At 43.5% G+C, this 141,489-nt stretch overlaps 1 protein-coding gene across 1 annotated transcript; it reads left to right on the top strand.

Annotated features, from left to right (window-relative positions):
* Positions 1-19,849: 19,849 nt before the first annotated feature.
* On the top strand, positions 19,850-52,540 carry LOC139229170 (RNA-binding protein MEX3B-like). The gene is made up of 2 exons (XM_070860828.1): positions 19,850-20,455; positions 50,672-52,540. The coding sequence occupies exons 1-2, from the start codon at positions 19,918-19,920 to the stop codon at positions 51,931-51,933; spliced, it is 1,800 nt and encodes a 599-aa protein (XP_070716929.1). The 5' UTR covers positions 19,850-19,917; the 3' UTR covers positions 51,934-52,540.
* The last annotated feature ends 88,949 nt before the right edge of the window (positions 52,541-141,489 follow it).

Raw genomic sequence — 141,489 nt, forward strand, 5'->3', positions numbered from 1 at the left:
CCAAACTGGAAGCAATACGGTGGAGGAGGATTTTCTGGAGTGCATAAGGGATGGTTTTTTAGACCAATATGTCGAGGAACCAACTAGGGGGGGAGGCCATCTTAGACTGGGTGTTATGTAATGAGAAAGGATTAATTAGCAATCTCGTTGTGCGAGGCCCCTTGGGGAAGAGTGACCATAATATGGTGGAATTCTGCATTAGGATGGAGAATGAAACAGTTAATTCAGAGACCATGGTCCAGAACTTAAAGAAGGCTAACTTTGAAGGTATGAGGCGTGAATTGGCTGAGATGGATTGGCGAATGATACTTAAGGGGTTGACTGTGGATGGGCAATGGCAGACATTTAGAGACCGCATGGATGAACTACAACAATTGTACATTCCTGTCTGGCATAGAAATAAAAAAGGGAAGGTGGCTCAACCGTGGCTATCAAGGGAAATCAGGGATAGTATTAAAGCCAAGGAAGTGGCATACAAATTGGCCAGAAATAGCAGCGAACCTGGGGACTGGGAGAAATTTAGAACTCAGCAGAGGAGGACAAAGGGTTTGATTAGGGCAGGGAAAATGGAGTATGAGAAGAAGCTTGCAGGGAACATTAAGACGGATTGCAAAAGTTTCTATAGATATGTAAAGAGAAAAAGGTTAGTAAAGACAAACGTAGGTCCCCTGCAGTCAGAATCAGGGGAAGTCATAACGGGGAACAAAGAAATGGCGGACCAATTGAACAAGTACTTTGGTTCGGTATTCACGAAGGAGGACACGAACAACCTTCCGGTTATAAAAGGGGTCGGGGGGTCTAGTAAGGAGGAGGAACTGAGGGAAATCCTTATTAGCCGGGAAATTGTGTTGGAGAAATTGATGGGATTGAAGGCCGATAAATCCCCAGGGCCTGATGGACTGCATCCCAGAGTACTTAAGGAGGTGGCCTTGGAAATAGTGGATGCGTTGACAGTCATTTTCCAACATTCCATTGACTCTGGATCAGTTCCTATGGAGTGGAGGGTAGCCAATGTAACCCCACTTTTTAAAAAAGGAGGGAGAGAGAAAACAGGGAATTATAGACCGGTCAGCCTGACATCGGTAGTGGGTAAAATGATGGAATCAATTATTAAGGATGTCATAGCAGTGCATTTGGAAAGAGGTGACATGATAGGTCCAAGTCAGCATGGATTTGTGAAAGGGAAATCATGCTTGACAAATCTTCTGGAATTTTTTGAGGATGTTTCCAGTAGAGTGGATAAGGGAGAACCAGTTGATGTGGTATATTTGGACTTTCAGAAGGCGTTTGACAAGGTCCCACACAAGAGATTGATGTGCAAAGTTAGAGCACATGGGATTGGGGGTAGTGTACTGACATGGATTGAGAACTGGTTGTCAGACAGGAAGCAAAGAGTAGGAGTAAATGGGTACTTTTCAGAATGGCAGGCAGTGACTAGTGGGGTACCGCAAGGTTCTGTGCTGGGGCCCCAGCTGTTTACACTGTACATTAATGATTTAGATGAGGGGATTAAATGTAGTATCTCCAAATTTGCGGATGACACTAAGTTGGGTGGCAGTGTGAGCTGCGAGGAGGATGCTGTGAGGCTGCAGAGCGACTTGGATAGGTTAGGTGAGTGGGCAAATGCATGGCAGATGAAGTATAATGTGGATAAATGTGAGGTTATCCACTTTGGTGGTAAAAACAGAGAGACAGACTATTATCTGAATGGTGACAGATTAGGAAAAGGGGAGGTGCAAAGAGACCTGGGTGTCATGGTACATCAGTCATTGAAGGTTGGCATGCAGGTGCAGCAGGCGGTTAAGAAAGCAAATGGCATGTTGGCCTTCATAGCAAGGGGATTTGAGTACAGGGGCAGGGAGGTGTTGCTACAGTTGTACAGGGCATTGGTGAGGCCACACCTGGAGTATTGTGTACAGTTTTGGTCTCCTAACCTGAGGAAGGACATTCTTGCTATTGAGGGAGTGCAGCGAAGATTCACCAGACTGATTCCCGGGATGGCGGGACTGACCTATCAAGAAAGACTGGATCAACTGGGCTTGTATTCACTGGAGTTCAGAAGAATGAGAGGGGACCTCATAGAAACATATAAAATTCTGACGGGGTTAGACAGGTTAGATGCAGGAAGAATGTTCCCAATGTTGGGGAAGTCCAGAACCAGGGGTCACAGTCTAAGGATAAGGGGTAAGCCATTTAGGACCGAGATGCGGAGGAACTTCTTCACCCAGAGAGTGGTGAACCTGTGGAATTCTCTACCACAGAAAGTTGTTGAGGCCAATTCACTAAATATATTCAAAAAGGAGTTAGATGAGGTCCTTACTGCTCGGGGGATCAAGGGGTATGGCGAGAAAGCAGGAATGGGGTACTGAAGTTGAATGTTCAGCCATGAACTCATTGAATGGCGGTGCAGGCTAGAAGGGCCGAATGGCCTACTCCTGCACCTATTTTCTATGTTTCTATGTTTCTATGATAATGGTGCCTCTGCACTCCCAAGCTTGTGGGATGAGCAGCTTGTCTGACTCAAGCACATATTGGGACACTCTTTGATACGTCTCTTTAGTCCCGTGAACACAGGCTGCTGCTTTGTTTAACTTATTTGATACATGTTCAATCGTTTTGGACTCGCCCACTACTTTTGCTTGCTGCACAACACTTCCAACCCCATGCGGTAACATCTCACTTGCTACGAATACTTTGTTAGATACATATCCAACTGGTTGGGGTTCGCCCGCTACTTTGGCTTGCTGTACAACACACCTGACCCCATGCAATAACACATCACTTGTTACAAGTACTTTGTCAGATACATATACGACCGGTTGGTGTTCGCCTGCTACTTTGGCTTATTGTAACGCACCCCCAACCCCATACAATGGTACATCATTGGCAGCGTAGAGGGCTGGCTATCCTAGACTGGGTGATGTGCAATGAGAAAGGACTAATTAGCAATCTTGTTGTGCGAGGCCCCTTGGGGAAGAGTGACCATAATATGGTAGAATTCTTTATTAAGATGGAGAGTGACACAGTTAATTCAGAGACTAGGTTCCTGAACTGAAGAAAAGATAACTCCGATGGTATGAGACGTGAATTGGCTAGAATAGACTGGCAAATGATACTTAAAGGGTTGGCAGTGGATAGGCAATGGCAAACATTTAAAGATCACATGGATGAACTTCAACAATTGTACATCCCTGTCTGGAGTAAAAATAAAACGGGGAAGGTGGTTCAACCGTAGCTAACAAGGGAAATTAAGGATAGTGTTAAATCCAAGGAAGAGGCATATAAATTGGCCAGAAAAAGCAGCAAACCTGAGGACTGGGAGAAATTTAGAATTCAGCAGAGAAGAACAAAGGGTTTAATTAGGAGGGGGGAAATAGAGTATGAGAGGAAGCTTGCCGGGAACATAAAAACTGACTGCAAAAGCTTCTATAGATATGTGAAGAGAAAAAGATTAGTAAAGACAAACGTAGGTCTCGTGCAGTCGGATTCAGGTGAATTTATAATGGGGAACAAAGAAATTGCAGATCAGTTGAACAAATACTTTGGTTCTGTCTTCACGAAGGAAGACATAAATAACCTTCTGGAAATACTCGGTGGGAAAGGGTCTGTGAGAAGAAGGAAATGAAGGGTATTCTTATTAGGCGGGAAATTGTGTTAGGGAAATTGATGGGATTGAAGGCCGATAAATCCCCGAGGCCTGATAGTCTGCAACCCAGAGTACTTAAGGAAGTGGCCCTAGAAATAGTGGATGCATTGGTGATCATTTTCCAACAGTTTATCGAATCTTGATCAGTTCCTATGGACTGGAGGGTAGCTAATGTAACACTTTTTTAAAAAGGAGGGAGAGAGAAAACGGGTAATTACAGACCGGTTAGACTGACATCAGTAGTGGGGAAAATGTTGGAATCAATTATTAAAGATGAAATAGCAGCGCATTTGGAAAGCAGTGACAGGATCAGTCCAAGTCAGCATGGATTCATGCTTGACAAATCTTCTGGAATTTTTTGAGGATGTAACTAGTAGAGTGGACAAGGGAGAACCTGTGGATGTGGTGAATTTGGACTTTCAAAAGGCTTTTGACAAGGTCCCACACAAGAGATTGGTGTGCAAAATTAAAGCACATAGTATTGGGGGTAATGTACTGACGGGGATAGAGAACTGGTTGGCAGACAGGAAGCAGAGAGTCGGGATAAACGGGTCCTTTTCAGAATGGCAGTCAGTGACTAGTGGGGTGCCGCAGGGCTCAGTGCTGGGACCCCAGCTCTTTACAATATGCATTAATGATTTAGATGAAGGAATTGAGTGTAATATCTCCAAGTTTGCAGATGACACTCAGCTGGGTGGCAGTGTGAGCTGTGAGGAGGATGCTAAGAGGCTGCAGGATGACTTGGACAGGTTAGGTGAGTGGGCAAATGCATGGCAGATGCAGTATAATGTGGATAAATGTGAGGTTATCCACTTTGGGGGCAGAAACACGAAGGCAGAATATTATCTGAATGGCAGCAGATTAGGAAAAGGGGAGGTACAATGAGACCTGGGTGTCATGGTTCATCAGTCACTGAAAGTTAGCATGCAGGTACAGCAGGCGGTGAAAAAGGAAAATGGCATGTTGGCCTTTATAGCTAGGGGATTTGAGTGTAAGAACAAGGAGGTCTTACTGCAGTTATACAGGGCCTTGGTGAGGCCTCACCTGGAATATTGTGTTCAGTTTTGGTCTTCTAATCTGAGGAAGAACATTCTTGCTGTTGAGGGAGTGCAATGAAAGTTCATCAGACTGATTCCCGGGATGGCAGGACTGACATATGAGGAGAGACTGGATCGATTGGGCCTGTATTCACTGGAGTTTAGAAGAATGAGAGGAGATCTCATAGAAACATGTAAAATTCTGACGGGACTGGACAGGTGAGATGCAGGAAGAATGTTCCCGATGTTGGGGAAGTCCAGAACCAGAGGACACAGTCTAAGGATAAGGGGTAAGACATTTAGGACTGAGATGAGGAGAAACTTCTTCACTCAGAGAGTTGTTAACCTGTGGAATTCCCTACCACAGAGAGTTGTTGATGACAGTTCATTGGATATATTCAAGAGGGAGTTAGATATGGCCCTTACGGCTAAAAGGATCAAGGGGTATGGAGAGAAAGCAGGAAAGGGGTACTGAGGTGAATGATCATCCATGATCTTAATGAATGGTGGTGCAGGCTCGAAGGGCCTATTCCTGCACCTATTTTCTGTTTCTATGCTTCTAGCTTGCACGGGTTCCATGATGCACACAATTTATTTGAACGTGGTGGGTTCCTGGCCTTCACAGCGCCCACCCCTTTACCTTTGCCCCAAACCCAGTCGTTCTCTTTGCTGAGCGACACATTCCTTCATTCCGTTGCGGCAGCCTCCCGTGGCCTGGATGCTCTCTTGTCCCGTGGTCTGGACGCTCTCTCGTCCTGTGGCCTGGACACTCTCTCGTCCCATGGTCTGGGCGCACCTTCATCCCATGGTCTGGACGCCCTCTCGTCCGTGATGCCGACTGCCGTGATCTTCCTCCCCAGTTATTTTGCCTCTGGCATCGGGAAGACGCATTCGGACCGTTTCGGCCGGAGTCCCACATCGTTGCGAAGGGGTCGTCGGCTTCGGGTGGTGGTTACCGTGCCTGTACCTCTGCTCAGTTGAACTTTACCTCCTCATGGTTGTGACGAACGGCCTGTGCCTCGGAGATCTGCACTTCGATGCCTGGTTCAGCTGGAAGAGGGGGTTCGCTCGGCCTTTGGGAAAGGGAGGCCTTGTTCACCGGAGGGGGTACGCAGATGTCTTCCCAGTTCCTTCGAATCTTCCCCATCCACCTCCTGCCAAGCAGCGTTGGCCCATCACCTGAAACAATCCACCATGGTAATTCGTGCACTGCTCCCTCATGGAATACTCTTATGTCCGCACTGGTATCAGTTCCTTGGTGTCGGTGCGCAGCTTTGCCTGAATCGGGATCAGTTTGGGTCGCTAGGCTTCGTTGCTCCACAGCCTCTCGAAAGCCTTCTGGCTCATGACTGACTCGCCCCCATGTCTAGTTCCATGGAGACTGGAGTGTCGTTAAGTTCAACTTTTAACATATCGGAGGACTTTTGGTGGTAAAGGTGTGTATCCCATATACTTCCTCTTCATCAGGTTCAATTGCCTCTTCTGCTCATTCATCGTGATCCTCGCTGGATCGGTCGTCCTCTCCTGACTCTGCCACATGGTGAGTCAGAGATTGTTTGCACATTTGCTGGAGGTGCCCCTTGTTCCACAGCCCTTGCACACATAGGGCTTGAATCAACATTGATGAGCTCTATGGCTGCCCCCACAGCACCAACATGGTGCTAATTAATACACATTCACACCCCAAGGCGGACTCTGAGTCACTCTAGGCCTAGGTCTGGCCTCTGCAATCCGGTGGGCCCTGCCCTGTGCTGTTCTGCCTGCTGCAAACATTATTTTGTGCACGGTGCTCGCCGGTGAGCTTTGATTCTGTGAAGATATCTGTTTCATGTTATTGCTCCTGGATATGAAGGCTTGGGCTATCATGATGGTCTTGCTTAGATCTAGGGATTCTGCAGACAGCATTTGCGAAGGATGCCCTCGTGGCCAATTCCAAGCACGAAAAAGTCCCGCAATATTTCCCCCAAGGATCCTGCAAAGTTGCACTGCCCCGCAAGGCATCTTAGGTTGGCCACAAAACTCGCCACGTTCCGGCCCTCGGAGCGACAGTGCGTGTAAAAGCGGCACCTGGCCATCAGGATGCTCTCCTCTGGCTTGAGATGTTCCTTAGCCAGCGTACACAGCTCTGTGTAAGATTTGTCCGTAATTTTGACCGGTGCCAGCAAATTCTTTAGGAGGCCATATACCAATGACCCACATATGGTGAGGAAAATTGCCCTGCGCTTGGCCGCCGTCTCAGCCTTGTCCAATTCGTTGGCCACAAAGTACTGGTCGAGGCGATCAACGAAGGCTTCCCAAACATCACCCTCAACAAATCTCTTTAAGAATACCAACGGCAGCCATTACCGCATGAAAGTTCATGATCCCATCCTCGTCGCCAATTTGTTATGTTCAGAATAAATCCACAGGACTATATCGCAAACTCAAACTGTTGTGACCTTGGTCTCCTTATTTCAGACTCTAGAGGAAGCAGCATGGTGAGTCACCTTTTATACCTGCTTGCCCCAGGGTGCACAGGTAACCCTTAGGACTCCCACAGGTGTGTCTCCTGGTGGCAAATCTAACATTTGGATAAGGTCTACATACATACATAACACTACCCACTGAGCCAGAGCTGACACAGGACATAAAATGCCCAAAGTTAAACTCGGCAAGAATTGGAAAATGAGGAATTGTTTTAACATGGTATAAAGAGGGGCATAAAATTTCACTTAGTAGGAACTTTAAGAACCTTCAAGAAAAGTTACCATGAATGGACCTGGTAGGATATCGCTCATGATTCCAGGGTGGGTTCTTTACCTGAATTTGCAGATGTAGGGCTGCGTCTTCTGCTCTGTACGTCGCCTTAAGCTTAATGTTTTGAAACAATAACAATTTAAGTTAATTGTCAGTCATTTTACTCTCTAGTTTTTCAACTCTGTAATTAACTGGATAAGGAATTATCCCAACAGGGTGGGAAAGTGTCCATCTCCCGCATCATATCCGCTCTCTGAACCCACACACCTCCCCCCACCGCCTCGAGAACTGGCTTTTGCGATCTGTCAAATCGCACACATCCCTGAAAGAAGGACATTTGCGGTCAGAGATTTGGGCTATTTGCCCACCTCTTGCTCAGCGATTGTCCTTCAAACTCATGCCTGGTAAAAGCAGGCATATAGCCTACTTTAACCAGCATAAGAGTTTTAAAACATAGAAAAAATAAATGTCATCACTTATTTTTATATTAAAAACCCTGACTATGAAGGTAAGTTTATTTTGAACACTATTAAAACATTTTTTTAATTCACAAAAATACATTTTTCTCTAAAACATTTAATTTACTGCAATTTCTATTAATTTTATAAAAGTGAAGTGTTTTGTTAATTTATGTTGGTGTTTTATTTAATTTTATGGGTATTCTCATTGATAGTAATGGGAGCTCGGAGCTCCCATTTAAGGTTAGGGTTAGGGTTAGAGCTCGGAGCTCTCATTACTATGAATGAGAATACTACATTGTGATTGGTGGTCCAGGTCCACGTGATCCCAGGATGTGCATATGCTCTGAGAAGACATGGGCCTGTACGCTGGACTGTACGGGGCGCAAGTCTACGTTCCTCCGGGACCAGCAGGTATTTACATTAAAACATTTTTGGTCGCAGTCATCCGTCTGCAGGAAGCCTCCAACCGCAATTTTCGCACCAATATATTAATTGTCAACTGTTGCATGCATTTATAGAACTTAGCCCAGATCATGAAATAGGTTAGCTATGTGAACGGACACAGATCAAAGCATCATGCATCCTGGTTCTAATTGGCAGTTGTGTCTGACACCTGTGAGAAGGTGTCAATAATTGGCTGGAATCTCTTTTATTGTCAGTTCTGTCTAGTAATTAGAGGATTATCTGCTATTTCCTGAGTTTAGCTTGTCATTCCAGTCCTATTGCAGCAGATCAACTGGTTAACTTCACTCAATGGTTGCACTGTGCCACAGTTGTTCGGGATCAAGTTATGTTGAAGAATACCCCAGGAAAAGCGTTTTTATTTTTAAATATTTTACCGTGAAAGATAGGAAAAGTTGTAATTGCACTAGTTTGCATTGGTTACTGTTCATTTGCTTACTTCATATAAATAATTGTTGGTTTTTATCCTGGCTTTTGATCTGTTAGAAGGCATGTTCAATCCACTTATGATATATTTTGGTAAACCAACATACAATTGTAAGAGCTCACTGTTCAATTCATGGGTTATTACTCAACCTAGATATTGAGTAGGTAAAGACACAGTCCAGTTCATAGGGAACATGCGGTCCACTTACGGGAGTAGTTGGTAACACTGAACCCAAGTAGAATCTCTAGTGTAAAATACAAAATCACAATATTGACATTATTAACACTTCAACTACTAGTTATGAAGTTTGCTGTAGTAATCATATTCTAATTAGTTCTATTTTAAGAAACCAACAATCCTTTGGAAATACAAAATAAATGTCACGTATTGCTTGTCAATTTTTCTGAACCAATTTTCTCTGCTCCTTGCATCAACTCCTTGCTGGGGTATGGTTCATTGGGCACAAAGCACCTTTCAGTCCGTCACTCAAGTATCCATTGTTCATGTGTGACAGTGTCAGAAGGCTATTTGAATGAAGGGAATGTCATACCCAACCCTAGATCTTGTCCTCACTCAGCATGTATTTCAAGCAGGAATTGCTGCATAGCAATTAGAAGCAGGAACCCTGGCAGATTGTTCCCCTCCCTAACTCAGGCACCGAGGCCAATTGTTGCACCCCTACTGCCAAGGCAAAACTGAGACCTGCTTGGTCTATATTATTTCAGTTACTCTACTGGATAAACTTACTGGCCAATAAGAGAACAAAAACAGTAATTTGTTAACCTTTTAGAAACTTTGATAGCAGCAGCAACAACAACTTCCATTTATATAGAACCATTAACGTAGTAAAACGTCCCAAGGCGAATACAGGAGTGTTCTCAAACAAAATCCAACACTGAGTCTCCTAAGGAGATATTAGGACAGGTAGGTAGGTTTTAACATGCAATATTTTGTTTGATAGGTAACAGTAACGTAAACAGCAGATGTTTTGAGCATCTATTCCATTAGCGGTACGAAAAGGATCCTAAACTCAAAAGGATTCTAAAGGATTATAATACCCTGCTGTCAGAGATTTAAATATAATTGAAGTTATTACTTGAGATCTAAAGAAATTAATCATAAACTATAATTTACCCTATGGTAGATTTTTGTTAAAAGACTTAAAACTTAACTGCAAGGAGCATAAATTGATTGTGGCTCAAGGGTGGGCTTCCAAGATTCAAGTTATGACATATTTAAAACTCATGTATTAATACTTGAAATGTGACTCCTTACCAAATTGACTTTCAGCTGTTTCCAAGTTTTGAACTACAAATGTTGGACCTCACCAAATGAATTTTGACATCACAGATCAAATAGACAGTGCCCCATCTGTCTGGTGTGTACTAGTTGAGTTTCTACACTACAATTAGCTGAAACTTAAAAATAATTTCTTCCACATGCCCTAGATATTCTGAATATCTGTAAAGTAAGTCACATTTTTACTTCAGAAATAATTAGTATCCAGTATAACTAGTGGAATGTTATTCTATGTATATTCAGAGTTTGCCCTCCATTTTATATCTGCACAATTCCTCATGTTAAATATTTTGCTATCATTAATTTGATTTCTCCATAGATTTGTGGGTGGACAAGTTTATGTAGTCTGCATTAAGTCCTACCATCTAAGTCATACTTAAAGAAACCAAGATTAGATTTTTAGCTAACTTTGTTTTGTATTGTAGGCCAAATATTCTCTAAATGAAAAGTACACATTTATACAAAATGGGGAACTTAGATAAAATACTAATTAGATAGCTAATTCAGTTTTAGTATGTGTCATCATCACACCATACACAGAAATCATTAAAATACATTCTGAGTTGAATCTGTAAAGGCTTTCTGCACTCTGAATGAATCATTATTTGTGTTTATTGTCTACAAATTGTTCCTATTACCAATCAGGTCCAGCATGCCAATTTGAACATAGCTTAAATCAATGAGCCCAATTAGAATTTTTTTTTTAAAACAGGAAAAGGCCGTTGACCCCAAATGCCAATTTCTTTAAGACATCATCCCACCTCTTTTCTCACCATCTCCCTCAATCCATGTTTTCCCCAGAAACACTTCCAATTGTCTCTTGAATCCATTTCTGCCATCTTGTTCAAAAGCCTTTCCTGGTAATTTATTCCATAAAACTTTTGCCCTCTGGTTGAAAAAGTTCTCCCTAATTTTCCTTCTTACTAAGTACTAACTTACTAATCTTTAACTTGTTTCTCCTGATAAATGAACCCTTCACAAAAGTGAACTATTTACCTGGAGTTAGATACATCTCGCCTCATTTCAGAGGCACTGTGGCCATCTGCAATTTGGTTTCCATTCTGAGCTACTTTTTGTTTAAAGATCAGTGAAAATTCATTCTACTTAAACTCTTGTCCGAATAAATAAACAGAAAGTAACACAGCAAACATAAAGGTTGTAACATAAAAGCAAAATACTGCATGTCATCTTTGTAACCTTCACATAACTGTAACCTTTATGTAACAACATTGTACACTGTATACACCTGAGAAATGCACACCTTGACCACAGGGGGTGAACTTGTGGGAGACATTCCTCACCTGGTATATAAAGGGAGGTCCCATGCAGGGTCATCACTTCTTGGTCCTGTGAATAAAGGTACAGGTCACAGAGTGACCTTGTCTCCAGTATGTGCCTCGTGTTGATTTGCTGTTGTGTGTAAGGACACAACATTTGGCGACGAGAAACGGGAATCAACGACTCAAGAGAATGGCCACGGTAGCACGGAGGAACGGTACTGTGTTGGTGAGGACTGGGATGATTTCGTTGAGAGGCTCCAGCAGAGCTTTGTCATGAAGGACTGGCTGGGAGCGGCAGCAGCTGACAAGCGGAGAGCGCATCTACTGACCAGCTGTGGACCCAAGACGTACGCGCTGATGAAAGACCTGCTCGCACCTGAGAAGCCGGCGGACAAGACCTTCGAGGAGCTCAGCAAACTAATCAGTGAGCACCTCAAACCGGCGAGTAGTATACACATGGCCCGACAACGATTCTATACGCACTGATGTCGGGAAGGGCAGAGCATACTGGACTTCCTTGCGGGCCTCTGTAAGTTCACAGACACCTGCAGGGGGGAGATGTTACGGGATTTCTTCATTGAGGGCATTGGTCATGCCGGAATTTTTAGGAAGCTAATTGACCTTGGAAGCAGCGGCGTTGATGGCTCAAACCTTCATGGCAGGGGAGGAGGAAACCAAGATCATATACGCGCGTAACCCTGCTCCCAACGTGGCGATGGAGCAGGGAGTTAACATGGTAAACGCAACTCAGAACCCCGCAGGCAGGCAAGGGCAATTCAACACCAACCGGGTAGTAACAGACTATAGGGTGGGTCCTCAACAGAGACAATGGCAGGTTGAACGGACCTTTACACCATCACAAGGGACAATACGTCCCGGGATGGGACCATTGACACCCACAAACAGAGTGCTCAAGAGTAATCAAAGAGACAATCAGAGAGGAATGCCTGGTAACAGCTCTTTTATTCACAACAATCTCAGCTCATGCTGGAGGTGTGGGGGCAAACATGCTGCGAAGACCTGCCGGTTTCAACAATTCATCTGCAGAAATTGTAACTTGAGTGGACATTTAGCCAGGATGTGCAGGAAGCCTGCAGCGAGGCTAGTTTACGAAGTGGATGAACCACAAGAGGGGTCTGCAAGGCAGGGGTATGCCTGGGACACAACAATGGACGCTGAAGTTCAGCAGATCCAGGTGGCAAACATCCACAGCTCATACACAAAAGCGCCAGCTATGATGATGAGAGTACTGTTAAACGGCATCCCGGTACGCATGGAGCTGGACACAGGAGCCAGCCAGTCACTTATGAACATCCAACAATTCGAGAAACTGTGGCCACTCGGAGCTAGCAGACCCAAACTAGAACGCATTGACACACAACTACGGACGTACACCAAAGAGATCATCCCAGTGCTAGGCAGTGCAATGTTGGTCTCAGAACCGGTTGCCACTTTGGATTGTCCCGGGAAATGGTCCCGCGCTTTTGGGGAAGAGCTGGCTAGCCGAGATGAACTGGAAATGGGGGGATGTGCATGCCATTTCATCTGTGGAGCGAAGTTCATGCTCACAGGTCCTACAAAAGTTCGAGTCATTATTTCAACCTGGCGTCGGGACTTTCAAAGGCACCAAAGTAAGGATATGCATCATCCCGGACGCCACACCAGTGCACCACAAGCCAGAGCTGTGCCGTATGTGATGCGGGAGAAAATTTGGAGTGAGTTGGACAGGTTATGCCCAAAGAGAGGGCATAATTTCGCCCATTGAATTCAGCGACTGGGCAAGCCCCATTGTCTCTGTTCTAAAAACGGATAGCTCGGTCAGGATCTGTGGCGACTACAAGGCCACCATCAACCAAGTGTCCCTTCAGGACCAATACCCGCTTCCGAGAGTGGAGGATCTTTTTGCCACTCTGGCAGGCGGCAAGCTGTTCACCAAGCTGGACCTCACTTCGGCCTACATGACCCAGGAACTGGCCGAAGAATCCAAGCTACTGACCACCATCACCACGCACAAGGGGCTGTTTGTCTACAACAGGTGTCCATTTGGCATTCGTTCAGCAGCCGCTATCTTTCAGAGGAACATGGAAAGCTTGCTCAAATTCATACACGGAACAATCGTATTTCAGGACGACATCCTTATCACGGTTCGAGACACCGAGGAACAGCTCCACAACCTGGAGGAGGTGCTACGCCGACTGGACCGGGTAGGCCTGCGACTAAAGAAGTCCCAAGTGTGTGTTTTTGGCCCCAGAGGTCGAGTTTTTGGGCAGGAGGGTTGCCGCAGACGGGATCCGGCCTACCAAATCCAAAACAGAGGCGATCCGTCGCGCGCCCAGGCCCTGCAACACATCAGAGTTGCGTTCATTTATGGGACTATTGAACTATTTCGGGAACTTTCTGCCGAACTTAAGTACATTGCTGGAGCCGCTACACATGCTCCTGTGTAAGGGTTGTGATTGGTTTCGGGGGGACTGTCAGGAACGGGCTTTAAATCGGGCGCGGAACCTGCTTTGTTCTAATAAGTTATTGACCCTGTACGACCCCTATAAGAAATTGGTTTTGACATGCGATGCATCATCCTATGGGGTTGGGTGCGTATTGCAGCAGAGTAACGATGAGGGACAACTACAACCTGTGGCTTATGCCTCCAGGCTAAGCAGAAAAGGGGTATGGGATGGTTGAAAAGGAAGCACTCGCATGTGTCTACGGGGTGAAAAAGATGCACCAGTACCTTTTTGGCAGAAGGTTCGAGTTAGAAACGGACCACAAGCCGTTAACATCCCTGTTGACCGACAGCAAAGCTGTCAATGCCAATGCGTCAGCTCGCATACAGCGATGGGCTCTCACGCTGGCTGCGTAAGACTACACCATACGGCACCGGCCAGGCACCGAAAATTGCGCTGACGCGCTCAGCAGGCTTCCACTGGCCTCAACTGAGGGGGCAGCGGAGCAAAGCGCTGAGATGGTCGTGGCTGTCGATGCCTTTGACAGCGCAGGCTCCCCCATCACAGCCCACCAGATCAAAACCTGGACAAACAGAGATCCCCTCCTATCTCTGATTAAGAAATGTTTCCTGACTGGGGATTGGGCGCCCGCACACAGAGCATGCCCTGAAGAGGTCAGGCGGATGGATGAGCTCTCCATCCAAGCCGACTGCCTACTATGGGGTAGCCGGGTCTTCATGCCCCAGAGGGGTAGAGAAGCATTCATCAGGGAACTCCACAGCGAGCACCCAGGCATCATGCTTACGAAGGCCATTGCCCGGTCACATATATGGTGGCCGGGAATTGATGCAGACCTGGAACACTGTGTTCGCAGGTGCACGACGTGTGCCCAGCTGGGCAATGGCCCCAGGGAGACCCCACTCAGCCCTTGGCCCTGGCCCACCAAGCCATGGTCACGTATTCACGTAGACTACGCGGACCCGTTCATGGGAAAAATGTTCCTCATTGTTGATGCGAACTCGAAATGGATCGAGTGCATCATATTGAATTCGTGCACGACATCCACTACAGTGGAGAGACTGCGTGCGGTGTTTGCGACCCACATCCTAGTTAGCGATAACGGTCCGTGTTTCACTAGCTATGAATTCCGGGAGATCATGTCGGGTAATGGCATCAAACATGTCAGGACAGCGCCATTCAAGCCGGCTTCCAATGGCCAGGCGGAACGTGTGGTCCAAATCATAAAGCAAGGCATGCTCCGGATTCAAGGACCCTCCCTTCAATACCGTCTATCGCGCCTCCTGCTGGCCTACAGGTCCCGACCGCACTCGCTCACGGGGATCCCACCAGCGGAACTACTCATGAAACGTACACTTAAAACTCTGCTGTCCCTCATTCATCCAGTCCTGTCAGATATTGTTGAGGGCAAGCGTCAGTCCCAAAATGAGTGCCATGACCGTAACACAAAGGGGAGATGGATAGAAATCGATGACTCTGTATTTGTTCTTAATCACACTGTGGGGCCCAAGTGGCTCGAGGGTACTGTAATTAGTAAAGAGGGGAATAGGGTCATAGTGGTCAGACTCAACAATGGGCAGATATGCCGCAAGCATCTGGACCAAATAAAAAAAAGCTTCAGCATGGACACTGAGGAACCTGAGGAACATCATGAGATGCTGCCCACACCACTGCCAGAGAACGAGCAACAAGAGCCGTCAGCAGCATGTACAGTCCCTGCGGTCAGCCCGAATGAGCCGGAATCAGCACAGGTGACAAAGTCGCATGCCAAGGCTCAACAACCAGAGCTCCAACTGCGGTGCTCCATGAGAGAGCGTCAACCGCCTGAAAGACTCAATCTTTGACCCAAACATGTTGGGGGGAGGTGATGTCATGTTTGTAACCTTCACATAATTGTAACCTTTATGTAACAACACTGTACACTGTATACACCTGAGAAATGCACACCTTGACCACAGGGGGTGAACTTGTGGGAGACACTCCTCACCTGGTCATCCAGGTATATAAAGGGAGGTCCCACACAGGGTCATCACTTCTTGGTCCTGTGAATAAAGGTACAGGTCACAGAGTGACCTTGTCTCCAGTATGTGCCTCGTGTTGATTTGCTGTAGTGTGTAAGGACACAACACTGCATGTGCTGGAAATCGGAAATAAAAACAGAAAATGCTGGAAATACTCAGCCAGTTAGGCAGCATCTGTGGAGCGAGAAACATTATAATGTGCTTTAAGATTTTAAAGTTTTCTTATTAGAGATTTTAGAATTCAAATCTTTTAACTTATACCAGACTCAATTCTTGTTCATGTAATTTTCAATTCACTTGGTATCAAAAATTGAGTCCAGACTTCAAACTTTTCTATGGATTTTGCAAACACCTCTCTTTGTTTACATCAGGAGGTACAGTTTCAATAAGATGTGAGACAATTACCTTAGGTTTTTCTTTTTCCCTGAGGTAGAAAACTTTGGAGTACATTGGGCAAATCTATGCATCCGGCCAAACTGAAATATTAACTTATAGCAATCTGATTGTGAAGTTATCATCTTCATCTCAGGCTGTGTTCTGGCATTGTTGCATCATGTGTTGCATCATGTTTTCATAAATTTTGAGATTTGTTTATTTACTCTTGACATAATTCAGACTAACATCTCGGTACCGTTCTGTTGTGTTGCTGAAGCAGCCTTCCTTCAGATAATACGTTAAATCTAGTTTGCTTTTTCCAGTGATTCAGGTGCGTGTTAAACATCTCCTGGCACCATTCAAAGAACATTCCTTCTTCAACCATAAACAAATTAACTGGCAATTCATCTCATTGGTGTGTGTGGATTCTTGTGTGTACAAAATGGCAGTTGAATTTGCCTTCATAACAAAAGTAACTGCACTTCAAAGTAATTCATTGTTTGGGAAACGCATTGAGATGTTCCTAAAGATGTGATGCAATGGTATTTGGCCCTTTATTTCCTTTCATCCATGCACTGATCCTCACCCCCATGTATCCTATAATAGCTGAAAGATAGAACAGATAACTTCCTTTTTTGACAAGATTCCATGACCTTTTGTTATTCCAAGACTCGTGCTTTTCATGGCGTGCCATCTTATCTCCACAGAATTGGGTAAAAATATCTGATAAAAATCATTAAACACATAGCCAAATTTCAATATACATGATAGAGCATTAAAGTGTCATGGGTTTGAATTCCAGCTTAACTTGAAATCTTCTTGCCTTCATTTAGTGAAATTTTCCACAGTTCTAAATTAGGTACTTTATTTTAGGGATTATTCTGCAGGCCTGGTGGAATAGGTATGATGGAACTTAAGCAGCAAGGAGGAAACCTAAAAAGCTGAAATAGTGATATATATGTGAATGTACAGGGTTGTGTGAATGAATCTTTTTACTAAAAAACAAATTCATAATTCAGATTAATAACTAAGTCCTCACATTAAGAATATTTCACATTAACAGTTTATAAAAAATAAAATAAAACCTGAAATCTGTAATTGGTATTGCAATGATGTGAATTTTAAACCACATTCTGTCCGTTTTAATGTACTAACATAAATTTTTTATTGGTAATGTTCATGTATAATTTACTGGATATGTTATCCTCATAACTACCATATATTCATGAGTTTTCTTAGGAAATCACAATATATTACACTGAGGACATGTGTTTATGTGTGGCTGAATGTTATCTATGATTTATTGGGAAATGTTACTTGTATTTTTTGACAGTGAGATCACTCAGTGACACTAAACCTTTAAGTGTAATTAAATGAAAAAGAGACAAATCCAAGTGGGGACATGCCTTGTTTTCCCTTCATGTGAATCATATTTGGTGTACTAACTGAAATATGAAGTTAAAAGACCCGACATTGTTATATCTGAGAAATTAATTGGCAAGTAACCAGATTCTCCCCACTCCCAACTGGTGGACACACATCCGGGTTTTATGATGTCAGGAATGGAGACAAACAAACTTCTATTGCTATATTTGTCTCCTTGTCAGAAAGGTTAAAATGCTAACACAAAACTTTAAGAAAATTATGCCAAATTGTTCTAAGATCACTTCTAGTTACCTACCATTCAGAAGGCATAATAAGGTAGCTGATTCAAGAAGTATTGAAGCATATCATGACTGAATTAAGGAACTCTGGAAATTTGGATTTTTCAAACACTTGTTAATGTATATGCCAAATTGTGCTGAATTGAAGAGTGCAATAAATATTAGAGATGTTATTGTTGAAATTATGCAGACTATACATGAGCAATTATTGATTAAATATTATCACTGATTTTATTTTTGCTATATCTCTTGCTTTTGGATTAATATATTAATAAATGTTGATTGGTTGTGTTTATTAATTTTAATGTAGAATTCTGAACATAAAACAAAATTATTCTGTATTAAGTTTTCATTACCAAATTCAGATGCTTTCCATATGTATTATTATGCAGTATGGAGTACTTTCTCCTCCTGAAGGCATTAGTTAATTCTGTTCAGTGGTCATTATTAATGTATGAGCCTTGATACATGGCAGGCTTTTTAACCATGGAGGGCATCAGAACGTAACAAAAAGCTATCCTTACCCAATGTCCCTGTGCCCTTCACTGTCAGCTGTGGCTCAGTTGTTAGCATTCTCACCTGAGTCAGAAGGTTGTAGGTACAAGTCCCACTCCAGAGACTTGAGCACAAATATCGAGGAAGTGCTGCACTGTTGAACCTGTGACCTTGTTGGTGTATACCCCTTACTAAATTGCTTAGTTTATATATTTTTACAAAAGCATGAAATTAAGAACTCATCTAAAGGGACTGTCCAATTTTAAAGCAATATATGGCTTTGATCATAGTAATGCCCCCCAACAGAGCCACCTTTCAGATGAGACTCTCTCGGGTGGACGTAAAAGATCCCATGGCACTATTTCAAAGAACAGCAGGGGAGTTCTCCCAAACGTCCTGGCCAATATTTATCCGTCAATCAACATCACTAAAACAGATTATTTGGTCATTATCACATTGCTATTTGTGGGAGCTTGCTGCATGCAAATTGTCTGCCGCAGTGACTACACTTCAAAAGTACTTCATTGGCTGTAAAGCGTTTTGGGATGGCCTGAGGTCATGAAAGGCGTTATATAAATGCAAATCTTTCTCTCAACAGCAATTACAGTACTCCTGCCACCACCTAGGTGCTCGTAAACCAGAGATTGAAACTGCAACCTTGTTGGTGCATACCCCTTACTAAATTGCTATTTTTACAAAAGCATGAAATTAAGAACTCGTCTAAAGGGACTGTTCAATTTTAAAGCAATATATGGTTTTGATCATATTCATGCCCCCCAAGAGTCATCATTCTGATATGTGGTGTTGTGAGATGCAGTTGTTAATAAGACGATTAGTGCAGCAGCAAGGGTGTGTGTGTGCATATATATGCAGGCATGCATGCATGTGTATATGCAGGCATGCTTGTGTATGTGTGATTAGTGCAGCAGCATGGATGTGTGTGCAGGCAGACTTGTGTGCGTGTGTCTAGGCATGTGTATGTGATTAGTGCAGCAGCATGGGTATGTGTGTATAAGCAAGCAGGCATGTGTGTGTATACTTGCGCCTTGACCCTTGACCCGGCGGCGGATGGCCGGTTCCCATTGTTTTGCGGCGGCGACGTCACTGAGCACATTTCCCGGTTTGAGTGAGGGAGAGAGAGAGAGAGAGAGACAAAGAAAAAATAAAGAGAGGAAAGGGAGCGCGCACGCGGCGGCGGCCACTCACACAGAGGCGCAGTCAGAGAGGGAGAGGAGGGAGCACGAGGACAGCGGGGGGGCGCGCGCACTCGTGCGTGTGCGCGCGCGCGGTGGGGGTGGGTGGGGGAGAGGCGAGCGCGAGGGGGGTGGGGGGGTTACGCGAGTGAGAGAGAGCGCGCGCGAGACACACACACACACACACAGGGGGAGAGAGCGCGAGCCGGGGGGAGGGGGCGGCAGGAGGAGCCGCGCGGACAGAGCGCGAGACACACACCACACACACACAGGGGGAGAGCGCGAGCCGCCACTCTCGCACACCGAGCCGGCCGAGAGGGGGTGGGGGGGGGTGGTGGCGGCAGCAGCGCGGCCGCGGCATGCCAGGCTCGATGTTCTCGGAGATGGAGCCTGTCAGCGACACTGGCGGCGGCGGCGGCGGCGGAGGCGTTAGCAGCGCCGGTGATGGTGCGGTTGATGCCGGCGCTGCTGCCGCTGCTAGTGTCGTCAGTGTCGCTGTCGGTGGTGGAGGAACCATCGCCGGTGCCGCCGCCGCCGGCGGGACGGACGAGGAGCAGAAATCGCTGCGGCTCGCCTTGGAACATCTCTCCATCTTGGGGTTGGGGGAGGAAGGAGACGGCCTCCTGGGCGAGGGTGGTGCAGGAGGAGGAGGGGGTGTGGTGATGGTGGTGGGGGATGAGGAGGAGGACGAGGACGACGAGGATGAAGTGGAGGATGAGGGCGGCATGAACGGGCTGCCGCACTCGGCCGCCTCGCTCTTTCACCCGCCGCTGGTGCCGCCGCCTCCCCCGCTCTTCACCATGCCGGGAGACCCGGGGCGCAGGAAGAGCGTCAACATGACCGAGTGTGTGCCGGTGCCCAGCTCCGAACATGTGGCGGAGATCGTGGGAAGGCAAGGTAAAAAGACGCAAATGAGGAAGCGACACAATTTATTTTACAACAAAAAGTTTTCCCCACACTCCTCCAAAGGAAGATGCAAATGGTTTAAGCAGCAATAAAACACAGGCAAGCTGGAAATGTGCAAGGGAAAATGAGTATTGTTAAATATGACAATGCATTTAAATTATAAAAGGAAACTTGATAAATCACAGGTTAAAATGCAAAGCAAAAAGCCAAGAGGAAAAATACGTTTTTTAATGCATGAGATTTAGAATATATGTATATTTTATATGTATGTGTGTAACTGGGATGGGGAAGACTCAGACTGGTGTTTTTTTGGAGCGGATAATTGCTCCAAAAGATGGTTTCATTATAGATCTTAGACTTTCCGAAAGTGCATTGTTGAGGTGATATGGTTCCATTGACCATTTTGCACCAGGAACTGACAGGATTGTTTATGGTAATGTTTTCTGCATCGTTGGAAGATGTTGAGACTCTAGTTTGGGGTTATTGGGTTTAATGCAGTTCCTTTGTTTGTATGTGGGGGTGGCGCGAGAGGGGCAGAAATAGCTTTTTTTGTGCAGAGCATAAATGGATGAAGTATTGCAGTTGAGGCGCTAGAGCGTTTAATGTTTAATGACGAAATCTCCAACCGAGATAAATCGTCAATTTCTTTACCATTGCAATCTATTAACAATATTATTGTGCTCAAAAAAACTCATTATATTGGGAAAGATTGTTTATTTGAAACTGGGACGGTTGCATTACTTTTGTTCTGGATATATATACATGAATACACACGCAGGGTTGGTGGACGGATGTACTGAATCCAGCCCAGTGTGGTAACTGGTTATTGTGTATCGTTGGACTGAAAATTCCCTTCAAACACAGTTTTGTTCTAATACTGTTAAATAAGTAGAAAGTGTATGTTCTTGTGTTGGAATTAAAGATGACGAGCATTTCTTTTTCGTGAATGGAGGCAGATTTTTTTTACTGTTTCATTGTTCCCTTTGTTAAGGAATCAAACCATGCTCTGATTTATATGCTGACATCATAGGCTGTCGGGTTTAGGCTGGGAGTCTGGGATTGATTTAACGCTGTTTCAAATTTTTGCTTTTGTTTCCAGAGCTGCAAATATTGCCATAATTCGAGTAGGTTGATTTCCAAAATGCTTCTAGATATGAAAACTGACTTTAAAAAATCTTCCTTAAAATACTTTAGGTGTTCGCTTTAAAAAAACACTTTCGTCAAAGTTAAATATTCTTGCTGAACCTTTATGCAATTTTGAATCCTTAAAATGTGCATGTAATCAATTGTACTTGGGACATCTTTATATGGTTTTGTTTTTATGTAGAGGCAAAATAACCTCGTTATTTAACATTACAACGCACAGTGAAAATATTCATTGGTTAACATTTTGTTTTAATTAAGTACATGTTCTTTGCCTTTTCTTTCAACATGAGATTACTAAGGTACCCAAACTAGATTTTGTGGAAAATATTTAAAATAACAAAAGGTCTTGTCATTTTGCATTACCGCTAAGGAATGATACTGCTATAATTATTTTGACCCCTTTAAAGACCACTACAGCTACATAATAGCATAGCAACTGAGCACTTTTGGAAACTTCACATACGTATATCCAGTTCTGAGTGCAGTGTAAATGGTTGCTTTCTTGCATTTTAATTTCTCCATACTTTCCCACCTCCCTTTGCCCCTTCACTCCCTTCTTTTGAATCTGGTAGAAACTTATGTTGGAATATGATTGGCAGCCATTGGGTGTCGCACACAAATAGCTATTTTTCATTGTTGAGCCTGGACAATGAGCGCTCGTGGGCTGTTTGATTGGAGGGTAATCACATCCAAGCTTGATTGTGCCCTCACCTGATGCTTGTGCATACAGTGCCAGCAAGGGTCATAAAGTGGTAATCAAGCGTGGGAATCCTAGACAATTAGCAAATGGGCTCAGTAGTTTTTGGCACATAAGTGGTTGAAAGTTTTCATATTTAGTATGTCATCTAAGTAAACACTTTCAGATGAAGGATGTATCAGCATGGTGGATGATTTCCAGAAACGGAATTTTGCTTCCTCTTGTTTGAGCCAGTTATGTCACTTTGGCTCCATAAGTATTTGTTGATTTGTTTAAAGTTATTTACTTTTTGTTGCAAGAATAAGCACACTGTTTTAAACCTCCACCTGCCACTGGTAAACCTGGCTGAGATGGTGGATAACCACCTCCCAGATCATACAACCCTGAGGAGGTAGGTGTTGACGTTTCCTTTGATTTTAGTACTCTCCTGAGGAAACTAGATGGGCTCTACTTAGTATTTCCCACAGAGTTGTACCACCCTTCTGTGGCACCGCTGGTTGGTGCTACAGTGAACTGTGCGCATAAAATTATACATTTCTTGGAAAATGCACTGTATAGATTTCATTTCCATTACTTGTGATTTCTCTCTTCTCTTCCCCCGCACCCCCCCACCCTTGTGTGTTCCTGTAATTTCCTAATACTTTCTTAATATTTCCATCTTTTTATGCTTATTACACAGTAACTTTAGAAAGCAATAGCTTGGTGGCTTCGCGTCTATCAACAAGGACAGTGCTTCCAATGGAGGAAGAGTTGCACGGGGCTGTGTTAGCACTCTCTGGCAATTTCAGAGCAATATTAGTGGAGGATTGGGATAAGTTTGGCTGCAGTTGATATCTAGCCCGGGAAAACTTTGAAAAAGAGGAGGCGATAACTTGAAAATTGAGACATTTATACTCTCTCAAAGCCACTCACTTTTGGATTATTCTATGTTTGGTGTTCAAAATATGAATTTTAAAAAAAACTAGCCGCAGCTTGTGGAAAGTACTGCTGCACACTAAAGTTTTGTGCTTCCTAAATACAGCTGCACTTCGTTCTGCTTTACATGCCATTTTTCATTAAAAAAAAATGTAAAAATGGATGATGTGCACAAAGGGAGAGGAAAATGGACCGCACATGCTTTTATAAATTATTTCTGGCCCCCTCATCCAATTTTTCTTGTCACCTGAAAGTGATACTATTCTGTCCAAGTGGACATCATTCATGTGCGAGTCAGACAGTGAGTATCAGTGGGCTATTTGACCATTTTGTGAGGGATAGGAGAGAACATGATGTGAGCTTGGTCGAGTCCTCGCCGAATGTCCACTTGCATGCAATTTCCAGCAGGGATCACTGGTAGTAACCAGGCTCATTCTACCCATGTTCCCTTCATTTCCCCTCCCCCCCCCCATTCTACCCATGTTCCCTTCATTTCCCCCCCCCCCCCCCATAGTCCAAGGATGATGCTTAGGGTAACTCTAATATTTATATTGCCCATGTGCACCCCGATTGGGACCTTCCTAGTATGCATGTTCAATTCCCTACTGAGCTGGGTAACCATGATTGTTTTTGCAAAAAGTAAGAAGAGCTAACCACTCAGAACTCTCCAGTGAGTTGTACTGGTCTGGCTGACAGCTTTGCATTTTTTCATATTTAAAGCTGTCCTACTGTTGTCTCTCTAGAGCATTATAAACTGACCAACAGCAGCCAGTTAAATTATAGCACTGGCTGTTTTATGTGTACTTCTAATTAAACAATTTAGATCTCTGGTTTGAACTTTTACTCTTTGTTTTGTATTTTTCTCTCAACCTAAATGGTTTAAGATAGCAGTGGGTGATGATTACTGCTTCGGTTACCCTAAGATGTGAATGAAATTAAAATTATTTGATTTTATAATTCAGTTAAAGGGTGGGAAAGAGACCAAAAAAGAAAAAGGAAAGGCACTTGCCCATAGAGAGTCAACCCATGTTTGCTATTGTACAGTTGTTAGTAAGAAATTCTAGAGCGCAGGCTGCATGCTGTGATCTTGGCCAAAGAGCAAATAGAAAACGAGACTTGTTTTAATTCTGCTCGCTGTAACTGATGAAAGTCTATCATTGTTGATACTGATTCATAGCATTGACAAAAATAAATCGTTTTGTAATAGAGATCAGAATATCTAATTGCTAGCATGTGAAATAACAACTTGACTAGTGGTTGGTCATATATTAAATGACATTCCTACAAGAAACACCACTTTTCCTAAAATTGGCAGTGAACGTAATCATTCAAGTTTTCGGAGTTTTTGTTGGTTCAACATCACTGGGTCTGGGTACACAGCACAAAACTGCCTAAATTGCTACCAATAAATGTACTGAATTGGCAGTAGGTCTCGATATTTTATCTAAGTCCTAGCTCCTGTTGCATTCATAGATTCTTGGACTACAATATGCAAAAACAAATTGAGAGTCTCACTGAATTAAAAATGTATTACCCTGTACGGGAGCTGGATGGAACAGTCGGCTAGAACACCATTCTTTCACCTCTGGCACCTTGGTTTAATCCAATCTGCAAATTGGGTGACTTTTTATCAGTTTCAAGCCAGGGTCTCTGGGCACAGCTCAAAACAGCATAATATACCAACAATAAATGTACTGAATTGACAGTCTCACTCAAATAGGATGCAAGGATCACTATTGTAGTAAAAACAAAACATTTGTACTGGTGCAGTATCTGAAATTGGGGTTAAGATATTTTGGACCTAAATTTCCCCAGGGGTTGCTCCTTTTTTTCTGGAGCAACTTGATTTTTCTGGACTATCTTTTTGGTTGCAATTCTGGCCATTTAATTTGCGCCAGTGTAAGTGAGTCCGTTTTTTTTTTCAAAAGGGGGCGTTCCCAGCCACTTACCCTTGATTTAGGCGTTTGGCCAGCAAATAGTTGCTCCAAACTAACTTAGGCCAGCGTATGTTGCCACTTGCACAGAAAAACCTTACCTACTGTTAAGGAATCGGTGCAAGTAACTACATTTAAAGCACCACCAAGCACCAAACAAAGCACAAAAAGTAATAAGCAATTAATTAACAAATAAAATAGAAGGAACCCTTCACCTAAAGCACCAAGACCAAAGTAATAAGCAATCAAATAATAAATAAATAAATAGAAGGAACACTTAAAAGCACCAAAATCAATCAGTAAATAACAAATTAAGAATTGAAATCCTACCTTAGGGAATGCTGCGAGCCACCGATGAGGGAACCCATTCGGCCAGGGTTAGAGACGGCGTGCTTCGGGCCCCTCCCACATGGCCTGCAGCGCGTACTCTCAGATTCGGCCTGCCAGGAACTACTGCACATGCGCGCAGACGTTCCCGGCACTGTTTTCAAAGCCGGGACCTGGCTCCGCCCCCAATCCATTGGGCCACGTTGCGCCACGACCGAAGAGAGGTTGGGGAGCGGCCAGAAACCAATGTCATTTTTCGGTGCGCTTGGAGGCGAACAAAAACGGCGCACCTCGGGTGAGGGCGCCAGAAAAACAGGTTATGGAAACTCTAGCCCATTATTTGGACAGAGTTCACTTTGCAGACCTCTGCTACATCTGATGTTTCGGTTGATCACATAGTCCATAGTTCAGAAGCCGCTCATTTTTGTATTGGAACCCATAAAGAAATTATTTCAGTGTTGCACATCAAATACATTTTGTGGACACCACAGTTTTCTAATAGTTAAAATTGTAATTAAAGTATTTTGTAATTGCAATATTTTATCTAATTGTTCAAAGTGGGTGTCTTGCTAATGATTGTAAATGCCAATATATCTCATTTTACTTTTCAAGATTTACTTTTAAAATGGTTGGCAGAAAATCCTTTTTGGAAAGTTTAATTTGTATGTGTTAAGGAGGGGTTGGACTTTTGCTACCATCCAAATTAACAGGAAGGACTGTTGTCTCAGTTCTACTTTGATCCATGTAATATATAGAATTGGTCTGGACAAATGTCAGGTCAAAAGTACAAACTGATATGAATACCTGCTATTGTAACTCTTATTTAAGGGGAATGGGCTTTATTTTTGCCTATTTTCATCCCTTCTGAAGGTGCCTACCTGGAGCAATGTTCATGGGAGCCCTCCAGTACATTGCCCGAAAATGTGTGCTGCATGTATGAACCTTGTATGTCAGCAGCCTATTCAACCACAGGGAGCATCATAATCAACTCTAGACTTGCCCTCATTCAATGTTTGTATACATGAATACTATTAAGGGAAGTTTGACTGATTTTCCTTCCCTAATTTAAGAATTATATGAAGCTAATTGTAGTACGAACATGCTGCCCCGTCTGAAGTCAGCGTAATTCACATGGTGGCTGGTGTGCAATGGCCATCACACGTTTTAAAAAAAAAAAAAAAAATCCACGCATAGGCATCTTCCACCCTTCAAGCTGTAGTTCGGGATATAGAATATTGGGTCCTTCAATGAAACACCTGTGAACTCATCCATTTTTGGCGTGGAAGCAAGTCATCCTCGCTTCGAGGGACTGCCGATGATGAATTCACATAAAGCAGGAATTGAGGGTCATGTGCTTTAAAATGTCTCAAGTTGGTGGAAAGCTGTTCACTTGTATGCCTTCTAACAGCTAACTCTTTAATATGCGCTTATACCTGATTTTGGATAACCACTTTACAATTGGAAGCAAAATTATTAGATGAAAGTTTTTTTGGGAGGGATTTGTACATCTCAATTTTGTCAATTAGACAATAAAACATTTTAATTTTCAGAATGTTTAAAAATAAATACTATGGGCCCAAGTTTCCACATGATTTGCGCCTGATTTTTAGGAGCAACTGGTGGAGAACGGACTATCTTAGAAATCGCAATTCTCCACATTTTTTTTTTCTGCAGTTCTAGTCAGGTAGAACAGTTCTACTTTGGAACGGAATTTTTTCTTCAAAAGGGGGCATGTCCGGCCACTGACGCCTGATTTCAAAGTTTCCACAGTGAAAACGTACTCCAAACTAAGTTAGAATGGAGCAAGTGAAGATTTTTGTCGAACTGAAAAAACCTGTTCTACACATTAAAAAATCAGGCACAGGTTACAAATTAGGCGTCCAGAACGAGGGGGGGGGGGGAAGGGAAGTCATTAAATTCTACAATAAATCCTTATTTATACTTCTACAAATATTATACAAATAAATCCAAGCTGAATAAACATTTATAAGCAAAGAAAAGATTAAATAAATCATCTTCGTACCTGTGTGAAAGTGCTTCAGGCACGGAGAATGCTGCAGGCGTTCGTTCCCGCGGAGGGGAGGGGGGAGGGGGGGGGGGGGGGAAGGGAACAGCCGTTTTGTTCCCGCGGAGGGGATGGGGGAGGGGGGGGGGGAAGGGAACAGCCGTTTCGTTCCCGCGGAGGGGATGGGGGAGGGGGGGGGGGAAGGGAACAGCCGTTTCGTTCCCGCGGAGGGGATGGGGAGGGGGGGGGAATTGAACAGCCGTTTCGTTCCCGCGGAGGAGAGGGGGGTAATTAAACAGCCGTTTCATTCCCGCGGAGGGGAGGGGGGGGGAATTGAACAGCCGTTTCGTTCCCGCGGAGGAGAGGGGGGTAATTAAACAGCCGTTTCATTCCCGCGGAGGGGAGGGGGGGGGAATTGAACAGCCGTTTCGTTCCCGCGGAGGGGAGGGGAGGGGGGAAGGGGAAGGGGAAGGGAACAGCCGTTTTGTTCCCGCAGAGGGGAGGGGGGGGGGGGGAAGGGAACAGCCGTTTTGTTCCCGCGGGGGAGGGGGGAAGGAGACAGTGAGAAGGCTGCAAGTGCTGATGTGCTGATGGCAATGTGCTTTTATTAAAAAATGTTCAAAAATTAAACAGCTACAAAGAACTACAAAAATGGCCGAGTGCCAATGTTTTTTTCACACTGAGCATGTGCGAACGCTCCAACGTGCACGCGCAGCGTTGCCGGCAGGAAAAAAACGAATTTAAATAGTACCCGTTCCCTCCCACTTACAAAATCGGCGCGTGTGTAGGCTCCGCCCCCCTGGGCGCCGCGCCAGGCAGACGAGCTGCAGAACGCTCCAGAATCGCGAGTTTTTTTTTTAGGCGCGAAAAACGGGCGCCCGTTTTTTATCGTGTGGAAACTCGGGCCCTAAATTCCTTAGCTGCTGCTTTGGTACATTTAGAATGGGTATATCTCCACCTCTGTCTTACTGCTGCTGTAAGATTGATCCATGCCTTTGGTCACCTTCGACTCAATTACAAAATGGACTTGTCGGGCTTCTGAGCTCCAAACTTTCCATATTGCAGCCTGAACAGAACTCTTCCCTATCCTGCTCCTGTCCTTCCCAGCTTCATCAGTTTCCCATCCCATAGTGCATTGATTTCAAAAGTCTTGCCTTCATTTACTTCTATGGCATTGTCCCCCCCCATCTAACATTCTTCAGATCTCTGTTCCAGCATGTGTCCTCCATTCCTCTGTTTCTATTGCCCCTCTGCTCCTCCATCAAGTAGTGGAGCCTTGAGCTGTCACTGCTCCATTTGCTTTTCCAAAAAAACTCTAATTTTTCTACGCCTATTTCCTCCTTCAACAGTGTCTTTAAATCCTATATTTTTCCTTTTGCCTTTGGTCAACAATCCTAAACCTTCTCCCATCATTACTTAATCCGCATCTAATGGTATTTTCCCCATTACTACTTGGTGTTGTATTTTTTTCCCTCTATAAAGAGCTTAGGGTACTTTATCACATTAAAGACACTATAAAAGTGCCAAGTTATTGTAGTGCTGTCTACTATAATAACTCGGACCGTGTAGATCACAAACCTTTTTACTGCACTGAAATGGCATGGCAACTTTGCAGTACTGAAATGGTGAAAATAATTGATTTTTAATGAAATCAACAGGCTTTTAATTTTGCCTGTTGTGGTAGTTTCAATAAAATGTGGAACAGTGACTATTAGAAATATAGAACTTAAAATATATTTTCATTTAGTGTACTCAACATAAACTGGCATTTTAAAATTCTGGTGTGGCAGAGAGGGTTAGAATACTGTCCTTTTACCTCATGTGATTTCAGTCAAGGCTAAATGAAAATCTCTGTGGCAGCTGTAAGAGTCCTATAGAAAATAAGTTTGGGCAGTCTAGTGGGTGGGTGCTACAGCACAAAATTGTCAACAGACTTTATTATGTTGCCATAGATGGCTGATGATGGAGTGATCCTCTCTTACTAAAATGTGTGAAGGAATGAAAAGTATGCTGTTCTGATTGAATTAGAGGTACATTTTTGGGAAGAGTAATAGAAAAGGTTTATACTGCATCTATCCATGCAATGGCTAGAAGTACTTGATACTGACATGGAGTACTTAAAATGGAAGTCTTCCATTCTGCAGTACTGATGTCCATGACTTTGTGCACTTAAAAATACACATTTTTCTTAAAAGTAAATTTGAGTGCAATATATTTACCGAGGCATATGAAAGCATGGGTCTTACGCTAAACATTAGTAAGACAAAGGTCCTCCACCAGCCTGTCCTCGCCACACAGCATTGCCTTCCAGACATCAAGATCAACGGCGTGGCCTGGACAATGTGGACCACTTCCCCTATCTCGGGAGCCTCCTATCAACAAGAGCAGGCATTGATGATGAGATCCAACACCGCCTCCAGTGCGCCAGTGCCGCCTGACGAAAAGAGTGTTTGAAGATCAGTCCCTCAAAACTGTCACCAAGATCATGGTCTACAACGCTGTAGTAATACCTGCTCTCCTGTATGGCTCAGACGTGGACCATGTACAGTAGACACCAAGCCGCTGGAGAAATACCACCAGCGATATCTCCGCAAGATCCTGCAAATCCCCTGCGAGGATAGACGCACAAACATTAGCGTCCTCGTCCAGGCCAACATCCCCAGCATTGAAGCACTGACCACACTTGATCAGCTCCGCTGGGCAGGCCACATAGTTCGCATGCCAGACACGAGACTCCCAAAGCAAGCGGTCTACTCGGAACTTGTCCATGGCAAAAGAGCCAAAGGCGGGCAGACGAAACGTTACAAGGACACCCTCAAAGCCTTCCTGATAAAGTGTGACATCCCCACTGACATCTGGGAGTCCTTGGCCATAGATCGCCCCAAGTGGAGGAAGTGCATTCGGGAGGGCGCTGAGCTCCTCGAGTATCGTCGCCGAGAGCATGCAGAAATAAAGCACAGGCAGCGGAAGGAGCGTGCGGCAAACCAGGCTCCCTGCCCACTGTTTCCCTCAACGACTATCTGTCCCACCTGTGACCGAGACTGTGGTTCTCATATTGGACGATACAGCCACCTAAGAACTCATGCTAAGAGTGGAAGCAAGTCTTCCTTGATTCTAAGGGACTGCCTATGATGATGATGATGATTTCAAATATAATTTCGTAGTATACTGTAGCTGAAATAAGTACCGTTAAAAAAACTTTAATGTTTAATGAGTGTACGTTAAAGATTCATCAGTTGCTAATTTACTTATTGCAGTCTGGTTTTGGATTCAGTGGAGACCTCTGCTTTAGTCATAAGTTCAGAAATAATGCTGCAGGTTAAATGTACCTTGAACTGTAGTTGCACATTTTTCCCACTAATTAAAGTTTATTGTTTTGGGATTCTTTATCACCATCCTAAATCTCAATTTACAAACTTACTTCAAAGACATACTCGTAACATTTGATCACAGTTCATTATAGTTGAGGTGAAACATGATATGCTTTTAAGTTCTGGAATTTTTTGGAGATAATTGGGCTAGAATTTCCAAAAAAATCCACCAGCGCCGGATTGCCGCCCAAAGTACCACGAAGATTTTAAAATTACCGCGGGCGATAAATTCCACAAAAGAAGGAAAAAATTCTGCCTAGTGAAAATTAAAATGGACCTTGCACCCCGATTCTTTGCGGAAAACGTGATTTTGGGCCAATTGGGCGGTTCTTAAAATGGGCGGTAATTAGTAAAACTTAGATCGAGGTTGTGGGTTGGGCATAGGAGGGGGGAAAGCACACGTATTTTTTCTAAAAAACGTAAAATAAAAAAATCAGAAAACATTCTCTGGACCTTTTTCAACTTAATCGCTGTAAAAGAATTTAAAAATAATAATTAAAAACCCTTTAACTTTTTTTTAGGGCTACTTACCCACCGCCCAACTCCAGCTGCTTTTCATGGGCGTTTTTTTCCCTATTTACCTATGTCAAAATTCAGGTGATAGCAGTTTTTGGACGGTGCATGCCGGCGGTCCGCTCCCCAGTGGTTTTGGAAATCGCCAGCAGAACTCTTTCTGGAAATTTCCGCCGAGTGGTTTTCCGACCAATACCACTGAGAAATCGGGCGGAAAATCCAGCCCAATAATGAGTCCACTTTAAAACAAGGTAGCAAAAGCTGATACAGGGTGCAAATAGCTGGGGTTGATAATGCAATTTTGGGGAATTGGGATGGTTTTTGAGTTTGCTCTCCGTTAAAATGATGCATTCTGTTTCATTTTAACCTAATACCTGTACTTCAAAATTAAGATTTTAATTTTGTTTTATAAAGAAAAGCAGTGACATTTTGGATTTTCAATAAACCATTACTTCCTCAAAAGTTACTTCAGCAGTCACTCTTTAAGTAGCTAAAGGTTAACCAAAAACATTTTATTTGAATTTTGCGTAAGTTGTAAAAGGCAATAATATATCTCTAGTTTAATTTTCATCCAACTTACTTGTGCATTAGCCTTTAAACATGAAACACCTACTACTGCAATGAGATTGGAGATGTCCTCTGGTATATGTCGGTGTTGAATTTTTCAGATTAACTTCTCTTACTTTTAGACAATAGTGGACACTCGGGTTATGTTCAACAGGGACCTGGTTAATTCATAGTCATCATGAGGGGAACAATAAGGGTGAACTGTCTGATTTGCAATCTTTGTATCATTATTGCACATTGAAGGATTTTAAATGGTGAAATAAACACCCATGGGTTTAATTTTTATTTACTTGTAGGTGAAGAAACATAATTAAGGTCATCATCCCAAAATGTTCTATTGAAGACTCTACCCCAAAAATGTTAACATTAAAGTCAAGTCTTTTCTCTTTACAGTTACAAATGGAACTGCTGTGTCCTTCCAGCAATTTGTGGTTTTATTTGATTTCCAGCTTCTGCAATTTTTTTTTAAGTTTTAAAAATGATCTGTGGCCTTTTAACATTTGACAGGATTGTTTGGGAGGTTGGTAAGGGGAGACGAGGGATAAGAATGAAGACGTGACATAAAGGTGTGCATGACAATGGCTCAAGTTTGCTAAGTATCAATGATTGTGAAATGTGCTGGGTGATGTTGAGCAAAATGATGAGTTGTGAGCAGCATTGGGCACTTTAGCAGTTACCATTGCACTATAATGGGAGATGGTGTACCTGCAAAGGCTAAGAATTCAAGCAGGATTGAAAAAGAGCAAACACGTGTTGAAAAATACTGTGAAGAGAATCAAAATCTTTGCTTTGGCTGAGCTGTGCAGTGTGGAAGGATACTGTCTGTTGGATGATTGTACCTTGATGCCAATTGTAAGAATCCATCATTTTAGGCTTTAAAGCTCTCATCATATCATAGGCAGTCCCTCGGAGTCGAGGAAGACTTGCTTCCACCCCTAAAATGAGTTCTTTGGTGGCTGAACATCACAACACAAGAGCCACAGACCCTGTCACAGGTGGGACAGATATTCGTCGGAGGAAGGGGGGGTGGTGGCACTGATTTACCACACGCTCCTTCCGCTGCCTGCGCCTGACCTCTTCACGCTCGCAGCGTTGAGATTCAAAGAGCTAAACGCCCTCCCAGATGCACTTTCTCCACCGAGGGCGGTCTTCGGCCAGGGTCTCCCAGGTGTCAGTGGTGATGTTGCACTTCATTAGGGAGGCTTTGAGGGTGTCCTTATAATGTTTCCGCTGCCCACCGTTGGCTCGTTTGCCGTGAAGGAGCTCCGCGTAGAGCAATTGCTTGGGGAGTCTCCTGTCTGGCATGCGAACTAAGTGGCCTGCCCAGTGAAGCTTATCGAGTGTGGTTAGTGCTTCAATGCTGGGGATGTTAGCCTGGATGAGGATACTGATGTTGGTGCATCTGTCCTCCCAGGGGATTTGCAGGATCTTGCGGAGACATCGTTGGTGATATATCTCCAGCGACTTGATGTGTCTTCTGTACATCGTCCATGCCTCTGACCCATACAGAAGGGCGGGTATTATTACAGCCCTGTAGACCATGAGCTTAGTGGTAGTTTGAGAGTCTGGTCCTTGAACACCACTCTTTTTCTCAGGCGGCACTGGCGCACTGGAGTCGATGTTGAATCTCCACATAAATGTCTGACTTTGTTGACAAGAGGCTCCCAAGGTATGGGAAGTGGTCCACATTGTCGAGGGCCGTGCCATGAATCTTGATGACTTGGGGGGGCAGTGCTGTGCGGCGAGGACAGGCTGGTGGAGGACCTTTGTCTTACGGATATTAAGCGTAAGGCCCATGCTTTCATATGATGTTGAATGATAAAGATTCTACCATCACTGTTTGCATAGAAGTAGAAATTCTGCCATGCTAACTAAGATGGTGAGGGATCAGGTTTATAAATGTTGGGAGGGGGTTGAAAGAATATTGAAGATTATGTCTAGCAGTGATCTGAAATTTAGCTATACACAAATCCTGAAAATATTTCATCATTTACCCCAAAGATTGTACATAATATTTCTTATTAAACTCATTAGTTTTAAATCTTTTAGAAATGCTTTTTGCCAATAAAATTACTGTAAGCATTTAATTTATTCCACTAATTCAAAAGAAACTTTCTTTAATGTTACGTCAGTACTTTTTTAATACATATTTTGCAATTGACTAACTTATGTAAAGCTCACTTGTTGCTTTTGAATCTGAAAGCTGCGCAACCTCCCCATGGCCACTGAACTGAAATTGCAGGGAAAAAAATCCATTTACTTTTGGTGACGTATTGATTTTAAAAGTATGAACCCAGTGAGTGTGTTTACTGCTCTCCAGTACAACTTATTCATTGGTTACAATCTTCTGCTTCTGAAAACATTCATTTAGTGGGGTGAATTTTTGTTATAATATTTTATTCCCAAAAGAAAGAAGATACTTGCTTTCCAGTAATTCAGATCATATATAAAATGTGCATTGAACTACTATCAGGGGTGGGGGGCGGGGGGAGGGAGGGACATGACTACATGCAGAGGTTGCTGTTGTATTCCTTCTCAATAATGCTCAATGCCTCTGGTTGTGAGTTCCCTGCAGTCTCCCAAGTCCATCTGAATCATCAGCACTGAAACTGCAGAAAAGAGTGAGAGTAGTGAGTGCAAGCATGAAAAACATCTTTCATTTCTGTACTGCTCTGCAGTACAGACACCTCAAACATTTTCAATTAATGAAGATGGCAACAGTTGGGAAAACTGAGAAAGGGGGATGGGGGAGTGGCAAAGGCAGAGACAAAGGAAGACTTGTGGGGGAAAAAAGGAGTGAAGTTGCACGGTGGAGGGAACTAGGCAGAAAGTTTCAGAGGAAGTCCAGTGTAGTGACTGGCATCCAATGGTGAAGCAGCGGGAGTGGGCGGGGTACTAAAATTAATTCAGTGTTCATGAGACTTGAGCAGATCGTCTTCAAAAAACAAATTAAATATCAATATCTATATCAGATATCCAAGCCAAAGCTTTCCGGTGTAACAATGTGGATAAGTCCTCCTGTGAATTTCCTCTGAGCAATGTGCAACGATGTGTTCCAGGGCCTGATTTAGGAACTCCACAGTCGCATGATTGTGATGCATTAATCTTCCAATCAAGGAGAAGGTGGCGGTTGATGGCTGTCCATTGTTTACGAGGGAGGTTGTACTATGGGGTCCTCTATAATGAATCCTTTTGGTATTAAGTTTGGAGGAAATTTTCACTTATCCGGATCTTATTGGCAGGCAGTTAGAGACTGTAGTAACAATCTTTGTGTCGATTTGTAGTAGCTAAGAGAGTTAGCAATCGTCATCATGCATGTGGGAATTGACCCTTGCTTCTTGATGGTCTGACCAAGGAGTAGCATGTAAATAGTGGAGGACAAGACCAAGGCTGGATTCTTATGGTGCACAGGAAGGTGTCCATTTCGGCCTGAAGGCAAAGCCGCTGAGGCCATTGGAATGCCTACACTGCAACAGGTATGAGTGGAATATTTGGGCCATGGAGGAAAACTGCAGAGGAGACATTATTGCAGAAGTATGTAGTGGTTAGTGATGTGGATGGTGGCAGAGAAGTGGATGAGTAACCGAATAATGGTTACAATCTCACACATTAACCATGTGATTTTGGCAGAGCAGAAGTCAGATTGCAGGGTCTCGAACAAGAAAGATGGTAATATAGCTGCAAGACACCCATATGTTCCAAGAATCTGGAATGCAAGAATAGGTTGGAAATAAGGTGGTGGATGGAGAAAATGGTGGAGTTGAGGTTACCGACACTTGAAAGACTTACATTTATACGGCGCCTTTCACAACCTTGGGACATCCTAAGCTTTGCAACCAATTAAGTACTTGTTAAGTGGGACATGTTTATTTGTAATACCTAAACCTCTGATTGGGTCCCCTTGATAACAAGACTTGATTGCTGATTGGTCCCCCTTTTTTTTTTTCACCTTCATGTTGCTTTTATTAAAAAGACTTTTATAACTGCTTTGGATATGGGTGTGGGTTAAATGTCCTTAGCAAATTCAAGGAAGTTGCGCCAACCCCCCTCCAGTTGACATACCTCTTTCTGGTGTGCCAATGGCAGCATCGATGTAATGCAATTATGACATTGGGGTCCTTTTGGAGTTTTAGCCAACTGATTGGCGGAGGGTCTACCATATCCAAGGTGAAGAAATGGCTGCCAGTTTACATCAGGTCGGTGAGCTTTTTGCCGGCCGTTGCCGCCGGGTCCCATCGGGAGCCATTTTTGACTTCGTTGTGTGGATGGGTCCCCTTGGAGGATAAGACGCACCCAGCAGTTTCTCTAGAATGTGTAATTAGAACCGCCCTGCCTACATAATGAGTGACTTTGCAAAGTGTAATTCGAGCCATTCTGATTGCCAACTCCAGACAGAACAGAGCTCACTTTGAACAGGCAGGGCTCACTCTCACAGGTTAAGACCTTCTCTTTTCCCCCCCCACTCCCCCCTCTGCCAAAACAAGTTCCTAACCCATCCCCCAATGGGGCATTGTGTGTGGGTCCACATGCACTGAGCCTTCCAAGAAATCAACCAGGTGTAGGGGGAGGATAGGGAGAACGTGGTACAGGTGTAAAGCGTCTTGCCATCTGGATCATGCTCTCGCTATTAACCCCCCCCCCCGGTCCCCTCTTCCCGTCCTCCCTCCTTCTGCTCTCCTTCCCCCTCCCATCTCTGATCTCCGCGCTCTCTTAGAAGGCCGTGAAAATATTCGTGTAGATAAATCACAATCTATAGGTAACCCAAAAAGCCCTGGCAGGCTCAGACTCTGGGAGCAGCTCAGCAACGTGATTTCTTTTGGCCCTGCTTCTGGCTGCCTTCTCGTACTGCGCGAGCAAGACCGGATTGAGCGTGCTTGCGCAAAAGAGGCACTGTCCATGGCATGCATGCGCAGAAGGACACACAAATGTTTGTGCAGATAAGCACTCTATTTTAAGCGTAGTTGCTGTTGTAATGTAGGAAATGGAGTAGCCAATTTGCGCACAGCAATGTTCCACAAACAGCAATGTGATAATGACCAGATAATCTGTTCAGTGATGTTGGTTGAGGGATAAATGTTAACCAGGACACCAGGGAGAACTCTGTTCTTCTTCAAAATAAGTGCTGTAGGATTTTTTACGTCACCTGAGGGGGCAAGCAGGGCCTCAGTTTCACGTCTCATCCAAAAGACGGCACCTCCAACCGTGCAGCACTCCCTCAGTACTGCACTGGAGTGTTGGCCAGGATTATTTGCTCAAGTGTTTGGAGTAGGAACCCACAAAGTTCTGACTCGAAGCTGATTGTGCTACCACTGAGTCATGGTTGACACAGGGCTGTAGATGTGAAGTTGGGTAGTCAGCAGTTGGGATAAAAGATGATTGAAGGAGCAAGTGGCAAGCTTCAACAATGATTATGCTGAAGGTGGAGATAGGAATAAAAACTTCACATATTGAGATTGATGGAGGGTAGGAGGGAAAGCTGGTAAATAAGGGGAACTGTGAGGAGGCAGCAACAGCTCTGAAAATGGCCTTAATCTTTGAAAAGAATAAGTCCTCAAGTTCCTGACATTTAGCACAAGGTGAAGAGTTGAATTGTTTCTGCTTTCCAGGAAGATGGTATAGTAAACCGTTTTAGCCAGGGGGAAGGAGTAATGTTTTATATTGATGTGGTCTAGTTATATCTGACAGCAGACAGCCATGCTAGTCAGTTGACAAAGTACATTTGCGCTCAAGCTCAGAGTTGAGACTTCAGAGATGCCTGTTGTATGGGGGGGATGGTAAAGGAGAGGAAAGGTGCAACAAGAGAAAATATTATCTGGATAAAATTTACAGAAAGGGAAAGCTGAAACTTTGCAGATGTCACTTAAACAACACAGTAAAGTTTGTGTAGTTCAAACATGTTAATTTTTGAATTGCTAGTATGTATGCACATTCTTTTTTGATTATATGGGAATATTTCTGGTGGCAGAATTCTAGTTGGCATAGCTTGTATACATTCGGGCTGCAGCAGCTACAGACCTAGCCAATTTTTATGTTAAATTAAGATATACCCATCGACGGATTTTTTTTAGGAGCCTGATGCCATTTTTGAGTGTTTCTAATGGCAACTATGACATTTGTGGATTTGCAGTTTGACGTTGACTTGAAATTGAGCAGATAATAGAAACATAGAAAATAGGTGCAGGAGTAGGCCATTTGGCCCTTCGAGCCTGCGCCACCATTCAATAAGATCATGGCTGATCATTCACCTCAGTATTCCTTTCCTGCTTTCTCTCCATGCACCTTGATCCCTTTAGCCGTAAGGGCCACATCTAACTCCCTCTTGAATATATCCAGTGAACTGGCATCAACAACACTCTGCGGTAGGGAATTCCATAGGTTCACAATTCTGAGTGAAGAAGTTTCTCCTCCTCTCAGTCCTAAATGTCTTACCCCTTATACTTAGACTATGCCCTCTGGTTCTGGATTTCCCCAACATCGGGAGCATTCTTCCTGCATCTAACCTGTCCAGTCCCGTCAGAATTTTATATGTTTCTATGAGATCCCCTCTCATCCTTCTAAACTCCAGTGAATACAGGCCCAGTCGATTCAGTCTCTCCTCATATGTCAGTCATGCCATCCCTGGAATCAGTCTGGTGAACTTTCACTGCACTCCCTCAATAGCAAGAACGTCCTTTCTCAGATTAGGAGACTAAAACTGAACACACCGTTCCAGGTGAGGCCTCACTAAGGCCCTGTACAAGTGCAGCAAGACCTCCCTGCTCCTATACTCAAATCCCACAACGATGAAGGCCAACATACCATTTGCCGCCTTCACCACCTGCTGAACCTGCATGCCAACTTTCAATGACTGATGTACCATGACACCCAGGTCTCGCTGCACCTCTCCTTTTCCTAATCTGCCGCCATTCAGATAATCTGCCTTCGTGTTTTTTGTCGCCAAAGTGGATAACCTCACATTTATCCACATTATACTGCATCTGCCACGCATTTGCCCACTCACCTAACCTTTCCAAGTTACCCTGCAGTCTTTTAGCGTCCTCCTCACAGCTCACACTGTCACCCAGCTTAGTGTCATCTGCAAACTTGGGAGATATTATACTCAATTCCCTCATCCAAATCATTAATGTATTCCAGCACTGAGCCCTGTGGTACCCCACTAGTCACTGCCTGCCATTCTGAAAAGGACCCATTTATCCTGACTCTGCTTCCTGTCTGCCAACCAGTTCTCTATCCACGTCAGTACATTACCCCCAATACCATGTGCTTTAATTTTGCACACCAATCTCTTGTGTGTGACCTTGTCAAAAGCCTTTTGAAAGTCCAAATGCACCACATCCACTGGTTCTCCCTTGTCCACCCTACTAGCTACATCCTCAAAATTCTAGAAGATTTGTCAAGCAGGATTTCCCTTTCATAAATCCATCCTGACTTGGACCGATCCTGTCACTGCTTTCCAAATGTGCTGCTATTACATCTTTAATAATTGATTCCAGCATTTTCCCCACTACCGATGTCAGGCTAACTGGCCTACAATTCCCTGTTTTCTCTCTCCTTTCTTAAAAAGTGGTATATTAGCTAACCTCCAGTCCATAGGAACCGATCCAGAGTTGATAGACTGTTGGAAAATGATCACCAATGTATCCACTATTTCTAGGGCTACTTCCTTAAGTACTCTGGATGCAGGCTATCAGGCCCCGGGGATTTATCGGCCTTCAATCCCATCAATTTACCTGACACAATTTCCCGCCTAATAAGGATATCCTTCAGTTCCTCCTTCTCACTAGCCCCTCGATCCCCTAGTATTTCTGGAAGGTTATTTGTGTCTTCCTTCGTGAAGACAGAACCAAAGTATTTGTTTAACTGGTCCGCCATTTCCTTGTTCTCCATTATAAATTCACCTGAATCTGACTGCAAGGGACCTACATTTGTTTTCACTAATCTTTTTCTTTTCACATATCTATAGAAGCTTTTGCAGTCAGTTTTTATGTTCCCAGCAAGCTTCCTCTCATACTCTATTTTCCCCCTCCTAATTAAACCCTTTGACTTCCTCTGCTCTATTACAAAATTCTCCCAGTCCTCGGGTTTGCTGCTTTTTCTGGCCAGTTTATATGCCTCTTCCTTAGATTTAACACTATCCTTAATTTGCCTTGTTAGCCACGGTTGAGCCACCTTCCCTGTTTTATTTTTACTCCAGACAGGAATGTACAATTGTTGAAGTTCATCCATGTGATCTTTAAATGTTTGCCAATGCCTAACCACCGTTAACCCTTTAAGTATCATTTGCCAGTCTATTCTAGTGAATTCATGTCTCATACCATCGAAGTTACCTTTCCTTAAGTTCAGGACCCTAGTCTCTGAATTAACTGTGTCACTCTCCATCTTAATAAAAAATTCTACCATATTATGGTCACTCTTCCCCAAATGGCCTCGCACAACAAGATTGCTAATTAGTTCTTTCTCATTACACATCACCCAGTCTAGGATGGCCAGCCCTCTAGTTGATTCCTCGACATATTGGTCCAGAATACCATCCCTAATACACTCCAGGAAATCCTCCTCCACTGCATTGCTACCAGTTTGGTTAGCCCAATCAATATGTAGATTAAAGTCGCCCATGATAACTGCTGTACCTTTATTGCACGCATCTCTAATTTCTTGTTTGATGCTGTCCCCAACCTCACTACTACTGTTTGTGGTCTGTATACAACTCCCACTAGCCTTTTCTGCCCTTTGGTATTCCGTTGCTCCACCCATACTGATTCCACATCATCCAAGCTAATATCCTTCCTTACTATTGCATTAATTTCCTCTTTAACCAGCAACGCAACGCCACCCCGCCTCCTTTTCCTCTCTGTCTATCCTTCCTCAACGTTGAATACCCCTGGATGTTGAGTTCCCAGCCTTGGTCACCCTGGAGCCATGCCTCCGTGATGCCAATTACATCATATCCATTAACTGCTATCTGCGCAGTTAATTCGTCCACCTTATTCTGAATATTCCTCGCATTGAGGCACAGAGCCTTCAGGTTTGTCTTTTTAACATACTTTGCCCCTTTAGAATTTTGCTGTAATTTGGCCCTTTTTGCTTTTTGCCTTGGGTTTCTCTGCCCTCCACTTTTACTTTCCTTCTTTCTATCTTTTGCTTCTGTCCCCATTGTACTTCCCTCTGTCTCCCTGCATAGGTTCCCATCCCCCTGCCATATTAGTTTAACCCTTCCCCAACAGCACTAGCAAACACTCCCCCTGGGACATTGGTTCCGGTCCTGCCCAGGTGCAGACCGTCCGGTTTGTACTGGTCCCACCTCCCCCAGAACCCGTTCCAATGTCTCAGGAATTTGCATCCCTCCCTTCTGCACCACTCCTCAAGCCACGTATTCATCTGAGCTATCCTGCGATTCCTACTCTGACTAGCATGTGGCACTGGTAGCAATCCTGAGATTACTACTTTTGAGTTCCTACTTTTTAATTTAGCTCCTAGCTCCCTAAATTCATCTTGTAGGACCTCATCCTGTTTTTTTTTTTTACCTATATCGTTGGTACCAATATGCACCACGACAACTGGCTGTTCACCCTCCCTCTTCAATTGGTGCTAAAGCTTAAGACACTGAAATCCTGCTTACTTTGTGAACCATTATCAGTGCTATTCAGCATGAAATATTGTAATACTGTACTTAAAGATGCAATGACAAGCTTTAATTTCATTTACTTTCCTCTAATTAAGGTGTTGACTCATGGTGGGATAGTTTCACAGGTGTGGGCACCCATTTATATTTTGATTTGGCAAGGCTTTGCTTCTAGTGGGAATAGAGTTGAAGTAGGCACTTGGGCTGCCTTTGGCATTAGTACTGTAATCAGCGTATTCAGCATTGTGATTTGAAAAAATATCCTTCCACTTTTCGCACATCTGTTTGAACTTGGATGAAGCTGATAAGTGATGGTCTTTTGGCCTTTCTGGAATTGGATTTTGAATGTCTTAGTTCAATTGCTAGTGGTTAAGCCGTAAACTATCCATAATTCTGCTCCTTGTAACTGAAATATGTGAACTGTAAATATTGCATTAATGAAGTTTGGGTGACCCTCTGAGGTTGGAGTTCAATATGTCTTGAGACAGGGTAAAGGAACCTTCAGTTTCTATCTAACTTTGGAGTGATGGATGCTGATGCCAGAATTGTAAATATTTCCGTTTCTGTTTGCTAACCTTTACTTTGAGCCAGAATTCACATTGTCCACATGACGTGTCTCAGATATTTGCAGCCAGGCTGATGCAAATTATGCAAATTTTAGTCTTCCCTAAATTAGAGCTTTTTCCTTTTAAAGATTCAGTGGTGCACTGTTGAATTTCTAATGAGGGAACAGCTGAATCTGAATCATAATGGCAACAAGAGCCTTCATTTCTTTGAGGGACAGTACTTAAACAAAAACACACTGGGCTACTTTGGCTCAGTACATAAACGTACTGTCTGTTGTACTGAAGCATACAAAGCAGAAAGGGCCCAGTTTTCTTAATCTCAGACTTGGTTGATCTCAGCCATGCTGTAATGGAAGGGAAAAGAGAGGGTGGCTAAAATTTGCACCAGTGCTTTCGGGGCTAGAGAGCAGGAAAATCAGACCAGGAAAGCAAAGCGAGAGCATGAAAACATTTTGGCAAGGAAAACCCAGAGATGTTTGATGTCATAGGCACTCTCTTGAAATCGAGGAAAACTTGCTCCCACTCTAAAAGTGAGTTCTCAGCTGATTGTACAGTCCAATGCGGGAATTAGTCTCTGTCACAGGTGGGGCAGACAGTGGTTGGAGGAAAGGGTGGGTGGGGAGGTGGGGAGCCTGGTTTGCCGCACACTCCTGCTGTCCGTGCTTGATTTCTGCATGCTCTCGGCGACGAGACTCGTTGCTAGGCACCCTCCCGGATGCTCTTCCTCCACTTAGGGCGGTCTTGGGCCAGGGATTCCCAGATGCCGGTGGGGATTTTCACTTTTATCAAGGAGGCTTTGAGAGGGTATCCTTGAAACGTTTCCTCTGCCCAACTGGGGCTCCGAGTAGAGTGCTTGCTTCGGGAGTCTCGTGTCGGACATGCGGACGATGTGGTCAGTGCTTCGATGCTGGAGATGTTAGCCTGAGCGAGGACACTAACTGCGTCTATCCTCCCAGTGGATTTGCAGGATCTTGCGTTTTATAAATGCAGATGTTTTATAAATACATTAAGAGCAAGGGGATAACTAAAGAAAAAGTAGGGCCTATTGGAGACCATAAAGATAATTTGTGTGTAGAGGCAGAAGATGTGGGTACGGTTCTAAATGAATACTTTGCATCTGTTTTCACAAAAGAGATGGGCGATGCAGACATTGCAATCAGGGAGGAGGAGTGTGAAATATTAGATGAAATAAACAGCGAGAGAAGAAGTATTAAGGGGTTTAGCAGCTTTGAAAGTGGATAAATCACCAGGCCCAGATGAAATGTATCCCAGCCTGTTCAGAGAAGCCAAAGAGGAAATAGCAGAGGCTCTGACCATCATTTTCCAATTCTCTCTGGCTACTGGTGTGGTGCTAGAGGACTGATAATGAGGTACCTTTGTTTAAAAAGGCAGAAAGGGATAGACTGAGCAATTACAGTCCAGTCAGCCTAACCTCGATAGTGGGGAAAATTATTGGAGAAAATTCTGAGGGACAGGATAAATCCTCTTTTAGAAAGACTAGGATTAATCGAGGACAATCAGCATTGATTTGTTAAGGGAAGGTCGTGTTTGTCTAACTTGATTGAATTTTTTGAGGAGTTAACAAGGAGGGTCGATGAGGGTAGTGCATTTGATGTAGTGTATATGGATTTTAGCAAGGCTTTTGATAAGGTTCCACATGGCAGACTGGTCGCGAAAGTAAAAACCCATGGGATTCAGGGCAAAGTGGCTAGTTGGATCCAAAATTGGCTCAGAGGCAGGAAGCAAAGGGTAATGGTTGATGGGTGTTTTTGTGACTGGAAGACTGTCTCCAGTGGGGTTCCACAGGGCTCATTGCTGGATCCCTTGCTTTTTGTGGTATATATCAATGATTAAGATGAATATAAGGGGTATGATTAAGAAGTTTTCAGATGATACTAAAATAGGCTGTGTGGTTGGTAATGAAGAAAGCTGTAGACTGCAGGAAATTATCAATGAACTAGTCAGGTGGGCAGAACAGTGGCAAATGGAATTCAATCGGGAGGAATGCGAGGTATTGTATTTGGGGAGGGCGAACAAGGCAATGGAATACACATTAAATGGTAGGATACTGAGAGGTGTAGAGGAACAAAGGGACCTTGGAGTGCATGTCCACAGATCCCTGATGATAGCAGGCCAGGTAGATAAGGTGGTTAAGAAGGCATACGGAATACTTGCCTTTATTAGCCGAGGCATAGAAAACACAAGCGCAGGAAGGTTATGCTTGAACTATATAAAACACTAGTTAGGCCATAGCCAGAGTACTGCATGCAGTTCTGGTAGTCACATTACAGGAAATATGTGATTTGCTCTGGAGGGTACAGAGGAGATTTGAGGTTGTTGCCTGGACTGGAGAATTTTAGCTATGAGGAAAGACTGGATAGGCTGGGTTTATTTTCTTCGGAGCAGAGGCTGAGGGAAGACCTTTTTTAAGGTGTATACAATTATGAGGGGCCTAGATAGAGTGGATAGGAAGAACCTATTTCCCTTAGCAGAGGGGTCAACAACCAGGGGGCATAGATTAAAAGCAATTAGTAGAAGGTTTAGAGGAGATATGAGGGGAAATTGCTTCACCCAGAGGGTGGTGAGGGTCTGGAACTCGCTGCCTGAAGCCTTCACCATATTTAAAAAGTACTTTGATGTGCGCTTGAAGTGCCGTAACCTACAGGGCTACAGACCAAGAGCTGGAAAGTGGGATTGGGCTGGATAGCTCTTTGTTGGCCGGCACGGACACAATGGGCTGAAATGGTCTCCTTCCGTGCTATAAATTTCTATGATTTTATTGTGCCAGACTCGTTCAAAGATGCATCTGGTAATTGTTAAAGATTTGTATACGTAAAGGGCAGGTTTATAAGTCCACCTGACTCTCTGTAAACACTACTTTAGCATTAATTGTCCCTTTTATTCTGATTGCTCAATACTGAGTTGGGAGATTTTGCTGGAGTTTCAGCTCTGGTGCAGATATGTATACATGTAAGTGGATATGTTGTCCATTGAGAGATGTATTAAAGGTCCAATTTTAATTGTACAGGTGTCCTATCAGTGATTCAGAAATCTTAAATAAAGGTAATAAAAGCTAAACCTGATTTAGCAGTATTGACAAATCAGATTGACTCAGTTTCATCAGCAATGGAGCACCGTTACATGAAAATAGAATATAGTGTTGTCTACAGGGTACAAGACAGAGGGGGTTTGAGGCAGTCAGTGAGTGGTCGAAGGCTAGAGTGCGATATGGCGAAGGACTAGCTCTAAAGATAAGTGGAATAAGTGGAAAGTAACCCAGGGAGAATTGTTTTTTAATAGAAGCGGAAGAGATATTTTAATGTTGCAGAAAAGAGACTTGTTCTTGTGTAGCCGGTTTTCAATTTGAGCTATATCTCAAAGCACTTTACATACATTGCACAACTTTGCAAAGTAAGTCACTTATGTAAGCAAATGAGGCAGTGCTTCCGTGCTCAGTGAGATTTCACACAACAATGGGATAAATTTTTGGTGGTTATTGTGGTAGAATGTCGGCCAGAACTCCATACTCTAATGAAGAGTGTCATAGGATCTTTAACATGCATCTGAACTGCTGAAATGTGCAGAAGGAACCTCTGTTTAACATCTATCTAAAGGACAGCAACCTAGACAATGCAGGAGTCTGTTAGTATTGCACTCGAATGTGAGAAGATGTGCTGCAGTCCTGAAGATGGCTGGTGTGGAATCTTAAAAAAAACACTCTCTCAAGTGAAGCAATGCAGTTAAAACACCTGATTGGGAATACTTTATTTTTGATGCCAAAGAAAGTGTTCCATTCTTGCACTGATGTCCCTCAACTTGGACATCATGCCATCCTCAAGCATAAGGGGTAGAGGCGTTCAGTCAGAGCTATACATTTCTTCATGTTAACCAACCTAAGTTTTTGGCTGTTGCTTTCCGATTTAAAGCCAGTAATTATAAGACCAACCTGTTTTCCCCCTTCCATAAGTGGTTATATACTACATTATTTTCATTTATAGAAGAAAAAATATGGTGGTGCATAGTCGCAATTTATTGTAAGCAACTCTGGGCCTAAGATCCATTATGCATTTGAAATACTAAAAGATTCTATCATTTCTTGGATGTCTGTATCTTTATAATATAGCCCAATAAGTGAGAGGAAGTATGCTACTGAAACAAGACCTATCGGCCACTTGTAATATCTATTGTGTAAAATGGAAATGTTACTTAAAATAATGTAGTAATTAAGTGTAGGTTAGTTTTTATAATCTAGTTGCAGAAACTAGGGAGCAGAACAAGGAGGTCGACAACACTTCAGCAGCATTTGATTAAAAAATATATATTAATGGGAAAATGCTCTAGATTGAATGAGATTACATCCATCTTAAACTACATTAAAAAGATGAGGATGGTTGGAGAATTCTTTTACAACAGGGGTAGCCAAATCCTCACATCCACCTTTGTCCTTGTCCTGAGCAAAATCTTTACTGTCTTCCATTGCGGTCGATCCCCTGGTATAGATTATCTGGCACACAACTGGATTAGCCATCCAGGTCAGGCTGGACCAATAAAGTGCCTTCATACCTTGCTCTTCTCTGCTAAAACCACCCACTACTCCAGGATCGTCCTGGAGAGCAGAGATAAACCTGACTTCTTTGCTCCACTATCAACCGCTTCTGTGTTGTCAGACTGCTTGCCTGATATCCTGTTTTGGATGAACTGCAATTTCCACTGATTCCATCCCTCTTCCTGGCCATTGTCTAGGACTGAACCAGACTGTTTGTAGTCTTTGCTTCCTATTTGACTTTAAGCTAAGCTTCTAACACCATATCCTCTTATCACTGTCTTTTTCCACCTCTATAACATCGCTTGTCTTCCGCCCTTGCCTCAGCACATTTTTTGCGGAAACCCTGATCCATGTCCACCTCCAGATCCAGTTATTCCAATTCTCAACTGGCCAGCCTCATTTTCACCCTCATACAAAGCTCTGTTGTTCACATCCTATGCTGCAACAAGTCCCACTTGCTCATCACCCCTGTTGTGGCTCAAATTTAAAATTCTTATCCACGTGTTTAAATCCCTCCATAATCTCTAACCTCCCCCAGTCTTACACAAACACTCAATTTCTCTGTCCTTTTGTGCATCACTCCCCCTTGATTGTTTTAATAGGTCTCTGAACTTTATATTAAAGGAGTATATATTTTTTTCCAAAAAAAAGGATTCACCAACACATCTTACAAAGAATAGTGAGACTCGATGAATGGATCGGTGACCTTTAAATGTAACACTATGCAAACAAAGATCCCTTAGTGGTGCAGTACATTGGCAAGCATGCCATCAGCCATCTGGAATTCCCTTCCTAAACTCCTCTGCTCCTTTAAGGTTCTGCTTAAAACCAACCACTTTGACCAAACTTTTTCACTGTGCTCCCATGGAGCTATAATACCCAAAATATAACCAGACAGAAAAGTTACAAAGCACTGTATGGTATGACCTGGAAAAGAGCGCAAAGGAATTTTGCACAATTGAAACCATTAAATAGAAATTCTGAGCTAATTGTGTTTGAGATGAGGATTTTGTGTCACTGAGGGCGTCTGATACTTACGCCTGGCCCAGAGGGTGATATTTGACGCGCTCTGATCTTGGACGTTGTGATATTACCCGAGTAAATTTGCTGCACTACAATGATAGGCAAAGCACTGTTGTGTTTCAGCTGCAGTGGCATAGTCGGATCCCAGCTGACCTGAGCAATGCAATGGGAGACTTGCTAAAATCACTAAATGTTGGCAGTGACCTTTAAATGCAACACCCTGCAAACAAAGAACCCTTAGTGGTACAGTAACTGCTAGTAGACATATTTCATCCGTGTATTAAATCTCACTGTTCTTCGTGAGATGTGTTGGTGTCCTCACTTTAAAAAAAAATATACCCCTTTAATATAAAGTTAACAATCTTACTAAAACAATGAGATTGTTTGTCCCTTTCCTCAGCAAAAATACACAGTATATCCTTTGTATGTGATATCAAGGTTACTAAAGATTCCACTATATTTATTCTACAAATGTAATTGAAACTTTCTGTACTATTCATTTCTGGATTAACTTTTTCTGTACCTTTTCAAGTGAGTCCTAATGTCAGTGTGGAGAATAGAACATTTTCTTCCATTCTTAACTCCAATATCAGCATCAGCCATCCCAGGCCACATGCAGTGTCAACTAGTCACACAGTAAAGCTCCCTGGACTCTGTTTCAATGCCTTTACCCCAGCTTCAGAGGAGCACCTTTTACTGTATCGGTGTGGTAAAGTGTTATCCTTTATCTCTCCTGAAAAAGACTGCCATTTTGTGATTTAGTTTGAATAATTATGTGGTAGACATGCACCCACTGAAAACTATATTACCCCATCAGGAGACAAATAATTTATGTGCATACATTTTCACTGTAAATGCCTTTGTAACTTTCCTGTTATAAGGGCCCCAAGTTTCGCCATGATTTGCACCTGATTTTTAGGAGCAACTGGTGTAGAACGGAGTATCTTAGAAATCGGAATTCTCGCCATTTAGTTTGCTCCAGTTCTAGTCAGTTAGAACAGTTTCACTTTGGAACAGAATTTGTTTTTCAAAAGGAGGCGTGTCCGGCCACTTACGCCTGTTTTCAAAGTTTCGTCAGTGAAAACTTACTCAAAACTAACTTAGAATGGAGTAAGTGAAGATTTTTGTACGCTCGAAAAAACCTTGTCTACACTTTAGAAAATCAGGCGTAGGGAATGGGGGGGGGGTGGTTTAAAGGGAAGTTTACAAACATTAAACACTTCAGTTTTACAAATAAAGAGCCATCATCAATAATAAATCAACCAATAAATCAATCAAAAAAAATTAATAATAAATTTTTTTTTTTTTAAATCAATAAATAAAACATTTTCTACTTACTGACTGCAGCACCGGGAGCCCTCCAACAGCGTGCTGGGATGCCCCCCCCTCCAGTGTGTCTCTGTCAGTGTCTCTATCTCTGTCTGTCTGTGTCTCTCATTCTCTGTCTGTCAGTGTCTGTGTTTCTGACAGCGAGGGGAGGGGGAGGAGTGGGAGAGAGGGGGGGGAGCAGAGGGATGGGGGGAGGGGGGGGAGGAGGAGGAGAAGCGGGGAAAGGAGGAAAAGGAGATGGGGTGGGGGGGAGGAAAGGAAATGGGGTGGGGGGGGAAAAGGAGATGGATTGGGGGGGGGGAAAGGAGATGGGGGGGGGAAAGGGGGAGGGAGGCTGAACGGGCCGGGCCCGAGACTTCGGGTAGGGCCCGTCCCCAGCACCAGATTTACAGGTAGGTGGCGTTGGGTCGGGGGGAGGGAGGTCAGGTCGGGTCCAGTCGGGGGGTGGGGGGGGAGCAGGAGTCGGGTCTGTGTCGGGTCCGGTCCGGAGGCAGGGGGAGGGGAAGTGGGAGTCGAGTCGGGTCCAGTCCGGGGGTGGGAAGCGGGAGTCGAGTCGGGTCGGGAGGAAGCAGGAGCTGGCCGTGGGAGGAGCCTTATTCACGCAGCCCCAGTGAGGCCATTCGGCCAGGGCTAGGGGCTGTGTGCGCTTCGGCCCCTCCCACACAGTTTTGGACGCCTGGAGCTACTGCACATGCACGCCCACTGTAACGCGCAAGTGCAGAGGTCCCGGCACTGTTTTCAGCACAGGGACCTGGCTCCGCCCCCTACAGCTCGTGCTGCGCTGCGCCGAGCTGCAAACGACCTGCAGGGAGCTGGAGAATCTGGAAGTTTTTTTTAGGCGCGAAAATCGGGCGTCCAGGTCGGGACTGCGCCGTTCTAGGCGCGGCTCGAAACTTGGGCCCGACGAAACTATTCCAGCAATGTTCAGGTTCCATTTTTCAACCAATTGGATCAAGTGTTTAACAGACACCTAAATATATGTTACATTTTTATTTGTCAACTGGTGGTTGAATATGAAGTACGATATATATTTGCAGTTCGTTTTGATACTTCAATTAGAAAAACGTTGTTTTAAACAAAGTTATTCTAAATTTAAGTGTGAACACTAAATTGCATGCTAATCAGTTTACTTGCAACTCGCTGCTTTCTCGTTCTGTCTATGGTTTCAAGCAGCTGTTTCTTCCACAATCTTGCTTTGAGTGACATTATCCTAGGATACTGCTCCTATTGGAAGAGTACCAAATATCAAAAAGCAAACGTCTCAAAATAGAAGTTTTGTATAATTGTATTTTTTTTAAGTTACAGGGCATTGTGACTTTAAATGCATTAATGTATACATGTTGTATGTAACTATCTCTTCAGTTCTAGTTACAAATAGAAATACAAACTCATGGAATCTCATGCCATATTTGTGTTTGTTTTCCTACCTTCCTACTTACCTGAAGAGACAAGAATATGCACGGTCTTTAAAGAGGCTTTAACCTACAGATGGTGAATAGGTGGAACAGTTGCATTGATCTCCAAAACATGACTCTTTGTAAATTACGCCAGCATCTGACAATTTTTTTTTGTACAATTCAGTAAGAGCAGTACTTCACTTTTTTAAAAAAAAAATTGTCTCATCGTTTTTTTTTCTTTCTTCAAAGGTTGCAAAATTAAGGCTCTTCGAGCAAAGACAAACACATACATAAAAACCCCTGTTCGAGGAGAAGAGCCTGTATTTATTGTCACCGGGAGAAAGGAAGATGTAGCCATGGCCAAAAGAGAGATTCTTTCAGCAGCAGAACATTTCTCAATGATCCGAGCATCTCGCAACAAAACAAATGGGCTGGCAGGAGCTGTGGCAGGACCTCCAAATCTGCCAGGACAGACAACAATCCAGGTGCGTGTGCCTTATCGTGTGGTGGGGCTTGTGGTAGGACCCAAAGGAGCTACCATAAAACGAATCCAGCAAACAACTCATACATACATAGTCACTCCAAGCCGTGACAAAGAACCAGTCTTTGAGGTCACGGGCATGCCAGAAAATGTGGATCGGGCCAGAGAGGAAATTGAGGCTCATATTTCAATGAGAACTGGAGTGCTTATCGACTTAACTGCAGACAATGACTTTCACTCCAATGGAACTGATGTAAGCTTAGATGGCATCAGCACTACTGGAAGCCTATGGTCCAAGGCCCCCAACCCAACCCGCAGACCTGCTGCTAGCTTTCGAAATGACAGCCTAAGCTCCTTGGGAAGTACGTCCACTGATTCCTATTACAGCAACAGATTAGCAGATACCAGTCCAACAAGTCCATTCAGTACAGGTAGTGGTGGCTTTACATTTGGGGAATCACTTACTTCTGTAAATTCAGATGAGCGTGATGTGGGCTTGGAGTATCCAGCCATTGATTGTCTAAGTGGGCCTCACAGCATGATATGGTCTCCATTTGAGCATGGCAATCCTATTCAAGCCTTTAATGGTAGCTCAACTGTCCAGAGACGCACTAACAGCATTAGTGGCTCCTCCACTCTTCGTGTGTCACCCACCATTTCTGACGGTACTGCCCTCGACCATCCGCTGGCTAGGCGTGTACAAAGTGACCCTTTAGCTAATTTAGCATGGCTACCTAATCAGACATCCCTGTCTGCCTTTTCTAACAGCCCAGGCTATTCGTCGTCTTCACTCCCAGGGAGTACCTCAGCAACATCTGGCTCTCCCACAGACTCGAGTGGTTCTGAAGGCAGGCAGAAAAACAACCGTGACTGTGTAGTTTGCCGTGAGAGCGAAGTGATTGCAGCACTTGTTCCTTGTGGTCACAATTACTTCTGCATGGAGTGTGCCAACCGCATCTGTGAGAAAGCCGAGCCCAAGTGCCCTGTCTGCCAAAAACCAGCATCACAGGCCATTCGTATATTTTCTTAGCGGCATCATGTCCTAGCAAGTACTGCAGGCAACACGAAGAACAGAATAACCGCTGTACAATATACCCTAGACAAACCTTATTTTATTTCGACTGGAAGACTATATTTCCTAGAGGAGATGTTTACAAATTAGCTTTAATTTTAACCCAGTCATCATTGGCAATTTTGGAATAAGTTAGATATTGTTGAGCAGTTGTAACCACATGTGCTGATTGTGTACTGCTTGTCAAAGTTACTATGACAGTATTCAGTTAGATTTAAATAAAGGAAAGGTCCGCCGCACTTTGCAGATATGAGTTTTTAAAATTTCTACCTAGCATTTTATTTTTTAATGCATAGAATATATCTTGTACACATAGCTGAGAAAAGCCAAGTGGTTGTATGTTTTATAACACCAGAGTTTAATTGTGACAGCACCAGTACAGATTACTAAATATTCAAGTTTTATCATTTGTTTACCTCTTACTATGTATATGTAGGGAATTTATAGGACTGAAAATGTACTTTATTTGAATAAATTTTAAAAACTAAATATATTTTATTTTAAGATAATGGACCTTTAACCTTACATGGCTAAAGTACTGATATATATTTGCTGAACTGACTTGACGGTATGAAATTGTATTAAGAGTTTTATTTTTTGACTTAAAAAAACCTTCTTAATAAAAACTTTTTACAGTATGTTTATGGTGTGTGTAAGAAAAAACATTTTGTTGTGTGACCATTTCATAGAAAGGGGTACAAAGGAAAAACTCCCATTTGAGATCTGTTTTTGCACTGTAATGATGAGTAAGCCCACATAATTTTAAATGAGAATGTAGGAACGTGAAAGGGTTCTTTAAAAATTGTGCTTTTTAAAAAAAAAATAAGAGAACTGAAATGGAGCAGCCTCGTCCAAGCAAAGTAACTGCCAAAATGTTAGCGACCTTTTAAAATCTTGCGTCTTGCCGTTTTGTAAAAATAATGTGCTCTGTTGAACTACATCGGGTAAACTGATTATTGAGGGGGGTAGGGCTTCAGTAAGAATTGATGTCACTATTCACCCTGTATATTGATAATGAGCAAATGTCAGCATCTAACATCTCAGTAAATAAGGTACAACTAACATAATGGGCGTCTCTGTCGCATCCTCGCTCATTAAATTGTTGCCCATAGATTGGGAAGAAAGATTCTTGAAAGTATTTCCTGCTCAGACACTGCCCTCTATAATTGAACATTATTCAGAAAATCAAACTTTGCTCGACACGCTCGGTGTCAAACGCTTAATTCTTTTTTTAATAAAACATAGTCTGTAATACAAAGTTTGTAATTTTTTTCAGAATGTTTTGACATCTTTTAAAGTGCTGCTGGTAGCTAATTTTCATAAAGGAGGTTCCATTATTGCAGGTAAAGGTTGGAGTTGCTGATGTGTTGTATATTTAGTTAGATGTGAAGGTAAGTGGCACACACTGGCCTTATAAGCTGCTTCAATCTTGACTCATTATTTCTTGATTCCATGAACTTACAATAAAATATTATATTAGACTTTTAGGTCTGAAATTAGCCAAGATTTTAACCATAAATGTAACAGCTTTTTAAATATAAGTTGCTGAGATAACATTGCCCATGATGTGAAAAGGCAAATGTGGAGTTTTGAGTAATGCATACATTCTAAATACATCAAATCTATTTTGTTGCCCCACCCAAATATTTTAGAATTTTACACATTCAGATAGAACAATTTTATATTTTGCTTTTCAGTAATGCCTGTTTTATCACTTTGTACGTTCGCAATGCTCATTCAGTTACAAGTTGGCTGTTAATCATGCACCGATCGGAAACTGTCTCATTCATTATTACAAACATTTTCATTTTGCTTTGCACAACAGTACAAAGAAGGTAAGGTATAAAACTAGATGCATAGATATCTGTTAGCAATTTTTGTTGATTTCAGAAATTTGATGTCCAGTAAATGAGGATCCGTTTTCGGTTAAAGTGTGCACTTTTGTGTTTAACTATAGTGTAACCCTGTCATCTGATGCTCCCAATTATATTTCACTAAGCAGCAGTTATCCGAAGCATTTCTGAAAGCAGTTTGAGTTCACTGCCTGTTGGCAATGCTGTCAAATTTGGAGAAGAGGGAAGCAGAAAAGCCAAGCTTTATAGTGCATTAATGCATGCATGGAGCTCTACTTGCTGGCTTCTGACTGGTAAATTTTCTAAAGTTGCAATTGCCATGAAGTCTTAGGGTGGCACTGAACCGACTTTAAAAAAAAAAAATGATTAAGAAAGTGAAGATAGACTATGAAAGTAAACTAGCACTAGATAGCAAGAGTTTCTACAGGTATTTAAAAAGGAAAAGATTGGCTAAAGTAAATGTTGGTCCCCTAGAGGATGAAACCGGGGAATTAGTGATGGGGAACATGGAGATGGCAGAAACTCTGAACAAATATTTTGTTTCAGTCTTTACAGTAGAGGACACTAAAAATATCCCAACAGTGGATAGTCAAGGGGCGGGGAGGAGGAACTTAACACAATCACTAAGGAGGTGGTACTCAGTAGGATAATGTGACTAAAGGCAGATAAATCCCTTGGACCTGATGGTTTGCATCCTAGGGTCTTGAAAAGTAGCGACAGGAATAGTGAATGCATTGGTTGTAATTTACCAAAATTCCCAGCAGATTGGAAAATTGCAAATGTAATGCCCCTATTTTTTTTTAAAAAAGGAGGCAGACAAAAAGCAGGAAACTATAGACAAGTTTGCCTAACATCTGTGGTTGGGAAAATGTTGGAGTCCATTATTAAAGAAGCAGTAGCAGGACATTTGGAAAAGCATAATTCAGTCAGGCAGAGTCAGCATAGATTTATGAAGGGGAAGTCATGTTTGACAAATTGCTGGAATTCTTGTGAGGATGTAACGAACAGGGTGGATAAAGGGGAACCAGTGGATGTGGTGTATTTGGACTCCCAGAAGGCATTTGACAAGGGGCCACATAGGTTACTGCACAAGATAAAAGTTCATGGGGTTGTGGGTAATATGTTAGCATGGATAGAGGATTGGCTAACTAACAGAAAACAGAGTTGGGATAAATGGTTCATTCTCTGGTTGGCAACCAGTAACAAGTGGGGTACTGCAGGGATCAGTGCTGGGACCCCGACTATTTACAATCTATATCAACGACTTGGAAGAAGGGACTGAGTGTAATGTAGCCAAGTTTGCTGACGATACAAAGATGGGAGGGAAAGCAATGTGTGAGGAGGACACACAAAAGGACATACAGGCTAAGTGAGTGGGCAAAAATTTGGCAGATGGAGTATAATGTTGGAAAATGTGAGGTTATGCACTTTGGCAGAAAAAATTTATTGCACAGGGGATGGAGTATAAAAGCAGGGAAGTCTTACTACAGTTATACAGGGTATTGATGAGGCCACACCTAGAATACTGCGTACAGTTTTGGTTTCCATATTTAAGGAAGGATATACTTGCTTTGGAGGCAGTTCAGAAAAGGTTCACCAGGTTGATTCTGGGGATGAAGGGGTTGACTTATGAGGGAAGGTTGGGCCTCTACTCATTGGAATTCAGAAGAATGAGAGGTGATCTTATCGAAACGTGTAAGATTATGAGGGGGCTTGACAAGGTGGATGCAGAGAGGATGTTTCCACTGATGGGAGAGACTAGAACTAGGGGGCATAATCTTAGAATAAGGGGCCGCCAATTTAAAACTGAGATGAGGAATTTCTCGAGGGTTGTAAATCTGGAATTCGCTGCCTCAGAGCTGTGGAAGCTGGGTCATTGAATAAATTGAAGACCGAGATAGACAGTTTCTTAACTGATAAGGGGTTATGGGGAGCGGGCAGGGAAGTGGACCGGAGTCCATGATCGGATCAGACATGATGGTATTAAATGGTGGAGCAGGCTCGAGGGGCCGGATGGCCTACCTCTGCTCCTATTTCTTATGTACAGGCCAGGAAAGTTGTGGGCCTGATTCCTGGCATACGGTAACTCACTGTTAGCCAAAGCAATGCCCTTCGAGCCCCGGGCTCAGAAAATGTGAACTTGCCTATCCCATGATTCCTGCTCTGAGGATAGGATCAACTATTAGGCCTACCACGTTCAAACAGCCTTCTGAACTCACTGTTTAGACGCACATGTGAAGGATGGCAAGATTCCCCAACAGCTGCCAAAACCCGTGGGGGCATACGTCAGGCATTCATGTCATCAAAATGGAGGGAAATTGGATGTGGGGGGGGAGCAGAAATTGAAGAAAGCATTACTTCTGTTATTAAAAATCTGGTTGAATAATAGTCTAACCATTAACATTAAACAGTGGCATAGTAGGCTGCCTGAGTGCTTTTTAAATTTTTTTTAAAATCAGCCAGCAGTTCTGATGCACAATATTAAAGGTGCAAAATTCAATTTCACTAGTAACACTAAATTACCAGTTTCTCAAAAGATAAGATTTGTATTGTACATTTAACATCCGGCAGCTTTGGTATAAAATATTGAACTGCATTAAAACTAAATGTGTAAATTATGATGCATAGTGTTTGTACACCGTTGGGCTATAGTCTATGACTATGTTGTGATCCATGGCCCTAATTTAATTATTTTTTAAGTGGTCTTAATTTAATCTTTTATGAATAAGCCATTAAGTTTACCTGCAATTTGACTTGAAACAAATTGTATGTCATAACAATGAGTTAACTCACTTATCCCAGTCTGTTTTAGCTGTTTTTAATTTTTCATTCGCAGTTGTATATTGAGGTGCACGACTCATTTTAGTGGAAATATTAGGCTAAGGGATGGTGTGCTCACATCAGCACAAAGTGGCATAGCCCCTTGTGAACAATGGAATGATCAGTCCAGTGCTGGAAATACTAGCTTTCAACAAATTCATGGTATTCTTTAGTGCTCAAAGCTGTGTAAAGTAAACCGAATATAAAAATAAATGGTGTGAAGTTAATCTAATTTAGAATATCTATGTATTAAGATGTGTAATCCTTAGAGATTTTGCGAGGTGAAAAGGATGAATTTATACCTTGTTCTGTTCAAAGTAGTCAGTTTTTTTAAAAATTGAAAATTGGCACGAGATTGTCTATCTGCTGATTCTCTATTACATAATTTAGGTAAAATCCTAATCTGTTCTGTACAAATCAACACTGCAAATTCCATTTTCCTTCTAACATTTGTTAAAATATATTTCTTCCTTTTTTGTATTTTGCCACTTACTCCATTGTTTTCCAATCCACCAGTTTTACCTTCTGAATTGGATTATTTTTCATCTTTTTTGTATATCTTTTTATTTAAAGGATAGATCCAAATTCCTTTCAATGTAACATAATAAATCTAGATGGTGAAAGCCTTTCAGTCACCTTGCCTTGTCCACCCAGAGAAAAACTAAAATTCCATCATGGGATCCAAATGTCCTTGCTCGCAGATTTTTGTGTCCAGTATCCTACTTGGAAGTTCATTCGTGTGTTGGCCACAATATTTCCTGATATAGTATTAAATTTGGGTTTTGCTAGTATGAACTAGTGTTCTCTTGTCCTATTGCGGTTTAATATGTTGTGTTTCAACAACAACTTGTGTTTATATAGCATAGTTTTAACAAAGAAAAAATCCCAAGGTACTTCAGAGGTGTAATCAGATAAAATTGGACGCCAAGCCAGAGGAGGAGATATTGAGAGGGATGACCTAAAACTTTTGGTCTAAAGTAGTTTTTAAGGAGAAGCTTTATAGAATGTGAGGGTAGAAGGATTTATGAAAGGAATTTCAGAACATGGGGCCTAGATAGCTTGAAGCATAGTCACCACTGGTGAAGTGAAATGAGAGAGGATACGTAACAGGCTGGTGTCAGTTCTGGGAGGTGTTTTGGAGCTGGAAATTACAGAGGGGTAGTGCGAGGCCATGAAGGGATTTAAACAATAAGGTTGAGAATTTTAAATTTTGAGGTATTGGACCAAGAGTCAACTTAAGTCAGCAAGGACACAGGTGATGGGTGTGAGGGATAGGACTTGGACAGCAGAGTTTAGGATGAGCTGAAGTTTAGAAGATGGAGGATGGGAGGCTGGCGAGGTGGACATTTGAATAGTTGAGTCTGGAGGTAACCAATACATTGGTGAGGATTTCAGCAGCAGATGGGCTGAGGTCAGGGTGAAGCAGCTGATATTACAGTGGTGGAAGTAGGCATTCTTTGTGATGGAGAGGATATGGGGTCAGAAGCTCAACTTGCGATCAAATAGGACACTGAGCTTGTAAGCAGCTGCAGATTTACTTCTCTGGAGATTGCAGAATTCTGATGAAGCCTCTTTGTCCATTTGTTATCCTTCCTGAATGCAAAACAGCCCATTACAGCATTGTTGTTCCTTAAGCAATTCATGTTCTGAACTTGCCCTTTCTTCCTGGCAAACCCTCTAAAGAAATATTTAATGATGCCTGCTCTAAATGTGCCCTTCAGAAGCTGAAACTGCTCCTTCTTGTCCTGCTGTCTTCTGTACCCTGAAGTACTGCTTCAAGATTGCTTCCTCAATCCCATTAAGTATTTTGTATAGCTTTAACAACCCCTCAGGCCCTCAGTTATATTTTCAAAGCTGAAGAACCCTAGCACTTATCTGTATCATTTACTTCTAAGGTTACCCTTGTCACTTTCAAGCCTGTTTCTCCAATCTGTGTTCTTGTTTCCAAGGCTGATGTCTCCCTTGTGTCTTAACCAGAATTAGACAGTACTCTAGCTTTATCCTCACCAAAGTGATGTACAATTTGAGCACCATTTTGGCTAACTTGTTTCTACTATTTTGACTACATAGTTCAGCATTCTATTTACTGCATTGATAGCTGATCCAGTGAGTGGACCTGTTGATTCATAAAACCCCATGATATATCTCTCTCTCACCCGTAACTATTTCAACACCATTTGTGAAGTACTTATACTGCCTAGTTTTTTTTCTCTTGTGTGCAATAAACATTTAGGTATTTTAGCTAACTCCTTGTAGCTTCTCTGCTGCTTCCTAGATTCAATTGCTCTTTGACCCCAACCCACCCCCCCCCCAAAAAAAAAATTCTACATTGCTCAATTCAAGCTGCTAATACAATACAAAGAACAGCACTCTCTTTCTAGCTCCTCACAGTGATCTCATTCTTATGACTGCAGAAAAATCTGATTTCAAAATGGATCTTCCTTCTTAGTAAGAGGGACTGTTAATTATTGGTGGATTTGTTATCTTCGCTAATTTTTGTGAAAAAAGTATATTGAAGTAAGAGCTTAACTGTCTGGAAAATATGCCAATTTGTCCAAATTTAATGCTGATGTGAGCATTCTTCTTGACATTCTGTGTAAAACACCTTGGTGTGTCATTCATTAAATGTGCTATTTAAATTCTTCTTTTATTCCTCCTTCTGCCTTTTCATTTCAAATAGGAGTTTTAATTAGAAAAATGTATTTTTTTTAGGGCCTTGTTAAAATTCTTTTAATGAACCCGTACAGTATTCAGTAGCTGCACATTCAAATGGAAAGGTCAATATTTTACTCCAGAGCAAACCAGGATTTTCTCTCCAGCTATTTTCACCCAAAATTGTGCACTTTACAGCTGGATTAAGTGCCTCATTATCGGCTTTTGAAGCATTTAAAGGATCATTATTGCAGGAACAAGGTGATTGGCTGCTAATTTTCATCACTTATATAGTACAAATGAGAGGATAAAAATAAATTGGTGCTTGTAATTACCTGCTGTAATGTTCTTTATAGACATCTAGAGTTCCTCTTTTAATTTTCCCTTGGTTATGCCTGTGTTTCTCCTTGCTATTTTTTATAATTTAATGATGCAGCACAGGAGGAGGCCAATCGTGCCTGTGCCAGTTCTTTAGTAGAGCTTATCCAATTAATTTCACTCCCCTGCTCTTTCCACATAGCCCACTATTATTTTCCCCTTCTCTTGAATATTACTAATCTGCTTCCTCCACCCTTCCTGCACCCTTTGTCAGTGCATTCCAGATCACAACAACTCACTGTTTTAAAAAAATGTTTTTCTCATGTTACCTCTGGAGCCAATCATCTTAAATCTGTGGTTACCAACCCTTCTTCATTGGAAGTAGTTTCTCCTTATTTGCTCTATCAAAACCATGCTTGATTTTGAACACCTATCAAATCTCTTAACCACCTCTGCTCTAAGGAAAACTGCTCCAGTCTCCACATAATTGAAGTCCCTCATCCCTAGTACCATCTTCTCTTCTATAATAATGCTCAGTTTTTGTCTGTCCTGCGGCGGGCCCAAAGGCTGGGAGCACGTGGTCCAGACTGAGTGACAGTTGCACTGACCAATGGATAATCCGGGCCCGCCTGGCTTGCTCCAATGAGGCAACAGTGGATGTGGTGCCGTGGGGTGCTCCCCAGGCATTGCTGCAGAGCCAAGAGGAGAGGGTGGGAAGGAGAGAGGACATCAGCGTTGATTCTATAGACGAAGATGATAGTCTAAACAAGTACTGTTGCAATAAAAATACTAATTTGACCGCAAATGTTTTACGGATCTCTGCTAGTTCTAGTAAATCTCCTCTGTACCCTCTCCAAGGCCTTGACATGCTTCCTAAAGTGTGGTGCCTAGAATTGGCCACAATACTGACTAACTTGATTGAATTTTTCGAGAAGGTAACCAGGAGGGTCGATGAGGGCAGTGCATATGATGTTGTGTATATGGATTTTAGTAAAGCTTTTGATATGGTCCCAAATGGCAGACTGGCCATGAAAGTAAAAACCAATGGGATCCAGGGCAAAGTAGCAAGTTGGATCCAAAATTGGCTCAGCGGCAAGAAGCAAAGGGTAATGCTTGATGGATGTTTTTGTGATTGGAAGGATGTTTCCAGTGGGGTTCCGCAGGGCTCAGTGCTAGGTCTCTTGCTTTTTGTGATATGCATCAATGATCTAGACTTGAATATAGAGGGTATGATTAAGAAGTTTGCAGATGACACAAAAATAGACTGTATGGTTGGTAATGAAGAAGAAAGCTGCGGTCTGCAGGAAGATATTAATCAACTGGTCAGATGGGCAGAATAATGGCAAATGGAATTTAATCCAGAGAAATGGAAGATAATGCATTTGGGGAGGGCAACAAGGAAAGGGAATACACATTAAATGGTGAGACACTGAAGTGTAGAGGAACAAAGGGACCTTGGAGTGCATGTCCACAGATCCCTGAAGGTAGCAGGCCAGGTAGATAAGGTGGTTAAGAAGGCATATGGAATGCTTGCCTTTATTAGCCGAGGCATAGAATATAAGAGCAGGGGGGTTATGCTTGAACTGTATAAAACGCTGGTTAGGCCACAGCTGGAGTACTGCATGCAGTTCTGGTCACTGCATTACAGGAAGGACATGATTACACTGGAGAGAATACACAGGAGATTTATGAGGATGTTACCAGGAGTGGAGAATCTTGGCTCTGAGGACAGATTGGATAAGCTGGGTTTGTTTTCCTTCAAACAAAGGAGGCTGGGCGGAGACCTCATTATGGTGTGTAAAATTATGAGGTGCCTAGATATAGTGGATAGAAAGGGCCTTTTTCCCTTAGCAGAGGGATCAACAACCAGGGGCCATAAATTTAAAGTAATTGGTAGAAGGTTTTGAGGGGTAACGTCTTCATGTAGAGTTGTGGGGTCTAGAACTCATTGCCTGAAAGAGTGGTAGAGGCAGAAACCCTCACCATATTTTAAAAAGTACTTGGATGTGCACTTGAAGTGCTATAACCTGCAGGGTTATGGACCTAGAGCTGGAAAGTGGGATTAAGCTGGATAACCTTGTTGGCAGGCATGGGGACAATGGGCCAAAATGGCCTCCTTCTTCTGTGCTGTAAACTTCAATGATTCTTTGAATACTCCAGCTGGGGCCTAAACCGTGTTTTGTAAAGCTTTAGCCTAACATCCTTACTTTTGTACACCATTCCTCATTAATAAAGTCAAGGATCCCAACTTTTTTTTTAACGGCCATCTCAACTTATCCTGCCACCTTAAGAAAATTGTGCACATACAGCCCCCCAGGCCTCTGTTCCTTCACCCCCTTTAAAATTGTACAATTTAGTTCCTATGCCTTTCCTCATTCTTCCTTCCACCTTCCAAAATATATCACTTCACACTTCTCTGCGTTAAATTTCATAACATAAATAAGGAGCTGGAGGAGGCCATTTAGCCCTTCGAGTCTGCTCCACCATTCAACAAGATCATGGTTGATCTTCTACCTCAACTCCACTTTTCCGCACTATCCCCATATCCCTTAGTTCCCAAAAATTTATTTACCTCTGTCCTGAATATATTCAACGACTGAGCACCCACAACTCTCGGGTAGAGAATTCCAAAGATTCACAACCCTTTGAGTGAAGAAATTTCTCCTCATCTCAATCCTAAATGGCTGATCCCTAATTCTGAGACTGACTCCATGTTCTAGATTCCCCAGCCAGGGGAAACATTTTCTCTGCATTAGCCCTTTCAAGCCCCTTAAGAATGTTATGTTTCAATTAGATTACCTCTCATTCTTCTAAATCCTACGGAATATAGGCCTAGTTTACTCAATCTCTCCTCGTAGCGCAATCCCCTTATCCCAGGAACCAGTCTAGTGAACCTTCGTTGCACTCCTCAGGCAAGTATGTCTTTCCTTGGATAAGGAGACCAGAACTGTACACAGTACTTCAGGTGTGGCCTCACTAATGCCCTGTATAATTGTAATAAGACTTCTTTACTCTTATACTCTCTTCCCTTTGTAACAAAAGCATTAAATTTGCAGGCAAATTGGTACCATGCCCTCCACCCCAGCCTCGTAGTTTTGGTTGTTGACAACTCAGATTTATGGAGAATTGTCTCCATAAGGCTCATTTAGAAAATCATAATACAATCAAAGCAGAGTCAGCACGGTTTTATGAAAGGGAAATCATGTTTGACAAATTTGCTGGAGTTCATTGAGGATGTAACAAGTAGAGTGGATAAAGGGGAACCAGTCGATGTAGTGTATTTGGATTTCTAGAAAGCATTCAATAAGATACCACATTAAAAAGTTACTGCACAAGATTACTGCTCACGGGTTTGGGGGTAATATATTAGAGGATTGGCTAACTAACAGAAAACCGAGAGAGTCGGGATAAATGGGTCATTTTCAGGTTGGCAAACTAACTAGTGGGGTGCCACAGGGATCAGTGCTGGGGCTGCAACTATTTACAATCTATATTAATGACTTGGATGAAGGGACCGAGTTTAATGTAGCCAAATTTGCAGATGATACAAAGACAGGTGGGAAAACAAGTTGTGACAAGGACACAGAATCTGAAAAAGGATATCGATATGTTAAATGAGTAGGCAAAACATTTGGCAGATGGATTATACTGTGGGAAAATGTGAGATTATCCACTTTGGTAGAAATAATTTAATAAATCATTATTTAAATGGAGACCGACTACAAAATACTGCAGTACAGAAGGATCTGTGTACATCAAACACAAAGTTAGCAAGCAGGTACAGCAAGTAATTAGGAAGGCAAATGGAATATTGGCCTTTATTGCAAGGGGGATGGAGTATAAATTAGGGAAGTCTTGCTAAAACTGTACAGGGCGTTGATAAGACCACACCTGGAGTACCGCGTACAGTTTTAGTCTCATTTAAGGAGAGATATACTTGCATTGGATGCAGTTCAGAGAAAGTTCACTAGGTTGATGAAAGGGGTTGTCTTGTGAAAGGTTGAGCAGGTTGGACCTATACTCATGGGAGTTTAGAAGGTGATCTTATTGAAACATAAGATTCAGAGGGGGCTTGACAGGGGTAGATGTAGAGAGGATGTTCCCCTCATGGGGGAATCTTGAACTAGCATAGTTTCAGAATAAGGGGTTGCCCATTTAAGACAGAGATGAGGAGGAATTTCCTCTGAGGGTCGTGAATCTTAGGAATTCTCTAATCCAGAGAGTTGTGGAGGCTGAGTCATTGAATATATTTAAGGTGGAGATAGACAGATTTTTGAATGGTAGGGGAGTCGAGGATTATGGGAAGTGGGCAGGAAAGTGGAGTCGAGGCCAAGATCAGATCAGCCATGATCTTATTGAATGGTGGAGCAAGCTCGAGGGGCCAAATGGCCTACTGCTGCTCCTATTTCTTATGTTCTATGTTCTTGCGCAAGTTGAATATCAATGATCCAGTTTGGTAAACATATACATCTGTTTTAATCATTCTTGAGTCAGCTTCTATTGCTCATCAACGTCTTTCAAGTCAATCTAGCTCAATACCTCAAACACAGCCTCTTCCGTGCTGAAGTCTGGAATGAAAAGAATGCCTCAAGTTAATCCTCTTTCGTGAATTTCAAAACAATTGCTACTTCAAGGTGGAGTTTACAGCTGTGGAGTCAAACTAAGGTTTCATAGTAGAATGTGAACACTCGAGATTGCACCTGAGAGAAATGGGTCTGATGTACAGTGTTCCACTTAAATGATGCATTCATTTTGATTGTTAGAGGGACTTATGTGGGATGGCTTCCAAGTTCAGTTATGTTGTCATATATCCCTTTGACAAGATACAAAGCATCAAAACATTTGCATTGCTAAGACTCCTGCTTTATATTAGCTAAGCAGCAACCAGCGTCCAACTGTAGCTTATAGCATCTGGAATTTTATCCTCTGATGGAATTTCTATTGCATAATACCAAATAGCGCATTCTTCTCAACCTCACAAATTTTCATACCCTATTAGGACTGAATTATCGTGGTTATAGAATTGTACTTCAGTGCCCGCTCTTGTAGAACTGAGAATGACCACAATAAGAAAAAGAAAGACTTGCATTTATATAGCATCTTTCACGACCACCAGACATCTTAATGCACTTTACAGCTAATGAAGTATTTTTGGAGTGTAGTCACTTGCAAGTCCCCTATACGGTAGTTAAGCAGTAATTGTGTAGTGTTATCCCAGTCATGGCATCCATAAATGTGCAGATTTTGATTTGTAGCTTGGATCTACTTATAGAAATTCTTCTTGCTATAAACATATGCTAAAAGTGTTAACAACCTGGACCATGATACGGGTTACAAATATAGTTTGAAGCAGAGAAAATTCATGGTTCCAAAAAAAAGTAACACTCTTTTGTGTTTTGGGTGGTTATAAATGACTTGAACAATTTGTGATTGTGCTCCATCTGCACACGCATCGCTAACGTGGTACTAGGCCAGCAGTTATTTTTATTTTATTGCTGCAGATAGGGAATGAGAGAGTTTATGTGCTCCAGGGCAGTTTGTCCAAGTTTTAGGCCTCAGAGCCTCGGATTGCAAGCCATGGAACGTCAGGGGCTGCATATAAAGTTTAAACCCATTTTCCATTAATGTGCATATATCTGAAGCTGCATATACTAACAGATCTTTGCGTTAGGATTTTGGATTTCTCCATCAATAAGGCAACAGTGCTAAGAGCAACCCTCTCTGACCTGCCAGACCACAAAATTCAAATGGGGAAAGCCAACAAATAGGGCTGAGTTGACTGGGCTTGGTGCCCCATGAGAACATAAGAAATAGGAACAGGAGTAGGACATATGGCCCCTCAAGCCTGTTCCGCCATTCAATAAGATCATGGCTGATCTGATCATGGACTCAGATCCACTTCCCTGCCCACTCCCCATAACCCCTTATCCCCTTATCGTTTAAGAAACTGTATATTTCTGTCTTAAATTTATTCAATGTCCCAGCTTCCACAGCTCTCTGAGGCAGCGAATTCCACAGATTTACAAACTTCTGAGAAGAAATTTCTCCTCATCTCTGTTTTAAATGGGTGGCCCCTTATTCGAAGATCATGCCCTCTAGTTCTAGTCTCCTCCATCAGTGGAAACATCCTCTCTGCATCCACCTTGCCTCATAATCTTATACATTTCGATAAGATCACCTTTCATTCAAATTCCAATGAGTAGAGGCCCAACCTACTCAACCTTTCCTCATAAGTCAACCCCCTCATCCCTGGAATCAACCAAGTGAACCTTCTCTGAACTGTCTCCAAAGCAAGTATATCCTTTCATAAATATGGAAACCAAAACTGCACGCAATATTCCAGATGTGGCTTCATCAATACCTTGTATAGCTGTAGCAAGACTTCCCTGCTTTTATACTCCATCCCCTTTGCAATAAAGGCCAAGATACCATTGGCCTTCCTGATCACTTGCTGTACCTGCATACTATCCTTTTGTGTTTCATGCACAAGTATCCCCAGGTCCCACTGTATTGCGGCACTTTGCAATCTTTCTCCATTTAAATAATAACTTGCTCTTTGATTTTTTTTCTGCCAAAGTACATGACCTCACACTTTCCGAAATTGTACTCCATCTGCCAAATTTTTGCCCACTCACTTAGCCTGTCTATATCCTTTTGCAGATTTGTTGTGCCCTCCTCACACATTGCTTTTGTACATCTTTGTACATTCAGGAAACTTGGCTATGTTACACTCAGTCCCTTCTTCCACATCGTTAATATAGATTGTAAATAGTTGTGGTCCCAGCACTGATCCCTGCGGCACCCCACTAGTTACTGGTTGCCAACCAGAGAATGAACCATTTATCCCGACTTTTTGTTCTCTGTTAGTTAGCCAATCCCCTATCCATGTTAATATATTACCTCCAACCCCGTGAACTTTTATCTTGTGCAGTAACCTTTTACATGGCACCTTGTCAAATGCCTTCTGGAAGTCCAAATACACCACATCCACTGGTTCCCCTTTATCCACCCTGTTCATTACATCCTCAAAGAACTCCAGCAAATTTGTCAAACATGACTTCCCCTTCATAAATCCATGCTGACTCTGCCTGACCGAATTTTGCTTTTCCAAATGTCCAGCTACTGCTTCTTTAATAATGGACTCCAACATTTTCCCAACCACAGATGTTGGGCTAACTGGTCTATAGTTTTCTGCTTTTTGTCTGCCTCCTTTTTTAAATAGGGTGTTACATTTGCAGTTTTCTAATCTGCTGGGGCCTCCCCAGAATCCAGCAAAATTTGGTAAATTACAACCAATGCATCCACAATCCCTGCTGCTACTTCTCTTAAGACCCTAGGATGCAAGCCATCAGGTCCAGCGGATTTATCTGCCTTTTAGCCCCATTATCTTACTGAGTACCACTTCCTTAGTGATTGTGATTGCGTTAAATTCCTTCCCTCCTAAAGCCCCTTGACTATCCATTGTCGGAATATTGTTAGTGTCCTCTACCGTAAAGACTGATACAAAATATTTGTTCAGAGTTTCTGTCATCTCCATGTTCCCCATTACTAATTTCCTGGTCTCGTCCTCTAAGGAACCAACATTTACTTTAGCCACTCTTTTCCTTTTTATATACCTAAAAAGGTATACCATGCAATAAAGGTACAGCAGTTATCATGGGTGACTTTAATCTACATATTGATTGGGCTAACCAAACTGGTAGCAATGTGGTGGAGGAGGATTTCCTGGAGTGTATTAGGGATAGTTTTCTAGACCAATATGTCGAGGAACCAACCAGGGAGCTAGCCATCCTAGACTGGGTGATGTGTAATGAGAAAGGACTAATTAGCAATCTTGTTGTGCGAGACCCCTTGGGGAAGAGTGACCATAACATGGTAGAATTCTTTATTAGGATGGAGAGTGACATAGTTAATTCAGAAACTAGAGTCCTGAACTTAAGGAAAGGTGACTTCGATGGTTTGAGGTGTGAATTGGCTAGAGTAGACTGGCAAATGATACTGAAAGGGTTGACTGTGGATAGGCAATGGCAAACACTTAAAGATCACATGGATGAACTTCAGCAATTGTGCATCCCTGTCTGGAGTAAAAATAAAACGGGGAAGGTGGCTCAACCGTGGCTAACGAGAAATTAAGGATAGTGTTAAATCTAAGGAAGAGACTTATAAATTGGCCAGAAAAAGCAGCAAACCTGAGGACTGGGAGAAATTTAGAATTCAGCAGAGGAGGACAAAGGGTTTAATTAAGAGGGGGGAAATAGAGAACGAGAAGAAGCTTGCCGGGAACATAAAAACTGACTGCAAAAGCTTCTATTGATATGTGAAGAGAAAAAGATTAGTGAAGACAAAAGTAGGTTCCGTGTAATCGGATTCAGGTGAATTTATAGAACAAAGAACTGGTGGACCAATTGAATAAATACTTTCATTCTGTCTTCACGAAGGAAGACACAAATAACCTTCTGAAAGTACTAGGGGACCGAGGGTCCAGTGGGAAGGAGGAACTGAAGGATATCCTTATTAGGCGGGAAATTGTGTTAGGGAAATTGATGGGATTGAAGGCCGATAAATCCCTGGGGCCTGATAGTCTGTATCCCAGAGCATGTAAGGAAGTGGCCCTAGAAATAGTGGATGCATTGGTGATCATTTTCCAACAGTCTATCGACTCTGGATCAGTTCCTATAGACTGGAGGGCTAATGTAACACCACTTTTTAAAAAGGGAGGGCGAGAGAAAGCGGGTAATTATAGACCGGTTAGCCTGACATCAGTAGTGGGGAAAATGTTGGAATCAATTATTAAGGATGAAATAGCAGCGCATTTGGAAAGCAGTGACAGGATCGGACCAAGTCAGCATGGATCTATGAAGGGGAAATCATGCTTGACAAATCTTCTGGAATTTTTTGAGGATGTAACTAGTAGAGTGGACAAGGGAGAACCAGTGGATGTGGTGTATTTGGACTTTCAAAAGGCTTTTGACAAGGTCCCACACAAGAGATTGGTGTACAAAATCAAAGCACATGGTATTGGGGGTAATATACTGATGTGGATAGAGAACTGGTTGGCAGACAGGAAGCAGAGAGTCAGGATAAATGGGTCCTTTTCAGAATGGCAGGCAGTGACTAGTGGAGTGCCGCAGGGCTCAGTGCTGGGACCACAGCTCTTTACAATATACATCAATGATTTAGACAAAGGAATTGAATGTAATATCTCTAAGTTTGCAGATGACAATAAACTGGGTGGCGGTGTGAGCTGTGAGGGGGACGCTAAGAGGCTGCAAGGTGACTTAGACAGGTGAGGTGAGTGGGCAAATGCATGGCAGATGCAGTATAATGTGGATAAATGTGAGGCTATCCACTTTGGAGGCAAAAATGCGAAGACAGAATATTATCTGAATGGTGGCAGATTAGGAAAAGAGGAGGTGCAACGAGACCTGGGTGTCATGGTTCATCAGTCATTGAAAGTTGGCATACAGGTGCAGCAGGCGGTAAAGAAGGTAAATGGTATGTTGGCCTTTATAGCTAGGGGATTTGAGTATAGGAGCAGGGAGATCTTACTGCAGCTGTACAGGGCCTTGGTGAGGCCTCACCTGGAATATTGTGTTCAGTTTTGGTAACCTAATCTGAGGAAGGACATTCTTGCTATTGAGGGAGTGCAGTGAAGGTTCACCAGACTGATTCCCAGGATGGCCGGACTGACATATGAGGAGAGATTGGATCAACTGGGCCTTTATACATTGGAGTTTAGAAGGATGAGGATGAGAGGGGATCTCATAAAAACATACAAGATTCTGACGGGACTGGACAGGTTAGATGCGGGTAGAATGTTCCCGATGTTGGGGAAGTCCAGAACCAGTGGACACAGTCTTAGGATAAGGGGTAGGCCATTTAGGACTGAGATGAGGAGAAACTTCTTCACTCAGAGAGTTGTTAACCTGTGGAATTCCCTGCCACAGAGAGTTGTTGATGCCAGTTCATTGGATATATTCAAGAGGGAGTTAGTTATGGCCCTTACAGCTAAAGGGATCAAGGGGTATGGAGAGAAAGCAGGAAAGGAGTACTGAGGGAAAGATCAGCCATGATCTTATCGAATGGTGGTGCAGGCTCGAAGGGCCGAATGGCCTATTCTTGCACCTATTTTCTATGTTTCTATAGAAACTCTTGCTCTCTCTTTTTATATTTTGTGCTAGTTTACTTTCATAGTCTATCTTCCCTTTCTTAATCATTCTTTTAGTCATTTTTTGTAGGCTTTAAAAAGCTTCCCAGTCTTCTGTCCTCCCACATGTCATCATCATCACCATAGAATCGAGGAAAACTTGCTTCCACTCCCAAAGTGAGTTTTCTGGTGACTGAACAGTCCAATACAAGAGCCACAGATTCTGTCACAGGTGGGACAGACATTCGTCGAGGGAAGTGGTGGGTGGGGCTGGTTTGCCACGCGCTCCTTCCGCTGTCTGCGCCTGACCGCTTCACGCTCTTTGCGTTGAGACTCGAAGAACTCGACGCCCTCCCGGATGCATTTTCTCCACCTCGGGCGGTCTTCGGCCAGGGTCTCCCAGGTGTCAGTGGTGATGTCGCACTTTACCAAGGAGGCTTTGAGGGTGTGCTTGTAACGCTTCCGCTGCCCACCTCTGGCTTGTTTACCATGAAGGAGCTCCGCATAAAGAATTTGCTTAGGGAGTCTCGTATCTGGCATGCAAACTATGTGGCCTGCCCAGCGAAGCTGATCGAGTGCTTCAATACTGGGGGATGTTAGCCTGGACGAGGACACTGATGTTGGTGCGTCTGTCCTCCCAGGGGATTTGGAGGATCTTGCGGAGACATCGTTGGTGATATATCTCTCGCGACTTGAGGTGCCTTCTATACATCGCACATGCCTCAGATCCATACAGGAGGGCGGGTATTACTACAGCTCTGTAGACCATGAGCTTGGTGGTAGATTTGAGGGCGTGGTCTTCAAACACTCTTTTCCTCAGGCGGCCAGAGGGTGCACTGGTGCACTGGAGGCGATGTTGAATGTCTGCCTTTGTTGATAAGAGGCTCCCGAGATATGAGAAATGGTCCACGTTGTCGAGGGCCGCGCCGTGAATCTTGTGGCCATTGGCTGAATACCCCTACATTGGGGCATGCGAAACAGATTAATTAGCAAACATTTAAATTAAATACTAGTCTCCCAGTTTCTGTACTTTCCTCTAATTCTGCTCTATTCTATTTAGCGTGTGGTCTTGACAATCAGTTATTAAAAAATAATAAAATGTGCATAACCCAAAAGCTTAAAGGATCTGTCAGTATTCTGGTTAATTTTTAAATGCTGTATTCTTTGACCAAAGAATGAGGTAGTTCTCATAGACCAGCTCATTAATTATATATTAGATTAAATTTGTAATGCTGCTTGCATGCAGCACGGCAACCTAGTCTTAAGGCAGACTTGATCTATATTGATTTAAATATTATAAAACAGTGCAGTATCTAGCCCAGCCTGTTGCAAGCTCCATTTTAAAAGCAATTAATTGTATGTCCAAAGTTTATTTTTTTAAAGTTCCTACAGAGGTCCATGCATGTGGTGTACAATTACTTAATTAAAACACCTGCCATTTTTGTTCTTTGGGTACATGCCTTAATGTCCCACCATAGTTATTGGGAAAATTGTGAGGAGAGCAATGTATCAAATATGAAGCATTTAAGATTTAACATAGTATTGGCTTCTTTAATTCTGTCACAATACATAAGGAACTTAAAAGGGGCTTCACTTATAGAAATCATATGAGGGAGGGACAAAGTTATTCAATGCAAGTACAAATATCTTGTAGGACTTATTCCAAATATGACATTAAGTGTCGTAAAAGATGACTTTAGACCTATGGTTCCTAAAGCTCTCCACCGCTTGTGTCATGTCTGGGTCTGTTACAGACCCATTGATAGAGGTTGATTACTATGATTAGTCAACAACTCCATAATCATTGTATTATGCCACTACCAGGCTGGCAGAAGGCAAATTAGATGGACCTTGGTCTTTTTTTATCCAGCAATTCCTACGCTAGTCAGCTTTTATTTAAAAAAAGTGAGTTATGTAAATCTGTGTGATCCCAATTATGTTCAATACTTATCAACCTATCTTTTTTCAAATCACTGAGTCTTTCTGTAGTCTTCAGAGAGCCAGTCAGGTACTACATGGGAACGATATTACCTCCAAGTAGCACCACCACCACCCTGACTTGGACATATATCGCCATTCCTGCATTGTTGCTGTCATGTATCTTACATTATTATATATAACTGTATCCTAACATGCTATACATGACTGTAATAAGATATGACCTGTAACCACCAGCATACCTTACCACCAGGGGTGCACTTGCAAGAGACAGGTATACAAGGACAGGTCTCAGGCAAGTGCAGCATTACAGAGCTGTGAAATAAAGGTGCAGGTCCAGAGTGACCTTGACTTCACTGCATGCCTTGTGTGAATCTGTACTGAGGGGACAGGACTTTACAGTGGTGACAAGTTACGGGATTACAGAATGGCAAACAACGGATCAGATGAAAAGTGCAATGCAGGAGATAATTGGGAGGACTTTATAGAAAGACTCCAGCAAAGCTTTGTAACCAAAGACTGGTTAGGCGACGATAAGGCAGACAAGAGAAGAGCCCATCTCTTGACCAGCTGTGACTCGAAAACATACGCTTTAATGAAGGATCTGCTGGCACCCGAGAAACCAGCAAGCAAGTCGTTTGAAGAATTGAGCACGCTGGTAAGAGACCACCTGAAGCCAGCGAGCAGCCTACACATGGCCAGACACAGGTTCTACAACTACAGACGATGTGTGGGCCAGAGCATACCCGACTTCGTGGCGCAACTTCGGAGGTTGGCTAGTTTATGTGAGTTCTCTGATAAACTGAGGAGAGAAATGCTGAGAGACATTTTCAGTGAAGGAATAGGCCATGCAGGCATATTCCGAAAGCTCATAGAGACCAAGAACCTGACCTTGGAGGCAGCAGCACTGGTTGTACAGACATTCTTGGTAGGGGAAGAAGAAACAAGGTTGATTTGCAATGCAGGTAGGACAACTAACGAAATATCGGAACAAGAAGTTCACAGCACTAAACAAGCTACTACCCCCATACACAGACAAAACCGGAAGAATAGGCTCTTGACAGCAGGCAGTGGCACCAGAAGCCATCAAGGGCCACAGGAACGGCCGTTCACACCTCATCATCAAACCACAATGCGAGCAATCAACTACAAACTGAGAGAAGCTCAAGAGAGATCAGCCAGACGCAACTCATTCTTTGGGAACACTTTGAACAATGGAACAGGTCTGTGCTGGAGGTGTGGGGGTGGGCATTCATCAAGGGAATGTCAATTTCAGCAGGCTGTTTGCAGGAACTGTGAATATACAGGGCATTTGGCCTGCATGTGCAAAAAAACAGCAGCTCGGCTGGTATATGAATCGGATGGGTCGGAAAGCGGACCAGAAGACGGTGGGGACAGTACCCGGGACACCGATGTACAGCGGGTCAACACAATCAATGGCCACTGCTCCTACAACAGGATGCCTCCTATAATGATGAGGGTCCTACTCAACGGGATACCTGTCAATGTGGAGCTGGATACTAGAGCGAGTCAATCTCTCATGGGCGCTCAACAATTTGAACAACTGTGGCCGCATAAAAGAAACAGACCAAATCTCACTAGGGTCGACACCAAACTAAGGACCTATACCAAAGAAATAGTACCAGTCCTCGGCAGCGCTATGCTCTCTGTCACACACAAAGGGACAGTGAACCGACTTCCCCTGTGGATTTTCCCCGGAGACCCCCCAGCACTGATTGGGAGAAGCTGGCTGGCAAAACTAAACTGGAAATGGGATGATGTCCATGCCATGCCATTAGAGGAACGGACCTCCTGCTCAACAGTTATAAAGTGATTTGAACATCTCTTTCAGCCAGGTGTGGGCATTTTCAAAGGGGCCAAAGTCAAAATCTACATCACACAGGGTGCTAGACCGGTCCATCACAAGGCCAGAGCTGTATCCTATGTGATGAGGGAAAAGATTGAACACGAACTAGACAGGCTTCTGCAGGAAGGCATTATATCACCTGTGGAATTTAGCGACTGGGCAAGTCCCATCGTCCCAGTCATGAAGCCTGATGGATCCGTACAAATCTGTGGGGACTACAAATCTACCGTAAACAGAGTCTCCCTACAGGACCAGTACCCGCTGCCCAGAGCGGAGGACTTATTTGTCACATTGGCTGGAGGTAAACTTTTCTCAAAACTAGACCTCTCATCTGCGTATATGATGCAAGAATTGACCGAGAAATCCAAGCTACTCACCACCATCAACACACATCGAGGCCTTTTCATGTACAATCGATGCCCATTCGGCATCAGGTCGGCAGCTGCCATATTCCAGCGGAACATGGAGAGTCTGCTCAAGTCCATCCTGGGAACGGTTGTATTTCAAGATGACATACTTATCACGGGCAGGGACACCGACTCCCATCTCCGTAATTTGGAGGAAGTACTAAAGCGGTTGGATTGGGTAGGCCTACGAGTCAAGAAATCCAAGTGCCTGTTTCTCGCACCCAAGGTTGAATTTTTGGGCAGAAGGATTACTGCTGATGGAATCCGCCCAACAGAGTCCAAAGCAATTCGCCTGGCACCCAGGCCCCGGAATGTCTCAGAACTGCGCGCCTTTCTCGGGCTACTCAATTACTTTGGGAACTTTATGCAGAACTTAAGCACGCTGCTGGAGCCTCTCCACGTGCTACTCAGGAAGGAGTGCGATTGTTTTTGGGGGTACGCCCAGGAACGCGCCTTCAATAAGGCACGCAACCTTCTGTGTTCCAACAGTGTTTTGACTTTCTTTGATCCAAGTAAAAAGCTAGTTCTCACATGCGATGCGTCAGCGTATGGGGTCGGGCGCATTTTGCAACATGTCAATAGTGCAGGCAAATTACAACCCATAGCTTATGCCTCCAGGTCACTTTCGCGGGCGGAGCGCGGGTATGGAATGGTAGAGAAGGAGGCGCTCGCGTGCGTGTATGGTGTCAAAAAGATGCACCAATACCTTTTTCGGGGCCAAGTTCGCGTTAGAAACTGACCACAAGCCCCTCACGCCCGTCCTATCTGAGAGCAAGGCAATAAACGCCAACGCCTCGGCGCGAATTAAACGGTGGGCACTCATGCTGGCACCCTACGACTATACCATAAGGCACAGACCAGGCACAGACAACTGTGCCGACGTGCTCAGCAGGCTAACCTTGGCGACCACGGAAGGGTCTGACGAACAGGACTGTGAGATAGTCATGGCAATCAATGCTTTTGAGTCCACAAGTTCGCCCATGACGGCTCGCCAAATCAGAACCTGGATGGCCAACGACCCCACGTTATCCTTAGTAAAAAGATGTGTCCTAACCGGTGACTGGGCAGAGGCTCGCGATACCTGCCCCGAGGAATTAAAACCCTCTATGTTTCACACGCGCATGCATGAGCTATCACTACAAGCACACTGCCTGATGTGGGGCAGCCAAGTAGTCATGCCTCTGCGAGGCAGAGAGGCATTTGTCCTGGAGCTCCACCCGCGAGCACCTGGGGATCGTTCTCATGAAGGCCATAGCTAGATCCCACGTCTGGTGGCCTGGTATTGACGCGGACTTGGAGCTCTGCGCCCGAAGGTACACCATTTGTGCCCAACTCAACAATGCCCCCAGGGAGACTCCCCTGAGAACCTGGCCCTGGCCTACCAAACCGTGGTCGCAGGTGCATGTAGACTATGCGGGCCCATTCATGGGCAAAATGTTCCTTGTAGTTGTAGATGCATTTTCAAAGTGGATCGAATGCACCATTTTAAATTCGCACACAACCTCCACCACTGAAGAGTCTCGCAACCATGTTTGCAACACACGGACTCCCTGACATATTGGTCAGTGACTGGTCCGTGCTTCACCAGCGTAGAATTCCAAGATTTTATAATTGACCACGGCATAAATCATGTCAAGACGGCACCATTCAAGCCGGCCTCCAATGGCCAGGCGGAGAGAGCAGTGCAAATCATTAAACAAGGCATGCTTAAAATCCAAGGTCCCACACTGCAGGGTCGCCTGTCGTGACTGCTGCTGGCATACAGATCTCGTCCGCACTCACTGACTGGGACACCCCCCCCCCCCGGCGCAACTGTTGATGAAAAGGACTTTAAAAACAAGGCTCTCATTAAACCTCCCAGACATGCACAAAATCATTGAGGCAAAGTGCCGTAAGCTGACTGAGTACCATGACAGAAATTCGAGGGGGAGATGGAATGAAATAGGGGACAAAGTGTTTGTACTAAACTATGGCAGGGGTCCCAAATGGCTTGCAGGGACAGTAACGGTCAAGGAAGGAAACCGGCTACTGGTAGTACAAATGGACAATGGCAAAACCTGCCGGAGGCATGTAGACCAAGTCAAAAGCAGATTTACCAACAACACTGTGGAACCAGAGGCAGACTACAATGTGGAACTCGCACCACACCTGGTAGACAGACATAGGGAACAACCTGAGGAAAAGGCAATCCCAACAGACAGCCCAGGCAAGTCAACAACAATCACACCAATCGAAACAGACAGCCCAGGCGAGATACCAGCAACCACACCCAAAGTAAAACAGACACCAAGGCAAACAACTGAACCACAACTCAGACGCTCCACGCGAGAGCGTAGACCACCTGAGAGACTGAATCTATAAAGACAATAAGACCTTGGGGGAGGGTGATGTCATGTATCTTACATTATTATATATAACTGTATCCTAACATGCTATACATGACTGTAATAAGATATGACCTGTAACCACCAGCATACCTTACCACCAGGGGTGCACTTGCAAGAGACAGGTATATAAGGACAGGTCTCAGGCAAGTGCAGCATTCCAGAGCTGTGAAATAAAGGTGCAGGTCCAGAGTGACCTTGACTTCACTACATGCCTCGTGTGAATCTGTACTGAGGGGACAGGACTTTACAGTTGCTAGGTCAATTTCCTGGAATTCCCTACTTATCATAGTGGGAGCACCACCACTATTAGGACTTAAGTGGTTCAAGGAGGAAGCCCACTGCCAGCTTCTCAAGACAATAAATGCTGTCTTGCCAATACCACCTACATTGTGAGAACAAATTTTTTTTAAATCAGGCCAGATAGCTTCCACCAATGGTGAGAAAAGGAAAAGAACTGGTTTGTAAACATATGAACTTGTATCATAGTTTACATTGGCAGCTGTAAACTAATTATTTCTACAATATGAGGATATAAGCTAAGATTTACTATTGCAAAACTGTTCTGCTACTATTAACATTTGCTTGTTTTGCTTTTAGTAATTTGTTTGTAAGCTAAAGCTCAAGTCAAAGTTAAATGTACTGTTATTCTATAACCTTCCAACGATAGTATTGTGAAAGTACAGGCTATAACCAGTCGCTAAAATAAACTGGAGGCTTTTGTTTATTCCCCGAACAAGTTGCAAATTACCTAAATAGCTGGGAAAGTGAAGACAGTGGACCTACAGCTGATCTAGGAGAGTAGTCTAAAGCATAGAAGCCATAAATCTCTAGAGTGAAAATGAGGAAAGAAAACCCAGAAACATAGTATGCACCATGAAACAATCAAACAGACCATTTATTTTTTCAGGATGTTTCACAATCTTTTATGTGCGTATATGGTCGTAAAAGGTGCTATATACATGCAAGTTTTTCTTTTTTTCTTTTTTATGGATATCTTTGTTATTTTGGGCCCAAATTTGCCTCAGAGTTGCTCCATTTTTTTTTGGAGCAACTTGATTTTTCTGGAGTATCTTAAAAATCCCCATTCTGCACATTTAATTTGTGCCAGTGTAAGTGAGGTAGTTAGGATTTTTTTTAGTTTAGTTTTTTTTTCAAAAGGGGACGTTACCAGCCACCTACGCCCATTTTGGCCATTTAAGCCAGTTTGGACAGCTAATAGTTGCTCCAAACTAACTTAGGCCAGCATATGTGGCCACGTGTGGCCGCACAGAAAGCCCTTGCGGGGAGTTAAGAAATCAGCGCAGGTAGCCAGAGATAGGAGGCGGAAGGGAAGCGGAGAGGACCTTGCAAAGCACTAAACACCTTTACAACAACATTCAAGAAGCATAAAAACCATCAAATATAAACTTAAAAAAAAAACTTAAGTCCTACCTTCCTAACTCGGCCCTCCAAAGGACTTGACTTCTCTCTGAGGGACTTGACTTCTCTGAGGGACTGGGCTTCTCTCCGAGGGACTGGACTTCTCTCCAGGGAAAATTTAATCAAGGTTGGGTCATAACAATTTGACGTGCCCATACAAAATGCAATGTTCTCTGCACACTGCTGGCTCATGTTTTATCGGGAGATGCTGTTGCAGATTATGAGGTCGGCCCTTCGGCCAGGGATGGGGCGGCGAGCATTGGGTCCGGCTCACAGCCTGCAGGACGCGCTGGGAGGGCGAGGAGCTACTGCGCATAAACACCGCGCCAGGACCCGGGACACACAGCAGAGCAGCCAGAAATGTTAGTAAGTTTTTTGGCGCCGTTTTGAGCGCACAAAGACGCCGCATCTCGGGAGAGTGCGCCGGAAAAAGGGGTTGGGGAAATTTGGACCCATTATGGCTGGGAATTTCCTTGGTCCTGCTCCGCTGTCGTAACTTCACTGTGTGGCAGAAATGGGGTTTGGAAGCAGCTCCAAGGACATTCCCAGCCTATGTTTTCATGTACTTGTTAATGTTCATTCATTTTTACAAGAAAAGTTTTTAAGATGAGTTGCATTTTTACTTATTTCATTTCAGAAGATAAATTACAGGTACTCTAAAGTAGACTGGCCAGTTTGACCTTTGAGTTATATTGGATAGAATCGTATTTATTATGGAAAGATAGCAATTCACATCTAAACCAATATTCTGCTCAGAACAGTGGTATATTACTTATTTTTTATGGTAGGGTTACTGAAAAACCTAATTTTTTATGAAACTGCAGATATTTAATGTAGTTTCACAATATGCAGGACATACTCAAACAGGAAGTCAAAAATATTTATACTTCCAGATGCTCAGAAGGTGACTGCAGCTCACCAAAACACATTCAAAATTCAGATTGTGACTCGCCACAATCAAAATATGTACACCTCTGGAACTCTCCAAACTCCCATCACATCTTCCTCTCCCACCCACTAAAATAAGGAACTAATAAGATAGCCAGTGTTCTCACGGAATTGACAGACTGATATTTATCTTTTTGCTACAATTCATAAGCAATAACAATTTATTGTATCTAACCTTGTCAACCTCTTCCAAGTCATGCACACCCCACCCACATCTGCTCCCTCGGACTCTCCCAGAAAATCAACAATCATTGCCCACCTCCGCATTTCCCTTCCGAATATCCGTTCACCTACGAGCAAAGCCCGTGCCATCCATGACATTGTTGATGATTGCACTGTCATCCTGGTTTTGACTGAAATATGGAAACAGGTAGCAGCATCTTGGCCCTTACTGAAGCCTCCCTGCCTGCCTTTACTACCTTTGATGTTTCAAAAAAAGGTGCTGACAGCTCTGCAGTAACTTATTCAAATCGTCATTCCTCAGATGTGAGCCTAGATAGAACCAAAAGACTATTAGATCTTGGGAAATTCACAGCCATAACCAGAAAGATGTGCAGGCTTACTCATTAACCACAATTTGATTCATTTCCTGATATTATCAAGACACAGGTTTAACTACAATGGTTCAAAGCAGTTTTACCCTGGAGCCCGAGGCAATATTTCAGAGAAGAGCAGAGAAATTCTCTCAATATCCGGGCCAACATTAATCCTTAGTTAAGACCTTTAAAATAGATTATCTGGTCATTTATCCCACAGTTGCTTGTGTAACTTTGCTGTGTTTGTTTGCATTACAGCAGCGGCTACAGGTGTCAGTGGGGATGTTGCAATTTATCAGGAAGGCTTTGAAGGTGTCCTTGTAATGTTTCTTCTGCCCACCTTTGGCTTGTTTGCCATGAAGGAGTACTTAAATGGCTGCGAATTACTTTATCAGAGGATGTGAATGGTGCTATAGACATGCAAGTTCTTTGTTTCACTCTTTCTTTCTCTCGCTCTCTCGCTCTTTCTGAACCTCTCACTCTTTTGTTGCTCGCTCTTTCTTTTGCTGTCTTGCTCTTTCTTTCTCTTCTCGCTCGCTCTTTCTCCCTCTTGCTCTTTTCTCTCTCGCTCTCTTTCTTCCTCTCGCTCTCCCTTTCTTTCTGTCGCACAAGATCGTAAAAAGGGATCTGTTATGTCTGTAAACCTGTAATTACCATGTCTAACCACCAGAGGGCTGATCCACTGGAGTCCCATGGTATCCCATAAACCCTTGGGAGCACCTGTATATGAGGAGACCTCACAGGCTGGAGAGGCACTCTGAGATATGTAATAAAGTACTATGATCACACTTACTTTGAGCTTGCAATATCTAGTCTGACTCTTTATCCAAGACTTAACAACTGGCGACGAGATACAAATGACGAACCCCAATGCAACAATGCAGAGAATTGTGGGCATCCTGGAGAAATTTTCGAAGGGAGATGATTGGGAAACCTTCGTAGAGCGACTTGACCAATACTTCGTGGCCAACAAGCTGGAAGGAGAAGGGAACGCTGCCAAACGAAGGGCAATCCTCCGCACCGTTTGCGGGGCACCAACATATGGCCTCATGAAAAACCTGCACGCTCCAGCAAAACCCACAGACAAGTCATACGATGAGTTGTGCACACTGGTCCGGGAGCATCTAAACCCGAAGGAAAGCGTTCTGATGGCGAGGTATCGCTTCTACACGTACAAGAGGTCTGAAGACCAGGAAGTGGCGAGCTATGTCGCCGAGCTAAGGCACCTTGCAGGACATTGTGAATTTGAAGGACACTTGGAATATATGCTCAGGGACTTCTTTGTACTTGGCATTGGCCATGCAGTAATACTTTGCAAACTTTTGACTGTAGAGACCCCAACCTTGAGTAAAACCATAGCGATAACCCAGGCGTTTATCTCCACCAGTGACAATACCAAACAAATTTCCCAGCACACTAGTGCTGCTGCAAGTACTGTGAACAAAGTAACGTTGTTTTCAAATCGAAATGTACAGAGCAGGACTTGCACGCCTGTAGCTGCACGTCTGCAGATGACTCAGAGTCCGCCATCAAGGGGGTGAATACAAGGCAATTAACACTTTGTTGGCGCTGCGGGGGTGATCATCGATTCCATTCATGCTGCTTCAAAGGATATGTTTGCAAGGGCTGTGGAACAATGGGACATCTCCAAGGTATGTGCAGACGAGCTGCAAACCCTGCTAATCCTGCAAACCACGATGTTGCAGAGGAGGACAGATCCACGGTGGATCATGATGAACCAGAGCCTCAGACCAAGGAGGCAGAGGTATATGGGGTGCACACATTTACCACAAAGATTCCCCCGATAATCTGAAGGTTGAATTAAATGGACTCCCGGCGTCCATGGAGCTGGACACGGGCGCAAGCCAGTCCATAATGAGTAAAAAGACTTTTGATAAGTTGTGGTGCAACAAGGCTTCAAGACCAGTCCTGACTCCCATTCGTACCAAACTTAGAATGTACATAAAGGAACTGATTCCTGTAATCGGCAGTTCTACCGTAAAGGTCTCCTACGATGGAGCAGTGCACGATTTACCACTCTGGGTGGTACCGGGCGATGGCCCCACGCTGTTTGGCAGGAGCTGGCTGGGAAAGATACACTGGAACTGGGACGACATTGGAACGCTTTCGTCCGTCGACGACACCTCATGTTCCCGGGTGCTAAGCAAGTTCCCCTCACTATTTGAACCAGGCATCGGGAAGTTCCAAGGAGCAAAAGTGCAGATCCATTTGATTCCGGGGACACAACCCATCCATCACAAGGCGAGAGCGGTACCTTACATGATGAGAGAGAGGGTGGAGATCGAGCTGGACAGGCTGCAACAAGAGGCATCATTTCGCCGATCGAATTCAACGAGTGGGCCAGTCCGATCGTTCCAGTCCTCAAGGGAGACGGCACCATTAGAATCTGTGGTGATTACAAAGTAACTATCAATCGTGTCTCTCTGCAGGATCAATACCCACTACCAAAGGCAGACGACCTATTTGCGATGCTGGCGGGAGGGAAAATGTTCACGAAGCTGGACTTGACCTCGGCCTACATGACACAGGAGCTGGAGGAATCTTTGAAAGGTCTCACCTGCATCAACACGCACAAAGGTCTTTTCGTTTACAATAGATGCCTGTTTGGGATTCAATCGGCCGTGGCGATATTCCAGAGGAACATGGAAAGCTTGCTGAAGTCGGTCCCGCGCACCGTGGTCTTCCAGGACGACATCTTGGTTACAGGTCGGGACACCGTCGAGCATCTGCAGAACCTGGAGGAGGTTCTTAGTCGGCTTAATCATGTGAGGCTCAGGCTAAAATGCTCGAAGTGTGTTTTCCTGGTGCCTGAAGTGGAGTTCCTGGGGAGAAGAATCGCAACGGACGGCATCAGGCCCACCAATTCGAAGACGGAGGCAATCAAAAACGCACCAAGACCACAGAATGTGACGGAGCCACGGTTGTTTCTAGGGCTCCTGAACTACTTTGGTAACTTCTTACCGGATCTTAGCACACTGTTAGAACCCCTGCACTCTTTACTGCGTAAAGGAGATGAATGGGTATGGGTAAAAGCCAAGAAAGTGCCTTTGAGAAAGCTAGGAAGCTGTTATGTTCAAACGAATTGCTTGTGTTGTACAACCCATGTAAACGTTTGATACTAGCATGTGATGCGTCATCGTACGGGGTCCGGTGTGTATTGCAACAAGCTAATGAATTTGGGAAATTACAACCGGTTGCTTATGCATCCAGAAGTCTTTTTAAAGCCGAGAGGGCCTACAGCATAATCAAAAAAGAAGCGTTAGCGTGTGTTTACGGGGTAAAGAAAATGCATCAATATCTGTTCAGGCTCAAATTTGAATTGGAAACTGACCATAAGCCGCTTATATCCCTCTTTTCTGAAAATAAGGGGATAAGTACGAATGCATCGGCCCGCATCCAGAGATGGGCGCTCATGTTTTTTTTTAATGTTTTATTCGTTGCCAATCTTTCCAATTCTTTGTCAGATCAACTTGTCAGATCATAAACGCCAAAGGTCACCTTGGGGCCATTCAAGGATCACTCTGCGCCAATGTTTTTGCTCTTAGCCAAAAGGCCTAGAGCCCAAGCACCGTTCCTGGAAGTACTGCAATACCAGGTTCATGCCATGGAGGTGGATGGGTCATAACAGCACGAGCCTTTCACATCTGGGACCCTCATTTAATTGCATTCTGTATTAATTGGATGAAAGTCGCTATGTGCTGGCTGTATTCATCGGCATCATTTTAGTCTTAATTAATGAATTAATGCTAAAATCAAGCTCAATCCTGTCTTCATCTGATGTATGTATTCCTACATTGCAGCAGGAATCACTGGATAGCAATAAGTAGTGGGAATCTGTCTGTGTTTGTGATGTGGGGTGGGTCTGTATTTGAGGTGGAGATCCTTCATCAGAAAACAGTGCTGGGGGTTTTCTGAGCTCATGGTGTTGACTTATGTTCCTCTTCTTGAGACTGTTGGATTCATTGCGTTTTTCCAGTATCTTGTTTTAATTTCTGCTGCCTTTTCAATTTACTTTCTCTTTTTCTCCATTTGCCCCCCATATTTTCTCTCTGTTTTGCTTGTCAGTCTTTCCCATGCCTTTTCACTCTTATAAAAGAACATTGTGCAGAGCTACATCATCTGATGGTTTTCTATTAAGTAGTTTCCAGATCATTTAACTCAGTAACTCTCTCTCTCTCTCTCTCTCTCTCTCTCTCTCATTGGTGTATCTTTTGATTCTCTCTCCTGTCTCTTTACCCTCAGTTGGCACAACACAAGTGCCAGGCAATAACCAGCTCCAACAAGAGAGAGTCTAACCACCGCCCCTTGATATTCAATGCCATTGCCATCATCGAATCCTCCACCATCAACATTCTAGGGGTCACCATTGACCAGACACTTAACTGGACCAGCCACATAAATACTGTGGCTACAAGAGCAGGTCAGAGGCTGGGTATTCTGTGGCGAGTGACTCACCTCTTGACTCTCACCGCCTACAAGGCACAATTCAGGAGTGTGATGCAATACTCTTCACTTGCCTGGATGAATGCAGCTCCAACAACACTCAGGAAGCTCAATACCATCCAAAACAAAGCAGCCCACTTGATTAACACCCCATCCACCACCTTAACCATTCACTCCCTCCAGCACTGATGTACCGTAGCTGCAGTGTGTACCATCGACAAGATGCACTGCAGAAACTTACAAAGATTTCTTCCGCAGCACCTCCCAAACTCACGACATCTACCACCTAGAAGAACAAGGGCAGCAGGTGCATGTGAACACGATCACCTCCAAGTTCCCCTCCAAGTTACACACCATCCTGACTTGGAAATATATCAGTGTTTCTTCTTTGTCACTGGGTCAAAATTCTGGATCTCCCTCCCTAACAGCACTGTGGGAATACTTTCACCACACGGACTGCAGCGGCTCAAGAAGGCGGCTCACCATCACCTTCTCCAGGGCAAGTAGGGATGGGCAATAAATGCTGGCCTTACCAGCGACGTCCACATCCTATGAAGGAATTTAAAAAAATACCCAGTAGCCATGTTTGTGCTTCAAAATCAGTTCAGAGCTGTTTCAAACTGTCTCCACTGAAATGTTTGGGTTCTTGCACTCTAATGAGCCATTTATCAGCCATAAGTCTCATCTGAGATGTGCACACTGTTCCTTGAAGTGACTCCCATGCTCAGTGATGCAGATCTAAGTGATGATTTTGATTGAACCATCTCTGCGATGTGGCTGGGGTTATTGCTTAAGTTTAAAGCAGCCAAACGATTAAACTGTTAGCAGCTTTTTGGGACTATTGTAACTTCTTATAAGAAATGTATAACTTATGGCTGGCTGCTGAGGTACACATCTGAGATGCTGGTATACGTATTTTCATGCGTAGGCTTGGGCCTGTCTTAGCTGCTGGGAGAGGGGGGGGCAATATGAACGGGTTGAAGGCTGTGTGAAAAATTGCACTGGTGATGAAGTCCTTAGGACTTTCAGATTTTCAGATCTGGCAGAAGAAGCACGGGACGTAGAGGTAGGCTGAATTACCTGAGTCCCCAGTGCCAGCTGGGGACTTGTGGAATAATGAGGTGGGACAGGTTGGCTTCTCACTGCAGGGAGATGGAAGCAAGCCCTTTTCCAGCTTTTTTCATAAGATTCTTCAATAATCTGCCAGTGGCTCAGTGCGGAGCACCCTCGCCTCTGGGTCAGAAGGTTCTGAGTTCAAGTCCCACTCCAGAGACTTGAGCACAAAATCAAGGCTCCGAAGCAGTACTGAGGGAGTGTTGCACTGTGGGAGGTGCTGTCTTTCAGATGAGATGTTGAACCGGGGCCCCGTCTGCCCCTCGCAGGTGGACATAAAAGATCCCACGGCACTATTTCGAAGACGAGCAGGGGAGTTATCCCTGGTGTCCTGGGGCCAATATTTATCCCTCAATCAACATAACAAAAACAGATTTTCTGGTCATTATCACAATTGCTGTTTGTGGGAGCTTGCTGCGTGCAAATTGGCTGCTGCGTTTCCCACATTACAACAGTGACTACACTTGAAAAAAATGACTTAATTGGCAGTAAAGCGCTTTGGGACGTCTAGAGGTTGTGAAAGGTGCTATATAAATGCAAGTTGTTCTTCTTTCTTTCTCACTTAATCTTCCAATTGTCTTTTATTGACCGGCATCACTGGTTTTTATATCTGGGAAAGTGTTACTGTGTGTTCTAAATTAAGAATGTCTGACACCTCAAATTTAAATGGGAATGGTTAGTCAAATACAAACTGAATCAATCATGAATTCTGTAATAAAAACAGAAAATGCTGGAAATACTCATCCAGTCAGGCAGCATCTGTGGAGAGCGAAACACAGTTAACGTTTCAGGTCAATGACCTTTCATCAGGACTCTGTATAGATGTGATATTTGTGTGTTAGACTCTGTCTCTAGTCTATTACCAGGGAGATCACAACAACAAACCTCAGAACATTGCATCAGAACAGGCTTTAGTTGGCTGCTGCGTTCCCTTTGTACAAGCGATGAGTTTTAAACTGACAGCTACCAAAACGACATTGGACAAAAGTATATCATCATGACATTGTTGTGTTCATACTCTATTTGTATGTTACATATACTCTCATTAGACAGGCATTAAGACTCTGCGGGAGCTATTCACACACTGCTGTCAACATGCTGGTTCATGCTGATTTTGGGACACCATTTTGGGAGCTGCTATAAAGGACACTGTTAAGTTACTTTCCTCCTGTTTCAGTTTGTCTGTTTATTTACGTACACAACATAATTTGGCGACGAGGATTAATCAAATTAACCTCCCTAACCCCCTGCCTTTTCTCTCTATACCCAGGGCCCCTCCAATTCTGTGGCCAAGATGGATAAAAAAATTTTCTCCGTACATCATGGCAAGTGGGTTAGATGGCGACAATGTAACACCAGCTCACCACCGTGCAATACTTATCCACTGCCTCAGCACTGAAGGCCAACACATCTTTGGCCAAATCAAAGACATGGAGTCCTACGACAAAGAGGTAAGCGCCCTAGAAAAATATATTGGGCCAAACAAAAGTATCATAACGGAGAGATACAATTTTCGTCAAAGGGGGCAAGGGAACGGTGAACCAATCAAGCAGTATATAATTTCATTAACTGAACTGGCCACTATGTGTAGCTTTGGAGCACTCACAGAGGAAATGATCAGTGATCAAATTATTGAAAAAACAATGAACCCCGCATTCGGGAACGCTTGCTAATGGAGGGTGATCCAATTCAAAAGCGATCAGATCCCCTGCTCCCCCTGTGCAGCAGACTGCAGCTACAGCCCATGTGCAAGGCGTTCGTCCAAAGCAGAAATCACAGCAGAGACCCAGAGCTTGTAATAAGCCACCCACTACAGATCGTGGGCCTAACTTCCACTGCTTTAACTGTGGGGACAAATCACATTCAGCAAAGAGTTCTAACTGCCCTGCACATGGGAAGAAATGCTCTGCATGTGGTAAAATGAACCATTTTGTTAGTTTCTGTCACTCATTGAAGCATATTCGATATATGGACAACCCCGATAGTGATAAACCCAGTATGGTTTAGACCATTAGTGACATTTCGCACATCGGTTCGGACAAATTCAAAGACTGTGATGTAAACATTGACGGCATGCCCATCTGCCTCCTCATTGATCTTGGAGCCAAAGTATCCATATTGAGCGAGGCTGTGTACAAAACCCAATTCACACACTGTCAACTGCAGCCTGCAACTTCCACTCTACATGCGTACTCCAACTCCAAAATTGAGATACTTGGGGTCATATCTGTCCGGATGTACTACAAGGACATAACATTGGTGAACTTTTTCTTTTATGTCGCGAAGCGACGAAGCCTCAGGGGTATTGACCTTTTTGACAAGCTTGGGTTCAAAGTTTACGACCCAACCAGCACACCTGTGTACACAGTGGACGTTGACAAGCAGTATCCCTCAATCTTTACAGGGTTTGGAGTGACAACAAAATTCTGCCATCGTCCCCGCGTTGACCCTTCCGTCAAACCGGTTACGCAGCGACATCGCCGTCTCCCATTCGTGGTTCGCGACCAAGTATCCGCAGAATTAACGTGACTCGAATCTCAGGGAATCATTGAGAGCATTGACTCCTCACCCTAGATCTCAAACATAGTCATTTCTTGGCATAAAATGGGGAGATCCGCCTATGCATCAACCTAAAAGAGGTCAACAAGGCCATCATCCCCAATAAGTACTCTCTTCCGACCATCGACGAACTGTCTTCAGAATTCCACTGCTCAATAGTTTTTACAAAAGTCGACATGTGCTGCAGTTTCCTGCAAATACTCCTAGCGGAGGACAGCAAACCGCTCACGGCATTCACGACGCATAAGGGTCTGTATTAGTATCGACGCATGCCCTACGGACTATCTTCTGCACCAAGTGCATTTCAGAAGATTGTCACTACTATGCTAGCAGGCCTAGAGGGAGCCCTTAATCTGCTTGACGATATCTTCATCCAATGACCGGACAATGGAAGAACGGGACCAGTGAATTCACGCAGTTATGGCTAGACTTGCTACACATAACATTACGCTTAATGCCGATAAGTGTACATTCGCTGCTGGAGAAATAAACTTTCTGGGCTACAGAGTCACAGCACAAGGACACCATTGACGCGATCCAGCGAATGCAGGAGGCTACCAATGTCAACGAACTTTCATCATTCCTTGGCACTTGCAACTTCTATCTGAAGTTTGTCCCGCACGACACTAACATTGCCGAACCACTTCACAAGTTACTACGCAAGGACCTCCCTTGGGAATGGACAAATTCCCAGGCTCAGGCATTCACCACGCTTAAGAGGAAAATCACATCCCCCCTATCCTCACACACTTTGATCCGAATGCCACTATGAACGTCACCACGGATGTATCAGGCACCGCTCTCACAATGGATTGACGATCTGGAACGCCCAGTAGCCTTCGCCTCTTGCACATTCTCGTCTGCAGAATGTAAATAATCTACAGGGAAACGCGAAGCACTTGCTTGCATCTACACATGTGAACGCTGGCACATCTACCTCTATGGCAGGAAATTTACCCTCCATATGGATCAGCAAGCGCTAACTATACTACTCGCTACAACTGGATCTGGGCACAGACCACTACGAATCAGCCGATGGTGAGATCGTCTTCATCAGTATAACTTTGATGTACAGTACATCGCTGGCAGTCGCAACCACGTAGCTGACATGCTCAGCCGCTCGACACCTGCTTCGGACTCTGGTGCTGACTTTTTCACAAATGACCGACACATATGTCACGTCGATCATCAGAGACCTTGTCTCCTGCGATGAACTCGAAACCGAATCACAGCGAGTTGCTATGCTCCAGCCCATGAGCCACTTCCTCCAGACTTCGTGATGAATTTTCCATTTGGAACGATGGCTGCCTAGTTCGTGGTGATGGAGCAGTAATCCCCAAGTCACTTCAACAGCGCATTCTCTCATTGGCACATGATGAATACCCTGGCATTGTCCTCATGAAGCAGAGATGTCGCGATACAGTATGGTGGCCTGGGATTGACACTCGCATTGAAGAGTTTGTCTCACACTGTGAAGCATGCAGTCTGAGCGAAAAGGCCACAAACATCCGATCAGCGCCAATGAAGCCCATTCCATGGCCAGAAAGACCATGGCAACAATTTCAGTTGATATCTTCAGTCCAGTTGAAGCAGCTCCACAGCACCAGCATTTCCTTGTTCTAGTTCAGGACCTGCATTCCAAATGGCCAGAAATCGCTACAAGAAGTTCAGTGACCTCATCAACGATTGTCACTATTCTGCAGCGTATGTTTACGAGGTGGAGTCCCCTAGAGGTCATAATCACTGACAATGGACCACAGTTTGTGTCCAACCAGTTCGCGAATTTCCTCACTCGAGATGCTATTGAGCATCGCCTTACTGCTCGGTACAATCCTGAAAGCAACGGAGGTGTTGAGCAATTTAACCGTGTCATCAAAGAGGGTTTGAAAGCCAATCTCGCAGCAGGCCAAACATTCGATGAAGCGGTTCAAACCATTCTCCGCACATACCGTCCGACAAAGCACTCGCTGAAGATTGGGTGGAATCTTCACTGGCTACTGGACATTCTCAAACCCCCAGCCAAACCTAGAGCGAAGATAACCACACTCGCATCCCAGATTTCAGAACGGCAACGAAAAGCGAATTTGTACACTGACACAAAACGACGTGCTCAAAAACCCCAACTGAAGAACAGAGATTGGGTCAGAGTTAAGTGCCCAAACCGTAGTCATAAGCTCGTATCTTCACTTTCGCCTCCAAAACAGATCAGACCAAAATTCAGCCCTCACACCTATGAGCTCAATGATGGAACTTGATGGAACGCTCATAATCTGATCCCAACCCACAGGCCAACAGACCAGCAGGATGGAACAGAGGCACCATTCTGTTGCCCAACCGAAAACCTCGATCAAACACCGCAAGCTCCATGCCGGTCTCAGCATATCAGAACACGACCTGGCTATCTCAAGGCCTTTGTCTGTTCATAGACTGTGTTTTCAGAAGTGGGGGGAGATATGTTGTTTTCATACTCTCTTTGTTTGTTACATGAACTTTCATTAGACAGGCATTAGGACCCTGCAGCAGTTATTCACACACTGCTGTAAACATGTTGGTTCATGCTGGTTTTGGGACACCATTTTGGGAGTTGCTGTAAAGAACACTGTAATGTTTGTAGCTCCACACTGTGGACGCCTGTGTTACTGCAGCTAGTGCTGTTTAATAAAGAGCAGGTCACCTGACCAGCAGGTCAGAAGATTCCGGAACCTGCAGCCATCTTACAGGTTGCGTGTTGTGTGCTCTCCGAAGATATGACATTTAGCGACGAGAATGGGATGTAATCGGATAATACAAAGCTGAAATTTTGGTGGTGAAGGATTCAGCCAGCTGACAGAGAGACTTTGAGAGCTTCTCTGTTATTGGAAACAGCTACAAATCCGAGGTAAATTATGAGCATACTTGGTTAAACTGCCAGAGTCAAAATGGCTGCCCTTATAGGAGTTAAAGGGCATTTGAGGCCATTTCAATGCGACCGCGAACATTTCAGAGCATATGTGGATTGGCTAGAAATGTTTTTCACTGGAAATAATATAATTAAAACCCCCGGTAATGAAGACAATAACTGGGCGGTGTTGGAACAAAAAAGAGCTATATTCTTAACTGAGGTTGGGCCCGAGTTGTATGAAACACTGATAAATTTGCTTGTGCCTGACAAGCCAAAGGATACAATGCTGAAACAGATTCTACTTAAGTGAGAAATTGCTGAAAATTATTGTTGCGGAATACGAAAGCAGAAGGCCGAAGAAAATATCGGTGAGTACATTGTAGCATTAAAATACTATCTATTCACTGTATTTTCGGAGACTTTAAGAACCGAAAATTGCGCGACCGCTTTGTGTGTGGGATGAAAAATGATGCGATCAGAAGAAAGTTATTGAAGATGCCTAACTTGACTTTTGATTTAGCTTGTCAGACTGCTAGGTCGATGAGCATGGCCGACCAATATTTCCAAGAATTTCATACTAATTTCAGTCATCAGAAAACCGAGGTGAATCGCCTGCAGGTTCAAAGTAAAAGGTGGTGGGGCCCCAAAGTCTCAGAAACTGGAAATTGTAACAGAGCATTGAAGTCCTGCTATCGCTGCCTGGGAGAACACATTGCACAAAGTTGTCCATATGTGAAGGCAGAGTGTTTTGTCTGCACAAAAACTGGGCATCTTGCAAAAGCATGCCGACTGAAGGGTAAACCAGCTTTCAAAGCTATGAGTAGAAATCCTCAAAGACTACATAGTATGTAAGAACAACAACAGGACGAGGAAATGTTAGAGTTAAACATCATCAGGAGCACGAGGTTAACGGACAGCGATTCAAAAAGTATCATCATCCACATATATGTTGCAGGATTCAAGCTACCCATGGAAATCGACACTGGTATATCTGTGAGTGTAGTACTGGAATCGCTATACCTCGACAAATTGCGGGATTTCTCATTGGAGAAAGCCAAGATAGAGCTACGAGGCTACTCGGGAGAGAACATTCCGGTGGTAGGTCATATCACCGTACCGGTGAAATACAAGGATCAAGTTCAGAGCTTGCCTCTAATAGTAGTGGCAGGAGACAAGCCTGTCTTACTAGGAAGAAATTGGTTGGGATCACTGAAGCTGGATTGGAGTGAGATTTTTTGTGTTGAAACAAGATTTGAGTCAAAGGATGATGTCATCAAGAAGTATCCGAAGGTGTTCTGTGAAACGGGCAGTCCAATCCAAGGCTTCAAGGCGAGTGTCAGGGAACGGAAGGACGCTAGACCAGTTTACTACAAGCCACGTTCTGTACCATATGCATTCAAGGAGAAGAGAAAGTTGAGCAAAAACTCAAAAGACTAGAGACTGAGAACATTATTTGTAAGATAGATCGATGCAATTGGGCTACACCCATTGTTGTTGTACCTAAGTCCGATGGTAAGGTAAGATTGTGTGGTGATTATAATGTAACCATAAACCAGGTTCTAGAGGGTAATGTCCCCAATACATTGCCAAATATAGAAGATTTGTTCACAACACTGATAGGTGGTCAGATTTTCTCAAAGTTGGATGTTACGAATGCCTACTTACAGCTTGAACTAGATGAGGAGTCCAAGTCATGCTTGACTATAAATACCCATCTAGGCCTATTATCAATTTAATAGGCTACTATTTGGAGTGTCTTCCGCCCCTGCCATATTCCAAGGATTAATGAACTAGGTTTTGCAAGGTATTGAAGAGGTAGTATGTTATTTAGATGACATAATAATTTCAACAGCAAATAGGCAAATTCATAATAACATATTGAATGAAGTTCTCAAATGGCTAGAGAAGCACAGAGTACGAGTGTCTGCTCACAAGTATGAGTTATTTAAAAACTCAGTGGAATACTTAGGGTACAGAGTAAACAAAGATGGTTTACATCCAATTAAGGAAAAACTGGATGCAATCAGAAATGCACCCACTCCCAAGAATGTCACTGAACTTCGATCATTTTTGGGTCTTTTGAACTATTATGGGAAGTTCCTACCAAATTTGGCTACAGTATTACATCCACTGAATGAACTATTGAAAAAACAGGTCCATTGGAAGTGGTCAAAAGAATGCGATACAGCACTCAAAGGAGTGTAAAAGCAAATTGGTAGAGAGCACCATGTTAGTTCACTATGATGTATCTCAGGAGATCAAGCTAGCAAGTGATGCCTCTCTGTATGGAGTTGGTGTAGTAATCTCTCATGTATTATGTAGTGGGGAGGAGAGACCAATTGCTTTTGCTCCACGCACTCTCAGTGCCAGTGAGCGTAATTATGCGCAAATCAAAAGGGAAGCTTTGGCATTAATTTTTGTGGTCAAGAAGTTCCACAATGCTTGTATGGTTGTAAGTTTACTCTCGTTACGGACCATAAGCCCCTGACAGCAATCCTCCATCCAAAGTTCCCAGTTCCAACATTAGCTGCAGCCTAAATGCAGAGATGGGCTTTGATTTTGTCAGCATATACATATGATATTGAATACAGACGATCAGCTGATCACAGTAATGCTGATGCTATGTCTAGATTGCCTTCCCCATCACAAGTTACACACGATAGGAAAGAGCTGCCAGTCACAGCTGAAGAGATTGGTAGAGCAACCAAACGTGACCCAGTTATGTCAAAGGTGTATGATTCTTTTGCAAACGGATGGCCAAACCAGGTAACACAAAGATATTTATCCATTCTTCATTTGTAGGAAAGAATTATCAGTCGATAAAGATTGTATCATGTGGGGTGCAAGAGTGCTTATACCAAATAAATTCAGCTCCAAATTATTAGGAGACCTCCATGACCAGCACCTCGGAATGTGCTTCAACAAGAGTTTTGCACGCAGTTACTTATGGTGGCCAGGTCTTGATAAAGATATAGAGTACATCATAAGTCAGTGTACGACATGTCAATCGGTAAGCAAGCAACCACCACCAGTACCATTACAGCCATGGAAATAGCCTCCCAAGGTGTGGCAAAGGCTACATATTAATTTTGCTGAGTTAGAAGGACAACAATTGTTCATTGTGATCGATAGCCATTCGAAGTGGGTCAAGGTGTTTCCAATGTGGAAAATAACAACAAGTAAAACATTAGACATTTTGTGAAGATTATTTTCTTCATTTGACCTCCCAGAAGAAATTGTTTTGGATAATGGACCGCAATTTCGTTCAGAAGAATTTGCACAGTTCACGAACAAAAATGATGTGAAACATACCAAGATTCCACCGTATCACCCTGCTTTGAATGGTGCAGCAGAGCGAACTGTACAAATTGTAAAACGTGCCCTCATCAAACAAAAGTTAGATCCAAATCCAAAGAAATGACAGTTGTCATTGGACCACAAATTGGCTAATTTTCTAATAACGTGTTGTAATACTCCTCACAAAACTACTGGTAGAACACCAGCAGAGTTGTTTCTCGATTGACAGCCACGAACCAGATTCTCGTTGTTAGAACCAAACCTGACACAGTCCATAGAAGAGACACAATAAAGACAGAAAGAGAATCATGATAGAGATAGGGTAAAAGAGAGAAGGGTGAAATTAAATAAGAAGGTGAAAGTGAAGAACCATCACCATAAATGGATAAAGTGGTTACCAGGAAGAGTGGTGAAGATATGTGGTCCTCGCACATATTTGGTCAAGATGTTTGATAATAGACAGGTTAGGTTTGTTCACATTGATCATATTTTACCTACAGACACGGAAGGAGTTGAGAGTGGGAGTGATTCAATTATTTATGACTCATCAGATAGTTTTGATACACCAGTAGCCTATCCTACATCAACTGTACTGGAAACAAATCCAAGAGAAAGTCAGAATTTAAGTCTGAGTCCAAGTCAGAAAAACAAACAGTCTGAAGTTAGAGAGAGTTCAAATGGAAATCAAGGGCATGCCTTGGAGGAAAACTTCCCTCAGGATCAGCCTCGAATGAGTTTAAATTCAACACCATGCTTGGAAGGTTCTGTTTGAGAGCAAAAATATCCTCTTCGAAACAGAAAACAAGTGGTTAAACTTGATTTGTAAATATGGCAAAATATGTCCATATCCTTTGTTATGTATAACCTTGCAAGTTATGTATGATGATTGTTTGTTATAATAACTTCTTCATTAAAGAGGGAGAAGTGTAATGTCTGTAGCTCCACACTGTGGATGCCTGTGTTACTGCAGTTAGTGCTGTTTAATAAAGAGCAGGTCACCTGACCAGCAGGTCAGAAGATTCCGGAACCTGCAGCTATCTTACAAGTTGTGTGTTGTGTGCTCGCCAAAGGTATGACGAACACAATTAAGTTTCAATACTGTTTCAGATAGTCTGTTTATTTACATACACAACAGACATCATAGACAATCTGCATAATTAAAGAAGACCCTGCTGCCTTACTTCGGGTGTCCTGCTTGCCTGCTTATAAGAGTAGGTAAACATCGGCCCACGGCCAAAGGTAGCGGGATCAGAGGGGGTAAGTCGCTGCCCTCATTTTAATTGCCTTCCCCACCCTGGCCCAGTTTCCGCCAGGCGGAAGGAGTTAGAAATAGCCTCTATGTCAGGTTTTGCTAGATTTTTGGTTGGTATTCATGGAAAGAAAATTAGCTTGTGAATAGCATTCTTCAGTATATTGTGTAGAATCTCGAGCATTACATAAATGTAAATTGTTATTTTTGTTAAAATAAAACATTTTAGAAATGTTATTTATGCGATGATATAACTGAGTTATAGTGGAATTATCCTTATAACTAAAGAACCAATGCTGGAAATTTACTATGTAGGAGAAAAGTAAAATGCAGTTTTGATCATTGTCGGTTAAGTAGTTTTCTTCTGTCACTGAAATGGTCCCAAGACAATAGCAAGTAATGTCTTGGCTTTTGTCCAAAGGTACTTCATTCATTACATGATCTATATTGATTATGGGCACTCTAAGAGATCACCACTGCTGCTCTTGGGTCAATTCTACTGAGTGCTGCTTCTGATAAAAACATTTAACAAGGATGAGAGAAGGAGCTGTCTACCTCGATCAATAATCTTCTAATAGTAAACAAGAGAGCATCAGCGGTGCTTGTTCAGGGTTCAGACCTTGCACTGCAAGCTCCAGTTTAATCTAAAGTACATGTAAGACTTTCCTCACGGGACATCTACTCTAATAGTCAGTGTGGTTTCCGAGTAGCAGTCTTCAAGCTCGTTTGGTCTTTTAAAGTCTGAAATTTGGCTTTTCTTTAAACCCAGCATGTAAGCTGTTTGCTTACCTCTTGAAAGGAAAGTGTTCAACAGTTACAAAAGCACAGTGAGGGTGGGGTTCTATGAAGGTTCTCCTGCTCATCTGCCATAAATCCGGGTGCTGCAGATACCCCGGAAAAACAGCAAAAATGACATTTATATTTCTGGGATTTCTGCAGCTCTTGTGCTACATTTATTGTGTCTCATGTATGTAGACCATGTATACTAACTGTATAGTCACATAAGGTGTGCCACCAGAGGGCACTGCAGTGGGAGACCTGAGGGTCACCTGCATAGGTATGCAGGGCCCAGTATAAAAGGCTGCCCACCATGCTTATGCCTCACTCTGGAGTTACAATAAATGGGACTAAGGTCACAACAGCTCAAGTACAATACTAGACCTCTTGGAGTCATTCATAAGAGTATTGAAGGCATAACATTTTGGATGAATGGAAATTCACCATCTATATTTTTAATTTGAAGGTAATTCTTTTTCTCTCGTTGCATGGATTCTCTGCTACACACTACAGCTGAGAAGATGGATGATCTGCTAACTAGCCTTCACTGATGCTTTTTCAAATTGACTGCTGGGAGTTGTGAAAGAGCAACTGTGCACTACCTGAGTGTAATGTCTGTAAGCTTGTAATATTTGTAGCTCCACACTATGGATATGGATGTATTGTGTACTGCAATTGCAGAGTTAATAATAAACAGAACCAGGCAGGTTCCGGTGGCTTCTGAGAGAGAGCTGCCTGCCATGTTAGGAGCTGTGTGCGCTTGTGCTCTGTGACTATATCACATTTGGCAGCGAGATGGGATTTTTCGGATGATTTAAAGCTTAAATTTTGATGGGGAAGGATTCAGCCAGCCGACAGAGAGACTTTGGAAGTTTCTGTCTTTGGAAAAAAGCTACAAAATCCGAGGTAAAATACAGCACACGGTGTGAACAGCTAGAGATTAACATGGCAGGTGTAATGGGACATTTGGGAGAATATAGACACGATCGGGAATGTTTTAAAGTGTATGTGGATCGGCTAGAAATGTATTTCATTGCAAATAACATAATCGAAGTTCCAGACAATGCAGTCAAGAACCGGGCTGTGTTGGAACATAAGAAAGCGATCTTCTTATCGGAAGCGGGTCCGGCATTGTATGAAACACTTGTAAATCTGCTTGTGCCTGATTTGCCAAAGGACACAACGCTTAAAGAGATTTTAACGAAGCTGGAGCAGCACTATAACCCCAAACCGTTAGAAATTGCTGAAAGCTATCGTTTCGGGATTCGGAATCAAAAGGCTGATGAGAGTATCAGTGATTACATCGTAGCATTAAAAAAGCTACCGATGCACTGTAATTTTGGAAACTTTCAAAAGCGAGCATTACGGGATCGTTTTGTTTGTGGGGTGAAAAATGATGTGGTCAGAAGGAAGTTATTGACGACGGATGACTTGACTTTTGAGATTGCTTGTCAGACAGCGAGGTCAATGGGCATGGCCGAACAATATTCCCGAGAATTAAATAATGATTGCGGTCGTCAGTCAACTGAGGTAAATCACCTGCAGGTTTAAAGTAAAAGACGGTGGGGGCCCAAAGTCTCAGAAACTGGAAATTCTACCAGAGCGTCGAAGTCGTGCTATAGGTGCCTGGGACAACACATTGCTCAAAGTTGTCCATACGTGAAGGCAGAGTGTTTCTTCTGCAGAAAGACTGGGCATCTAGTGAAGGCATGCCGACTGAAGGGTAAACCAGCTTCCAAAGCTATGAGTCCAGTGTTCAAAGCTATGAGTAGAAATCCCAAGAGACTACATAGCATGGAAGAAAAACAACAGGACGAGGAGAGGTTAGAGTTACACGTCATCAGGAGCACGAGGTTAACGGACAGCGATTCGGAAAGCATCAAAATCCACATAGATGTTGCGGGATTCAAGATACCAATGGAAATTGACACGGGTGCATCCGTGAGTGTAGTACCAGAGTCACTATACTGCAACAAATTGCGTGATTTCCAACTGGAGAAATCCAAGATAGAGCTGCGAGGCTACTCGGCAGAGAAAATTCCTGTGGTAGGTCGTATCACTGTACCGGTGAAATATAAAGATCAATTTCAGAACTTGCCTCTAATAGTAGTGAAAGGAGACAAGTCTGCCTTACTAGGAAGAAATTGGTTGAGCTCACTGAAGCTGGATTGGAGTAAAATTTTCTGTGTGGAAGCGAGATTTTCATCAACGGATGAGGTTATCAAGAAGTATCCGAAGGTGTTCTGCGAAATGGGCAGTCCGATCCAAGGCTTCAAGGTGAGTGTCAGGGTACAGAAGGACGCTAGATCAGTTTATTACAAGCCACGTTCCGTACCATATGCACTCAAGGAGAAAGTTGAGCAAGAACTCAAAAGACTAGAGACTGAGAACATTATTTGTGAGATAGATCGATGTAATTGGACTACACCCATTGTTGTTGTACCTAAGTCCGATGGTAAGGTAGGATTGTGTGGTGATTATAAAGTAACCGTAAACCAGGTTCTAGAGGGTAATGTCTCCAGTACATTGCCGAATATAGAAGATTTGTTCACAATGCTGACAGGTGGTCAGATCTTCTCAAAACTGGATCTTACGAATGCCTACTTACAGCTTGAACTAGATGAGGAGTCCAAGTCATGCTTGACTATAAATACTCATCTAGGCCTATATCAATTTAATAGGCTACCGTTTGGAGTGCCTTCCACCCCTGCCATATTCCAAGGGGTGATGAACTAGATTTTGCAAGGTATTGAAGGGGTACTATGTTATTTGGATGACATACTAATTTCAGCACCAAATAGGCAAATTCATAATAACATATTGAATGAAGTTCTCAAACGGCTAGAGAAGCACAGAGTATGAGTGTCTGCTTGTAAGTGTGACTTATTTAAAAACTTAGTGGAGTACTTAGGGTACAGAGTAGACAAAGATGGTTTACATCCAACCATGGAAAAATTGGATGCAAATAGAAATGCATCCCACTCCCAGGAATGTCACTGAACTTTGTTCATTCTTGAGTCTTTTGAATTATTATGGGAAGTTCCTACCAAATTTGGCTACAGTATTACATCCACTGAATGAACTATTGAAAAAACAGGTCCATTGGAAGTGGTCAAAAGAATGTGATACAGCATTCAAGGAGTGTAAAAGCAAATTGGTAGAGAGCACCATGTTAGTTCACTATGACATATCTAAGGAGATTAAGCTAGCATGTGATGCCTCTCCGTATGGAGTTGGGGCAGTGATCTCTCATGTATTATTTAGTGGGGAGGAGAGACCAATTGCTTTTGCTTCACGCACTCTCAGTGCCAGTGAGAGTAATTATGTGCAAATTGAAAGGGAAGCTTTGGCATTAATTTTTGGGGTCAAGAAATTTCAAAAATACTTGTATGGTCGTAAGTTTATCATCATTACAGACCATAAGCCCCTGACAGCAATTCTCCATTCAAAGTCCCCAGTTCCAACATTAGCTGCAGCCCGAATGCAGAGATGGGCTTTGATTTTGTCAGCATATACATATGATATTGAATACAGACAATCAGCTGATCACAGTAATGCTGATGCAATGTCTAGATTGCCTTCCCCATCACAAGTTACACCCGATAGGGAAGAAGTGTTTTATTTTTCATACATTGATGAACTGCCAGTCACAGTTGAAGAGATTGGTAGAGCAACCAAACGTGACCCAGTGATGTCAAAGATGTATGAGTATATTGCAAAAGGATGGCCAAACCAGGTAACAGACAAAGATATACATCCATTCTTCATTCGTAGGAATGAATTATCAGTCGATAAAGATTGTATCATGTGGGGTGCAAGAGTGGTTATACCAATAAATTCAGGTCCAAATTATTAGGAGACCTCCATGACCAGCACCTGGGAATGTGCTTGACCAAGAGTTGTGCACGCAGTTATTTATGGTGGCCAGGTCTTGATAAAGATATAGAGAATTCGTGAGTCAGTGTACGACATGTCAATCAGTAAACAAGCAACCACCAGCAGTACCATTACAGCCATGGAAATGGCCTCCCAGGGTGTGGCAAAGGCTACATATTGATTTTGCTGAGTTAGAAGGACAACAATTGTTCATTGTGATTGATAGCCATTCGAAATGGGTCGAGGTGTTTCCAATATGGAAAATAACAACAAGTAAAACATTGGACATTTTGCGAAAATTATTTTCTTCATTTGGCCTCCCTGAAGAGATTGTTTCGGATAATGGACCACAATTTCGTTCAGAAAAATTTGCACAATTCACGAGCAAAAATGGTGTGAAACATACCAAGGTTCCACCATACCACCCTGCTTCGACTGGTGCAGCAGAGCGCACTGTACAAATTGTGAAACGTGCCCTCATAAAACAAATGTTAGATCCAAATCCAAGGAAATGACAGTTGTCATTGGATCATAAATTGGCTAATTTTTTTTATTACATATCGAAATACTCCTCATGCAACTACTGGTAGAACACCAGCAGAGTTGTTTCTCAAACGACAGCCACGAACCAGATTCTCGTTGTTAAAGCCAAATTTGGCACAGTCTGTAGAAGAGACACAATTAAGACAGTAAGAGAACCATGATAGAGGTAGAGTAAAAGAGAGAAGTGTGAAATTAAACCAGAAGGTGAGAGTGAAGAACCATCACCATAAATGGTTAAAGTGGTTACCAGGAAGAGTGGTGAAGATATGTGGTCCTCGCACATATTTGGTAAAGATGTTTGATAATGGACAGGTTAGGTTTGTTCATATTGATCATATTTTACCTACAGACATGGAAGGAGTTGAAGGTGGGAATGATTCAATTATTTCTGACTCATCAGATAGTTTTGATACACCAGTAGCAAATCCTAACTCCAATGTACTGGAAACAAATCCAGGAGAGAGTCAGAATGAAAGTCTGAGTCCGAGTCAGGAAAACAAAGAGCCTGAAGTTAGAGTGAGTTCAAATGAAAATCAAGGAAGTTCCGTGGAGGAAAACGTTCCTCAGGATGAGCCTCGAATGAGTTTACATTCAACACTATGTTTGGAAGGTTCTGTTCGAGAGCGAAGGTATCCTCTTCGAAACAGAAAACAAGTGGTAAAGTTAAATTTGTAAATATGGAAAAAAATATGTCTATATCCTGTGTTATGTATAAACATGAAAGTTATGTATAATGTTTGTTAGAATAACTTCTTCATTAAGGAGGGAGAAATGTAATGTCTGTAAGCTTGTAATGTTTGTAGCTCCACACTGTGGATGTGGACGTATTGTGTACTGCAATTGCAGAGTTAATAATAAACTGAACCAGGCAGGTTCCGGTGGCTTCCGAGAGAGAGCTGCCTGCCATGTTAGGAGCTGTGTGTGCTTGTGCTCTGTGAATATATCACACTGAGAAACAAGTTAAGGTGAAGGAGAGTGTGGCAGATTAAATATGAGGAGTTAGGAGAACATGTACTCGCATCACTTGAATGAGGTCGGGTGGCCTTTTCTTGCATTGGTTGGGGGTTCGCTGGTGAATGGAGGTCCACGAAACCTCCTCCGCAATCTCCCTCCAGGCTTTGGTGAAGACGCTCTGAATTGGTCTCCCACCACTTTCAGGGAAGAGTAGCCACTTCCTTCCCTCCACAGCTTCCATTAGAGTCTCCAGCTCTGCGTCGCTGAAGCGGCTGGCCTCCCCTTGCAACCATCTCCTCGGATGCAAATCAGAACAAACTCAAGACTCCGCTGCAAAACCTGCCCTTTAGGAAGGCTCGGGAGCAGCTGCATCATTAGCACCATGGTTAGCATCCAATGGTTAGGGATGGAATTTCGTGGGCGAAACGCCACTCCACTGCCACACCGCTGAAAGCTGCCCTTACCACTTTTGTCCCGAAAAAGTGGAATTTCCCTTTTAACAGCACCCCATCCATTTCGGCGGTAAGGATCCTCAAATGCGGTGTGTGCACCCCGATTTGGGTGGAGGGCAATTTTGGCCCCAAGAATTCTAACTAAAGCTGTTGGCATCCCCAACTTTCCTTCACTCTTATAAAGGGAAAAATAAAGACTGAAGGGGTAAAAACAAATTCAAAGAAAGAAAGACTTGTGTTTATGCAGCGCCTTTCACAACCACCAGACTTCCCAAAATGCTTTACAGCTAATTAAATACTTTTTGAAGTGCAGTCACTGTTGTAATGCAGGAATCACAGCAGCCGATTTGTGCACAGCAAACTCCCATAAACAGCAATGGGATTGAGGAATAAATATTGGCCAGGATACCAAGGATAACTCCCTGGCTCTTCTTCGAAATAGTGCCTTGGGATCTTTTACTTTCACTTGAAAGTGCAGATGAGGCCTTGGTTTAATGTCACACCGGAAAGACGGAACCTCCGACAGTGCAGCACTCCCTTAGAGGTTGAAGGCACACAATTAGTGGTGCATTTCTGGATGAGGGTTGAAATTTTTGAAATGTTACCAGTTAATGTTATGCATTTTTGTACTTTACAATTGATTTTTAATCTTAAAAACAGGACTGTCCTCACACGATTCTGTTTTTAATAAAAACCCAGCTGACTGCCTGTGTACTTGCCTCTGCGTTTTATCTTCCTCTGTTCGCAGCTGGACGGGAAGGCAGCCAGACCCATGCTGAGCACCTTGGACCAAAGACTTTCGAACACAATGGGCCCTGTTTTGTATGTAAACATTACCAATGTGTAAGATTTGACACCAGGGGGAGCACCTGTGGGAGACCCAAGGATCACCTGCGCACCCTGGGCAAGCAGGTATAAAAGGCAGTCTACCATGCTGCTTCCTCACTCTGGAGTTACATTAAAGAGACCAAGGTCACAACAGTTTGAGCTTACAATACACAGTCTTGTGGAGTTATTCTGAATATAACAATTGGTGATGAGTAACAAATCACGAACTTTCACGTGGCTATGGCTGCCATTGGTATTCTTGAGAGATTTGTGGAGGGTGATGAATCGCAGGGCGATTCTCCTCACCGTTTGCGGGTCCACGATATAGGGCCTCATCAAAAATCTGCTAGCACCGACAAAACCAACGGAAAAGAAATATGAAGAGTTGTGCATGCTGGTTCGGGAACACCTCAAGCCGAAGGAGAGCATCTTGATGGCCAGGTGTCACTTTTACACAAACCATCGCTCCGAGGGCCAGGACGTGGCGAGCTATGTCGCCAACCTAAGACGCCTTGTGGGACCATGCATATAGCTGGATTTTTGGGTAAAGTGTTGCGGGACTTTTTCATGCTTGGAATCGGCCACGAGGTCATTCTTCGCAAACTGTTGTGTGCCGAATCCCTAGGTCTGAGCCCAGGCTTTCATGTCCACAAACGATAACACTAAACAGATATCATTGCAGCATCGAAGCTCACCGGCAAATACTGTGCATAAAATAATGCCTTCAGCAGGCAGAACTGTACGTGGCAGGGCCTACACGCCTGTAGAGGCCAAACCTGGATGACTCAGAGTCCGCCGTGGGGCGTGAATGCGAATCCATTAACGCCATGTTGATCGAGCCCATCAATGTCGATTCAAGCACTACGTGTGCAAGGGCTGTGAAACAATGGGGCACCTCCAGCGAATGTGCAAACATGCTGCGACTCAACATGTGGCAGAGTCGGCAGAAGATGACTGATCCGGCGTGGATCACGCTGAACGAGTAAGAGAGGCAACTCAACCCGAGGCTGTAGAGGAAGTATATGGGGTACACACCTCCGATAATGTTAAAAGTCAAATTAAACTGCATTCCAGTTTCCATGGAATTGGACACGGGGGCGAGTCAGTCAATTATGAGCCAGATGGCTTTTGAGAAACTGGGGCAACAAGGCACAAAGGCCAAAACTAAGCCCGATCCACACCAAGCTGCGCACTTACACCAAAGAGCTCATACCAGTCATTGGCAGTGCGGCAATGAAGGTATCGTACGATGGAGCTGTACAAGATTTACCACTATGGATTGTACCAGCCGAAGGCCCAACACTGTTCGGCAGAAGCTGGCGAGGAAAGATCCGATGGAACTGGGACGACATCAAAGCACTGTCTTCGGTGGATGACGCCTTGTGCGCCCAAGTGCTAAACAAATTCTCGTCGTTATTCGAGCCAGGCTTCGGCAACTTCACAGGCGCCAAAGTGCAGATCCATCTAGTCCCTGATGCACGACCCATTCATCACAAGGCCCGAGCGGTTCCATACATGATGCGAGAGAAAGTCGAGATTGAGCTAGACAGACTTCAACGAGAGGGGATCATATTGGCAGTCGAGTTCAACGAGTGGGTCAGTCCAATTGTTCCGGTGTTGAAAAGCAATGGGATGGTCAGAATCTGCGGGGACTACAAGGTAACGATCAACCGAATCTCGTTACAGGACCAGTACCCACTACCCAAAGCGGATGACCTGTTCGCAACGCTAGCAGGGGGGCAGGGGGGGAAAGTCATTCACCAAGCTGGATCGAACCTCTGCTTACATGACACAGGAGCTGGCTGAACCTTCGAAAAAATTGACGTGTATCAACACGCACAGAGGACTGTTCACATATCACAGATGCTCCTTTGGGATTCGCTCGGCTGCGGCCATCTTCCAGAGGAACATGGAGAGTCTGCTGAAATTGGTTCCGCGCACTGTGGTGTTTCAAGACAACATCTTGATCACTGGCCGCAACACCACCGAATACTTGCACAACCTGGAAGAGGTTCTCAAACGACTGTACAAAGTGGGACTCAGGCTAAAATGTTCCAAATGTGTTTTCCTGGTGCCAGAAGTCGAATTTCTGGGGAGAAAGATTGTGGTAGATGACAGCAGACCCACTAACTCCAAGACTGAGGCCATCAAGAATACACCCAGACCACAGAATGTGACGGAGCTGCGTTCGTTCCTGGGACTCCTCAACTATTTTGGTAATTTTCTACCGGGGTTGAGCACTTTGCTGGAACCATTGCATTTATTGCTACGCAAGGGTGATGACTGGGTTTGGGGTAAATCTCAAGAGACAGCCTTTAACAAGGCCAGAAACCTGAAACATGTTCCAACAAGTTACTTGTATTGTATGACCCGTGTAAACGTTTAGTACTAGCTTGTGATGCATCTTCGTACGGGGTCGGTTGTGTGTTACAGCAAGCCAATGTGTCAGGCAAACTGCAACCAGTTGCATATGCATCCAAAAGCTTATCTAAGGCTGAAAGAGCCTACAGTATGGTTGAGAAAGGAGCATTAGCATGTATATACGGGCTTAAGAAAATGCACAAATATCTATTTGGACTCCAGTTCGAGCTTGAAACTGACCACAAGCCACTCATTTCGCTGTTCTCAGAAAGCAAAGATATTAGCACCAATGCTTCATCCCGCATCCAAAGATGGGCACTAACGTTATCTACATATGACTATATAATCCGCCACAGACCAGGCACTGAGAACTGTGCTGATGCCCTCAGTTGGCTATCATTGCCCACCACCGGGGTGGAAATGGCACAACCCACAGACTTGCTCCTTGTAATGGATGCTTTTAAGAACGAGGGATCACCCATTATGGCTCACCAGATCAGGTCCTGGACTAGCCAGGACCCTGTGCTATCACTCGTTAAAAGCTGTGTCCTCAATGGGAGCTGGTCGGTGGTTCCTGGGGAAATGCAAGACAAAATTAAACCGTTCCATCGACGCAAGGATGAAATGTCCATAAATTCGGACTGTCTCCTATGGAGGAATCATGTAGTTTTGGCAAAAAAAGGCAGGGAAACGTTTATACGCGACCTTCACAGTATCCAACCAGGCATAGTCATGATGAAGGCTATTGCCAGGTCGCACGTTTGGTGTCCCGGCATTGACTCGGAATTGGAGTCATGCGTACACCAATGTAGCACTTGCTCACAGTTGAGCAATGCACCAAGGGAGGCCCCACTGAGTCTGTGGTATTGGCCCTCCAAACCGTGGTCAAGGGTCCATGTAGATTTTGCCTGCCCCTTTCTAGGAAAGATGTTCCTAGTAGCAGTGGACGCTTACTCTAAATGGATTGAATGTACAATAATGTCGTCATGTACATCCACTGCCACCATTGAAAGCCTCCGGGCCATGTTCGCCACCCATGGTTTGCCCGACGTCCTTGTTAGTGACAATGGACCATGTTTCACCAGCTCGGAATTCAACGAGTTCATGACCCGCAATGGCATCAAGCTTGTCAGTCTGCGCCGTTTAAGCCCGTATCTAATGGTCAAGCGGAACGGGCAGTCCAAACCATCAAGCAGAGCTTGAAACGCGTGATGGACGGTTCCCTGCAGACCTGGTTATCTCGGATTCTGCTCAGCTACCGCACGCAACCCCACTCGCTCACCGGGGTTCCTCCTGCAGAATTGCTAATGAAGAGAGCATCAAAACCAGGCTCTCCTTAGTCCACCCGAACCTCAATGATCGTAGAAACCCGGCGTCACCGGCATAACATGTACCACGATTGCGCAGCTGTATCGCGTGACATTGAGGTTAATGACCCTGTGTTTGTTCTTAATTCCGGTCATGGTCCCAAATGGGTTGCTGGCACTGTGTTAGCCAAGGAGGAGAATAGAGTGTTTGTTGTCAAACTTTTGAATGGACAAACGTGCAGAAAGCACTTGGATCAGACCAAACTGCGGTTCACTGACAACCAAGAACAGTTTGAAGAGGACATTACCATCAATGATCCACCCACACACACCCAACCAGCAATCGACCTCGCGGTCAATCACGAGGATGAACCCACCATGCCCGACAGTCTGATCAGACCAGTCACACCGCAGTGCAGCAATGATCCGACCGACTCACCCATGCCAGGACTTCAACTCAGGCGATCAACCTGGGAACGCAGAGCTCCGGATCGCCTCAACTTGTAAATAACTTGTATCTAAGACTTTGGGTGGGGAAATTATGTTATGTATGTAAACATTACCAATGTGTAAGACTTACCACCAGGGAACGCACCTGTGGGAGACCCAAGGGTCACCTACACACCCTGGGCAAGCAAGTATAAAAGGCAGTCTACCATACTGCCTCCTCATTCTGGAGTTACATTAAAGAGACCAAGGTCACAACAGTTTGATCTTACAATACACAGTCTTGTGGAGTTATTCTGAACATAACAGGCCCAAAATTGGTCGGCCTATCGCCCGCATACCGCCCAAAAAGTCCGATTTTCATCACATACCACCGGCATACCACCGGAGCTGCATACAGTTCTGGAAAAGGTGGGTTTACGCGATGTTAAGTGGGCGGGAATGGACGGTAGTGCTCGGAGCTGCCATTTTGGAAATCGGGAACAATCAGCTAAAGCAGCACCTCAGTATTTCTGAGGTGAACTGTGATTTTGCAGTGGCGCTTTACAGTGGAAAAGGTATCTTTATTGGTCCTGAGTAACTTATTAAGATAGAAGGTATTTTAGTTTTTTTTTTTCATCGAAAAATATTTTACGATTTAAAAAGAATGGGGCCTGTACTATCTCAGCCTGTATTGCTGACAACCTGAATAATGGAGGAACTAGATGTGAGAAGGTTTATTGAGCAGATTTATCAGGGTAATGGAGGAGGTTGCAGATGATGAAGAGGAGGAGGCCTTACCCACAAAGGATTTTCAAGGAGAAGCATTCATACTTGGATCTGACCAATCGACAATGTATTCAAAGGCTGCGCTTCCGAAAAGCGGTGATCATTGAGATTTGCCAGCTCATTAAAGCAGACCTGCAGCCCACTACCACCAACATTACTGCAGTCTTTTATGCATGTGGCTCTTTTCAGACATCAGCTGGGGACATATGCTCTATTTCTCAGTACGTTACTCATCAGTGCATTCGACAGGTAACCGAAGCACTGTATGCATGCTGGATGGAATTTATAAACTTCCCAATGACTAGGGAGGCACAGAGTGAGAGGGCTTTGGGATTTGCACGCATTGCCGGCTTCCCCAAGGTGCAGGGTGCCGTTGACTGTACCCATATTGCCCTGCGAGCACCATTACAGGAGGCAAAGGTGTACCGAAACCGTAAGGGATTTCACTCCCTCAACGTGCAGCTCGTCTGTGACCATACACAGCGCATAATGGCAGTGAATGCCAACTTTCCAGGGAGCATCCCTGATGCGCACATCTTGTGTGAGAACAGATGTCTGAAGTCTGAGCCACAAGGTAAATGCTGGATGCTGGGGGACAAAGGGTACGGCCTCGCCACCTGGCTCTTGACCCCCCTGCGGAACCCTCACAGAGATGACATAAGAGCCATATAGCCACATGTAATATTATCAAAAAGACAATTGGAGTGCTGAAACAGCACTTTTGATGCTTGGACCACTCTGGAGACAGGCTACAATACCACCCTGAGCAGGTTGCTCAGTTCACAGCGGTGTGCTGCATGTTGAATAATTTAACAATCATGCGGGGACAGGAATTGCCACAGGGGACTGCGCGACCACCTGAGGAGAGAGTGCAGGAGACGGAGGAGGAAGACGAGGAAAATGAGGGGCAGGAGGATGAGGAGGAGCTTCCAGATGAACCTATGGCACCAACACCACAGCGGAGGAGTCGCGGAGCGTATGCCACTGCAAAGTTGTTATGTCAGCAGCTCATAAATGAACGCTTTGATTGAATGTCGAGAGCTGCATTTTGGGAATCTGACGACTGTTACCCCAAAAGTTTGTCACTGTACAAGCTTGCTTAAATTAAATTCAAACGTTTATGTAAAAATCTCAAAAATATACAATGTTAAAACTTTGTAAAACTTATAACTATAAAACAACTCTAACAACTTTCACAACTTTAATAAAACTTTTCAAATTTAATAAACTTACAAATCAAACTTAAATTATTCTATGCACAAGTACAACAAAAAGACCCTTTACTGACCTTGGCCACGACCTCGCCCCCGGCCTTGACCGCGTGCTACACCACCCTTGGGACTATTATTCCTTTCTTACTCCTGTCCTTCCCTTTCCCACTACCCCTGAGCCCGGACCTCCCCGTGGTGGTACCAAGCCAGCGTGCAGCACCGCACCCCGAGTGCTGTTGCTGCCGTTGGAGGTCAGACATTGCAGGCGCAATAAATGGGGCCTCAGGAGAAGCTCGTGATGTGGAAAGCGCGGCTTCAGGGCTGGGAGATGATGTCAGCTCCACACCCTCAGGTGCTGTCGACCTGACTACTATGGCACGTCCCGATTGCCGCATGGCTTCGATGGCGTCGGTGGTTTGCTCCATCGCAGTGATCATACGTGACATATCCTCTGACTGCCGCTCTGATAGAGCCACAATGTTTGTGGCTATCGTAGCCTTGGCCTTGAGCAGCTCTCGACCTATGTCGACGCTGGCCTGTGACAGACGCACCATGTCCTGGTACACGCCTAAAGCAACCGATCTTACCTGCACCAACCTCTGTCGCTGCGACAAAGGCGTGCAAAGACAACACTGGGGGTGCCTTGCTGCGCACGGCTTAGTCCCGCAGACTCAGAGGAGCCATGGGGGAATCCCCTGAATACAGGCTCCATGGTGGAGGACGTTCCAGCTGTCCCACATGGAGCTGGTGTATCCTCCTCCGTCTCCACTCCCCGCCTTCACCTCCACTGGATGCAGGATCAGCGGCTCTTTCTTTTCCTGCTCCTCTTCGTCTTCCTCATTTCTGCAAGTGGTGAAGTCGGGGGGGACTGGGTGATGTCAGAGGTGGAGGCAGTGGATCTCTTGTCTGTGTCAGTGTCATCTGAATCATCCGAGTCTGGAAGTACAAAACAACATTTTAAAAAGGCTTGACACCAGGGGAGGGGTCAGAGTTACATTAGTATATAGTACAGTGACTTATCGCAGTCTTACTTAAATGTCCACCACTGCTGCAGTACTGCGTTACGTATCGCAGACAGACAATACACATATGCATTGCATTACATGCCCCCAACATTGCAGTACATCACATGAGCCCAACATTACAGTACAATAAACTTACATTACATTACATCAGGCCAACATTACAGTTACTGTTACATTACATGACAAGAGAGGACCGCAACACAGACTGCATTTTATTCAACTTACCACCTTGTGTGAGTGGGTCAGCTCCAATGTTGGTGGTGGCATGGTTGATATCCCCGACCAGGGACAGGGCACGGATCTCGATGTCAGTCAGAGGCTCCTGGGTTGTGGGTCCTCCTCCCGTGCAACGCTGATCGGCTGTTATTGCAGATGTCTTCTTCTGCAGAAAGTAAAGTAAATCAATGGAAAAATCGTCAATCCATTTAACATCACAGACACACAGGGTCTCACACACACACATAAAAAAAAGCACTCCATCGGCGTAGGCGAGGCGGGAGATCACTGAGGCAGGCCTATAAAAGGCCCAACGCGGCGGCAGCTCGGGGAGTCGGAGAGGCAGGAGATCGCTGAGGCAGGCCTATAAAAGGCCCAACGCGGCGGCAGCTCGGGGAGTCGGAGAGTCGGAAAGGAGGCGGGAGTTCCGGGGTCGAGGAGGCGGGGCTTGTGCAGCTGCAGCAGGGAGGCAAAAAAGAAGTAGAAAGAAATCGAAAGGTGACATCACAGCCAAGGGGGTAAGTGATTGGCTGGTGATTGGTAAGTAGCTTTTCTTTTTCTTTTCTATTTCAGTAAGTAACATTTAGCATTGTTGTTGCCAAATTAAGTTAATCTAGGGGTTAAGTCATGGCAGGACAGCTCGGACACGTGTTATGCTCCTCCTGTACCATGTGGGAAATCAGGGACGCCTCCGGTGTCCCTGACGACTACGTTTGCAGGAAGAGTATCCGCCTCCAGCTCCTGACGGACCACGTTGCGGAACTGGAGCTGCGGGTGGATTTAGTCTGGAGCATGCACGATGCTGAGAATGACGTGAATAGCACGTTTAGCGAGTTGGTCTTACCGCAGGTAAAGGGTACACAGCCAGATAGGGAATGGAAGACCAACAGGAAGAGCAGTGCAAGGAAGCTAGTGCAGGGGTCCCCTGCGGTCATCCCCCTGCAAAACAGATACACCGCTTTGGGTACTGTTGAGGTGGATGACTCATCAGGGGAGGGCAGCAGCAGCCAAGTTCATAGCACCGTGGCTGGCTCTGCTGCACAGGAGGGCAGGAAAAAGAGTGGGAGAGCAATAGTGATAGTTGATTCGATTGTAAGGGGATTGTAAGGCGTTTCTGTGGCCGCAACCGAGACTCCAGGATGGTATGTTGCCTCCCTGGTGCAAGGATCAAGCATATCTCGGAGCGGGTGCAGGACATTCTGAAAAGGGAGGGTGAACAGCCAGTTGTCATGGTGCATATAGGTACCAACGATATAGGTAAAAAACGGGATGAGGTCCTAAGAGACGAATTTAGGGAGCTAGGAGTTAAATTAAAAAGTAGAACCCCAAAAGTAGTAATCTCAGGATTGCTACCAGTGCCACGTGCTGGTCAGAGTAGGAATCACAGGATAGCTCAGATGAATACGTGGCTTGAGGAGTGGTGTAGAAGGGAGGGATTCAAATTCCTGGAACATTGGAACCGGTTCTGGGGGAGGTGGGACCAGTATAAACTGGACGGTCTGCACCTGGGCAGGGCCGGAACCAATGTCCTAGGGGGAGTATTTGCTAGTGCTGATGGGGAGGAGTTAAACTAATATGGCAGGGGAATGGGAACCTATGCAGGGAGACAGAGGGGAATAAAATGGAGACAGAAGAAAAAGATAGAAAGGAGAATAGTAAAAGTGGAGGGCAGAGAAACCCAAGGCAAAAAGCAAAAAGGGCCACGTTACACCAAAATTCTAAAGGGGCAAAGTGTGTTAGAAAGACAAGCCTGAAGGCTCTGTGCCTCAATGCGAGGAGTATTCGGAATAAGGTGGACGAATTAACTGCGCAGATAGCAGTTAACGGGTATGATGTGATTGGCATCACGGAGACATGGCTCCAGGGTGACCAAGGCTGGGAACTCAACATCCAGGGGTATTCAGCATTTAGGAAGGATAGACAGAAAGGAAAAGGAGGCGGGGTGGCGTTGCTGGTTAAAGAGGAAATTAGTGCAATAGTACGGAAGGACATTAGCTTGGATGATGTGGAATCAGTATGGGTGGAGCTACGGAATACCAAAGGGCAGAAAACGCTAGTGGGAGTTGTGTACAGGCCACCAAATAGTAGTAGTGAGATTGGGGACAGCATCAAACAAGAAATTAGGGATGCATGCAATAAAGGTACAGCAGTAATCATGGGCGACTTTAATCTACATATTGATTGGGCTTACCGAACTGGTAACAATGCGGTGGAGGAGGATTTCCTGGAGTGTATCAGGGATGGTTTTCTCGACCAATATGTCGAGGATCAACCAGAGAGCTGGCCATCCTAGACTGGGTGATGTGTAATGAGAAGGGACTAGTTAGCAATCTTGTTGTGCGAGGCCCCTTGGGGAAGAGTGACCATAATATGGTAGAATTCTTTATTAAGATGGAGAGTTAATTCAGAAACTAGAGTCCTGAATTTAAGGAAAGGTAACTTTGATGGTATGAGACGTGAATTGGCTAGATTAGACTGGCAAATGATACTTAAAGGGTTGACTGTGGATAGGCAATGGCAAACCTTTAAAGATCATATGGACGAACTTCAACAATTGTACATCCCTGTCTGGAGTAAAAATAAAACGGGGAAGGTGGCTCAACCGTGGCTAACAAGGGAAATGAAGGATAGTGTTAAATCCAAGGACGAGGCATACAAATTAGCCAGATAAAGTAGCAAGCCGGAGGACTGCGAGAAATTTAGAATTCAGCAGAGGAGGACAAAGGGATTAATTAAGAGAAGGAAAGTAGAGTACGAGAGGAAGCTTGCCGGAAACATAAAAAATGACTGCAAAAGCTTCTATAGATATGTGAAGACAAACGTAGGTCCCTTGCAGTCGGATTTGGGTGAATTTATAATGGGGAACAAAGAAATGGCAGACCAATTGAACAAGTACTTTGGTTCTGTCGTCACAAAGGAAGACACAAATAACCTTCCGGATGTACTAGGGGTCTGAAGGTCGAGTGAGAAGGAGGAACTGAAGGATATCCTTATTAGGCGGGAAATTGTGTTAGGGAAATTGACGGGATTGAAGGCCAATAAATCCCCAGGGCCTGATAGTCTACATCCCAGAGTACTTAAGGAAGTGACCCTAGAAATAGTGGATGCATTGGTGATAATTTTCCAACAGTCTATCGACTCTGGATCAGTTCCTATGTACTGGAGGGTTGCTAATGTAACACCACTTTTTAAAAAAGGAGGGAGAGAGAAAGCGGGTAATTATAGACTAGTTAGCCTGACATCAGTAGTGGGGAAAATATTGGAATCAATCATTAAGGAAGAAATAGCAGGACATTTGGAAAGCAGTGATAGAATTGGTCCAAGTCAGCATGGATTTATGAAGGGGAAATCATGCTTGACAAATCTTCTGGAATATTTTGAGGATGTAACTAGTAGAGTGGACAGGGGAGAACCAGTGGCTGTGGTGTATTTGGACTTTCAAAAGGCTTTTGACAAGGTCCCACACATGAGATTGGTGTGCAAAATCAAAACACATGGTATTGGGGGTAATGTACTGACGTGGATAGAGAACTGGTTGGCAGACAGGAAGCAGAGAGTCGGGATTAACGGATCCTTTTCAGAATGGCAGGCAGTGACTAGTGGAGTGCCGCAGGGCTCAGTGCTGGGACCTCAGCTCTGTAGTATATAATAATGATTTGGATGATGGAATTGAGTGTAACATCTCCAAGTTTGCAGATGACACTAAACTGGGTGGCGGTGTGAGCTGTGAGGAGGATGCTAAGAGGCTGCAGGATGATTTGGACAGATTAGGCGAGTGGGCAAATACATGGCAGATGCAGTATAATGTGGATAAATGTGAGGTTATCCACTTTGGGGGCAAAAACACGAACGTAGAATATTATCTGAATGGTGGCAGATTAGGAAAAGGGGAGGTGCAGCGAGACCTGGGTGTCATGATTCATCAGCCATTGAAGGTTGGCATGCAGGTACAGCAGGCGGTGAAGCAGGCAAATCGTATGTTGGCCTTCATAGCAAGGGGATTTGAGTATAGGAGCAGGGAAGTCTTACAGCAGTTGTACAGGGCCTTGGTGAGGCCCCACCTGGAATATTGTGTTCAGTTTTGGTCTCCTAATCTGAGGAAGGACGTTCTTGCTATTGAGGGAGTGCAGCAAAGGTTCACCAGACTGATTCCAGGGATGGCAGGACTGACATATGAGGAGAGACTGAATCGACTGGGCCTGTATTCACCGGAGTTTAGAAGAATGAGAGGGGATCTCATAGAAACATATAAAATTCTGACGGGACTGGACAGGTTAGATGCAGGAAGAATGTTCCCGATGTTGGGGAAGTCCAGAACCAGTGGACATAGTCTTAGGATAAGGGGTAAGCCATTTAGGACTGAGATGAGGAGGAACTTCTTCACTCAGAGAATTGTTAACATATGGAATTCCCTACTGCAGAGAGTTGTTGATGCCAGTTCATTGGAGATATTCAAGAGGGAGTTAGATATGGCCCTTACGACTAAAGGGATCAAGGGGTATGGAGAGAAAGCAGGAATAGGGTACTGAAGGAATGATCAGCCATGATCTTATTGAATGATGGTGCAGGCTCGAAGGGCTGGATGGCCTACTCCTGCACCTATTTTCTATGTTTTTATGTTTCTATGATCCTCTTATCATTGTCTGAAAGCATGAATACATCACCGTAATCTTAAGATAAATAACATCATCCGTGTGACATGGAACCTACATTTATATGGTACATGATACATGGGGGCTGCATAAATAAAATCATTACTTACTCTTGCGACCCTCACCAGGTCGTTCCACCTCTTACGGCATCTTGATACTTATGGAGGACACAGCCTCCCCAATCTCATCCCATATCCTGTTGTACTCCTTTGGGGGGTCTTTCCATGACCACCCTCGGAGTACCTCACTGTTATATGGCAGTATGTTAGACTAATATGGCAGGGGGATGGGAACCAATGCAGGGAGACAGAGGGAAACAAAATGGAGACAGAAGCAAAAGACAGAAAGGAGATGAGTAAAAGTGGAGGGCAGAGAAACCCAAGGTAAAAAACAAAAAGGGCCACTGTACATCAAAATTCTAAAGGGTCAAAGTGTAATAAAAAAGCAAGCATGAAAGCTCGGTGCCTCAATGCGAGGAGTATTCGAAACCCAGGAGAGGGCTCTGAGCTAGTTAGAGTGGGTGAGAGCTCAGATGAACAGGACCCCAAGAAAGAATGCAAAAGGCAGGAGGCAACAGAGCAGAGTAGCACTGGGGTAAGTGTAAACCACAAGGTGATAGGAAGGAACAATATGTATGAATATAAAGGGGCTGCAGGAGGGGTCAAAACTAAAAATCATGGTTTAAAAACTAGTATTAAAACACTCTACCTAAACGCACGCAGCATTCGAAATAAAGTAAATGAGTTGATGGCACAAATCATTACAAATGGGTATGATCTGGTGGCCATTACAGAAACGTGGTTGCAGGGGGGCCAAGACTGGGAATTAAACATACAGGGGTATCTGACAATTCGGAAAGATAGACAAGAAGGGAAAGGAGGTGGGTAGCTCTGTTAATAAAGAATGATATCAGGGCAGTTGTGAGAGACGATATTAGCTCTAATGAACAAAATGTTGAATCATTGTGGGTGGAGATTAGAGATAGTAAGGGGAAAAAAGTCACTGGTGGGCATAGTTTATAGGCCTCCAAATAATAACTTCACAGTGGGGCGGGCAATAATCAAGGGAATAATGGAGGCATGTGAAAAAGGAACGGCAGTAATCATGGGGGATTTTAACCTACATATCGATTGGTCAAATCAAATCGCACAGGGTAGCCTTGAGGAGGAATTCATAGAATGCATACGGGATTGTTTCTTAGAACAGTATGTTACAGAACCTACAAGGGAGCAAGCTATCTTAGATCTGGTCCTGTGTAATGAGACAGGAATAATAAACTATCTCCGAGTAAAAGATCCTCTCGGAATGAGTGATCACAGTATGGTTGAATTTGTAATACAGATTGAGGGTGAGGAAGTAGTGTCTCAAACGAGCGTACTATGCTTAAACAAAGGGGACTACAGTGGGATGAGGGCAGAGTTGGCTAAAGTAGACTGGAAACACAGACTAAACGGTGGCACAATTGATGAACAGTGGAGGACTTTTAAGGAGCTCTTTCATAGTGCTCAACAAAAATATATTCCAGTGAAAAAGAAGGGCGGTAAGAGAAGGGATAACCAGCCGTGGATAACCAAGGAAATAAGGGAGAGTATCAAATTAAAAACCAATGCGTATAAGGTGGCCAAGGTTAGTGGGAAACTAGAAGATTGGGAAAATTTTAAACGACAGCAAAGAATGACTAAGAAAGCAATAAAGAAAGAAAAGATAGATTACGAAAGTAAACTTGCGCAAAACATAAAAACAGATAGTAAAAGCTTTTACCGATATATAAAATGGAAAAGAATGACTAAAGTAAATGTTGGTCCCTTAGAAGATAAGAAGGGGGATTTAATAATGAGAAATGTGGAAATGGCTGAGACCTTAAACAATTATTTTGCTTCGGTCTTCACAGTGGAAGACACAAAAACCATGCCAAAAATTGCTGGTCACGGGAATGTGTGAAGGGAGGACCTTGAGATAATCACTATTTACTAGGTGGGTAGTGCTGGACAGGCTAATGGGACTCAAGGTAGACAAGTTCCCTGATTCTGATGAAATGCATCCCAGGGTATTAAAAAAGATGGCGGAAGTTATAGGAGATGCATTTGTTATAATGTACCAAAATTCTCTGGACTCTGGGGAGGTACCAGCGGATTGGAAAGCAGCTAATGTAACACCTCTGTTTAAAAAAGGGGCAGACAAAAGGCAGGTAACTATAGGCCGGTTAGTTTAACATCTGTAGTGGGGAAAATGCTTGAAGCTATCATTAAGGAAGAAATAGCGGGACATCTAGATAGGAATAGTGCAATCAAGCAGACGCAACATGGATTCATGAAGGGGAAATCATGTTTAACTAATTTACTGGAATTCTTTGAGGATATAACGAGCATGGTGGATAAAGGTCTACCGATGGATGTGGTGTATTTAGATTTCCAAAAGGCATTCGATAAGGTGCCACACAAAAGGTTACTGCAGAAGATAAAGGTACGCAGAGTCAGAGGAAATGTATTAGCGTGGATCGAGAATTGGCTGGCTAACAGAAAGCAGTGAGTCGGGATAAATGGGTCCTTTTCGGGTTGGAAATCGGTGGTTAGTGGTGTGCCACAGGGATCGGTGCTGGGACCACAACTGTTTACAATATACATAGATGACCTGGAAGAGGGGACAGAGTGTAGTGCAACAAAATTTGCAGATGACACAAAGATTAGTGGGAAAGCGAGTTGTGTAGAGGACACAGTGAGACTGCAAAGAGATTTGGATAGGTTAAGCGAATGGGCTAAGGTTTGGCAGATGGAATACAATGTCGGAAAATGTGAGGTCATCCACCTTGGAAGAAAAAACAGTAAAAGGGAATATTATTTGAATGGGGAGAAATTACAACATGCTGTGGTGCAGAGGGACCTGGGGGTCCTTGTGCATGAATCCCAAAAAGTTAGTTTGCAGATGCAGCAGCTAATCAGGAAGGCGAATGGAATGTTGGCCTTTATTGCGAGAGGGATGGAGTACAAAAGCAGGGAGGTCCTGCTGCAACTGTATAGAGCATTGGTGAAGCCGCACCTGGAGTACTGCGTGCAGTTTTGGTCACCTTACTTAAGGAAGGATATACTAGCTTTGGAGGGGGTACCGAGACGATTCACTAGGCTGATTCCAGAGATGAGGGGGTTGCCTTATGATGATAGATTGAGTAGACTGGGGCTTTACTCGTTGGAGTTCAGAAGGATGAGGGGTGATCTTATAGAAACATTTAAAATAATGAAAGGGATAGACAAGATAGAGGCAGAGAGGTTGTTTCCACTGGTCGGGGAGACTAGAACTAGGGGGCATAGCCTCAAAATACAGGGGAGCCAATTTAAAACCGAGTTGAGAAGGAACTTCTTCTCCCAGAGGGTTGTGAATCTGTGGAATTCTCTCCCCAAGGAAGCAGTTGAGGCTAGCTCATTGAATGTATTCAAATCACAGATAGATAGATTTTTAACCAATAAGGGAATTAAGGGTTACGGGGAGTGGGCGGGTAAGTGGAGCTGAGTCCACGGCCAGATCAGCCATGATCTTGTTGAATGGCGGAGCAGGTTTGAGGGGCTAGACGATGGCCTACTCCTGTTCCTAATTCTTATGTTCTTATGTTCTTATCTGCTCGAGAAGGGCAGGTAACTCCGTCTCGTCGAAAGTGGGTGCCCTGAACCTCCCGTCCTTTTCGATGTTCCTGCGCTTTGATTTTTTTTTTAAACATTTCTATAATATTTCTGTTATGATTTTTGCTTCTCAGTCTTCAAACTGTAGTTGTTATGAATATTTTTTTAACTCTGCAAAATATTTTTCAAGTAACTGCCCGTCGACTAGCTTGCTGCTCCTTCTCAATCTCTCTCCTTCCTCTTCAAGTCCCTGTGCCTGCGCGGGTGACCCCTGACCCCCGAAATCGCGGATAAAACGCTTCTGTAAAAAAAAGGGGAAAAAATTCGCGCATGCCCAGTTCAGTGCTGCACCGTCCATCAAAGAGAAAATCGATCTGGATCGACTACTAAGTTACATACCGCCCGCTGCAGACCGCTGGCATACCGCCGACATAACGACGAAAACATTTTGACCAATTTTGTCCTCTTCGATCTCGGCGGTATGCCGGTGATTTGAAACGACGCACCGCCGGCACACCGATGAGAAATGGGCGGACCTTATGCATCGTCCAATTTCGGCCCCAATGAGTGTGAGGAGTTTATAAATTACTGAAACAACTGAACAAATTGCTTAGTGTTAGTGTCTGGGGAAAATAAATACCATTAGAATTTTATCCACCTTTCAGCCAGGTATCATTATTTCCCCCTAAACATGTGCGAATAAATTTTCTTTTAAATCCCAACATTTAAAAGTAATTCTTTTTCCACATCTTTTCTGAGGTAATATGGTCAAACATAATCCAGGCATGTGACATGGCCCTGGATATCTTAGAATCTATTCTTCATTGTAAACAAAAAGAAAAACTTGCATTTATATAGTTCCTTTCACGACCTCAGAACATCTGAAAGTGCTATATAACAGTACTTTTGAAGTGTAGTCACTGTGATAATGTAGGAAAATAATAATGATTCTTATGGGGCGTCCAGTTACTGTGAAATGCATTTTTTAGTAATAAGGGATTTACTTTCCTGAATTGTTGTGATTTAACACAGATTTGAGGTTTTGAGAAATGAAGTATGGGGGCCGAAATTGGTGAAGGGCAAGGGTCGCCCAAGTGCCGCCCAAGTGAACACCGATGGCCACCGAGATGCCTGACGGTGCTCTGGACAGGGTTTTCCTCAAAGAGGTCCTTGAAAGGGCAGCCGGCGGCAAAAGAGGGACTTACACCGTCAATCTGGGTGGCAGCGGGCGGGAGCTCTCATTCTCGGCAGCAAAGGCACTTGCCGCCCAAGTGCTGCCAAGGATGGAGTCGAGAAGAGCTGCAAATAAAAAGCATACAAAAAAAACATTCAGGGGACCCTATCAAGGTAAGTCGCTGCGAAGAAAATTTAAAAAAATTGTTTACTAAACTTTTTTGTCAGCTCTTCATACTCACCGTCGGGGACAGCCCAGCCTCCTCACAGCGATCCACCCCCGTTCTGGTGCCGACTCCTGCCCGCACCAATCTGGCATCTCGGCGGGCGGGAGGTCAGTTGCGCCACTTGGCCGTCCGCTGATGTCAGCGGCGGTTCCCAGCAGCTCTCCCCTCCTGCCCGCTCCAGACCAAATCAAAACTGGTGCTGGGCGGAACCCGAGGAGGATTGTCGGCGGCAGTGGGCGGTGATGGGCGGTAAGGCCATCAATTTCAGCCCCATGGTATCTTTTCAAGAAAGTGTATGAAAGCCTGGTAGATAAAGGAAAGTCAAATACAAAGGATGTAAGTGATGAGGAGGCTGTAATGTTTGATTCAGTGAAGTTTGGCAGTACGTTAAGGGATTTATTTTTCTTCATCTCTTTTTCTAATTGGTAAGCTGGAGGAAATACTTGTTATTTAACCCGTTGGATATTTCTGTTCTCTGGATATATTTGTAATGGTGTTTGGATGATCTGTGTGTATTGATAAATTCTGTAACTGCTGTTCTCTTTAAAATTAAAATTAAAATTTATTTTTGAAAAAATAGGAAACTATTTTACTGATTTCCACAATTTTAATACAGGCAGAAGAGAAATATAATTTAAAATCAGAACCATTAAAACCTGCTAAGTCCACTTCATCTTATCCAGGACAGGGCTGGTGTTTTTTATGATCTGTTTATAGCTTGATTCTGAACTATATGATCCTGTCAGAGTCATTACAATGGAGCCTTCAACTTTGGAAGTATTTGTTTAGGAATGTAAAACTGATTATTTCTCCAGTGTTTCCAAGAACATTGGGTGCATCTGTGATCTGATTTCGCAAATGTGCTACAGAGACATAGGTTCCAAAACAGTCTCTAAGATATATCACCCGTATATATTTCACCCGTATATATATCAGGTTATGAAACTGTACTTAACCTGTGTGTTCTGTGTATTTTTATTTTTAACATCATTGCCAGCATTTATAGTGTAAGGCCGCACAGTAATGCAGACAGGAACATGTTCTGTTTTATTTACTCTCCCAGTTTGAGGGATGACAAGCGTATTTGGTTTGGAGCCAGCACTGCTGGAGGGGTGAATAATAACTTCTTTACTGGATGAACCTGGGACCAATTATAGATTTGTTACTGACCAGAGATATTGTGGCAGTGCAAACTTGTAAATGATTGGGAGCATGATATTGGGCAACTGCTGGACAGACCATGGAGTATCAGTGGAAATAATGTATCAGTTAATTTTTTACTGCTGTAATTGTATTTTTTTAAATTGCTACTCAGACATTTTATAATCCAAATTATTCCATACAGATTGTAGAAATTCCTTTGTAGCATCCCCCTACTGCTTAGCCCCAGGGTATACACATCATTAAATATTCTCCAATAAATGTAAATTTGAAATCCTTCAGTGAGATATTTTTATTTGTAATGTGTAATGTAAATAATGCTGCTGGATGAACTTGCATGTACCATAAAAGTAAAATGGGCCTTATGTCTAAAATTTGAACTTTACTGTTATTCTTCTTCAGGCTACCAACCAGTTGTTTTTCACCTCATTGTTTCAATAATCACTGCCCGACCTTGTTATCCCACAATATTTACCTTTTGAAAAGATTATCATAAGAATAAAGGTGTGATCTAAGTACAATATCACCTCTATCTACTAAAGTGTACACAGCTGTTTATCTGCGAGATCAGTTACACTACAGACTATTAGTCCCAGACCAGTACTTATAGTGCCACGAATGGTACGATGCAATGCCATGAGATCTGAATAATGCTGCCAGCCTCTGTGCTGCTCTCGCCCAGAAACCACAGAGGTATGCACAGAGGCCAGGTCAGTCGCTTAACGTTTTGAAGCGATCTGATGAGAACTTCCTTTCTCTGCTAACTTCATAAAATGAAACTTGAAAAGCTCCAAGGTATTTTAATGGTGAACAATTGATAACTGGGTCTGTGAACACCTGAGGGCATGTGTTGCCATTCAAATCTCTGTGAAATGATACATTTTAAACAATGTTAAACACAAGTTGGAGTCGAAGCACAACCCAGCCTTGTTTTTACTCAGAGTGTTTTATATGATCATTACGTACAAATAAAATATCCCCAATATATCGAAATAAATTTATAGTAGATCCTTAAGTTATTGTTCTTGGTGCTGAAATCATCTTCTTAGGAAGACAGACCATTCAAAATTTTTCATGTACTGTATTGCGAAAACAAATTAACATTTTTAAATTACAATACAAAATTTAAGATTGGTCACATCATACTGTGACCATAATTACTTAACTGCTCATACCAATGTAACATTGAAACAGCACATTCTTACGACTGATTTTGGATACAAATTACAATATAAATTTTGTTATTAATCTATTATGCTTCACTTACACAGTAATATTCATTTCATTTTAATCTATGAAATTGTTATATCGGATTAATAAATCAACTTCTGAGGATGCAAACATACTAGTTAAGTTGAATCAAAACTTTTGCCTCAGAATTGTGGAAACCAAGTTGTCCAAGGTTATTCAGGGATATGGATTTTTTTTTAGCTCATCTGTCTGGTCAAATATCTTGCATTGTTGCCTCTGTTACCAACAAACTTGATTTTCAACAAACAAGTGATTTTTTTTCTCTCATTGCTTTAATTATTTAGTTGAAAATGGACATGATGGGAGTAAATGATATCACCAACCTTGAATCTATCTTTTCGCTCAGCCCCAGAAAGAGACTGTTAACTAAAGTTAAAGCTCATGGAGTTGAAGGCAAATTATTGATCTGGTTAGGAGATTGTTTAGGCAGTAGAAGACAGAGAGTAAGGATAATGGGTATATACTAGAATTGGAAAGGCTAGTGGTGTCCCACAAGGATCTGTGCTGGGGCCTCAATTACTCACTATATTTACTAATGACTTAGATAACACAATAGAGAGCCATATATGCAAGATTGGTGGTACAGTAAGTAGTGTAGACCGGGGCATAAAATTATAAAGAGATATTGATAGATTAATTGAGTGGGCAAAATTGTGGCAGGTGAATTTCAACGCAGGTAAGTGTGGGGTCATCCATTTTGGACTAAAAAAGGATAGATCCGAGTACTATTTAAATGTTGAAAAGCTAGGAACAGTGGAAGTCCAAAGAGGTTTAGGAGTCCGTATACACAAATCACTAAAATGTAGCGGTTGGGTACAAAAAATAATCAAAAAGGCTAATGGAATGTTAGCCTTTATTACTAGAGGGTTAGAAAATAAAGGGGAGGACCGTTTTGTTACAGCTGTACAAAGCCCTGGTTAGACCATATCTGGAGTACAGTGTTCATTTCTAGGCACTGCACCTTAGAAAGGATATATTGGTCTTGAAAAGAATGCATGCAGATTAACCAGAATGTTAGCAGGGCTCCAAGGGTTCGATTGTGAGGTGAGTTTACAGAAACTAGGCTTGTATTCCCTGCAATACAGAAGGTGAACTGGTGATTTGATTGAAGTTTTTTGGATTTTAAAAGGAATTGGTAGAGTAGAAGGACATTTTTTCCACGTGGGGGAGTCTAGGACGCAGGGACATAACCTTAGAATCCAAGCCAAGCCATTCCAGGGAGAAATTTGGAAACGCTTCTTCACTCTACGGGTGGTTGAAGTGTGGAACTCTTTCACAAAAGGCAGTTAAGCAGAGCTTAATTAATCATTTTAAATCTGAGATTGATAGATTTTTACAAGCCAAATGTATAAAAGGATACAGAGCCAAGGCAGGTGGATAGAGTTAAGATACAGATCAGCCATGATCTCACTGAATGGCAGAACAGGCTCGAGGGGTTGAATGTCTACTCATGTTCCTATAGTCCTAAATAATTAATATTGGCAATTGTATGTGGATTTAATCTTTCTATTTTACCAGTATGAACATCTCGAACATGTTGATGTCTAATGTGAAATCAAATTCTTAAAACTTAACTGACAAACCAACTCCAACACCTGATCAGCAGCTCATTGGGCAGCTGCAATGTGTGGTGTGGTATTCATTCGCACAGACCACTTTTCAGATTTGAACTCTGGTCTTTACTGAGCGAGCTCAGCAACTAACAGTTCAGCAACAACACTAATATAATTATCTTTTCAATGAAAAAGAGCTAGCCAGCAGGAACTTTAGCAAGATTAATTGTATTTTCTGCATATGTTTAGCTCTACATGACAGAAACATGACAGAAGGCAAATGGCATGTTGGCCTTCATAATGAGAGGATTTGAGTATAGGAGCAAGGAGGTCTTACTGCAGTTGTTCAGGGCCTTTGTGAAGCCCCACCTGGAATATTGTGTTCAGTTTTGGTCTCCTAATCTGAGGAAGGACATTCTTGCTATTGAAGGAGTGCAGCGAAGGTTCACCAGACTGATTCCCGGGATGACAGGACTGACATATGAAGAAAGTCTGGATTGACTAGGTTTGTATTCAATGGAATTTAGAAGAATTAGAGGTGATCTCAGAGAAACATATAAAATTCTGACGGGATTGGACAGGTTAGATGCAGGAAGAATGTTCCCGATGCTGGGGAAGTCCAGAACCAGGGGTCACAGTCGAAGGATAAGGGGTAAGCCATTTAGGACTGCGATGAAGAGAAACTTCTTCATTCAGAGAATTGTGGGCATGTGGAATTCTCTACCACAGAAAGTTGTTGAGGCCAATTCGCTAGATATATTCAAAATGGAGTTAGATGTGGCCCTCACGGCTAAAGGGATCAAGGGGTATGGAGAGAAAGCAGGAATGGGGTACTGAAATGCATGATCAGCCATGATCATATTGAAGTGTGGTGCAGGCTCGAAGGGCCGAATGGCCACTCCTGCACCTATTTTCTATGTTTCTATGAAACATGGTGCACTCAAATCTGATAGAATTTAGTAATTACACATGCTAAAATAATGCCCTTGTAGACAGGGAAATCCATTAGAATGAAATCTAATATTGAATAACTAATCTACTTTACAAGCTGTATAACTAGATTGGTTAAAGATCAAACATCAATGATAATTACATATATTTTGTAATGCAATCATATTCTTTGTCAATCTAGACTAGGGATGTCCAAATTATAGCCCTCAGAACCCAGGCAACTCACTTACTGGTTTGTCCTTTGTCAATGTTGTGGTCCTGGGAGAGTGAGAGTATTGCATTGTTAGAGATGCCTTCCTTCAAATGAGATGTCTCTTTTACAGTGCTTCAGGTGGATGTTAAAGATCTAATGTTGCTCTTTAAAAATTGTGGAGTTTTCTTGATGTTCTGGTCATCATTCCTCCCACAACCAAAAGCATATTAACTAGTCATACATCTCATTGCTGTAGTATGGGAAGTTGTTGTGTAAAATGACTACCATGTTTGGTTATATAACAACAGTAACTCACTTCTTAGCAACTCACTGTATGTGAATTGCTTTGGGATGTTTCTGAGTAATGTGCTAAATAAATACAAGTTCATTTTTCTTTTGTTTAAAACAAGTTAATGCTCACAAAAGAATGTTTACAGGTATACAATCCAATGTATTGACACTTACAAAACACTTTAGTGATTCTGTTTACTATTTTTATTTTCAGGGACAACATAATATTAATGCGTCCATCAGTCAGCTCTCAAAGTCTTGTGTTTACTGCTTCATATTTTCCATTTATTTACCTCAATGCAGATTGAGTGGAGTTCACTAAATGTCGAACAAAACACAAGCTGTGGGTCCAAGGTGATGTTGCAAAGATTGACGTCATTAATTTCTGCATAAATTTCTACATACCATTTCCCCGAGGTTTCCTGGATATTCTGCCAAAGTTACAGTGGGTGATCGGGAGAAACCTTGTGGAAATTCAGTCCCCGACTGTCAATATAAGAATATGTAAGAATACAACAAAAGGAAAATTAAAGGGCAGGGAAGGTTCACAGCCCTGGGTTTGGCAGTGTGGTAAATTCACACATGTTTGAGAAGAAAACAGGATAAGTTAGAAAAGTCAGGGAGGAGAAAAGGCCATCTGGCCTGTTGAAGCATATCCATTTAACAGACCCAACATATCTATTGCAGCGATTCAGGTGAATACGAAACATCCCATAGTACTATTTGAAGAAAAGCAACGAGTTTTTCTGATGTCCTGGCTATTATTGCTCCCTCAATCTAAAATAGATTACCTAGTCACGCATTTTCATTGCTGTTTGTGGGATCTTGCTGTGCGCAAAATTTTTGTGTATCTAGCAGTCAATGAATTTCAAATTAACTTGTACATCAAATTAACTTGTACATCAAATGTTTTGAGAAATTTCTGAGAGACATGCTAAAGCACTATAAAAATTGCAAATCTTTCTTTATGCTTTAAATCTCCCATCATGGCTTTTAACTGTATCTTTAATAACAGCAGTGGTTTTGGTTATTTTATCCCGCTGATAATTATTCTGAATATTTATCAATCTGAGTAAAGGTGTTTTCCTGATATCTATTTTGAATCTACTATTCACTAATACACAAACTAAAAGTTATCAAAATGCCAGTGCCCATGTCCCGGAGAATTGACCTCACTCTTAACTTTAGATGCTTGCATGCATCCTCCACTCCTCAAACTGGCCGATTTAGTGTTCCCTTCTCGCTTTGCTCCACAATTGGTGGCATCTCCTTCAGTCTCTATTCCCCACTTTATGAAACTCCCTCACTCAGCATCTCTGTCTTGTCATCTCCTTCCCTGCCTTCAAATGCCTCTTTAAGACTTTTCTCTTTAACTGTGCTTTTGCCCCCTTTTGACCCTCTCTCCTGCTTGGTGACCTCCTGCTATCAACCACAACATAAAGCTGTGACATATCTCCGTACATAATGAGTGCTTTATATATGTAAGCTGTGGTTGTAGAAATGGTTGCAACCAGTTTTCCTCACATAGGCCTGTGCTGGGGCTTGCATTGGAAATTTTCCTTACCTTTGGGTGCTGGATTTTCAACTATAGGCCAATTTTGTGTGTGAGTGTGTGTGTGTGTGTGTGTGTTAGAAAGAAAAATTACATCGGATTATATCGGATATACAGCACAGAAACAAGGCATTCAGCCCAATCAGTCCATACTGGCATTTATGCTCCACTCGAGCCTCCTCCGGTCTTTCCTCATCTGACTCTGTCAGCATAACCTTCTCCCTCATATGCTATCCAGCCTCCCCAATGCTATTCACTTCAACCATTCCCTCTGGTAGCAAATTCCACATTCTCACCGCTCTCTGGGTAAAGAAGATTTTTCTGAATTCCCTATTTGATTTCTTGGTGACTATCTTATATTGATGGCCTCGAGTTATGCATCTCCCCACAAGTGGAAACATTCTCTCTGTATCCATTCTATCAAAGAAATAGGACAGTGGACCATGGGAGGTGTAGTTTTCACTCTGTTCCTGTAGAACTACAGCACCCAAAGTACACTGTAACAACCAGGCAGAACATGTACAAATAAAAGTGACAGAGAAAAAAAAATTAGAATAAAGATTTCAATTGATCATCATTTCATGTTCTTTAAGCAATTGAATAAAATTACTAAGCTTAGTGTTTTTTGGATTGTGTTTTTATATATCGTTGAAGGTTATGGGAACAGAGGGGCATGCTCCAGTGTTGGTCAGTTAGTCAGGCCTCGTCCATAGTGACGTACCATCAGTTCAGGTGCTGGTCATTGTGAAGAACCTTCCTGGGCATTATTCCATCAATGATAGCTTCAGCAGCGATTACAGATCCACAACAGCACGTAAGAGAAATATAAAAAAAAATTTTTAAAGGAAAAAAGAAGGAAGGTTTTGTGGAGGGGAAAATAATGTAAAAAAAATATTTTTGCAACTTAAGCAAATACTGCAAATTCACGGTGGAAGGTAGACCAAACAAATACATGTCCAATGTAAATAACTAGAAATAAGATTTTGGGAAGAGAAGACATTGGCTGTATTACAATGGTGGACTGTCATGTTCAGGTTGCAGCACATCAAAACCAGCACTCCAGATCCTGAGCTAACTGAGCAACAACACTAGTACTGTTTATTGTATCGACTTTGATGAACTGTCCACTTAACTTCTTTTCTTAGCTCATCCCTTTTACAATTATATCAGCATGGCAGGGTACTCTATGGTCTGGAAATTGCTGAAACATATCCCCAGTACCAAAGGGAGGACCATAGTAGTTGTGGAAATTGTATGGTAGATGGGGAAGAAGGGACCCATACCTTCAACATCAGATCTTCGCTATGTATAAATGAATACATTCAATTGTGATGATCTACAGGAAATGGAACCAGACAAGGGCAGAATGGGATTCCCTAGCTCTCCGTGGGGCAAGATTTTCTGCGTGCTATGTGCAAAAGAATTGTAAATACGTTCTTTATAAACAGGTTCACAATTTATAAATGAGTTTATGATTTTGCAACACATAGCTTACAGAGGAAACCGCCACACCCGTCGCTTATCTCCCGCGCCCCCCGCCCCCCACCCCATGAAAGCGAGATACTTCTTCACAGTAGAGGACACAAAAACCATGCCAAAAGTTGCTGGTCACAGGAATGTGGGAAGGGAGGACCTTGAGACAATCACTGTCACTAGGGAGGTAGTGTTGGACAGACTAATGGGACTCAAGGTAAACAAGTCCCCTGGCCCTGATGAAATGCATCCCAGGGTATTAAAAGAGATGGCGGAAGTTATAGCAGATGCATTCGTTATAATCTACCAAAATTCTCTGGATTCTGGGGAGGTACCAGCGGATTGGAAAGCAGCTAATGTAACGCCTCTGTTTAAAAAAGGGGGCAGACAAAAGGCAGGTTAGTGTAACATCTGTAGTGGGGAAAATGCTTGAAGCTATCATTAAAGAAGAAATAGCGGGACATCTAGCTAGGAACAGTGCAATCAAGCAGACGCAATATGGATTCATGAAGGGGAAATCATGTTTAACTAATTTACTGGAATTCTTTGAGGATATAACGAGCATGGTGGATAGAGGTCTACCGATGGATGTGGTGTATTTAGATTTCCAAAAGGCATTTGATAAGATGCCACACAAAAGGTTGCTGCAGAAGATAAAGGTACGCGGAGTCAGAGGAAATGTATTAGCATGGATCGAGAATTGGCTGGCTAACAGAAAGCAAAGAGTCGGGATAAATGGGTCCTTTTCGGGTTGGAAATCGGTGGTTAGTGGTGTGCCACAGGGATCGGTGCTGGGACCACAACTGTTTACAATATACATAGATGACCTGGAAGAGGGGACAGAGTGTAGTGTAACAAAATTTGCAGATGACACAAAGATTAGTGGGAAAGCGGGTTGTGTAGAGGACACAGAGAGGCTGCAAAGAGATTTAGATAGGTTAAGCGAATGGGCTAAGGTTTGGCAGATGGAAAACAATGTCGGAAAATGTGAGGTCATCCACCTTGGAAAAAAAAACAGCAAAAGGGAATATTATTTGAATGGGGAGAAATTACAACATGCTGTGGTGCAGAGGGACCTGGGGGTCCTTGTGCATGAATCCCAAAAAGTTAGTTTGCAGGTGCAGCAGGTAATCAGGAAGGCAAATGGAATGTTGGCCTTCATTACGAGAGGGATGGAGTATAAAAGCAGGGAGGTCCTGCTGCAACTCTACAGGATATTGGTGAGGCCGCACCTGGAGTACTGTGTGCAGTTTTGGTCACCTTACTTAAGGAAGGATATACTAGCTTTGGAGGGAATACAGAGACGATTCACTAGGCTGATTCCGGAGATGAGGGGGTTACCTTATGATGATAGATTGAGTAGACTGGGTCTTTACTCGTTGGAGTTCAGAAGGATAGGGCTGATCTTCTAGAAATATTTAAAATAATGAAATGGATAGACAAGATAGAGGCAGAGAGGTTGTTTCCACTGGTCGGGGAGACTAGAACTAGGGGGCACAGCCTCAAAATACGGGGGAGCCAATTTAAAACTGAGTTGAGAAGGAATTTCTTCTCCCAGAGGGTTGTGAATCTGTGGAATTCTCTGCCCAAGGAAGCAGTTGAGGCTAGCTCATTGAATGTATTCAAATCACAGATAGATAGATCTTTAACCAATAAGGGAACTAAGGGTTATGGGAAGCGGGCGGGTAAGTGGAGCTGAGTCCACGGCCAGATCAGCCATGATCTTTTTGAATGGTGGAGCAGGCTCGAGGGGCTAGATGGCCTAGTCCTGTTCCTAATTCTTATGTTCTTATGTTCTTATTGCAGTGATGCTTTACGGTGCTGGTGTGGGGTGGTGCCAACCTGGTGCATCATGTGGCAGTCAGGGTATACAGCATCAAGTGAAGTAAATGTGGCCATGGTGAGGCCATCACTGGCCTCCCGAGCAGCAATGTGGTCAGGTGCTGATGCCCTGTGTCCTGTGCGGTATCAGTTGATTGCAGAGAAGGTTGGTGTTTTGATCGTGGTGAGATTCTGAGGACCAAGTTGATATTTTCTCAGGGGCACCTGGAATAGCTAGTAGGTGAGGTTGAGCTGGCAGAAGCGATCTGTAAATTGTGAGAGAGGTTGCTCCAAGGAGGTGAATATGTACTTCCAAACTGCATACAGCTCAAAAGTTTCTTCCAAATCCTGACAGCTTCAGCTTATACATTGGAAAGTGAACAGCCGTGAAATGGTAGCATTTATACCACTTCTGCAGCTGCCCACTAGCCAAAGCAATGGTGAGAACCCAACACACTTACCTTGCGTGAAACCTGAGGGACAGCAAACTCGTTGAAAACGTGGTAAAATGGTAAGTGCCTGGGTAAAATCCTTGTAAATACCTTTAAATGACTTCTTAAGCATCTTAACTGACCAGCCCTCACTTGGTGTAGGGTCTGTGATCCGCTACAGTTGTATAGGGTATTGGTCAGGCCACACCTGGAATACTGCGTGCAGTTTTGGTTTCCGTATATACGAAAGGATATACTTGCTTTGGAGGCAGTTCAGAGAAGGTTCACTAGGTTGATTCCGGGGATGAGGGGGTTGACTTATGAGGAAAGGTTGAGTAGGTTGGGCCTCTACTCATTGGAATTCAGAAGAATGAGAGGTGATCTTATCAAAACGTATACGATTATGAGAGGGCTTGACAAGGTGGATGTTTCCACTGATAGGGGAGACTGGAACTAAAGGGCATAATCTTAGATTAAGGGGCCGCCCATTTAAAACTGAGATGAGGAGAAATTTCTTCTCTCAGCGAGTTGTGGATCTGTGGAATTCGCTGCCTCAGAGAGCTGTGGAAGCTGGGATATTGAATAAGTTTAAGCGAGAAATAGACAGTTTCTTAAACAATAAGGGGATAAGGAGTTATGGAGAGCGGGCAGGGAAGTGGACTTGAGTCCATGATCGGATTAGCCATGATCGTATTAAATGGAGGAGCAGGCTCGAGGGGCCGTATGGCCTACTCCTGCTCCTATTTCTTATGTTCTTATGTTCTTATGAGATTGCCTTGGTCAAAGTCACCAGGAATATACTATGTGACTAAAATTGCAGTACCCTATCCCTCCTTATCCTCTCTGTGATCGACCTCTGCAGTTGCACCTTAGGAGTAAGCTATTCAACCCTTCAAGCCTACTCCACTATTCAATAAGATCATGGCTGATCTACCTCAACTCTACCTTCCTGCACTATCCCCGTATCCCTTAGTTCCCTGAGCATCCAAAAATCTATTGACCTCTGTCTTCAATACACTCAATGACTGAGCATTCACAGCTTTCTGGGGTCGAGAATTCCAAAAGATTCACAGCCCTTTGAGAGAAGAAATGTTTTCTCTTCTCAGTCTTAAATGGCCAATCCCTTAATCTGAGACCATGACCCCTAGTTCTACATTCCCCAGCCAGGGGAAACAGCCTCTCAGCATCTACCCTGTCAAGTTTTAATGAGATCACCTCTCATTCTTCTAAACTCTAGGGAATCTAGGCCTTGTCTACTCGATCTCTCCTCATTGGACAATCCCTCCATCCCAGAAATCAGTCTAGCGAACCTTTTTTGCACTCCCTCTAAGGCAAGTATATCCTTCCTTAGGTAAGTAGACCAAAACTATGCACAGTACTCCAGCTATGGTCTCACCTAGTCCCTAGATAATTGCAGTAAGACTTCTTAGGGTAGAAATTCAGGCCCACCAGAAAGCTGGCACACCTACTATTTTAAAAGTTTTTTTCCTGCCGCGCTGGATGAGGTGGCCTCTTTTGCGAAATTTAGCTCTTTGTCATTTTTTTCCAGGTGGACCAGAAATCGGTCATAATGGGGGCGGAAGGGGAATGGTAAACAGAAGATCATCCACGAGAGGGGTGGAAGTGGGGCCGGGACGGAGTCACTGTCACTGTCAATCATCAGCGGAGCGGTGATGATGTCATGATGCGTGTGCGTCACCATGGCTCTCCCCTCCACTTAAAGGGGAGAGCCTTTGCCATTTTAAAACTTTGGTCCACTGGGCCAACAGGGAGGGTTTTGGCCAGGCCAGCCTCTTGGGTGCCAGACTGCTTGTTGGTGGCCTGGCTGAACCTGGGGGCATAATTGTCGGCCCGACCTGGCAGTCGGGCAATAAAAAAAGCATGGTGGCCGCGGCAGTGCGCCCTCGCCTTGAATAACCACCACGCAGCCATGTCCCACACACTGAAAGCAAGGTGCACCGACAGAAAAGGTTGTCGGGGGCATCGGGCGATGGATCCACGATTTCTCAAACTGAATTTGATGGAGGTGTGGGAAATTGGTGATGCGCGCTTTGATTACACACTTAGGACAGGTCGGAAGCAGCGAGGCGGAAGTGAGCCCCCGAGATGAATTTCACAATCGCCGGCCATTCTACTCCGCCGCATGGCCGCTGCTTTCTGACGGTAAGAGGCTTTTTCGTGAGGCTGAATTTCGGCCCCTTTTACTCTTGTACCCCAATCCTTTTATAATAAAAGCTAACGTACCATTTGCTTTCCTAATTGCTTGCTGTCCCTGCATGTTAACGTTCTGTGATTGGTGTACAAAAACACCCAGGTCGCTTTGAATATCAACATTTCCCAATCTCTCACCATTTAAAAAAGATTCTGCTTTTCTATCTTTCCTACCAAAGTGGATAACTTCGCATTTCTCCACGTTATATTCCATCTGCCATGTTCTTTCCCAATCACTTAACCTGGCAATATTCCTTTGCAGCCTCATCACAACTTACTTTAAGGCCCGAAGGCCTTAATGACTCAGTATTCCGAAAGGACACCCTGGTCCATTCCGCAGTCACCCCCAGCACCCACTCCCCTTCCCATGGCACCTTTCCATGCAAGCATAGGAGATGCAACACCTGCCCTTTTACCTTCTCCTTTCCCACTATCCAGGGTCCCAAATACTCCTTCCAGGTGAAACAGCAATTTACTTGTACTTCTTTCAATTTAGTATACTGTATTCGCTGCTCACGATGTGGTCTCTACATTGGGGAGACCAAGCGTAGGTTGGATGACCGCTTTGTGGAACACCTCCGTTCAGTCTGCAAGTGTGACCCTGAGCTTCCGGTCGCCTGTCACTTTAATTCTCCACTCCATTCCCACTCTGACCTCTCCGTCCTCGGTCTCCTACACTGTTCGAACGAAGCTCGAGGAACAACACCTCATCTTTTGTTTAGGCACTTTACAGCCTTCTGGACTCAACATCGAATTCAACAATTTCAGAGCATAACCGCTGCCAATCTTTGGCTCCATTCCCCCTCCCCCCCCCGCCCCCCCCCCACCCCCACCCCGCGAGCCTGTTTCTTTTTTTCTCCTTGTCTCTAATGCCCACCATGCACACCCTATCTTGTACTAATATTTTTCTAACTCCTGGCATTACCATTTCAATTTGGCCCATCATCTCTTTTGCCTCTCTAATCTCTCCTGTCTTCCACCCTATCACAGACCTTCCCTTTTATTCTTTCTTCCCCTCCCCCTTTCAGTGCTTCTTAAGAATGTGTTATTTCCAAACACTCTCCAGTTCTGATGAAGGGTCATTGGCCCGAAGCGTTAACTCTGCCTTCTCTCCACAGATGCTGCCTGACCCGCTGAGATTTCCAGCATTTTCTGTTTTTATTACTTTAAGGCCCCGCGGGTGTCAAACGCAGGATCTCCTGTTTACTCGGCAGGCGCTTTGACCAGCTAAGCCACAAAGCCAAATCACCTCTCAAATGCGCCGTCTCCTCTCACTGATATCTATCACCTAGCTGCCTTGGTTTATTCCTAACTATTCCTACTCAGTGCTATCTTCTCCAGTTGCTTCTCTTTGCATCCCCTACAGGGCCACCTTGTGTTGCTCAAGACTCCATCCTTGGCCACTTCCCTTTCCTCATCTACATGCTGCTCCTTGATGACATTATCCATAGCCATGGGGTCAGCCTCTGTTGATCAGCTGCCAATGATACACAGCTTTACCTCCACTACCCTTGACTCCACATCTGTTGCCAAGCTGTCTGCCAAGCTGTCAGCTTCCACGTGTATGCTGATGATATCCAACCTTAGCACTCTGCCACTCTCCTTGATTCCACAACTGCCATCATTTTGTATGATTGCTTGTCTGGCATCAGGTTCTGGATGAGTCGGAACTTTTTCAAGTTCAACATTGGCAGGATGGAAGCCATTCTGCTTGGTTCCCACCAATAACTTTGGACCTCCCTTCCTGGATGTTTGCTGAGGCTCAACTTGATGGTGAGCGATCTTGGTTTCCTGTTCAACCTTGAGCTGAGCTTCAAAACAGCACTCTCGAACTTCCTTCCTAAACCCACCTGCCTTGTCACTTGCCTACCCGTGGACAAAAATCTCCTCCAAACCATGACCACAATTTTGATTAGCTCCTATCTCACTTCCTGCTCAGTATCTTCCAAATTCCTGTAAAGCGCCTGGGAATGTTTGTCACAAGAATAGTGCTTCGTCAGCAAAATCATTATTTCTGCTGTATTTTCTTGATTGCAGCAGAAATCCATTTTAGATTTAAAAAACAAAAAAAAGCCAGATCAATTAAGAACTCTATTCTATAAAGGTCAGTTCCACCATGCAAGGCTGTTCACCTTTTTATTTCCAAGGTATACCTATCGTTCCTCTTTCCCACTCCAAACAGTATTGTTAAAACGTAAGTATAATCTACTAAAAGGATTCCTGTGACATGCCTGTTGTGGGGGGGGGGGGGGGGGCTACCACTGGAAATCATACAGCAGTGAAATGATTAATCTTTAAATCTAATCATTAACATTTTCAAATACAATGCAAAAGGTTAATTATCCTCAATATTTTTGAAAGGTTTCCAAAATCTGTGCAGTGAATTGCATTTAAAAATGTTATTTAGCATTTAATGAATTGGTTTATTTTTAGTGGTTTAGTATAAAACTGACAGATAGAAAATGAAAATGTATCAAATTGCTTATCTGTAATGTTTTGCGATCCTAGTAAGTTTTTTTAGGTTTGGCCCTCAAACTTATCAAATATGCCGTTTCTTATTCTTTGCTGTGTTACTTTTGTAATAAGAAACTACTTTCAGCAAACATTTCCTCAGCTACTTTGTGATTGCTACCAGGAAATCAGGTCTGTTTCACCCTGAGCAATAATTTATTTATGATATTGATTTTGCACAAAGCACCAGAGACTAATTATATCTACCAGCAAAAGAACCAACGAAGGATCATTGATTAAATTCTATCTCTTCTGCATTAGATTCTCTCTAGATTTCTGGACAGATTTATAGCAAAATAATTCAAGAAAGCCTTGTACAGAGTTGTTTTATATTGTATTTTAATGCATATTATCTTTGCAGCAATGAATGTAACCAAGTAATATCTAGTATGTCACAAGCAAGTTAGGTAAATACGTTAAAAAAAGATTGTATGAATGATATCATTTGCAGAGTCACTATAATAAATCTCCCTTCTTCATTAACAATGCACATTTGAATCCTGATAGATGTATCAGTAGTTCACTGTTACATTTAATGATCAATTAATAATTCCAATATGCTGGAGATAAAACAATAAAATAACCATTGGTGCTATAACTTATTTGGTCATTCAGTTGCAACCAAATTTAACTTAAAAGACTACAAAACACATATGCAGTGTGGAGTATGCATTTTATCAAATGCCATCTACTTTAAACTTAGCCAGCAGATATGTTATTCCTGCGGTCAAATTTGGTCTGGGAAATTCGTTTCGGGTGGTGGCGCAAAATGGGCGATAGCGGGTCATTGACTGCATTGGAACTGAATATCAGGCGTTGCATATAATGGGCAGCTGATCCGATACCACCCACTTCCTGCCACCTCATGAGACAAATTTCTAGCCTCTCCCTCTCCCAATAAAATGTACTTTTTTAATACGTGTTAGAAATAGCCAAGTTAAGGCTATCTCTGGTCACTTTAATAATCAGGATCAACTGTAAATCAATCTGGTGGGTATATTGTGTTTAATCAGAGTTTAAGATGGAATATGCACATTAGTTATACAGCAAAAACATACGACCGTGACAAGTACTTGGTACCGATCCGATTGGACACACGGCTGGTGCACGCGAGCAGTTCTCTGCTTGCAGCCTCTTTCTCTTCATCTAAAGCTTCATTCTGTAAAGTATGGGATCACTCGAAGAGTGTTTAACCAGCCCAACTTTTGTTTTGCACTCTCCTCACACCATTTGTGAGGACAATCTTGAGGAAGCTACTTTTATTCTCTTCTTAGGGGTGGCCCTGAAATAGGATATTGACAAGATCTTTTGACCTATAGAGGTTCTCCTAGAACCTTAATACCCAATGAGGCTTCTAGTTCTTTGTCTCGATTCTTGTGTCAAAGCCCGCCCTAAAGATTTTGGCCACATGTCTTGTTCTTTATACTTTCCCGAAGATGCCTTCCTTTGAAATTCGTGTCCTTTCTTTTTCGTCCCTATCCAGCCTTTGATCCCATGAGGCCAAACCAGAAAACTGCTCGCTTCAGAGTGTTACCTCCTTTAAGACATAGCAAATGTTTACGTTAACTCTCACAACTTCCATCCATTCTACGTCTTTCCATAACAAATTGTCTTAAAGTTACATAAACAAAGTTGAATTTTTACTTGAAAACAACAGATAATGGTTGTCAGAGTGCAGAATGCTATAACATCACAACAGAGTACCAAAACATTAGCATTTCTAAGCATCTAATACCAGTCTGCGGAGACATTTAATCTCCAGTTCAAAACAATGATTTTAAACATCGCATTCTTCATTCTTCGTGTCAGTTTTATACATTTTGATCCTTGATTAACTTTTCATCATTCACAAAAGACTCTATGCCTCAAAACTTTGGGTTGAAGACCAATGGCCAATATTCTGTTCACTATTTTGTGAGAAACAAGGGGGGAGAAATTCGGATGCACCCCATCTGGGGCGCCAACTTTTGAAAGCTGGAAAAATTAGCGGCAGGGGCTTTCACTAAATTCGGTATTAGCGCACCAGGAAGGAAATGAAGTGCTAAATCAAATGCTTCACTTCCTTCCTGGAGCGCTAAAGGACGCAGGCGGGGTGGTTGTGGTGCAGCGCTGCCATGATCCGAGACTCCTTCATTCCCTCAAAGGGAAGGGCCCTCGCTGCAGGTTCTGCTTTGGGACTAGCTGGTCCCCAACGACAGCCGCGGTCCGGCCCGATCAGCCCCCATGCATCCCAGCAGAGTGCCGGGTAAATCGATTGCGTCGAAGAGGAAGCAAAAAAAATGAAAAATAATCATTTCAACAATTTTTGCACTTACCGCAGCCACCTCTTCCGTCCCCGAAGCTCCCAGCCTCCTGAACTACGCCTCCTGCAGCTGTCGGTGTTGTTGCCCGGCGATGCTGCAGGGGATGGAACCGAAGTTCTGGTCCGGGGTGCTGCTGGGACAATGTGCACGGTAATGATGTCACGATCTCCGGACGCAGGAGATCGTGGCGCAAGGTGTTACCACTGCCACAAACCTCTCGCCCAAGTTGGCAGGAGTCGTTCGCCTCGCTGCGCCCAGTCGGTGACTCATTAGTTCCCCATTATCGCTCCCAGAGGCGATAACGGGAGGCACTAAGGAGGCCAATTTCTAGGCCAAGGTGTATGCAACAGTGGAATAGCACGTTGATTCTGTAGGTGGGGTATACTGTCCTTTGTGAATGAGTTATGAAAACTAGCTCACTTCTCATTGTGCATTTTGTTTATGTACAAGTGTGGTGATAATGTAGCTTGAACAAAATCATTTATTTTTTTGCTCTTTTAATGGTGATCATTGCAAGTACCGAGATGGTTTTGATGATTCCCGTTTTAACACGAGAACTGCTTTTTGCCCTTATTAGAATGCAAATGTCCTCCACTTGTCCTCAATAGAGACAGGAGTTTTAAATCAACATGGTAATTTCAGTTCCCAATACTAATACTTTCATGATGAATCATTAGCTCCATGGTTCCAGACAAATTATTGCTGCTATAAGAGCTGTAAGTCAAATAATATCATTGTAAAGCCTCTAAATTTGGCAGAGTTGTGGCATTTATAGAGATTTTGTTGTGTCTGTATTATGATAGTGGGAACAGTAGCAGAGTGGTTATGTTACTGGAGTAACGATCCGGAGACATGAAATCAAATACCACCACAGCAGCTGGGGAATTTAAATTCAGTTAATTAAAAAAATCTGGAATTAAAAAGCTAGTATCAGTAATGGTGACCATGAAACTACTCTTTTGTCCTAAAAACCCATCTAGTTCTCTAATGGCCTACTCCTACTCCTAATTCTTATGTTCTTAAAAGGAACCCAATTGGCTCATTGTACCTGTGCCCATGGGACTGTTTCTTCTTCTTCAAATAATAGGGGTGCTGTGGAACACTGCACAATGAAGGCATCATAGCTACTTCCTGGATAATGGCCACCAATTTCTATGGTCACCTGAAAGTTAATTGAATGAAAATCCTTTGGACTAGAAATTCAGCAGGTTTGGGTGGAAAAAGTGTGTTTTTTGACAGTAAAAAATTTATTGCCATTTCGCAAGTTTCTTCACCAATTTTGCGCTCGCGACAAAAATGATCGCCCACCCTTTTTTTAATTATGTCAATCGCTGTGCAATGCTCCACTATTGCCATTTTTACAAAATTTGCCAATATCGTCATTTTTACCGCCCGCCAAAAAACCCGCCCGAAAAAATCATGTCTTACCAGGTCAGACTCACCATGCACCCGGCGATAATGGCGCCATCATCAAAAACAGAGCAAGAGTTCAGTGCATAAAAGGATTTGGAGAGAAAGCTGTCTTTTATACATTGAGCTTTTTGTGAGTTTAAATTTCGTTTTTAAGGACATTTAAAAGAATGGGGGCTATACTATCTCTGCCATTATTGCTGGCTGCTTTTTCTATGCAGCATAGAGCTGGAAGAAGGCTTATTCAAGAGCATATGAATGTAATCAAAGAGCTCGCAGCCTTACCCCCAACGAATTTACACGGGACAGTGCTCATACCTGCACCTGTCTGAGGTACAGTGCATTAGAAGGCTGCACTTCCGAAAAGAGATGTTTACAGAGATATGCCAGCTCATAAAGGCAGACCTATAACCTACCAGTGGCAACAGGACTGCACTGCCCGTCGAGGTGAAGGTAACTGTGGCACTTGCCTTCTCTGCCTCCGGCTCCTTTTAGGCATCAGCAGGGGACATATGCTCCATCTCGCAGCACATTACACATTGCTGTATCTGCCAGGTGACTACTACACTGTACGCATGCAGGATGGACTTCATAAACTTCCCAATGACCAGGGAGGCACAGGATGAAAGGGCTATAGATTTTGCACGAATTGCTGGCTTCCCCAAGGTACAGGCTGCCATTGACTGTACGTACATTGCCCCGCGAGCACCTTTAGAGGATCCAGAGGTTTACTGAAACCGAAAGGGATTCCACTCGCTGAACGTACAGATCGTCTGCGACCATACTCAACGCATCATGGCAGTCAATGCCCAATTTCCAGGGAGTATAAGAACATAAGAACATAAGAATTAGGAACAGGAGTAGGCCATCTAGCCCCTTGAGCCTGCTCCGCCATTCAAAAAGATCATGGCTGATCTGGCCGTGGACTCAGCTCCACTTACCCGCCTGCTCCCCATAACCCTTAGTTCCCTAATTGGTTAAAAATCTATCTATCTGTGATTTGAATACATTCAATGAGCTAGCCTTAACTGCTTCCCTGGGCAGAGAATTCCACAGATTCACAACCCTCTGGGAGAAGAAGTTCCTTCTCAATTCGGTTTTAAATTGGCTCCCCCGTATTTTGAGGCTGTGCCCCCTAGTTCTAGTCTTCCCGACCAGTGGAAACAACCTCTCTGCCTCTTGTCTGTCCCTTTCATTATTTTAAATGTTTCTATAAGATCACCCCTCATCCTTCTGAACTCCAACGAGTAAAGACCCAGTCTACTCAATCTGTCATCATAAGGTAACCCCCTCATCTCCGGAATCAGCCTAGTGAATCGTCTCTGTACCCCCTCCAAAGCTAGTATATCCTTCCTTAAGTAAGGTGACCAAAACTGCACGCAGTACTCCAGGTGCGGCCTCATCAATACCCTGTACAGTTTCAGCAGGACCTCCCTGCTTTTGTACTCCATCCCTCTCGCAATGAAGGCCAACATTCCATTCGCCTTCCTGATTACTTGCTGCACCTGCAAACTACCTTTTTGAGATTCATGCACAAGGACCCCCAGGTCCCTCTGCACCACAGCATGTTGTAATTTCTCCCCATTCAAATAATATTCCCTTTTACTGTTTTTTTTGCCAAGGTGGATGACCTCACATTTTCCGACATTGTATTCCATCTGCCAAACCTTAGCCCATTCGCTTAACCAATCTAAATCTCTTTGCAGCCTCTCTGTGTCCTCTACACAACCCGCTTTCCCACTAATCTTTGTGTTATCTGCAAATGTTGTTACCCTACACTCTGTCCCCTCTTCCAGGTCATCTATGTATATTGTAAACAGTTATGGTCCCAGCACCGATCCCTGTGGCACACCACTAACCACCGATTTCCAACCCGAAAAGGACCCATTTATCCCGACTCTCTGCTTTCTATTAGCCAGCCAATTCTCTATCCATGCTAATACATTTCCTCTGACTCCGCGTACCTTTATCTTCTGCAGTAACCTTTTGTGTGGCACCTTATCGAATGCCTTTTGGAAATCTAAATACACCACATCCATCGATACACCTCTATCCACCATGCTCGTTATATCCTCAAAGAATTCCAGTAAATTAGTTAAACATGATTTCCCCTTCATGAATCCATGCTGCGTCTGCTTGATTGCACTATTCCTATCTAGATGTCCCGCTATTTCTTCCTTAATGATAGCCTCAAGCATTCTCCCCACTACAGATGTTAAACTAACTGGCCTATAGTTACCTGCCTTTTGTCTGCCCCCTTTTTTAAACAGAGGCGTTACATTAGCTGCTTTCCAATCCACTGGTACCTCCCCAGAGTCCAGAGAATTTTGGTAGATTTTAACGAATGCATCTGCGATAACTTCCGTCATCTCTTTTAATACCCTGGGATGCATTTCATCAGGACCAGGGGACTTGTCTACCTTGAAACATAGAAACATAGAAAATAGGTGCAGGAGTAGGCCATTCGGCCCTTCTAGCCTGCACCGCCATTCAATGAGTTCATGGCTGAACATTCAACTTCAGTACCCCATTCCTGCTTTCTCGCCATTAGCCTGTCCAGCACTATCCCCCTAGTGATAGTGATTATATCAAGGTTCTCCCTTCCCACATTCCCGTGACCAGCAAATTTTGGCATGGTTTTTGTGTCTTCCACTGTGAAGACCGAAGCTAAATAATTGTTTAAAGTCTCAGCCATTTCCACATTTCCCATTATTAAATCCCCCTTCTCATCTTCTAAGGGACCAACATTTACTTTAGTCACTCTTTTCCGTTTTATATATCGGTAAAAGCTTTTACTATCTGTTTTTATGTTTTGCGCAAGTTTACTTTCGTAATCTATCTTTCCTTTCTTTATTGCTTTCTTAGTCATTCTTTGCTGTCGTTCAAAATTTTCCCAATCTTCTAGTTTCCCACTAACCTTGGCCACCTTATACGCATTGGTTTTTAATTTGATACTCTCCTTTATTTCCTTGTTTATCCACGGTTGGTTATCCCTTCTCTTACCGCCCTTCTTTTTCACTGGAATATATTTTTGTTGAGCACTATGAAAGAGCTCCTTAAAAGTCCTCCACTGTTCCTCAATTGTGTCACCATTTAGTCTGTGTTTCAAGTCGGCTTTA

The sequence above is a fragment of the Pristiophorus japonicus genome, chromosome 18 (assembly GCF_044704955.1).
Source record: "Pristiophorus japonicus isolate sPriJap1 chromosome 18, sPriJap1.hap1, whole genome shotgun sequence".
NCBI lineage: Eukaryota > Metazoa > Chordata > Chondrichthyes > Pristiophoridae > Pristiophorus > Pristiophorus japonicus.

Bases quoted from the DNA above. Each gene is read 5' to 3' on its own strand.
- LOC139229170 (XM_070860828.1), top strand. From the start codon at position 19,918: ATGCCAGGCTCGATGTTCTCGGAGATGGAGCCTGTCAGCGACACTGGC. The intron at 20,456-50,671 runs GTAAAAAGACGC...CTTTCTTCAAAG, and splicing joins GGAGATCGTGGGAAGGCAAG to GTTGCAAAATTAAGGCTCTT.